The sequence below is a fragment of the Rhinolophus sinicus genome, chromosome 3 (assembly GCF_057876585.1).
Source record: "Rhinolophus sinicus isolate RSI-liver-muscle chromosome 3, RSI-T2T, whole genome shotgun sequence".
NCBI lineage: Eukaryota > Metazoa > Chordata > Mammalia > Chiroptera > Rhinolophidae > Rhinolophus > Rhinolophus sinicus.
In genome coordinates, this window is record NC_142503.1 from 135,857,649 (window position 1) to 136,001,827 (window position 144,179).

The 144,179-nt window shown below is 40.9% G+C and overlaps 2 protein-coding genes across 4 annotated transcripts; one reads left to right on the top strand and one right to left on the bottom strand.

Moving 5' to 3' along the window:
* Window positions 1-1,733: 1,733 nt before the first annotated feature.
* Window positions 1,734-33,683, top strand: TSLIG3B (tRNA splicing ligase complex subunit 3B). The gene is made up of 8 exons (XM_019725518.3): window positions 1,734-1,887; window positions 8,840-8,985; window positions 10,633-10,767; window positions 15,430-15,608; window positions 21,862-21,942; window positions 22,527-22,643; window positions 30,649-30,816; window positions 32,930-33,683. Exons 1-8 carry the CDS (start codon window positions 1,817-1,819, stop codon window positions 33,287-33,289), a joined length of 1,257 nt encoding a protein of 418 aa, XP_019581077.3. The 5' UTR covers window positions 1,734-1,816; the 3' UTR covers window positions 33,290-33,683.
* Window positions 33,684-36,704: 3,021 nt separating this feature from the next.
* Window positions 36,705-112,870, bottom strand: RASGRP1 (RAS guanyl releasing protein 1). 3 transcript variants are annotated; one of them, XM_074327920.2, is made up of 17 exons: window positions 112,777-112,870; window positions 107,700-107,881; window positions 69,109-69,214; window positions 63,366-63,428; window positions 62,319-62,450; window positions 60,195-60,348; window positions 56,932-57,105; window positions 55,385-55,501; window positions 52,402-52,677; window positions 50,847-50,927; window positions 49,455-49,559; window positions 48,539-48,648; window positions 47,675-47,819; window positions 46,918-46,954; window positions 46,054-46,206; window positions 44,478-44,854; window positions 36,705-39,349 (listed from the first exon to the last, which is right to left on the bottom strand). In XM_074327920.2, the coding sequence occupies exons 2-17, from the start codon at window positions 107,773-107,775 to the stop codon at window positions 39,215-39,217; spliced, it is 2,241 nt and encodes a 746-aa protein (XP_074184021.1). In that variant the 5' UTR covers window positions 107,776-107,881; window positions 112,777-112,870; the 3' UTR covers window positions 36,705-39,214. The 3 variants fall into 3 exon arrangements, with proteins under 3 accessions (XP_074184021.1, XP_019581073.1, XP_088653260.1); XM_019725514.3 differs by lacking the exon at window positions 112,777-112,870 and adding an exon at window positions 112,345-112,703; XM_088797134.1 differs by lacking the exons at window positions 107,700-107,881; window positions 112,777-112,870 and having other exon boundaries at window positions 63,366-63,456; window positions 69,005-69,114.
* Between the last annotated feature and the right edge of the window lie 31,309 nt (window positions 112,871-144,179).

Below are 144,179 nucleotides of genomic sequence, written 5' to 3' on the forward strand. Positions count from 1 at the left end.
TCAGTGGAATCCAAACCTTACACAAGATGTTTCCTTTTCTTGTTGAAAGGCATGCCACAGTTCCTGTGATGGTTAATTTTATGTGTATTCTTGACTGGGCTATGGGATACCCAGATAGCAGGTAAAACATTATATTTCTGGGTATGCCTGTGAGGGTATCGCCAAAAGAGGTTAGAATTTGATTCAGTAGACTGAGTAAAGAAGATCTACCTTCGCCCGTGTAGGTGGACATCATCCAATCCATTCAGGGCCTGAATAAAACAAAAAGATGCAAGAAAGGCAAATATTCTCTTTTCTTGAACTGAGGCATCCATCTTCTCCTACCTTCAAATATCAGAGCTCCTGGTTCTTGGACTTTCAGACTTCTATTCCACTGGCTTTCCTGGTTTTCCAGCTTACAGAGGGGAGATGTTGGGACTTCTCAGCCTCCATAACCATGAGTCAATTGTATTATCTGTCTGTTTGTCTATGTCCATCCATCCATCCATCCATCCATCCATCCATCCATCCATCCTATTCTGTTTCTCCGGAGAACCCTGACTAATACAGTTCCTCCGCAATGTGCTCCCTCACTGTAAATCAATTATGTCTGATTTTTGTCAGACTATAAGTTCGTGCTTGGTGTGGTCTCTGGCTAATTTAATTTTAACACAGACATGGGAGGAGTGAGGCTGTATGTATAAACTTTATAATTTAGCCACCCTCTAAATTACTCCTTAGAGGATGGTTTCTGATCATATTTTTTTCTGATCATAATTTAGCCATTCTCTAAATTACTCCTTAGAGGATGGTTTCTGATCATATTTTCTTGTGGGATTTTGACTTCTTGTGTTAAGCAGCACCTAGCCATTTTCTCTGGAATCTTTGCAGATGGATCTGAATGCTTTTAACATTGCATCACCAAAGACATCCTTCCCTTACTATCTGGCATCACACAGAAAACAAGATTACATTAGTCCTAGGAGTCCTGATTCCATGTAACTAATTTTCAACACAAAAACCAATGTAAATCGGAATGTGGGAAGGTAGTTATTGAAAGTAAACATGAAAAGTGAATATGGCAGCCCAAGACAGAGTGACTGCTGGTGGCCCAACATAGATCCCATCCATTTCATTATCTTCCCTTTAGAAGCTTATTCCTTTTACCATTAAGTTCATGTTATCTATTCTTCTTATCAAACCAACTTGGCAGATTTAAAATAACTTACATCATCCTTATGGATTCTGTAAGTCAAGAATTCAGAAAGAATGCAGTGGGGATGGCTTACCTCTGTTTCAATCTTTGGAGCCTCAGCTGATGTGACTCAAAAACTAGGGTAATGATGCTATTATTATTATTTTTATTAGTTTCAGGTGTACAAAACAATGTAATAGTTAGACATTTACACCCCTTATAAAATGATACGGTAACTCCCTCTCCCCCAATCTACTACCCCTCTGATATCGTATATAGCTGTTACAATTCCATTGACTTCCCTATGCTCTACACTACATCCTGTGACCATATATATATATATATATATATATACATATATATATATATCACCGTATATTTATATATATATATATATATAAATCATAGTTACCATATGTTATTATTATTATTTTTAAAAGTTATTATTATTATGATTATTATTATTACATAAAACCGTTTCAGACACTGAGGGTCGATTGCCTCTGGGCCAGGAACCATTGCGCCGGCCGTCAGAAGCGCTCCCAGGGTTTTTTAGTCGCTACTCCGACCGGAACCTTGGCGCCGTAACATCGGTTTCCGGCGGGCTCCTTAGAGCGGTGAACAGCTCTGGGCCAAAGGACCATGAGAGGGCCGGAGCAGGGTCCCGAACCTACGATGGAGGGGGACGTGCTGGACACACTGGAGGCGCTGGGGTGAGTATTCCTGGCGACGTCTTTGCTCCGAGAACGTAAGCTTTCCCTTGGCTCGGCTGATGCAGTCTCCTCCCTGCGGGTCTCCTCTGGGCTCGGGTAGCTCGGTGCAGGCCTCCTCTGCCTCTCTCCCTCTGGCGCCGACGGAGTTAAGAGGGAGGCGGGAGATAAAGCGGTTTGTGGGGTAGGGCGTGGAGTAGGGTCGGAACGCTGGGGCTCGTGGCCCCCTCTTCCAAACTCCTTGCCTCGGACCTCCGCAGCCAGGACTTGCGGCGATGGCGCGGAGCGGCCTGGCTAGTTTCTGTTCTCCCGGGAAGCATGGCCCTACCCCGCGCGTGATGTTTTTGTTGACGTAGTTGTCGCGCCTAGTGGGAGGTGCTGGAACTCGGACTGCGAGCGGGCACTGCTGCCTGCAACGGTGTACAACCTGTGGCTTAATTAGGGGCTCAGGAGAGAATCTCTTGTGCTTCCTTGACCGGAGAAACTGTTTTAGTACTGTGCGAGTCCATTCATTCAGCTATTTCATTTGTTCGTTAGCTGTATGTTTACTTGGTGTTAATAGGTGTTCAATTAATGCATCTTTATGTGCTAGACAGAGGAAAGAGTTTCAGATTACTAGTTTACATAGTCGGGGGGGCTAGAAAGAGTGTACTAGTATTTACAATTTAGAGTGGTAAGTGCTATGAGAACTTCTGGGATGATGCTAATACTTGTATGCATGGGGAGCAGTAAGAGCAACATAGTCTCGACCTCAGCCTTATCCCATTTTTCCTTCACAGCCCTTGTCCCTATTCCAGATTAGCTTGTCCTACACACTTATCGTCTCTTGAATGCCTCTGCTCCCTACCCCCCAACCCCACCTCTAGTCAGCTCCAGGAAAACAGGTGCCTTACCTGTCTCATTCCCAACACCATCCTATTGTGGTGTCTAGCACAATAAATAGTGGTTGAATGAATGGGTAAATAAATGAAGAAACGTTCAAAGAAGAGAGTGCACAGAGATACACATAGGGCCAGATAGTTGAGAGTCAAAAACTACACTTAAAGAGATTGGAGCCATCTGCATTATTGTTTGCCTTTCCACCGCTGGAGTTTCTTGAATGGGATAGGCTGTGCCTTTGTAGTGCTATTGTGAAGGTTGAACCCCGCTCACCCCCTTTTATTTTTTCCTAGAGCTGCACTTGCTCCTCTATCAACTGATTCTTTTGGACCCTGATAATACCTACTTTGCAATGACCCATTTTTACAGAGTCTTGCATTTAGTAGATTCTGAATAAATGTTTGCCAAATGAAAGAACAGAGCCAGTGGTTATTTAGAGGGTATTTTTACTTCTGTGAAATCCCTTGAAAATTTTCAGTTAACTTAATTAAAGAAGTCACCAAAACAAGAAGTTAAAATACTTAGTGGAAGTGTTAAGGCCTCAAACAGTTTGACTTCTGACGCACTCCAGGTAAGAATAGTGGGATTCTGTAAATAGTTTATGAAAAAGGTAAAGTCAGTGCTTTTTTTCTTCCCTCATTCCTTGACTTTGTTTGTATTACAGCTGTTTTGAAAAATGAAGTTTGCTATAATCTTGACCTTTATCAAGGAAAATTTGTTTCAGATTATTCAATATGGAAAGTAAAACCATTTACACACTTTAGAGTTGATTTTTCCTGGAATAACTGAGGAGAAGGTTTTGAAGTTTAAATTTTCTATAATGATAATGAAATGTGAAAAAAAGAGTAGTTGTTCTTTTAGAATATGTGTTATAATTGAATACTTAAACTACTATCCATGTAGATGGTGAATAATGTGTTTTCTATTGTGATTAAAGCATTTAGTGTATCAGAGAAGATACTGTAGTTTTTGTCAGATAAAACAGTATTTAAAGGGAGGAAATAAAAGAGGAAATCTATGTGAAAGAACAATTTAGTGATATAGTATATTATAAATGAAAACAAGGTAGAAATGACTTAGTTTCCTCTTCTGTGAAAGGAGCAGGCCAAAGCAAATGCTTTCCGAAGTCTCTTTCAGTTCTGACAGTCTGTGATTTTTTAGAACAGTGGATTTCAATCCTGATTGTGCATCAAAATCATGTGTGGAGCTTGTGAAGATATGTCCCAGTCTTGTATATACCGCAGGCTGACTGAATCATGATCTTCAGGGGTGCAGTTATAGACATGCATATTTTTAAAAAGCTTCCCAACCTAGGTTGAGAACACCATTATGGAGAGAAGTTTATTTCAAATATTTATTGAGCCCAACTCTATATCGGACACTGTTCTGAGAAGTCAGTAGTGAACAAAATAGACTTTCCCTTGTCCCTGTGGAGCTTACAGTTCAGTGGAGAGACATGATCACACAAATACTAACTATAATAAGTGATTTAAAGGAAGAGAACAGGGTGACAAAACATGACAGGAGGAACTGTGTAGTCTTAAGGGATGGTGATAGGTTCCTGAGGAAGTGACATTTGAGTTGCAATAGCAAGCGTGAATAGGGGTTAACTAGGTGAAGTTGGGAAGGAAAGGAGAACAGAGGAGTCCTGAGAACAAAATATGAAAGACCGTGAAGTTGAAAGGAACATGCTGTATTAGAAGAACTGGAAGGCGAATGTGGCTGGAGGTCAGAAAGCAAAGGCCAGTGTGGTGGAATATTGGATTGAAGTTAGGTGAGGACCAGGACACAGCCCCTTTTAGGCTGTATTGTAGATTTTGTTTTTGGTCATAACAATGGGGCATGATTGAAGGATTTTACATAAAAAGGATTTATTGTCCAGTTTGAAAAGTGACCTGTGTCAGCAAGGTGGAGAGTGGATTGGAGAATTTAGTCAGTAATCTAGGCAAGAAGTGATGGTTGCTTAGTGGCAGTGGATATGGAAAGAAGTGCATTACAGGACTTAGTGATCGACTGAATATTAGAACTGAAGGAGATGAGCATATGAAGGATTCGTTTCTTCAGCAGGTATTTACTGAGCACCAACATGAAAAGATACAGCTTGGAATCTAAATTGAATAGGGAAGAAAGTGAAAACAGCAGGGAGCCAGTAAATGCAGAGAATACAGAGGAACGAGTGGAGTGGAGGTAGAGATGATATCATAGTTGTAGGTGAGTGGTCAGAAGAGCAAGCTGAAAGGATAGATGTAGGTGGTGTTTGGGAAGTGACGTTTGAATTAGCGATTTCAGAGGTGTAGCAGTTCCAGGTGATGACAAGGTCTGGGGGTGGCTCACGGGCATGTTGTGGTGAAGGTTGGAAAAGAGGGAGTTAGGGAATTGAGAACTTGTGGTATTGGATAGGGTATATGTATGGACTTTAAAGAAAGGTAACAAAAATGGGGATGGAAAGGAAAACTGAGCACAGGGAATATTGGGGATTATCCAAGAGATCGATAGATGAAAATCACAAGAGAAAGAGGGTGCCTAGAGAGAGCAGGAATATAAGATGATGAGGGAGCAGTGGTATGAATGCTGTATTGGGAAACAAGGAGGACAAACCCTACCATCTGATCTTAAGGAACCCGAGAGAGTAAAATAGCCAAAGCTCGAGGTGTAGGCACAATCTTTCTGAGAAGAGATTGACAATGTTGGAGATTTGTTTATGGATGGAACATAGTGGAAGGGGGAACTGGAGAGCTGGATCAGAGGCAACCAATAGGCTCAGTAAATGACGGGGAAAGGGTTTCATGTTTTATATGTTGGTTGATGAAAATAGAAAACAAAGTAAATTAGGCCCTGGCTGTGTCTTTGTTGATGTTTGCCAATGGCCCTCACAGACTGAAGATTGGATCCCCCATCTTGAAGTAGTGTCAGACCAGCAGCTATGGTTCCAGTGGATGGAGGACTCCTGGGGGAGTCTGGGCCTAGGGGAGGTATCCCCAGTGTTTGCAATAAGAGGGGCACTAATTAAATTAAAGTATATACAACTACAACAAATTAAGAGCAAAATAACAATACCTATTTTTCAGGACGTTGTGGCAATTAAACGAGGCAATATACATAAAGCACACAGCACTGGTCTATCGTAAGAGCAATTTATAAATGTTAGTTGCTGTTATGATTAATATTGTTATTAGATGTTAACTTTGTTAAATGCATTTAGTTTTTATTTTTACCTGATTTGATGAGCTTAGGCATTAATGACTGTGTTTCTTCCACCCTCTAAATTCAGCATTTTGGGTGATTTAATCAATTTTTGTTGAATTTTATAGTTGGCATTTTAGTAAAAATAACTATCTGAATTAGTTAAATTTATTCAGTGGTTTATGATTATTGCAGAAATGTAAGCAAGTAGGGGGAATAAAATGTTTTCTATTAAGTCCCAATGAGAGGTAGTGTAAGAAATGGAAGAAAGGCAGTGAGTGAATGAGGAACCAGTCTTGGCTGCAGGAGCAGACAGCCGTCTAGTCCCAGCTCTGCCTTTACTTGGCTGCATCAGCTGGCCAGGTATTTGCTTAGTTTCCATATTATTGTAGATAGGAGTTTAAACGTTCACATGGAGCATTTGAGGTCAAATCTGAATTTAAATCAGCATGTCATTATTTAGTTACTTATCTTCTGGTCCTACAGAATTAGGATAATGCTAACTTCAAAGCATCACTGTAAAGATTAAATGAATTATAAGTAAATGAATATATTTATTTATAAATGTATATATAAAGACACACACACACACACACACACACACACACACACATACACACACACGGGAATATGCCTACCACTGTACCTGGCCTGCTACTTAAAACAGGTATCCTAACTCTGTTAACCCTTAATTTCTAACCCTCAGCATGGAGATTTGAAAATACTCACCCTTCATGAGATAGGACCAGAGAATTTAGAGAAAAAGAAATGCAAATGGCCTTAAACATATGAAAAGATGTACAGCCTTGTTCTTAAGAAAAATGTAAATTAAAATTATACTGAGATACCAAATGGTCAAAAGTCCCAATGTTTGACAACTTTGGTGAGTTATGGGGGAATGGGTACTCTCATACCTTGATGGTACTGCCGCTGTAGGGGAGAATTTAATGCTATCTAGCAAAGTTACATATCCACTTACCCTTTGACCTAACAATCCCACCTACAGGAATCTACCCAGATATACTCTGACAAAAATTTGCCAAATTTTTTAATAATAGTAAAACATTACACACAATCCAACTGTCCTTCAGGGAAGCATAGTGAATAAAATATGGTGCATCCAGACATGAACTACTATTACACAACAGTAAAAATGAGCAATAACTCTACAAATCTCTAGTACATGTAAATATGTGTATGTATGATGTGTTTAAAGTAAGAAGCAGAGCAGTATATATAGACTACCTTTTATGTAAAGAAGAAAAAGTATATATGTTTATATTTAAAAACATGGAATGACAAACCAAAACTAATAAATATGATTACCTGTGGGGGAGGGAGGGAACAGAGTAGAGGGAACAAGATTAAGATTGTAAACTAGTTTTGTCTGAACGTACCTTGTTTTGTAAATTAGATTTTGAAACCATATAAATGTTTTAAATAATTATAAAGCAAAATTTAATAAAAATGAAATCACAACAAAAAAAAGACAAATTCCTAAAAATTAAAAGCAAAATGAAACAAAGGTCTGTCAGTATGTTGAGTGGGTGTTTTAATCACATGGGAAGGAATTTCTTTTTTTTATACATCCTTACTGGAATATATTTTAATGATAAAAACATCAATTGTTTTGCATAATTTTATTAATAATACTGGTTTTCCTATTCTGAAACTACATATAATTTATATTTATGTTTTAGGTTTATATAAATGTCATTAGAAACCAGAATTTCATTGTAAGAGAAAATAGATAAAAATGTAAAACAAAATAAAAAAGCCACAATTCTAAATTTGAATAGGAACTAGCAATGTGAACTCCTGATTAATTTCTCTTAAAAAGGTATAGATACAGTGACTAACCTTTAGTACCAGGTCGTGTACTTTACCATTAAAAGGAATCAGGGCTTCTTGGAGAAATGGCTGATTACAGGTATGGGACAGGAACATCTTGTCTTAGAAAACAAAGCAATGAAAGTATTCCCTGAATACTGGGGATAAATCGCAGGACTCATGGGCTAACATGAATGGCCTCCCACTAACCAGGGTTTGAATAGCAAAAGAAAAATAATTGCAATGGATTAAAACCCATCGAATATGTTAAAATCTTTTATTATATTGTGAAAAAAAAGTTCAGTTGCAGAAAGAACAATAAAAGTAAAAAACTGGTATGCAATTCAATTAAGATATATACAAAATGATTAAAAAATTTTAAGGTTCTGTACTTTGTGGCAATGTTTTAAAAGTATAAAATTACAAAATAAATAATTTAGGTTAAAATGGTCTCAGGTCTTTTTCAGCTTTAACTTTTTAAATTTAAAATGTGCATCTGTTCTTTTTTCACAACTTCACTATATTTCCTTTTTCTTACTCTTGTTACCTAGTATGATTTTTAGACTTTGCTCTGTTTGACTTTGTGTTTATGTAATATTTCTCTTAAACTTGGTTGATAATTTTACTTTTTAAAAATGTTAAAATACCCCAAAAAAGACAAATGAATGTTAATTATATAAAGCAGAAATCGGCAAACTATAACAGACCAGATAGTAAAAATTTTAGGCTTTGTTGGCCATACTATCTTTGTCACTACTCAACTCAGCCATTGCACTGTGAAAGCAGCCAGAGACAGTCTGTAAATGGATACGTTTATTAGCTGTGTGCCAATAAAAATTTATTTACAAAAACAGGCAATAGCCTATGATAAAGAATATTAGGGATTTGTTTGTTTGTTTGTTTTAACTTTATTAGTTTTAGGTGCACAAGACAAAGCAATACTTAGACGTTTGTCATTTATATCCCTCACACTGTGTGAACCCCCCTCCTCCCATCTACTATCCCTCTGACATCGCACAGAGCCATTACATTTGCTTTTAACCTTTTATCTTTTCCTTTCTAGGTATAAGGGACCACTGTTAGAAGAGCAAGCCCTTACCAAGGCAGCTGAGGGTGGACTATCTTCCCCTGAATTTTCAGAGCTTTGTGTTTGGTTAGGCTCTCAAATAAAATCACTGTGCAACTTGGAAGAAAGTATCACTTCATCTGGTATTGTATTGTGTTTTAATTTACTTTTCTGTTTAATAGTAAAAAGAAATCATAGTGTTGTCTCTGTGAGTTCCTAAATGAGGTAGGGGACTTGTGAGTGAATGCCGGGATCGTGCCTCCTGTGACCAAAGAATAGAAACATGGACCCAGGAGAGGCAAAGAGTTTTAAAAAGAGGATAGTTTATTGAAAGCAAAGGGTTAGAGCTCCCAAGCAGGAGGGGGTCTCAAATGGGGGTGCCCAGTGACTGAGGCAAAAGTTCTTACTTTTATACCTTCCCTTGCCTGCTTGGGGAAGGGGGTTGGAGCTTTCTAATGTCCTGTTTGCCCATCCTGAAGGGATTAACGAAATAAACCATTCATATCTATCAGATCTGCTCCTTTGTCCGGCCAAAAGGGATTTGAGATAATTTGTTTACCTCAAGGCATGTTCTCATATCTTTGTCCTGGAGTGAAGGAGACGTTCCAGAACCTGGAGTTTCCGGATATAGCTGCCTTTTGTTTATTTCATCAGGGATCTTTCCTGTCAGCCTAACAACATACCAACTAATCTGTCTCAATAGTTTATGGTTTACAGTTTTGTCCGTAATGTGCTCACTGTACAAAGAAAAATCACTAATATGAAGGACTTCAGTTTGTTATATTAAATATTTTTGGATTAAATTTTATATTAATTCAAAATTGGTTCTTCAATTTGTGTGAAATTATAAACAATTATTGTTTATCTGCTGTCTTAACCTGAGTATTGTTCTTAAGAAAAATAGAGTCTGAATTTGGTTATTTAAAAAGTTTAATTTTTGATACTGTTTATTTTGAATTAAGGTTTGTTTTTTTTTTAACGCACATATAATCCCCAGTTAAATTGTATTACCAAGCCTGTAACTCAGGATACGGATTCACAGAGGAATACTTGTATAAAAAAATTCCTGTACTTCCTCATAAAATTTGTTTAATTCACTACTATCGTGGTAACTAGAGTCCTTGTGGGTCTTGGATTGGTAGAAATTCAGATAGTGTAATAAAATGAAAAATTTTAAAAATTATTGGTCATTTACTAGGGGACAAAGTAGTCTTCCCTTTTGAAGCTATCCTGTTTTTTTCCTTGCCAAATCTAATAGAATTCACTTGAGGCAAAATAAAATAAGCTGAATTGAAAACATGTGATATAAACTCCTACACAATTAGATTATGAAAAAAAGATAAGCAGTGAGGCTAATTAGGTGGTTTCATTTATTTGAATCCATAGAAATATAACAGAAATGGATCGTTTGCTCTGAAGCCAATTCACGATTATAGCCATAAAAATGTTTTTATATTTTGGTTACTTGCATAAAATATTTTCATTTTATCTGCGTTTATGAAAAGTCCACATTGGAACATCCTTACCAGGGATTTAAATATAAAAATATTTATAATCTCATAATTAGATACTTATGTTCTTAAATTTATAATTAGTTTCTGAATTTAGGAGTTACTTTATGTTGAAATTGTTTAGATACCTTTACCTAAGCTTCGAGGTCACACGTGTAAGAATTTAACAACAAAGTGATAGAATTGAATGTAAAAAGTAAAATTAACTAGTGGTAGATTTTATAGTAACAGATTATATGGTACTTTTTCAGTAAATGTCTTATGATTTTTCTTTTTAAGGGACAGATGATCTAGAAAGCTTCCAGCTTGAAATAAGTGGTTTTTTAAAAGAAATGGCATGTCCATATTCTGTACTCATATCGGGAGATATTAAAGACCGTTTAAAAAAGAAGGATGACCATTTGAAACTTCTGTGTAAGTTATCTTTCTTGGAACATTTAAGTGCATGTTTGATCTGGTTTTTTTTTATTTATTTTCAAGTGAAGATTTATGAAGTTTCATTAATGAAGCATTAGACATTTTGTATATTTAGAAAGTTTTAACATTTGACTTAAAATATGAAACTGACTCAGATATTTATATAAACGAAGTATAAATTTTCATGTACTAAGATTTCTAACACTTATGATTTTATTTGGCCAGTATAGAATTCCCTGTTTTTGTAATTTATATGGTATTTTAGTAATATTTCTTTCACCTACTTCATGTCTTAGCATTTATGACTAGATGGCTAAAGTTGGTGATATCCAAAGTCTTATTTAATATTAACTCTCTGAAATTAGGCTGCTAAACAGATTATCAGATATTGCTTTAATGATAGGCACTGAATGATAGTGGGTTCAAAAATATGTATTGATTATTTACTATTGTACCAGTAACTGATCTAGGCACTAGGGATATATTAGTAAAAAAAAAAAAAAGTGCTCCTTTGGGCCACTTGAATTCTAGTGAGTGTGGTCTATTTTCATCAGGGGTGAATTTGGAATAAAAATTACCCTATATCTAGACAATTATTTTAAATAATATATCCATTTATTTGCATTGGGTCCCTTCAAAAATTTCTTAGTTAATTCAATTTCATGCTTTTTGAGAGCTCTACAGTGGCCATTTGAAAATTTTTTCTAACATCTATTATTGAAGATTTCTATTAGGTTTATACCGTCTGTAAAAAGATCCATGTGATATATTTCTTCTAGGCTCTAGTGTTAGTAATGTTTGTTTCATTAGAGCAAAAACTGCATGTATGTGTTTAACGAGTGGTGATGATAGGCGTGTTGACATTTGAGTTACCTTGTGTGTGTTGTGGGAAATAAAAATTATGCCGCCCCATTTCTTGCACTTTTCCCCTTCTTCCATTCAGTGTGTTACTGATTTAATGAATTTTAAGTTATTAATTGGAGATCACAGTAATCCTTTGGTATATTGGGACAGAAAGGGAGCTAAGAAGCATGGTCTAGAGGAACTTGCATGTTCTTTATGTCAGTCTGTGAGAACTACGTAATCCATCATGTTTCCCTTTTTGCCTTAGCTGCTAAGAAGCTCAGCAATAATAGTAATATAGGCTTTGGGACAAGTAAAAGTAAAGAGGAGATATAAGAGAAGTTGGTACAGGTTTTTTCCTGATTATGAAAATACTACATCCTCAGGAGATAGAGTAAGATGAGGAGTTAGTGTTAAATGTGTAGCATATAACTACCTATATAACATGTTAATCATAGAAATCTTACAAAGTAGATAAAATTGTAAAGAAGAAAGTCGTTTATAATATCACTCCCCAGAGAGAATCATGAATAACTTTTGGGTGTATTTCTTTTCCCTTCTCTTTTTCCGTTGTAGACACATTTAAATAAGATTGAGATCCTGTTATATATACAGTTCCTTTTCTTTCTCTTCATTTAATATATTGTGAGCATTTCCCCATCTTTTAATATTAATATTTTAAAAGAATTTAAATTGGCCACATAAACATTCTATGCTATGAACCTAACATTTTTTAAATAAATTTCAAATTTGGGGGTACTTGGATTTTTTTTCATTTTAAATTAATTTCTTTGTTCATAATTTTGGATTACTTTTACTTAGACAGGAATTATGAACATTGAAAAAAAAAATCTGTCATCTAAGTATATATTGCCACGTTTTGCTCCAGAAAGGTTATACCAGTTCACAATCTTACCAGCATCTATTCCATCTTTATCTTTAGTTTAACTGTCTTTAAAACATACATACATAAGAAGCTTCTTCATGTTCTTCTTGGAAGTGTTTGCAATATGTATAAAACAAAAAGGGCCAAATTCCTTACTATGTGGAGAGCTTTTATAAATCAAGAAGAAAAGATAACTCACTGAAAATACGTATCGAGTTTATGAGACATGCATAGACTTTTTACAGAGAAAAGTTTTTTAAAAATTGCTTTTAAACCTGAAAAAATGCACAGTATCCCTCAAAGTTAGAGTTACAAAAACAAAATGACAGCATACAATTTTTTCACTTACTAGTCTAGCAAATAGGAAAAAAGCCAGCAAAGATAATACAAGTTTGTGGGAGTAAATCATTCTCATATACTGTAGGCATTAGAGTGTGGTGAATAACTGGTCAAACCTTTTGGAAGAGCAAATTATTAATACTACAATTAAAATTCACCTGCCGTTTGACTTGGAAATTCCGTGACTGCATATACATATTTGTTTCCCCAAGAGTACAGCTATGTACGAAAAGGATGTTCATTATGGCATTGTCCTAGTTGATGAGGCAGAAAAGGGTTAATAAAAGAGAACCTGAAGGGGGACTACCCAGGCTGCATCCCCGCCCCAGGAACTGAGTGGGCTCATCACCTAGAAATAAATCTAAAAAGAGGAGATAAGACCCAACTGGTTTTAACTGGTTCTTCACACATGTGCAGACTGCCAAAACCTGCTTAGTTGAACTCTAGACTAATTATAATGCAATTAGAATGGAATGAACATTAAGACTTGGCCACCCCCCCCCCCCCGCTTCCCCCACCCCCGTGGGTTTTTCGGTGTGCATTCTGGGTAGGAGCATGCACTGGAAGAAACTAGTTATAAAAGCGACATATGTCAATCAAATGACATCAGTCTATGCATCACTTCTGCCATAAGGAAATTTACCTATACTTTCTTGTATAAGAAAAAGCTAACCTAAAGTTAGGTGCAGTCCTCTGCCCTGGCAACGTCTAGGCCAGCTTCTTTCTTCTTGAATAAACTTATTTCCTTGCTCTCCTCATTTCAGGCTGAGTCTGTGAATTCCTTTCACCTTTTGCGAACGTCCAGGGGTTAATTCCAATGACACAACACTAGTTAAGTAGGAATGATATATCTTTGCCATGCTACCACTATATAGCCATTAGAAAGAAAACAGTTCAAATGTGCTGATAAGGAATGATCTCTAAGATATATTGGTAAATAAATAATATAGGGAACATACATAGTATGCCTTGTTTGTATACAAGAAATAAATGGTAGATGTGTATACTAAATATACATGCACATATATGCCTAAAAAGATAGCCAAGGAACTAATTATGGCGATTGCCTCAGGAAGGGAAATCTGAAGACTTTTCCCTGTATTGTTTACCATCTGCATGGATTAGCATTTTAAAAACTAGGCTGAACTCTTGTTTGTACTATTACATAGAGCATGTGTCCAGAGAACAAAGGTGGACTTCAGCCAAGGTTCTGTCCAAAATACACATTTTTGAAGAACTGGTGATTTGTTTTAATGAGGTATTGAAATCAGGGACCTTGGCATAGTCCTCATAAGCAAAGTTTGATACATATTGGTCTTAACATTTTGTGGGCACTTTGGACTGTGTAACGTGTAGATTGCATGAAAAAGTTTTTAAATTTGTGGCTTTCAATTTTCTCTCCCCGTAAGAATCATAGATGCCCTACTCCTACTTCGGATCTATCGGTTCAGAAGCTCAGTGTGGGACCCTGGCACCTGTACTTTAGAACAGTTTCTCAGATACTATTTCTGCTCAGCTGAAGTCGAAACTACAGTATTAAATTATGGAGAGAGAGAGAGAGAGAAACTTTAAACAAATAAAAACAAGCAAAACCCCAATATTTTAACTGCTGTAGTGAAAGTTAATTTAAAACAAGGTTATAAATAACCATCTAAGAATTTTCAGTAATTTTCTTACATATGACTATTGAAAGGATTAAATGAAATGGTGACAGTAAAGGGACTTGTGAGCAGCCTGGGGTGGTCTGTTCTGAAGGCAAACAATTATTCAGATTATGCATATAGATCAATTAGAGCTATACATTCTGCCCTGGCTTGAGCACTTATTCTTAAGTTATTGATTTACTGGTGTGAGTCTTCTACTGGAGTTGAAACTGTTTGTGGGTGGGCACTGTCTCTTTCTTTTTTGCTTGTTAAGTTTCCTCCTGTCCTCTATTTCTTTTTGTGATTAAGAACACAAGGAGGTCTACCCTCTTAGCAAATTTTTAAGTGTACAATAGAGTGGTGTGAGCTACAGGCACTGTGCTGTAAGGCAGCGCGGTCACTAGGACCTGCTCATCTTGTGTAACTGACCATTAAGTATCCGACTTGGCTTATGAGGACTATGCCAAGGTCTCTCCGAAAACAGATACCAGTTCTTAAAAAAGTTTATATTTAACTGATAACTCCTTGTTTCTCCTCCCCCGCCAGCTGCCATTCTACTTTCTGCTTTATGAGTTTGACTGTTTTAGATTTCTCATAAAAGTGATATATATATAGTATTTGTACTTCTATATCTGCCTCATTTCTGGCTCACTTGTGTAGTGTCTTCCAGATTCATCCATGTTGTTGCACATGGCTGGATTTCCTTCTTTTTTAAGGCTGAATAACATTCCATTGTATGTCGAGACCACATTTTCTTTATCCATTCCTCTGTTGAAGAACAGTTAGATCGTTTCCGTATCTTGGTTATTGTGAACAGTGCTGCCGGGAACACGGTGGTGCAGATCTCCTCGAGATCTCATTTTAATTCCTCTGGGTGTATACCCACAAGTGGGATTTTCAAGGAGTTTGTATACATTTACCATTATTTGTTTTTCCCTTTTCTTACAGTATTTTTAAGTACAGAGCTGCAAGCTTTACAGATACTACAGAACAAGAAACGTAAAAATTCTCAATTAGATAAAAATAGTGAAATTTATCAGGAAGTTCAAGCTATCTGTGATACCCTTGGTATTCCCAAGTCAACAACTTCTGACATTCCACTTATGCTAAATCAAGTGGAGTCAAAGGTATGCATTTGTTTTGTTTTTCTTTTCCAAAATTCAATGAAATGCTAACATGTAAATGTATTAAAAATGAAAATATTTCCTTCAAATAAAAGTTATACTTTCCATCAAGAGAAGTTTATCTTTATGGGAACTAAATTTTGGATTTGGAGTTAATATGCCTGTCATCTAATTTGCCTAATAGCTTATACTCAGGAATCAGATCTTAATGAGCAAGTGCCCTTAGGCTGTGGGAGTTGCTGTGATAGAAACCACTTTGCAAATTTAAGGATCTCTTTCTTAAAAAAAGATTGAAATACATTATAATGAAACAAGCAGAGTTATACTATAAAGTCAAAGACATACTAAATTATTTTTTAATGGACCATTTTAGTGGAATTGCAATGTGGTTGTCTTTGGCAGTGAACAAGCAGTTTCTGGTGGATAAGTGTTTAGTAACTGTTTCCTGTATAGTGAATGAATGAATGAGTAACCTAATGGAGTAAAAACAGCCACAAACTATGTACTTCAAACTCTTTGAAAAAACTTTTTCAATGATTAAACTACTTTTTCCTAGTCAAGTGTATGTTAGAGAGAATGCTACTCTCACAGAACAAATTCTGTGCTACTTTCTAGGTTTTGTAGGAGCCTTCTAGGGAGTAATACAGAATTCATTTTCAAGGAAAAAAATTCTCATCTTCAAGAATAGGTACTAAAATTCCATTTTTAAACACACTGCTTTAAGCTAAATCCTTGAATAAAGTACTTTTTGCATTGATAATTTACGAACTGAGGAAGACACTTGTCTTAATGAGTGTGAGAGCAATTTAGTACCATTAAGATGAAACACAATATTAAAAACTTTTGGGGAGTCCCATAGAACTTGCAAACCAAGATTGTCTGTGAATCCCAGCTCAAAAACATTGTTCTGGAGTTAACAAGGTACTCTTCAGTTTTTTCCCTCTGGATTAAGAATGATCTGTGTTTGGCTAAAATGTCTGGGACCATTTCAAATTGAGATAGATTTCTGGGCTCCTCTAATCAGCCATTGTATTACCGGAAGATGGGCCCTTCTCGGCACAGTATCCAGGTTCTTGGCGTCTCGAACAAAGAATTGAACGTAGTGAAGTAGTGAAAGTAGTGAAAAAGCAGCTTATTAGCAGAGAAGGTACACTTCAAATAAATAGGAGCGGACCCGAGCAGCAGACAATGGCTCAAGGGCCCAAGGTGGCATTATTAGAAGAAAAAGTACACTGCAAAGAATTTGGAACAGGCCGAGCAAAAGAAGAGACTCAAAAGGCAAAAAGGCCCAAAGTGCCAAGGGCCTGGGCTCAAAAAGAGCCTGACTGGCGAGGACTTGGAGTTTTTATCCTTTTTTTCTCTAAAATGGGCTGTTCCTTTCTGGGTGTGGGACCGCTTGATTGACACTTGTGATTGACAAGAGGCTATTCATCTTTTTTAAACTGCACAGGTGTTAGTGGCTAGTTTGATCTAGTTGGGTATCTTGTACCCATTTGTTTCCCATAGGGGTAGATAATTACAATGAAAAGGGGGAAGTTTTGGGCGGAGAGGGGAGGTCTTTTGGGCAGTTGAATATTATGGGTTATGCAGGAATGCGGAGACCCGATGCCTATCTCTAACTGCCTGCCTTGTTTTCCCCTTGAGAGATGTGATCCCCATAAAATCTCTGTGGGAAGTTGAGGGACAGGAGATCTGGTCTTATAAATGTCTGCTTCCTGCTGGACGGGAGCAGAGCTAGCTGTCCCTACCTCTTGGGGAATTCACGGAATTCTCGCCTTATCTAACTCAGATGAGAGCAAAGGGTCTCAGGATCCGCCTGGAAGACCCTGTTGGCTTTGTTGGTTGGGACTCGCAATCATGCTGGGGTATCCTCTGTATCCCTAAGATCCCTGAATGAGGAAAAATATTTTAATTAATAAATCCGTTAGCTCTATAGAGCCTGTGGCCATTCAACCAGTCATTCAGGTGGCATCGATTGTCCAGGAGCTGGGCCCAGAAGGGGTTGGAAAGAACATTAGGCTTCAATGATTACAATCAAGTATACTGGCCTGGGGGTCTGGAATGTCTTGGGGGATGTTGGGAAGTCACAGGGTTTTAAGTAGTTATCTGAGAGACATTCTGTGATTCAGGCTAGGAGCAATCTTTAGGATTCAGAAACTGACGAGAAGAGTAATCAAAGCTAGGGGCTAAGGAGCTAAGAAACTACCGTATTTCCCCGAAAATAAGACCTAGCTGGACAATCAGCTCTAATGTGCCTTTTGGAGCAAAAATTAATATGATACCCGGACTTATAGTAAAATAAGAGTCTAATACAATGTAATACAATTGTCATGCAGGGATTCAGCTCCCGCTCCCCACATAAGAACGCAGGATATGGTGAGGCCAAAAAGGAACACCCACAGAGCCATAGATAGGGGAGTCATACCACTATTTCTCGCTGATGGCTGGGTTGGAGACACAGGAGGCAGGCTCCACACAATCCGCAGCCTGCCGTCTGCTTCTCTGCCTGCCAACCAACCAACCGACCAGCATAATCACAGTAGTTACATCAGTGGCTAATGACTAACTGGTTATAGCTGATGGGCAACCAGTCAAAGCTGATGGCCATTTACTACCTGAGCCAGCACCTTTCCACTTGAGGCCAAGAGCCTGGAAACTGCTCTCTCAGACTCTGTCCCCACACTCCACCCCCCAGGGTGTCGCCTGACAATCTACGCAACAAGCAGACAAGCGTCTTCCACGAGGGGCCCTGTGCCGTATTAGCCTATAGACATCTACGCGTGGAAAGAAATAGTAATTATAGGAACCAACAACGGCAAATCCCTTCCATCTGGGAGGATGCATGCTAGCCTTTTGTCCCGGTTTGTGGTACCAGACCTTTATGGCAGTGCTTGGGGTCCCTTACATAGTTTCAACATGTAACAGAACAGGGGACCCCATAATAGGCCATAGCGAGAGCGCATAAGTTCCCCGCAAAATTGTCCCGGCCTCGGGACCTCCATATACCACAGTCACTTGCGGTGACCACTCAGCCACCATCCCTGGCATCACTTGCAAAGCATGGGTCAAACCAGCCCCCCATGGGGCCATCAGGCCCAACCATCGACAGTGGAGGCTTTGGATCCACCAGGGCCAAGTCCATTGCTGCCGTTCCCCTGCTTTCAAGCATGTGGGTGCTGGCAGCAAAATGTTTCCATTTCTGCCGTAGCCAGGCTTTAACAGAGTCTTACTTGTGGTAACGTGTAACTGAATGGGAGCAGCCGATAAATGTAGCAGAGCTTGTATTGGTGTGGGCCCTCCCGTCTGTGGTCTCTCATTCAGGATTCTCAAGACGTCCCATAGACGAGAGGCCCAGTCAGGCATCGTGGGAGGGTGTTTTGACACCTGGAGGCCTTGCTTCAATAGGCCATTGTAGCGTCCAATCATGCCACCTGCTTGTGGGTTATACGGAGTATGAAACAACCATTGTACGTCCATCCTGGCAGCCTAGCACTGCACTTCTTGCCCTGTAAAATGAGTACCCCTGTCACTTTTAATGAGGTCTGATTTTTGATACTGCTCCTGCAGGTGCTTTTGGATCCTTGGTTGCCATTCTTACGCCCTATATGGGGCAGCGGATCCATGAAGTTCCATTGCCATGGCTACGCTGGGGGATGTAGTGTGGGGACAGAGTCCCAGAAAGCAGTTTCCAGGCTCTTGGCCTCATGGAAAGGTGCTGACTCAGGTAGTAGATGGCCATCAGCTGTGACTGGTTGCCCATCAGCTGTAACCAGTGAGCCAATTAGCCACTGATATAACTACTGTGGCTATGCTGGTCGGTTGGTTGGTTGGCAGGCAGGCAGAGAAGCGGACGGCAGGCTGTGGATCGTGTGGCTCCTGCTTCCTGTGTCTCTAACCCAGCCGCCAGCGAGAATATACTGGTATGACTCCCCTATCTGTGGCTCTGTGGGTGTTCCTTTTTGGCCTCACGATTTCCTGCGTTCTTGTGTGGGGAGCAGGAGCTGAGACCCCGCATGACAAATAATATAATATAATATATATAATATAATAAATTATACAATATAATATAATATGATATATTATATAATATGGTATTCTATATTATGACATAATGTATAATATATAAGACTGGGTTTTATATTAATTTTTGCTCCAAAAGACGCATTAGAGCTGATTGTCTGGCTAGGTCTTATTTGTGGGGAAACACAGTAGGGAAAAGGAGACTTAAAATTTCTATAGTGAGGGAGGCTTAAAACTTTTGTAGTGAGGGAGCTCTCCCACATCAGTTGCTTTCACACGTTCATCCCAAAGAGGCTTTTTTCTGTTTATGGATTTCAGCTAGTATTAACAAATCCCCAAACCTCTCTTTACCCTCCTTCAAGCAGACTATCACACCTGTGTTCAAGGGCTGGCAGGCTAATTATAAGGTAGTTGATATTGTGATTATTGTGGCTAAATATTAACCTCAAAGAACTTCCTTCTCCATTCAGTTCCTATCACAAGCAAAACTTTTCATATTTTCTTTTGTGTGTAATGTGTGCAGAGATTTTGTCACCATTGGGAAGAAAGTATTATTTTATAACTTGAAGTTGTTTAAATGTTAATCTAAAGTAATTATAGTAATATTAATAGCAAATACATAACATTTACTGTTCTAAATGTTTGTACCTGTGTAACAACTCATTGACTTAATTAGATCCTCTATAATGAGGTAGGTACTGTTATCTACAGCAGCTACATGAGGAAACCAAGGTACTGAAAGATTTAATAAATTAGATAAGCAAGTTTCTAAGTAGAAGTGGTAGACCTGAGGGTTGAATCCAGGTAGTCAACCTCCAGAGTCTGTATATTTTTCACTCCCTCACTGTCACAAGTAATTCTCAAACTTATTAAAATTGTTATCTAATGTTGAAATCCTGGAAATACAATTACATGTAAGAAATTGTAAGTATGCATTCAAACATCCCTCTTGAGTGAGGAGTTACAACTAAAACTTTTAGTAATATATGAAATAATCAAATTGAAAGTATTTACATACTTGGGGAATCTACACAAAAGGCATATTTTAAGAAAATAAGTTAATAATTTTTTACAATATGTTAGAATTGTGTCAGTAATTGTATTATTGTAGTGGTAGATTTGCTATGAAGCTAATAAAGCCTAAGCTTTAGGACCCTTCATTAGCACAAGTTCTTTCTAAGCTAATTTTTAAAAAACAGCTTTCTCAAGATATACATACCATAAAATTCACCCATATCAAGTGTGCAATCCAATAAATTTTAGTATATTTGCAGAATACCATCATCAAAATCTAATTTCAGAACATTTCTCTCACCCACAAAAGAAACCTTGTGATTTACAGTCACTCCCCATCACCACCACCAGTCTTCAAGCTAATTTTGTGTTCATAATTTTTAATTCTTTTTGTTAAAGAGTGCCCCCAACATTATATAAACTTCATACCCCTCAAAATCTGAACTGCCCTGATTGTTTTCCCTAGTTACCGTATAACTAAGAAACTGTACATATTTCATTGTTTTGAAATATTTTCTTTAGATAAGAAAGGATTTTCCAGTTAGGAAGGGGAGCCCAACTTAGTCATTTTCTCAGTCATTTTCCTCAGGATGTAAATGATTGTTGGAATGACCCCTGATGTTGCTAAAGCAAAAGAGAATGCCTAGTATCTTGTTCACCAAAATAAAAATGTTTCAAGTCATTCAAATTAGTGGCTTTGCAAAAGGAATGAAATGTGTATGTGGTGACCATTTGAGAGGGCTTGCTGTCTTATGTTGTCTTGCTGAACAATGAAACCACAATACTTACAATTGGAATGTGTACGTCGTACTTAATTGAGAAAAATCAATGTGCTCATCAAAGGTTTTATTAGTATCCCTTCTGAGAATTTACCAGGATATAAGAGAGTGCCATCTTAAGAAGAAACTCCAAATTTATTTCATATAAAAACATACAGAGTCTCATAGTACAACCTTTAGTAGCTATTTTAGTTATCTATGTGCATTACTCATATTTCTTGTTTTGGAAAAGGTGTGCTATAGCTTAAATTAGTGTAACTAATATTTCTTTGAAAAAGATATTCTGCATAGTGGTGATATTCTTTCCTAGTAAATAAAGGTATATTTTAGTCATTTCACTTTAACATTTTATTCTCTAGCATTCAAAATAACATTTTAAGCAAGAATAAGATTGTTTTAAATTAGGTATATACGTTTTTACAATCTTTTATATTTACTTTTAGGTGAAAGATATTCTCTCAAAAGTCCAGAAAAATCATGTGGGAAAACCACTGCTGAAAATTGATTTAAGTCTGGAACAGGCGGTAAATATCCCTTTTATTAGTTTTTTGTGTAATTCAATTAGTGAATGTGACTTACTTTGATAAATGGACATCTAGAATTTACAATGTGTGGCATGCATTTATTATTCTGGACAATTAAAATGGATTGATATTCCAGAGTAATAGGTCCAGACATTTTTCCAATTAGATACATTTTTAAAAACCTGCCCAAGAGTATTTATGGTGCCCAGTATGTTAGCATAGTTGTGATTTGAAAAGGATAGTAGTTCAAAGCAAGCAAGATGGGAAGTTATTGATATTTTCTTTCCTTATTGGTCCAGACTACTTAGCAAGTAGATGTTTTATGTAAATTAACATATTTGATTGAAGATGACAGTTGTAGAGTTTATATGTTTACTATCTTCTGAATATCATAAGTGTTCTGTCAAATACTCTTTATTATTTAAGTACTTTGTAAAGTCTCATGGATCAGAAAAAAGAAAATGTTCATCAAGTTCACATAATCTTTTGAATCACTGGAAAGTATTGACCTCAATTTTCAAATATCTTTTCTGTGCAGAAAGAAAGTATGTCAAATTTATCATATTTGTTTCCAAACTCTTTAGGAACAGCTGGAAAGAATCAACGCTGCTCTTTGCAGTGAGTATGAGTGCCGCCGCCGCATGTTGATGAAGCGGCTGGATGTCACGGTGCAGTCCTTTGGCTGGTCTGACCGAGCGAAGGTGAGGCTGTTCTCCCATCTGCGTCCTGTAGGTGGCGCTCTGTGACAGCTCCTCAGGCTTTCTCATCTGTTACGTAATTGCCACATCTACACTTTTTAATCACTCTGCGCGAAGCACATGCCCAGGCCAACTACTGATCTTACATAATAATCCTGGTCTTGTATAAATCCCTGTTTTCAAATATCTTGATTCCCATTCAGATCTTTCACATTTATTTTAAATTAATAGACGGTGTGATTTATGCAAGGATATGCATAAAAGAAAGCATATGAGACAGTGAGATAGATATCATGAGCAACGGGTCAAGAAAGCAGGATATAAGAATAGGTACAGGTAGTACTGATGCCTGAACAAGTCTTCTTAAAAGTGTCTTAAGGCGGTGGAGTGTAGTCCAGTTGAAGAGGGGGTTGGAAATGTCCCTGCATCTCCAAATACGTATCTCTTCAGATGGCTTTCTAGAGAGCTGTCTTCCATCCCTCCCATTTTATGCCTTTAACCTGTACCCAGGCTTCACCTGGGATCCCCTGCCTCACCTTGCATCATACTCTGGAAACTCTACAGGCAGTAAGCTGGGACAGTTATAGGAAATCATTTGCTTCCCGTTTCAGGGATCACTGTCTTGTGCTCCTTGATGTCCAGTTTCTGAAAAGTCACTGGTTAACATGGGTTGGCTGGTTTTAGATTGTTTCAGGTGGAAGGGGAAATCATGCGCGTGTTAACTCCCCGCTGTCATCTTTATTACATTGGATTAACTGCGCAGTTCTTCTGCCCCATGTTGTCTTACCTGGGATACATACGCAGCTTCATTCAGCTAGTGCCTGGGCTGGGCTGGAACATCCAAGATGCTTGTCTCACATGTCTGGGTTCTGTCTGCTTGGGTGCTTTGGTTGTCTTCTCGGCTCTGATGTGGTCTCTTCATGTGGTGTCTTGTATTGGTTTCCTATGGCTGCTGTAACAAATTACCACAAGCTTAGTGGCTTAGATAATACACATTTATTCATTTATAGTTCTAGAGATAAGAAGCCCTAAAATGAAGGTATTGGCGGGGTTGTATTCTTTTCAGACATTTCAGGGGAGAGTCTGTTTCCTTGCATTTTGTAGCTTCCAGGTACCACGTCTGTACCTTGGCTCTGGACCTCATTTGCCATCTTCAAAACGAGCAGTGTAGGATCCTCCCATCTTTCTTTCTCTGCTTTCAGTGTCACTTCTTCTCCTGTCTCTGACACTCTTGTCTCTCTTACAAGGATCCTTGTGATTGCACTTGGCCCACCCAGATAATCCAGTGTAATTTATCCGTCTCAAGATCCTTTATCACATCTGCATCTGCAAGGTAATGTATTCACAGGTTCCAGGGATTAAGATGTGGACATCTTTAGGGGCCGTTATTCAGTTTTCTGAATGTCTCATCTTCCTTCTAAGAGGATTTTATTTTTTCTTGCATTGTGTTTCTCTATCATATCCTGCTTCTGCTTTTTCTTTTTAGATGTACTTTTAAAAATCACATTGTCTAATGAGTTCTCCATTTTCTGTATACTTTCCCCTCCAAAAAGCTTCTATCCTATTGCAATCTGGGCTGTTTGCATGGCTGTCCTTGGCTACCCCACTATGTCCTGGATCCCTTTCATTGTTTATTCCCTCATTCTGCTACAGTAAATCCACAAATAACTTCCTAACAAAGAATACATAGGAGTGATTTTTCTGAATCCTTGCATTGTGAAAATACGTATATTCTGCTCTCACATTTGATTGATTGGGTAAATAGAGAATTCTAGGTTGAAAATATTTTCCTCTAAGAATATTGAAGGTATTGTTTCATTGTTTTCTAGCATTTAGTACTATTGTTGAGAAACCTGATGCCATTCTCAGTGCTTTTGGATGACCTTTTATTTTTCTCTGGAAAATTTTGGACTCCCTTCTCTGTCCTTGGAGTTCTGAAATTTCACAGTAGGTGTCGGTCTGGATCTTTTTTCATTCATTGTGCAAAATGCTAAGTGGACCTTTAAATCTGTATATTCTTAGCTTTTATGTTTTCCTTTATTAATTTCTTCCCTTTCATTTTCTGTGTTTTCTCTTTCTGAAATTCTTTGTTAGTCAGATAGTGGACATCACAGATATATCTATTAAGTTACATTATTTATTCTTTTATACTCTCTTTCCCTTTTTGATTCACTTTCTTGGACATGCCCTTGGTATTGAATTTTTGTTTCTGCCATCTTTTTAGTTTTCAGAAATTCTTTTTTATTCTTGAGTTTTTCTTTTTCATATATTTTTTCTTATTTTATCAATATGCTATCTTCTTGAATGAGGATGAAAATTAAAAAAAAAAACACACCTTTTTTGGTCTTCAATTATTTTTATTTTCTCCTGGGTAATTGTTTGTTTGTTTTTCTTGGCTTCGCTCTTGTGGTGGCTTTCTTCGAATGCACGATGGTTACTGATTGTCCATATTGAAGAGCAAGACTGAAAAACTGGGGAACTACAGTCACTGATTGAGATTGTTAATACGAGACTTTGGAGCTGGCTCCTGGGCTGTGGGAATTCCTAATGCTGACTTGTAGAACTCTTTTCTCTGAAGCTGCTCATTTTTTCAAGAAGGGAAACCTCATTTTTTCTATACGCTTTTCTTTACTTGGTCAGGGGAGGAGGAATAGCAGCATGGCACCAGGGGATGGAGAAATAGACTGTTCTACAAACAGACTGAATGGACCCTTATTTTTGGCTCCAGATTTCATTTTCTGAGATGTTGGTTCCCTTCTTATCTGTATCCTTCTTTTCCATTCTCTTTGTTTTAGTATATGTATGCCTTTTTATAATTTAGTGTGGTCATTGTGATTCATTTACCTTGAAATACTCCCTCGTGTGTATTTCCAAACACCTGGCAGACAGATATGAAAAATTGAAGAGTTACTAGAACAGGGTTGCTGGTGAAAACTATTATTATTTCAGGGAACGTTTTTTATTTTTTTAGCACATTAATAGAATAGCTATAAGGCACAGTTGAAGACTATCACTTATGTTTTTTCTTTCAATATTTATTCAGCATCTCGTGTCAAGCACTGTGATATACCTGGTTCTGGATGAGCATTTCAATATCCTATATGATTAAGTATAGAACATTTTTAGACTATTTCTGTATCTGTAATACCTAATCAGCTCCTCAGATGGTAAAAGCCTGTTTTTCTTCTGCATGTACACTAGGATAAACTCCAGAGATACGTGTGTGTCCATGTTATTAGAGTAAGTCTTGTATGCAAGGAGCCCAGATGCCCTAAGAGCTGTGAGTTACCAAAGAAATAGATGACATGCTTGCTGACCTCAAGAAATTCAGTAGAGTTCAGTTGTATGGAGGTTAGTTTTACTGACCTCTGAAAACTCAATAGAGGTTTATATCAGTTTAACCTGATAGAATTTTAATGAGAAAAAGGAATTTAGGAATAGAACCCCTGTGAAAGATAGTGTATTAAAAATGTCTTAACATAGTAACTGAAAGGATGTTTTCAGTGTTGGCCTTAAGTTTACAGAGAAATCCATAACAAATGAGTTTTGACATGTTCTTTTCTTTGAATATTCAGGGTGGCATGGATTTATGGGCATGTTGACTCTACTAGTCTTAAACTTGGGGACTTTGAGAAAATATGTCTTTAGGAACTATCTTAATTTATCTTTTCATCTTGGTCCTTTTTCATGTTTCAGGAAAAGGAGGTTTTCTTTTTGTTTTTTTCTCCTTAATTTAGAAAAAAATTTTAAATATGGTTTTCTTAGACTGTGGGTCAATTTAGGCCTTTCATTTGATCCTTTTCAATTGATTATATGAGTATATGCATTTATACCCTAGTTTTCTAGTTTAATTTCATGTAAATTTAACATATTAGGTTGGTGCAAAAGTAATTGTGGTTTAAAAGGTTAAAAATAATTGCAAAAACTGCAATAACTTTTGCACCAGCATAATGTCTTTATCATTATCCCCTTATTTCATGTGTCTGATATTGTTGAATGACTCATTTTAAAACTACCGAAAATGTTATCATATAGATATACTCTTAATTGACATTGAGATTTCCTTTAATTCCTTGTATGACCCTTTAATGAAATCCTTAGTAGCTAAATTTTTGTACATGTCCATGACGTATTCCTAAATTTTTTTTTAATTGAGGTATAATTGATATACATTATGCTAGTTTTAGGTGGTACACAACATAATTGTTTGATACTTGTATATATTGCAAAACGATCACCACAACAAGTCTAATTAGCATCCATCAGTTACAGAATTTTTTTTGTGATGAGAACTTTTAAGATTGACTCTCTTAGCAACTTTCAAAGATACAATATAGTATTATTAGCTATAGTCACCATGCTGTACATTACATCCTCATGACTTACTTATTTTATAACTGTAAGTTTGTATCTTTGGCTTCCTTCACCCATTTCACACACCCACGAACACCCACTTCTGGCAACCACAAATTTGATCTCTATAAGTTGGGTTGTGTTTGTTGGGGGTTGGCCGGGGGTGGTGGTGTCTGTTTTTAGATTCCACATAAAAATGCGATCATATGGTATTTATCTTTCTCTGTCTGACTTATTTCACTTAGCACAATGCCTGCAAGGTATATCTATGTTGTTGCAGATGGCAAGACTTCGTTCTTTTTTATGGCTGAATAATATTCCATTGTGTGTGCGTGTGTGTGACATTTTCTTTATCCATTTATCCATCGTTGGACACTTAGGTTGTTACCATATCTTGGCTATTATAAATAATGCTGCAATGAACATGGGGGTGCATATGTCTTTTTGAGTTAGGGTTTTTGTTTTCTTTAGATAAATACCCAGAAGTGGGATTGTTGGATCATGTAATAGTTGTATTTTTAATTTTTTGAGGAACCTCCATACTGTTTTCTGTAGTGGCTACACCAATTTACGTTAAACTCCAACAGTGCACAAGGGTTCCCTTTTCTCCGCAGCCTTGCCAACGCTTGTTAATTGTTGATTTATCGATGATTTACCCATCCTGACAGTTCTGAAGTTGTAGCTCATTGTGGTTTTGATCTGCATTTCCCTGATGATTAATGATGTTGAGCATCTTTTCATGTACCTGTTGGCCATCTTGATATCCTCTTTGGAAAAATGTCTATTCAGATCCTCTGCCCATTTTTTAATCAGATTTTTATTTTTGCTGTTATATGAGTTATTGATATATTTTAGATATTAATCCCTTATTAGATATATGATATGTAAATATTTTCTTCCAATTCAGTTCGTTGCCTTTTAATTTTGTTGATGAAGCTTTTTAGTTTGATGTAGTCCCACTTGTTTATTTTTGCTTTTGTTGTGTTTGCTTTTGGTGTCAAATCCAAAAAGTCGTTGCCAAGATTGATGTCAGGGACCTTACAGCCTATGTTTTCTTCCAGGACTTTTAAAATTTCAGGTCTTATATTCAAGTCTTTAATCTGTTTTGAGTTATCTTCGTGTATGTTGTAAAATACAGGTCCATTTTCACTCTTTTTCTTGTTGCTGTCAAGTTTGCCCCACACTGTTTATTGAATAGACTGTCCTTTTCCCATCGTATATTTTTTACTTCTTTGTCATAAGTTAATTGACCATACATATGTGGGTTTATTTCTGGGGTCTCTATTCTGTTCCATTGATCTCTGTGTTTGTTATTATGCCAGTATCATGCTGTTTTGATTACTGTAGCTTTATCATGTATTTTGAGATCGAGGAGCATGATGCCACCAGCTTTGTTGTTCGTTTTCAAGATTGCTCGGCTATTCAGGGTCCTTTGTGTTTCAAGTGGAATTTCTTGATCAGAGAATAGACATGATTTTAATGCTTTTGATGCGTACTCCAGAGTTACCTTTCAAAAAGATCGTATACCTTTGTTAGTATGGTTACTCTGGTTTCTTTTTTTCTACTGTTTTGCTTATATTAGATAAGACTGTGCGTGTAATTTTATAGTTTGCTTTTTTCACTGACTTTATTATGATCAGTCTCATCTCTATCAGATATGACTTCAATACCCTTTTGAAAATTAATTTGTAATTTATTACTTTTGGGGATATAATTACCATCTTAAAGTGTACAACTCATTGGTTTTTAGTGTATTCACTGTATTCTGTAACCATTACCACTATCCAAGTCCAGAACATTTCCATCATTCCAAAAAGAAACATGCATCCATTAGCAATCATTCCCAATACCCCCTCCCTTGCCTGGCAGCCACTACTATGATCTTTCTGTCTCTGGATTTGCCTGTTCTGGACACTTCATATAAATGGAGTCATACAACATGTGGCTGTTTGTGTCTGGCTTCTTAGCATAATGCTTTCAAGGTTCATCCATGTGGTCTTACATAACTGTACTTACATTTCACTATCCTTTTTATGGCTGTGCTGTATTTTATATAGTGATGCCATAATTTAACTCTTATTTTATACCTTTTTTCCTGTGTAATACCAGGAATATTCATATGTGTAATTGTTATTTATGAATTTCAAAATGTATTTTTATGATGGATTCCTAAGTGGAAATTTTCTGTGTCAAAGGTTATGACTCTTAATGCTCTTGACTCACATGGCCAAATTGGTTTTTTTTGAAAATTGATATAAATTTAAACTCCTATCAGTAAAGTAAATGAAATTTTGTCTTTAGCCTCTTTAATATTTAGAATACTATCAATTTTATTGTGAACTTGATGGTTAAAAAAGACTAAATTGTTTTAATTTGTATATTTTATTGGGTAAAGTATAACTTTTTTTCATAAGCTTATTAGTCATTTGAATTTCCTCTTTTTTGAAATTTCTATTTGTGTCTTGTCGTTTTTTCCCCTTAGGGTCTTCCTGTTTTCCTTTTGATTGAGCTTTTTATATATTAAGGAAGTTAGTTAGTTGCTTTATTTGTTGAAAATATTTTCCCCAGTTGTCTTTTGATTTCTTTTTTATGTCTTTCGGTGTGTAGAAATTGTAATCTTTATAATATAGTTAAGTTTTTCAGTTTAAAATAAAACCTTACACAATGAACTCGTTATTATATTTGGAATTCCAGTATGGTGTACCTTATTATATTTAGAAATAGCCAACAGCTCATTCCAGCACCACTTAAAAAATAATCCATCCCTTTTCTCACGGACCTTTGATGTCCCCTCTATCATTTATTGCATTCATACATTTATGAGGGTCTGAATTGCCTGTTTTGTTTCATCAATCTATGTTTTTGTTCTCCCCAAGTTCCATGTCATTAGACTGAGGTAGGATAGTGTACTGTTACCTGTATACCTGTGCTTGGCAATCAGGTATCTCTTTATTAGTAAGTGGGCAAAACTGGGATTCTCTCTCTTTTTGGAGAAACTGTTTAAGCTTTCTAAGCCTCCTTTTTTTTTTCCATCTGCAAAAACAACCACTCTAAAAGGATGTTTTGAGGATTAAAGAAATGACTATTAAATGAACAGTATTCTGGCACATTAAATAAGTACTCAATGAATGTTAGCTGTTAAGACAAGGATGATAATTTCATATTGCCTATTAATATCTAGTAGAACTCTTCTTTTTCAAAATTCTTTCAGTCATTCTTACATATTTAATTTCTGGATTAACTTTAGATTCCTCTTCCCTCCCTGCACCATCTTCTCAAAAACCATTCCAATAGAATTGCAGTAAATCTAATAGTTAATTTGGGGGAAAACTGACGATACTCCTCCAGAAGAAACTTGGTATTTCTCTCCATTTATTCAAGTTTTCCTTTTGTTTTTATAAGATTCACTAATTTTTTTTCCTTAAAGGTCATGTATGTGTTTTTGGTAAAGCTTTTTTAAGGTTTGTCTTTTGTTATAAATGGAACCTTTTTTGGTGTTACTTTTTAAATAAGTTGTTACTGGTAGTTGTGCATTCTTTTAGCATCTGTTGGTCTGCTTTTTTCATTCTACATACAGATTATCAGATATTTGTGATTTCTATTGCTTTTTCATTGACATATTCTTTGGTTCCTTTCCTGCTAACTTGTCATTTAGGTGAAAACAGATGACATAGCAAAAATTTATCAGCCTAAGCGTTATGCTTTGTCACCCAAGACAACAATTACATTGGCACATCTACTTGCTGCTCGTGAAGACCTATCCAAGATCATTAGGACAAGTAGTGGCTCCAGCCGGGAGAAGACAGCGTGTGCCATTAATAAGGTTGGTTTTTCGTTCAGTACAGTAGAGAATGAATTCATAATATCCCCGTTTGGGGTTTTTACAGATTTCAGTCCATTTTTCTTTTGTCTTTGTGAGCTCCTAGAAGAGAGTGGTAGAGGGGCGTCAGTCCATGTTGGCTTAGTTATGTTTTGTGTGTTCATGTTCATTTGAATTTCTGTATTCATAAATTAAACCAAAATTTTATCTGAATTAGAGGAATTAAGAATTGTTTTTATCAATAGCTTTAGAAAGCATTATTTGTCTTTCCAAGAATGGAATCATTCTTTGTCAGTGAAAATCTGTAGAAATCATTTCAGGTACTGACAGTTTCCTTATATCCTTGGTGTAAAGGGAAGAGGACATACTTTGGAGTCATACAAATCTAGGTTCCCATCTTACCTCCCATCATTTACTTGGGCAAATTGCTGAATCTCTTGGAGGTTCCATTTCCTGATTCAGAGTATAGGTAGATCCATTTCTCTGACAGTGGATTTTAACATGCTCAAAGAGTGAATTTTTACCTTAACAGCAGCAATAACAATAAAGTAATCTAGAATGTTTGTCAGCTCAGATAACATTTAGAGCACTCTATTGCAAACTTTACTACAAAAGAGCAAAACAATCAGAAGTAAGGGATTTGAGTAATTTAAAAACATTGTTTCTTACTCAGGGTAGTAAGAAAGATATCCTTGATATAGGATACTTTATCAGAGGGGTGGTTGTATATAAATTTGATTGGCCTAATTATTGCTCCATTAGGCACCAGTGTTCATGCTTCCCTACTTCCATTTTAGATCAACCTCTTCTATTTCCTAAAAGTGTTCTGCCTTTAAATATGTTACTTAATGTCTTGCATCAGGTTATGATCTAGTTTTGCTGGATCAAGAGTTTCACTTCTTTAGGTGAAATTTCCCATCTCTTTTCTTAGTTTATAATTTATAGTCTGATTATTTAAGGGCAATGTTATGATCAGTTCTTGGAGCAGTGTCCCCCATATACCCACCAACATGACATGTTTGGTGGGGAGACCAGTGAGAATAACAACCAAGAAAAGCTATCTTTTGGATTTGGTAATTAGGACATTATTGCTGACTTTAAAAGAATTTTTATATATTTCGAACCTTGCCCCACAGTGAGGATGTTGTACTTTCTGTCTTTCATTTATGACATAAATTTCTCAAACATAGTTTTGATTAAATGATCAAGGGAATTAGAACCTGATTCATAGGTCATTTTGTTTGAGGCAGTTACTGTTTTACCTTCTTTTCTGAAAGAAACTAGCAGGAAGCTATTGGCTTCCCCTTGGCAGTGGGGGGGCGGGGGGGCCTGTTGTCTGTCTTTTTTCTGTTCATGGGCATATAAAGTAGGTCCTTTCTGCAGAAGGTCAGGGACGGAAACCAAACTTTCCTGGTTTATCCTTCAAAGTATTGTAAAACATGGTTAAGGAAGTATATCAAGTCTTTATTTTCTTTATAATAATATAATAATTAGTATCATCATTGAAAGTGAGCTTAAGTTTCTCATAAGAAAGGAATAATTCATTGAGAATCCTTGTATCTCCTTGAAGTGATGATACCTTGGATTATAGTTATTATACTTATCTTTGACTTCATTACATCCACGTTATCATATATATTTCATACTTTGTTGAAATAAAATGTGCTTAGAAATACAATCTTTTATTGGATAGTCTATTACCAAATCAGTGGCAATGGAAAGTTCAGAGTTTCTGTTGTATAAATGGAGGTGAATTTACTTCATGTTGGGTATGTAGTTTATGTATATTGAAAATGTTTTGCTAAAAAATTTCTTAGCGTGATGGGTACTAGGTTTGTTGCAGAATCTGGTAAACAAGAGAAATCAACACGCCCTTAAGTTTCAGAAATGTTTCCCCAGATTGTTTAAAAATAATACCACATTGTGAAGAAGTTGTCATACATCACATTTATATTTTCAGTATTAATTCATACTGTCATGTCTGATACTTTCATGTCCTTAAATATTTGGCTTCTGTTTCTTTATTAGAACAGTAACTTCAATATCACTGGAATCATTTAAGTAAATTTTAACTTTTAAAATATTAGAAACTGAAAGAAAATGTTTCTTCACACAGGTGCTGATGGGAAGAGTGCCTGACAGGGGAGGACGGCCAAATGAAATTGAACCACCACCCCCTGAAATGCCACCTTGGCAAAAGAGACAAGACAGCGGAGGAAGGGGTGGTTGGGGTGGCGGGGGTGGCGGTAGGGGAGGTGGTGGAAGAGGTGGCTGGGGAGGAGGTGGGGGAGGGGGTGGGAACTGGGGAGGGGGTGGGGGAGGGGGTGGTAGAGGAGGAGGTTTCCAAGGCAGGGGAGATTATGGCGGGAGGGGAGATTATGGTGGAAGAGGGGGCTATGGAGGAAGAGGGGGCTATGGTGGAAGAGGTTATGGAGATCCGTATGGAGGCGGTGGTGGTGGGTATAGAAGATACTAAAAACTACAAAAACTAGATAGCAGTGCTTACTTCTTAATAGATACATTAGGTGTTCTAAATAACATACTTGAATGTCATCTTTGAGATAAACACCATATTAGATTCTCTGATGTTATCATTCTTGAATTAATATGTAAGAGCATTGTTTTATACTACCATTTGATCTCTTAGACAAAGTGATGATTTTTTCCATATTCTGTGTACCCTTGAGCATGTTATGTCTTTAAAAAAATGAGCAAAACTATTTTTAAAAATGTAAATATTTATTACCATCAAACTTGGAAAATGGAAAGTATTTTATTGTCATGATGGAATTTAGATTGTTACCTGTATTTTATTCAGGTTTGAGACACATAAATAACCCTACTGTAATTAGAATATTGCCTCATCTGTATTCCTGTGGCTGTGTTTTGTATTTGTTAATTCTATTTTACAAAATAGGGAAAGGTACTGATAGTTTTGTTCAATAGGTAGTTGTCATGACTTGGTTTTTTCTTTTATAGGAAGCGATTCCTCTGGCCAGGTTTCTGTTAAAGTTCCATTAATTGAAGCCTGAGTGTGTACTTTTTGGTATACATATTTGATTTATTTTCCAACTGGATTTGAAATCTGCAATTTTGTTTGGCTGACAAAGCAAAGTTATATTGGGGTCAGGATTATTCTAAAGGGACAAAGATGTACCAATTTTACATGATGATATAAAAAATATTCCTATAAATTGGTTTCTTCATCCTTTGGGCATCATTTTAGGTATCGGAATATTAAAAGGCAGGCTGAGATGTATTACGTAGGATTGAGCAGTGATTTCCAGTTTCAGTCGATCAGAGGTAGGGCCAAGGCATCTCTTGGTAATTCTCATTCACATCCAGGTTTGGGAAACACAGAGCAAGGGAATGGTATATGTGGTTTGATGGTTGAAGCAGTCAATGGCTTAGGGATCAGAAGCTGTGAATTCAAATCATAGTACTAGGCCATTTAGCTATGGGCTGAAATGACCAGAGATCTCAAGGGTTGATTTGTCCTTATTTGTCAATGAGGAATGTGATACTTGACCGCCACTCAGGTTGTTTCATAAAGACCTAAGTACAAGTGAAATTTGTTGAGAATTTATAGTGGGCCTGTTGTTTTACTGGTTTAAGAAATTGGCCAAGTAATGCATTTTTCTCTTAGTATAGAGAGTTAGAGAAAAAGAGATAGCCACACAGATTTTTTCATTTCCCACTGTAAAATCTATTCTGAAGTAGGCTTCCGGTCAACATCTATGCGTAACAAGTTTCTGTGCTCTAAACAACTCAGTAGATAGAAAGATGAGTACCAGTGGACACATGGTCTTTGATATTTGCCAGTTTTGTTGTTGTTTTGTTTTACATAAACCCTGTGGTGAAATTTAAAATAATGTTAAAACTAAAAGTAAATGTACTGTGTATACTGCAGTCTTGACCATGTATTTTTCAAGCTAACCCTGCAAAGAAATTTGTTCAGGATAGGAAAACAATTTTTTTTGGTTATTTGTAAACTTAGATTATTTTTATTATGTTTATAGTTAATGAAGAGACTTAATTTCATTTGTGAGAATTGCAGAAAAATGTTTTCCATAATTAAGGAAACAGCTGTGAACTCTGAAATATAATATTGAAAAATATATAAGCAGAGACCACTGGAGTAATATTTCAAGTGAGTTATTAGTTAAAACAGAAAATGTTCATTTACATTTCTGCTTCATTTCTTTTCGGGAGCTTTAATTGCTGATACAGAAAGGGTTTACAACTGCCTTCAACTTTTATCACTAAAGGGTTATGGCAAATAATGGCAGAAACATTAATTTATCAATTTCCGTAAGATTTCTTTGTACCTTCATAGGAGTGCAGTTGAATTTTCCACTCACTGTAAATCTTACCTAAGTTTAGCACTTGCTACTAGAATCATGTTGTAGCTGGAGCCACACCTATTTATACATTCCTATAAACTTCACTTGAATCAAAAGCTGAGTGGTTTAGGCAGACCCTAATATCTTATTCTGTAAGCTAGGATTTTCATGATAATCTTTGTTCATTTGTAGAAGAGTGCGCTGAGCAATAAGGCAATCATGTGAAAGTGTTTTACAAAATAAGTGCAGTGCAGTTGTAGAGCATGATGCCTGGCACGTCACTGCTTCCTAAAGCCCAACACCATTTTCTCTGCCTCTGCATTCCTTTTTGCCTGGTCCTCATTTTCATTTTTTCCTATTACCTTGTTGTCCGTTCCCTTTTTTCTTTTTCTTGCCTTGGTGTAGCCTGTGGTATCTAATAGTATATATAGATATGTCTTTACTGGGAGTTTCTGGATTAAAGAAGGTAACTGACCTCACATCTGGACCATATAAAAAGAACATTAAGTCCTGTCCGTACATAACCACCACACCATTACACATAAGCTGTCAGCAAAAGAACAGATCAAGTGTTTTCTTTGAATCTATTCCCTGTGTTCTGCAGATCAGGGAAAGCTTGCCTCACTAAACAGAAAAAAGTTTGTAATTTTTTTTTTCTAGTAGGATTTTTACTGAGATGGATTTAATTCTATAGAACAATTTTGAAAGATTTAATATCGCTACAGTTTTTGGTTTTACAAAGAACAAAACATTTTAAACCAAAAAAATTGCCTATATTTGTGTGAAAAGAAGGTACGATAACCCAAAAAAAGGTTTGTGACCAGAGAATGTTCTGATAGGCGATACTGTCTATACCTTGTAAGGAGCCCGGGTAGAGATCTTTGGGATGGGAATTGGGGCTGGAGGAGGAGAGGCAGTTTAATCTCTTCTTTAGGTTTAAGTTGTCAGTGTGACTTCAGTATTTTGTGTGAAGTATTACGAATTACCCAAATGATAAATACACCCACATCCAAATATATTAAGATGCGTTCCGCAGTGGAATTTGAGTGATTGGAATTTTTGTCTCTTCTTCTGGTTGAATAAAAGTTGGCTGGGGATTAAGGGAAAATCATGGCTATCTCTGTTCACTGTAAATAATCTTGAGCACAAATGAAGTACTCTGGGTGGTCTACACTGGATTGAACCATCCTCTACTAATCTCACCCACAGCTTCAAAGTTTCTATACTTGCTAGTTTCCTTAGAACTGTGTAAAGACGAAAACCACTAAGAAATGACAACCTCAAATTTGGCTCCTTCAGTGTTAAGTATCTATAAACTTAATATTTGGGATCACTGTAAGTCATTATGCAATAAGATGAGAAGAGGTTGAATATTTCTGTACTGTTATTTTGTCATGTTATTAAAAAATGTCTAATAATTAGTTGCTTTGCTTTTCCTTCCAGGAAAACTGCTTAATAGAATAGGATAGGGGCGTGGTCTCAGCTGTGGATTATAGTCAAAATTCAGGCGACATATTCATGAACTAAAAGAAATACAAGACATCTATGTTGTAGGGATCCTAATGTCTTTTATCATATAAATATTACACAAAGAAAACTTACATTAGGTATAAAAAAAACTTTACATTCTATACATTTGTCTTTTCCTTACAATTCTTTTACATAATACATCTTTAGACAGAAATTCACATATAGTCAGTAAAAAGGAAAGTCAATTACCAAAGAAAATGAGACGTGACATTGCTGTTAACAAAACAAAATTTGTCCTTGTTTTGACAGATAAATATATGCCCAAACTTATTTCAAGTAAGTACAAGACATAAAAATTTGTATCCTAGGCTTGATAAACCAAAAATTTGTTCCGTATTATTTTTGGAAGATTCCACTAATCCCATGTAGCTCAGTGCAAATAATATTAATGTACACACTATACTTCTTTGGCCCTTGCTGGACTGTAAAAACCTGTGATGAAACTACTGCTTCCTATCCATTTCAGTGATAAATTCTGGCATGCTTGAGACCCTGTAACCATGTTACTTTGACTAATTAAGGGGACTGTGACATTTTGAATTCCTGTAGATTACAGATTATTTACATAGAAACTAACCTGGATGGAAGGTAAGAAGAATGAAAAAATTTAATTGTTACATGACTATTCAAAGAAATTGAGCGGTACCGGCTTTGGTCTATATCAGAAGAAAAGAATAATAGTGAAGAATATGAATTTTAAAGATTATCATGAACTAATGTTCCATATAAGGTAAGTAGCAAAGTGCTTCTGTAAGTTTCCATACCAGGTGGTGGACCTCAGCAGCCCTGCTGTGCGATTTTTGAATTTGGATTTAGAAAAGAGTAAGTTTGTGTGTCAAGTAATTATTGAAAAACACTAACTGAAAGCTAGTCACTAGCTTTGTCACTAAAGCTCAGTACAAGGAGGTATGCAAATGGTAACTGGTCTTTCATCAAAGAAGCTTCTTAAATGGTCTGAATCCTCCAAGGAAGCTATGGTGTGTGTGTGTGCACGCACGAGCTCATGCACACACACGCACACATATATATTTTATATTCTGATTAAGACGTGTTGTTGGCTTTAGGTTTGGAACTTCTAATTGTTGAGATTATATTCTTGGCAGTTGGTCAGCTTGTCTATGAATTTCAAATCATTTTGATACCAGGCTTTCCAAGCATGGAAGGTAAGTCCTACCCCCCCAAATAAAATGACCATATGAATTTTTTTAGCAAAATAATTTGACAAAGGAGTTTGTGAACAGATGCCCAGACCACTAAATGAGCCCATTTGTCATTAACCTTATCAATAGATAACTCATAGGACTCTTACTTGTGACTTAGCCAAACAATACCATTTACATTGTGAGTAAATTCTTCATCTAATAACAAACTGAACTTTATATTTGTGTAAATGACTAAAAGTTGTTTAATTCACTTCCTCCATTTTATGAAAGAGGAAACAAATTTGAAGTCACATACATGCCTGCTATTGTATATACATAATATATATATATACGTATATGTACACGCTTGTCAGCTGTTATTGAAGGCTGTGATCCAATTAGCTTATTTCTAAATAGTATTAATAGTGAAGACGGTATAAGCACAAATTCAGCTCAAAAATAGTTACTTCCAAAAAAAGGGTCAAGATGGCACATGAAGCACTAAAATAAACACTTTAAAAACAAGTCATAAAGTCCTAATTCTATCCACTGTAGATGATAATGAGGACAAACATGTTTGCAGTCTGTTTATTTTTAGCTAATTAGCCAGTCATGTATGAGATGATAATAGCCATGTTTTCAGGTATTTAATTTGGCTACTTATTTTATTATGACTGTGAGACTAAAACTATGAGTTGATCTGCAATTGGATAATGGCATGTTGTTTAATCAGCACCCTCCTGCCCTGAAATTTGTGGCTGTATCTCTAGATGTTCACTTCTGCCTAGGTAGGTGTCCTCGTGTGTATGTATGAGTGTAGTGAGGAAGGAGGATGGAAAGGTTAACTGATTAGATTTGAGGTAGTGAAGTGGGAACCAGATTTGTAAAGAATGCTGGAATATAGAGAGGTGAATCTACTTTTGGAATGTGGGTATTTTAATATAAGCAAGCTCTGGATAGAACAAAGTAAATCCCTCAGTTCACAGAAAACCCTGGGGAAGGAAGCAAATTTCATTTTTTAGGGATTTTAGTTTTAAGGAAGCAGCAGCCAGGCAGGCCACATAGAAGCTACCTTGTCAGAAAACTATAGTCATGTTTTTATCACACTTTTGCTATTCGTCCCAGGGAAAAAAAGTTTGTGGTATGAATGGTAAAAATTTTGCATCCTTCAGTTTTCCTCCCCTTTGATTCAGCTAAGTGGAAGAGAAAACAGTACCATACAAGAGGACTCTGAGGTTAAAAAAAAAGAATAACTAGCTTTTCTTTTTTAAAGTACCCTTTTTAAAGCTGGTCAACCTAAGGTTCCCTGGGTCTTTGTGTCAATCGTTTGGGAACTGAGACTTCTGATGCACTCATCTACAGATTGTGCCCCTTAGAGTTTCTGGGCTAAGAACAGTCACTCTTTTCCATCTGATTTAAACCATGGTTGCTTTTTGCAAGTTGGAGGCTTTCTATTTTCTTCTTTGCGTATTTCAGTTGAATCTTTAGAGCATCATTATCTGCTTTCAGGGTACTTATTTCCTAAAGGGAAAGGAGAATGAGGCATGTTAATAAAGCAGCAATGAATAGCAGATCATCACAATATCAGGAGTACCACACTTGATTGTCACTTCCCATTCACTGTGGCTGAGAATTAAAAACTATTTTCAAAACAGTTATTTTGCCCTGAATAGAAAATAACAAGTTAAATATTAAATAAGCAAACAGCAGTGTTTGCTTTTGTTACTCATATCGAAGATGTGAGTGCCTAAGGTAGAATAAACCATTCCTGGGCAATAGGTGGATAATGACAAAACCTTTGACTGTTGTGTAACAGGAGACCTAAACATGGCAGAAACAGTCTCTGGTTGGGTCTAAGGTATAAAAGCAGCGCCTCAGAAAACTATTGGAGTCTTGATAAAGATAGAAATTTTATCCTACACTCTAAACTGGGATCTCGTTATCTAATTTTCGTGAATTAATTATAGAGGCAGCAGTTGGTTTCCAGTCTTGACTTTTTAAAAATTGAAATCTATTTGACACATAACATTATGTAAATTTAAGGTGTACAGCACGTTAGTTTGATACTTATATATTATAATATGATTGCCACTGTAGCTATAATTAACACCTATCATGTTACGTAATTATCCTGTTTTTAGTAGTTGGAATTTAAGTTCTAGTTTCTATCGAGTTTGATGATTTTAATACAGTATTGTTTATATTCACTATACTGTACATTGTATCTCTAGGGCTTATTTACCACTCATTGTAAGATTGTACCCTTAAACAACATCTGTTCTATCCTCCCACCCCATTGCCTGGTAACTGCCATTTTATTCACTGTTTTTACAAGTTTGACTTTTTAATATTCTACATATTAATGGTAGAATGTAGTACTTGTTTTTCTGTCTGACTTATCTCACTTAGCATAATGTGTTCGAGATTCATTTGTGTTGTTGCAAATGGCAAGGTTTCATTCTTTTTAATATTCCATTGTATATATGTATCACATTTTATCCATTCATTCATCAATGGATTCGTAGGTTGTTTCCATATCTTGGCTATTGTAAATAATGCTGCAGTGAACACGGTGGTGCATTTATGTTTTTGCGTTAGTTTTTTTGTTTTCTTCAGATAAATACCCAGAAGTGGAATTGCTGAATCATATGGTAGTTCTGTTTTCTCATTTTTTGAGGAACCTCCATATTGTTTTCCACATTGATATAACAATTTACATTCCCACCAACAGTGCACGGGGGTTTCCTTTTCTTCACATCCTCATCAGCACTTACTATCGCATGTCTTCCTGACAACAGCTATTCTAACAGGTGTCAGGTGATATTTAATTGTGATTTTGATTTCCATTTCCCTGATGATAAGTGATGTTGAGCAACTTTTCATGTAACTTTTGGCCATCTGTATGTCTTTGGAAAAATGTCTTTTCTCATTTTTAAATTGGATTTTTTGTTGTTATTGAGTTGTAATGAGTTCTTTATATATTTTGGCTATTAACCCCTTGTCTGATGTATGGTTTGCAAAAGTTTTCTGCCATTCTGTAGGTTTCATTTATCATTTTGTTTCTTTTGTGCAAAAGCTTTTAAGTTTGATGTAGTCTCACTTGTTGATTTTTACTTTTGTTGTTTGTGCTTTTGGTGTCATATCCAAAAAATCATTGCCAAAACCAATATTGAGGAGCTTCTTCCCTACGTTTTCTTCCAGGAGTTTTATAGTATCTTATGTTTAAGTTTTTGATCCATTTTGAGTTAAACTTTGTGAGTCGTGTAACATAGGAGTTTTCATTGTTCTGCAAGTGTTTTTCCAGTTTTCCCAACACCATTTGTTGAAGAAACTATGTTTTCCACCTTGGGTACTATTGCCTCCCTTGTCGAATATTAGCTAACTGTACAAGCAGGGGTTTAATTCTGGGCGCTCTTTTCAGTTTCATTGATCTATGTTTATTTTTGTGCCAGTATCATGCTGTTTTTATTACTATAGCTTTGTAGTATAGTTTGAAATCAGGAAGTGTGATACCTCCAGCTTTTTTTAAAATTTTTATTATCAGGATTGCTTTGGCTATTCAGGGTCTTCTGTGGATTCATACTGTTTTGGGGATTTTTTTTTCTATGTCTAAATAATGCCATTGGTATTTTGATGGGGATTGCATTGAATCTATAGATTGCTTTGGGTAGTGTAGGTGTTTCAATAATATTCTTCTAATCTATGACCATAGGTGTTTTTCCATTTGTTCATGTCTTCAGTTTCTTTCAGCAAATTCTTGTCATTTTCATGGTACAGATCTTTCATTTCCTTGGTTAAATCTATTCCAAGTATTTTACTGTTTCTCATGCTATTGCGAATGGGATAGTTTTATTTCTTTTTCAGATGTTTCAACCTTAGTGTATAGAAATGCAACTGATTTTTGTATGTTGATTTTGTATCCTGCCAACTTTACTGAAATTGTTTATTAGTTACAATAGTTTCTTGGTTGAGTCTTTGGAGTTTTCTATACACAGACTCATATTATCTGCAGATAATGATGGTGTTACTTCTTTCTTGTTTTGGGTGTGTTTTATTTATTTTTCTTACCTAATTACTCTAGCTAAGACTTCAGTACTATATTGAGTGGCGAGAATGGGCATCCTTGTCTATTTCTGATCTAAGAGGAAAAGCTTCATATTTTTCTCCATTGAGTACAGTGTGAGCTGGGGGTTTGTTATATGTGTCCCTTGTTATCTTGAGATATGTTCCTTCTGTACCCAATCTGCTGAGATTTTTTATCATGAAAGCATGTTATATTATTTCCCTTTTGATTTCTTTGACCCATTGGTTGTTTAGATTCCATGTATTTGTATATTTCCCAGCGTTACTTTTATTGTTGATTTCTATTTTCATACCATTGTGGTCGGGAAAGATGGTATTATTTCAATCTTTAAATTTGCTAAGATTTATTTTGTGCCCCATCATATGATCTCTCCTAGAAAATGTTCCCTGTGTACTCAAGAAGCATGAGAAATTTTTTGGATGGAATTTTCTATGTATGTAAAGTCGATTTGTTCTAGAGTGTGGTTCTATTCCAACATTTCCTTATTGATTCTCTGTCTATATGACCTATCCATTGCTGACAGGTGGGGTATTGAAGTCCCCTACTATTATTGTATTGTCTATTTCTCCCTTTAGATGTGTTAGTATTTGCTTAATATATTTCAGTGTTCCAGTTATGGCTGTGTATGTATTTACCATTGTTATACCTTGTAATACTCCTTTTTAACCCTTTATACTATAATTAAGTGGTTAATACACCATTCTATTATATAGTTTTCTAATTCTGTTTTTCACCTTTGCTAGAGTATTGTAGGAAAGTAGGAGATGGGAAAACTGGGGACAACAGGCAGTTGTCCAAATACTTTATTCTGTTGGGTCAGTGCACTTCTTTTTGTTTAGAGTACAAAGCTCAGGGTGAGCTTTGAATTACAGATAGATAAGTCATTGTAAGGATTTTACTTAGCGGGAAAGTGGGACTCATTGTTCTTCTAAGGTAATAATGAAGTCTTATCCCTAGGTCTCTGACAGGATAAAAGAGAGGCAGCTGGGAGGATGGTGAGAGGGTTTACGAGCTCTGGTATTACTGGGTAGGAAGTAGTCTGGACCTAACTCATCTCAAAGCTTTCTACCACCACTTCTTGCAGCAAGAAGTCATTGCTGCCAACTACACTGTTCCTTTTCATGGGCATGTAAAATGTCAATATCTGAAGCAAATGGTAGAGAGGGCACGGACTCCTGGCCCTGTGTTTTACAGAGGACCAAACAGCTCACAGAGTGTAAGAGACAGCTCACTAGCTAGTGTAGTAGATGTATCTGGGACTAGAAACACAAATCTTCGTCCCCAAGGCCAAAGTTCTTTCTGCTCCATTTAGTTCACTTTTCAAGATTTCTTCCTTAAAAGTTGCTTTTGGCAGTTTCTATACCTAAAGAGAGAGGGCTTTGTGTAACCCACATTTTGCCACCTTCTGAGTGTTTTGATTCTTAAAGCATGTCTTAAGAATACTCTGAGCAAAAGAGTATGTTTCATTCAGAAAGTCTGTTCTCTTTTCATGTGCTCCTCCTAATACTATGTTCTTTGTTCCAGGCACCAAACCAAAAGTTTCTTCATATGTGTCTCTCAGTTCCTGGGAGTGAGGGAATAAGGTAGGGAATCCTGAGGCCCTCTTGCACAGTCTACTACCCACAGCACTACGTGGAATTAAGTAAGGAATTCTACTGAGGTGGATGTTGGTTTTATATTTGTACTGATAGGCCTCCAGAAACACATGGCCATCCTGGTTGTTTTGAAACAAAGACAGATAGGCATTCCCCCCCTTTAATAAAGTGAATGATAACATTGGAGCTAATATATTTTTGCTTCCCTGTCTCTAAAGTAACGCACCTGTCATTGGTAAGAAACTACTGTCCCCATGACAAGAAGTCTTATCTAAGCCAGCTCACTGTGAGCTTTGTACTCTAAACAAAAGAAGTACATGAGTAATTGACCCTATGGAATTGAGTATTGGGGCAACAGGCAGTTATCCCATCTCCTACTTTGCTATCTTTTCTTTAACCTCATTAGACGTTGTGAGCCTAACAGGAGAAAAGCAGCTCTTGGTACCACAATTATTACCATTTTATAGGATATATTAGAAGAGAGGCTTTTCCTTGGTTGAGCTATGATACTTACCATTATTATTTTGTTTGGTAGCACAAAAATCACCTGCCTTCTCTTAGGAAGATACCTAGACATCCATGAAAGGCCCAAAACATAACCATGACGAATAGATAGAGTAGCAAAGACCTCTGCGGAACCAAGCAAGTTAATTTTAAGTTCCATCTAGAAAAAGGGGGTGGTGTCGGCACAGTAAAGCTGATAGTAGAACCTGGTTTTTCTCAAGGAGCCTTCTGTGAGCAGTTTGGGGCCCTGGCACCAACATTTTCAAATGGTACCTTTACGGCAATAAAGGGAGCCCTGTCTATCCTGTTCTACTCATGTAATATGAACCAGGGCCCCCGGAATCCTTTTTTTCCCTTTCTTTGCTTTATCCTGCTAGTAAATCAACCTGGTCTTAATCATCAGTTTACATGCCCTCTCCTGGTTTAGCCCCACTTCTCTCAGAAAGTCTGAAAAAAAGGAAGGTACCTGTTCCAGCTCTTGGTAGGTTGGGAGTCTGAGGTGATGGAGTTCCTCCTTTGATTTTATGAGGGATTCTTTATTCTCCCACTTGACAAAAGCCCGCCTTTTGTGTGAGACTGGGCTGGGGCATGGAGACGTGGGACTGGAAAGCACATACAGCGTGTCCTGGGCTGCCTTCCTTGGGGAAGTCAGCGCGAAAGTGCTCTCGGTGCCCACCCAAGGCAGCAGCTCAGTCTGGGTGGCTTTGTGGGCAACAGTCCTCCTCAGCCGGACAGAAATCTTCTGTGAGGACACTCCCATGAGCATGATGGTCCGGTCCTTACTCTCCTCACTGTGTTCCACAGCCTCCCCATTAGGGAATGTGAAAGGTCCCTCTTCGGGTGCTGTAGGAAGATACACGACAGCTTAGTTCTCTTCCTCAGAAAAGCAGAGACTCAAGATCGACACATTAGTTTCAAAGGAGATTGTTCTTACTGTTACAGGAATTCCACAGGCCCCAGATGGACTCCTTTTTTGCGCACCCGATTTAGGGGAGAAAGGGGGCTGAAATTCAGGGGCTTTGCTGACCAAGCTGGTATTAGACTACATCCACCCTGAGGTAAGGGCGGTAGGCTTTAAGATAGACTGCAGAACATCTACGTTTCTTGCTTTGCTAAGACTCAGCAGTAATTTTAAGGTATAAAATGTTTTACATATATGGGAGAGAGAGAGAGAGAGCTATCGCTAAACTTTCTAGTCAAGACACGGGATTGGTATAGTCAAAATGCCTTCTGGACAACTTCAAAAGTGCTCTAATTAGCACTTGTAATCTGAAACAACAGTTGAAATATTAGAAACCTTATAAGTATCCTAGTGTAATTTTTTCCTAGGGGAACATAATTTAAATTAACATTAAATATTTACCCAAATAAAGCTCAAAATTATACTGTTATTTAAGCACCAGAATATTTAAATTGTTATATTCATCCTAAAATAATTACACTGTCTTTTTTAGAGGATTATTATGGGTGATATTTTGTACCTTCATTTCCCAACTTTTCTGTAACATAGTTTTATTCCTACCAGCCCAAATTATAAACCCTTCTATGATTTAGGTCAAATTCCTAGACATACAGAAAGCTTGGGACAGATTCTTAGGCACTCTTATCATTTTAGGAGCAAAAGGAAGAAAGCAAATTAAAAAGCAACAGAAAAGGAGCCCTTAAAATGGCAGGAAAAGTTCTAGGAGACCACAATGTTATAAAAGTCAGGAGAGCTGTAAGTTTCAAGAAAGGAAAAGTAGGTGAATGTAGAAAGGTGCAGCCCCTTTCCAGGCTTCACGCTGAGGTTCCAGACTTGTATGCTGTTCTCGGCCACTTTTTGCCCATGAAAATGTGCATTTTATGTGACAGAATTGTGGTGCCCAAAAGTGAAGTGTTACTCTTAAAATACAGGGTGTATAATATTCGGGCACGTCTTCCACAGTGGTATTTGTGCTTGTTTCTATTTAGAGAGAGAGGATAAAGTTACTCTTTCCTCCTTGAAAATCTGATCCTTTCCATTTCACGTTCCAAGATGAATGTTCCCAGGACCTGGTACTTACCGTGGAGCAGATCTTTGGCTCCTAGTGAGCAAAGGCTGGACGCCGGCCCCACAGAGGTGCTGTTCTCGGTGGGAGCTGCCGAATTCTTGGCTCGCTTCTTGCACTCGAACACAACCAGATCTTTGCATTGCTTGTGGCAGTTCATCCCGCAGTCTGTGCACAAGACACTCTGGTCAGTAAGTCTTTCGGTTCCCTCTTTAGGGTCTCAAAACCACATCCATGCAGCTCTCTTAGCACACATGCCTGTCCTATTTTCTGGAGCTGGGACACCTAATGTTCCGAATGAGCCCAGCATTTTCCCTTGGCCCACCCCGATCTCTGAGTCACCTAAGTGGCATCCTGTTACCTTGGAGGGTAGAGGTGGGATCTTGGTTATCCCACACACTGCCTACTCTAAGGAGACTGGGGGCTCCCAGCGGTTAGGTCCTCTTTCTTTTTTACAGTGAAAGGACTCCTTTCTTTCAGCCCTGAATTTTTCTAGTCACAAGGTATCTACCGATAAAAGGAAAGCCGACAAGGGTCTTTGGTAATCACTTCTGTTCCAAAAGTGATTCTGTGCCTTTCATTGGGGATCTACCTTTCCATGACCATGTGAGAGTATAATCTCCTACCAGCCATCTCTATTTCTAGGACTGCCGAGGCAGAGAGAGGATCTTATAAAGGGAAGCTGCATAACTGGTCACTCTGGCACTCCTCTCGACTGTCTGGTGGCAGCCACTCGCGGGGTGCTCTAGGGAAGCCATTTTGGGGGTGAGCTGTGCTGAGAGGTTGTGGACTGAATGGACTACTACTGTGGGTAAAATGCTTTGTAGGAGAGCCGCTAAGCCACGGAGAAACAATGCAGCCGACAGCTTGGCGCCTTACCTTTACATCGATATCCTTGTTTGATCACTCCCCAGAGCTGCAAGACAAACGAGACAATGCACCACAGTCACCCATCAGGTAGGAGGCTAGGCACTGGCGTCCAGTCTGGATTTTCCCTCATTCTATTTTCTACTTCAGGTGGCAGGGGAACCTCATTTATCTCTCATGTATTGTCCCTCGTGACCTTAAGTTGCAAACAGGAAAAGTTCGTGCTGATGAAGGTCAAATGTTCTTAAGAAGCTTATTACAGTAGATTTAGGAGCCAGGCCTTCCCCAAGCCTGAAGAGGCTTGTCAGGGCTCCAAAACAGAAACAGGCTTGTCAGGGCTCCAAACTAAAGAACAAGGATATAGAATCCTGGGGTCAGGGCCCGGGTGGGGCAGAGGAAGGGCAGAGCCTGGAGGGCTTCTTACAGGCAGTTCCCTTTAAAGTGGGGACGGGCGCGGGTGTCTCCTACTGCTTTTTCATAACATTTGGAACAGCATTGTGATACTTAAAAAGTATATCCCAATTCAATATTTCTTTACCATTTATCCAAGGCTTCAACGCACCAGAGGGAAAATAAAGCAGGAAGGAATGGGAAAAGGTGGGTGCAAGTAAAAACCATGTATGTGAGGACCAGGTTGTTATGGGTGTTTGCTTAGGCTCTAAGCTGGTCTAAGTCATTGGGGGTTGTGAGGTCTGTGCCTGGCTTACTCATTTAACCTGTCTCATACTCTTCCCCAGTTCAACCCTGAAGCACTCTAAGAACAACTTACAAATCCAGCACAGTTGTCACAGAAAGTGGGCTTCAGGTAGGTTGTCTCTTGGAAGTTGTGAGGAAAGCCCAGGCCCAGCTTAGAGTAGATTGAGCTGGCCCTCATGAAGTAGGCCGTGATCTCGTCCCTGCTGATAAGGCCTTCCCTGCCAGCAAATGACACGGAGAAGGGTGTGAGGGGGGAAGCAAGGGCAGCTTCGAGCCTCAGAAGCTCACCTTTCTTTTTATCCTTGAGTGGTAGGTAGTACAGTGTGTATTACCTGGGAATTACCTCCAGGAGCCTTCCTCTTAATAAGGATACATGAATAGCATGTAATAAGTAGGTGAGATGGGATTACTCATCTTTACAGTTGTTGTTTGGCTAAAGTGTTTTCCTAATGTCACCACTGTCTATATGACTTGAAAAAGAAATGGTGGACATTTTGTGTATATAGAGAGAAATACCTTACGCAGCAGTTTCTGACTTCAGACTTCAGAATATAATACATAACTGGAACCCACCAACCATACATTTGATTTTATATGGAGAATCAAGATAAAACTTACATAACTGTGCAAAAAGTAAATATGCAAATTATTAATTATTAGTTTCTCATAACCTATAAGTACAAAACAAGAAAGAAGACTTAAACTTTTTAAAATTTACAGTTGACTATTCCTAAACTGATTTCACAGTTTATTGTGGTCCTAACAAAAGCCAGACAGGCATTCATCTGATGATTGCTCTGTTAGCCCCAGTATCTTAGCCCAAATATCATTAAGTGATCACAGCAGCAACACATCCAAGATAAATTCTCCTAGCGATGCCCATAAACTTTTTGTGCCTAAGGGCTTATAACCATGTATTCCATACACAAACCCTCACCTGTCTTTGTCCATCACGCAGAAGGAAAATGGAAAACTCGCAGCAATCTTTTCAAATTCTTCCTGAGAAATGTAACCATCTTGGTCGTGATCATAGTTCTTGAAGACAGACTGTGAAAAAAGGAATTTCTTTGGTGATTACTGAAGAGAAAACAGTCATTTCTCCCTTTAGCCAAATGACAAGGGCCGGAGCAGCTGGTAAAAGCCTCCTCCTCAGCCTGAATGAGAGGAACCAGGAAACATGCTCCTTAGGCTGCTGCGAAGATGCGTGGGTCACATCCCAGGTCCTTGCTGGTCCCAGAATCTGGAGGGTGACCAAAGGCTTTCGATCCCTTGGCATGTCAATTATCCGTCACCCTGCACAGAGGGGCGTTCTCCCTCCACTCTGCCCTTTGATCGCTCAGCTCAGAGTGCACCATCTCTGAAGCTTCTACTAACCAGCTCAGTCCTCTACCACTCATTGTTCCTCATCTCTTGTTAACGCTGGAGTGGTCCACAGGATAAATGTAGAAATATGAACCTATGTAGTGCCCCTTCAGCATCTAGCACAGTGAACTGAATCAAGCAGTGCCAACATTTTCAATTTTAGATTCTCCTTATTACCTTTACTTATACTCAGACCTTTTCCAACATCTCTCTGCCCCCACATCAACTGGCAACCTTTCCATATATACACTCCTGCTGGGTCTTTAAGAGAAGGCAGAGATCCCCCCATAATGAGGTCCCCTGTGTTGGCAAAATGTAGCTTCTGAACTGTTCTGCAGCCACAATGTGAGAAGTTGTTCCCTGTGCTCACATAGGAATGAGTTTCAAGTTTCTCACCTTGTGTTTCTACCACTGCCCCCTCCCCCTCTCCCAACATACAAAACTAAGCCTGGCAGTGCCTGGCTTTTGTCTGCTGAAACAGCTGTACTTACATCCACCATCCTCTGGACGTGTTTGCTTATAGTCTTTGGGTCAGGCTTGGGAGACACTCCAGAGGCCCAATCCACAACTACTGGTGGCTTTGAAGGTGTTAGTGGCTAAAATGAAATAAGCAGAGAAATCTCCGTGATTATAATGCACTGTAATTTACGGCTCCTTCCTTTCCCACTAGCCGATGGCTGCATCTACCTGACAGCTGTGAACACCCACCTGTGTGTGTGGTAAGGAGCAGAGAGCCCAGGTCATTGAAATTTAGAACAGTAATCGTGGCTAACACTGTTACTGTGCTTTACGGTTTACAAAATGCTCCTCACATTGTCTCCATCTACAGATAATGTAAAATTCTCAATTTAATCTGAGTTTCAGTTTCCTCCCCATTAAACTTTTTTGTCAAAGCTATCAATAAAGAGTAAAGTAGATCACTTATTTACTATTTAGTGGGGATGTAGATGAGGAGAAAAATAGCTAAAAGGCAGGAAGACACAAGAAAAAAGTCTAAGGCCTGGACAAGCTGAGATGGATTCCACCCTTAAATATTTAAGACTTGACCCGACTTAAAATCTCTTCTAAAAACAAGAGAAGGTACCCTTTCTGAAGAAGAACCTACCAGTGAACATCTTTCATTACAATAGGAAGCTAGAACTTGATCTGTATAGAGACAATGAAATTTAGCCATCTGACAGGTCAGCTGTGTCTCTTATGTGGGGGCACTCTCTCCCCTTGAGTACCACTTGTTTGGGGCCTGGGAAGCTTCCCAGGACACTGGCAATTACTGGTCCCTCAGGAGGAAGACTGCCATTATTAACCTGCCTGCAGGAGAGGCGGGGCCAGATAACCTGTGAAGCTCCTGCTGTGCAGTACCCACCCCGCTATTGGAGGGCTGCTCTGCACAAAGGTCTCTTTCTGACCCATGTGACTCCTGGATAACGGGGCTTGTGTATCTACCAAGCTGGAAATCTGCTGAAGTTCGGCTTCTGATAGTATGCATATGGCTCTCATTATCATCAACAAATCACAGAAGGGAAAGAACGATGTGGGGACACTTCATACTACATGGGAGGGAGAGGTCACTCCAGCCCACAGTACTGCCTCCCTTCTCTACCTTGTAAACCACTGACTGATTTCACTGCTCATTTTAATGCCCTATGGCATTTAGTTATTTACCTTTCACACATGAATCTTACCCCTTCAACCACAGGCTATTTATGGTAGGAACTAGTCCTCATGCATACGTACATTGAAGCTTTCTCTGTTCCTAGCACACGGTTGGGCACACAGTAGAAACAACACACTAACTGAACTAAAAGTCCCTTCAGATGAATGACGTTGATAGGCAGCTTGTACACCACCTGTTACCTGTAGGAGTCTTAATATGACAAACTCACTGGGGCTTTGTGGTTCCTTGGTTCCCGGGCGTAGGAAAGCTCATAGATTTCGTCCTCCGTGTAGTAGAGATCCAGGGATAACTGCAGATCAAAGGAGAACGGGGTAATTGTTCGGATGCTGTCTGCCTTGCCCAGGGCTGATGTGTTTCTTTCTTAGTTCTTCCTCTCTAGTGGTTTAGTCTAGGCTCTTACGAGTTGGCTTTTAAATTTAAAAATTCACAAAGTTTGGAGGGTGTAACACCCACTGTTGCAATACCGCAAGCACTAGTTCTTTCTCGTTAAAATGTTTTTGAATTTTGGAAACTTCTCAAGATGCTCTCATTTAAACTATAATATCTAAGCCTTTACATAGAGCTTAGGCCCTAACTGCTCAGATGGTCCACATCTCACTCGTTCTCTCCCAAAGCAGGCAGATGACCTGAAAGGACCGTTTGCATGACCTGATATTAAAATTTGATTCTAGCAACAGAACCCAGTTTGAATGATAACAAGTATTAGACGATTCAGAGTTAATGAGTTCCATTTATCTTAGAACTATAAAATTTTAGAGGTGAGAAGTCTTTGAAATAATCTTAACCTGGAGTCTGTGGATGGGCTTCAGGCGGTCCAGAACTCCAAAACATACAAGTTTTTGCATATATGGCTCATGTATATTTTTCGGAGAAGAATGTTCACAGCTCTCATTACAGGATTTGTGATTCCAAAATGTTAAGATTCTGTACTTCTTTCCACTGATGATGATATCAAAGGCCGAGACCTGTCAAGGTCACCTTGCCAGTTAGTGAAAAGGCTGGGATTAGACACCAGCCGGATGTGAAGCCGGGGGCTCGACCAGAATCACCCTGTGATATACGTACAGGCTATGCTAGTTATTCCATTTTGCAACAAAAGTGGATGAAAAATTGTGTAATTTTAGAACTACCAGAAAAGTTAGAAGTCATTCCAGACACGAATCCCTGATTTTACAGAGGAGGAACAGGACTTAGTCACATGCCCACAGTCACACAGCTAGTAAGCTGCAGAACTGCACGTCTGGAAGGAGGGAGCTCGTCTGGTCTCCCTATTTCCCCAAAGTGCAAATCCTGGTCTCCTGCACCGATACAAGTGTGTCGCTTTCCCTTGGCTTACATGCTTCCAGGAGCAGGGATCTAGGCCAGTGGGGGCAGGGGCCAAATACTGAACCTGTTTTTCTTTTGAATTCACTGCCTTGTCCTTTTTTTATGAGAACACACTGTCTCCGTCTCTCACCAAGCCTGTGTCCTGATTGGCTGTCAGCTCCTCCCAGAGAGCTTAGGACTGCTTTTGCAGGGAGGGGGAAATGTCCCTAGGAGTCCCGAGAGCATACAGCACGTGGGTCTGAGTGCAGGCTCTGCTGCTGACTGTGTGGTCCTCAGGCAGGTTATGTCTTTGTGCCTCAGTATCCCCCTCCAGAAAATGCAGGTAACAGTATTTACTTCCTATAGTTCCTATGAGGATTAGCTGAGCTCTGTTTGGTGGGGTGCAGAGTGGCCCCTGGCACACAGGTGCTCGGCCCTCGTCTCCTGGGGGGGCTCACCGTCAGCAGGTGTACCAAGTCCTTGTTGGCCTCCAGGGGCGGGGCCACCTCTTGCAGCTGGACCAGTTCGTTGATGTGATTGTAAAGGGCCAGCAGCTTGTGGACGTTCACCTTCCCGTCCTCCAGGTGGTCCGGCATGGCTTCGTACAGGGAGATGAGGTCCTTGAGGTGCACCCCCAGGATGGGGATCTTAAAATGGGTGCACTCCCCATAGGCGCGCCGGTAGTTGTCATAGTTTCTGCAGGAGGACAGCAGCTCTGTCATCTCCCCCAGGACCTACAAAGCAGAGAAGAGACCCACTCACAGGTACCTTTCCAGGCAGGTGTACTGTCTACAGGGGCCACCTTGTTGACTCTCCGCCTCTACCATCACTTCACCCCAGCCCTACTCTGTCGGCCAGGGGATGATTCATCTGAAAGGTGCGGATTATGTCAAACGTCACAGAAGGTGTTTTACTTGAGCCCACTACATAACTGGAAAAAACCTGAGATGAGGCCTTATTTATCATTTTTATATTAAAATTTGTCTTTTAAAAAAATAAGTAAGACCTGGGCTGGCCCTGTGGCTCAGGTGGTTGGAGCTCCTGGCGCCGAGGGCTGCCAGTTCGATTCTCACATGGGCCAGTGGGCTCTCAACCACAAGGTTGCCAGTTCGATTCCTCAAGTCCCGCAAGGGATGGTGGGCTCCGCCCCCTGCAACTAAGATTGAACACGGCACCTTGAGCTGAGCTGCCGCTGAGCTCCTGGATGGCTCAGTTGGTTGGAGTGCGTCCTCTCAACCACAGGGTTGCTGGTTCGACTCCCGCAAGGGAGGGTGGGCTGCGCCCCCTGCAACTAGCAACAGCAACTGGACCTGGAGCTGAGCTGCGCCCTCCACAACTAAGACTGAAAGGACGGCAACTTGGCTTGGAGGAAGTCCTGAAAGTACACACTGTTCCCCAATAAAGTCCTGTTCCCCTTCCCCAAATAAAAAGGAGAGTGAAAGAAAGACCTGATGTAAAAATTAAAGCTAGACGCGTATATAGTGAACAGTAAGTGTCCCTCTGACCTCTGTCCCCAAGCCATGCAGTTCCCCTCCCTCGTGTCATCTGAATGCTTCTAGAGACACTGCACTGCTGAGCAGCTGAAATGGGATGTAGCTGAAATGGGATGTCAGAAGTGCTGACTTGCTGGCACGGGGAAAGGCCTGTGTTAAGTGGCGCTTTATCAGCAGGCCATTGCATGTTCTTCGCTCTGTGGCCACCTCAGTGATTCTGAAAACAAAAATGGGCCTATGTCTAGGAAGCAGCTGGGCAGCTGGCACTCCATTCACTAACTAAAAGCTGGAACTAGAGAGACTAAATCACCTAGACCAATTCCCAGCAAAGGACACGCAAGAGAATGAGGCAGAAGCCCCAGGCAGCTCTTCATCAGAGCTCACCCACTCCCTCGGCCCTGGAACGGGCGTGGCTGCTCATCAGCACAGAAAAGGAGCGGCCCGATGTGGTGGTCTTGTCACACACGCCTGGTTCCAGTCAGCACGCAGGTCACAACCCCACTCCCCGTGTGTGAGTGGGAAGAAAGACAGGAAGTAAAGACTGCCAGTCAAGTTACAACTCAAAATTACCATTTTAAACACTGCCAGAAATCCTTTTAATAAAACTGGCCTAAGAAGTACCATTTCTCCCCAGTTGAAGATTCTGAGGTTCTGGCATCGGCCTCCCTCAGTCCCTGAGCTGGCAAGAGCACCTCTTCCTCACACATCTCTAGCTAACAGTGCAGGTGAGCGTGAAGTGTGGAAGGTGCTCAGACGAGAGGCGAAGAGCAAAAAGGAGAGATGTTTGTTCTTAGGAGGTGAAACAAAACTACCAGGGGGTACACTCGCTTTAACCCGGGACTTACTAATTCACTACGTAGACCAGCCTGAGGTGCAAGCAGCTGCAGACAGGGAAGCACTGCAGTGGGGGACCCCAAGCTGAAGAAGAGGAGCAAGCTCTAAGTGAAATGACACAGAGACAACTTAATCTGTATTTTCTCTGTCACATCTGAGACGCGGGCAATCTTTTCAGTTCCACCTGGTCTCCACAGAACTAAGGGAATTACAAGGTGACCAGACCACTGATGGGTGGGAGTAGGGGAGCTCCACAGAGCCCAGCACTGTGAGAGCATGTATGACTAGTAAGCGACTCCCAAAGGAGCGAAACACCTGGGAAAAACAGATGGGGCGATGAGGCGCAGGCATCTCTCCCTAAGAATGTCTCTCCGTGCCAGCTTGGGAGAATGGGGGTTTGAGTTTAGGAAGGGAGGGCTGGTTGGTCCACTTAAATGAGAGGAAATGCTCAGAAGAGCAGTCGTCTAGCCCATGCCATATATTGCTGCAGCGATATCTTCAGTATATCATAGTGGCTTATGTTTCTAGTAACGGCCTTATGTTATAAAAGATTAAAGTCTCTTCTGTAAAATCTAAGAATGTAGAAAAGTGCATAGGATATTTAAGAAAAACATTCCTCAGTGAAACACTCTATTACACAATGGTGCCTGAAAAACTCATTTCCAATTATCTGGGTAAATTTATCCAGAATGTCATTCTCCAAGGGATGTTGAGAGGTAGGGTTTTAATGTGTCACTATGTAACTACACTTGATGTGCAGACTGAACTATGGTCAACTGAACCACTCTTCCGTGCGGGAAAACATTTTGGAGTAAGGGAGTCAGTATTTAAGACGGTGACCGAATATCCAGTGGCATATGAACATGGGAAAGCACATTATTTCAGCTGACCAGCGGGAACGTGTGCAGTGGCACTGAGCCAAGACTGAATCACAGCCACTCATACCTGTGACGTCCCTATCCTGTGGGTTTTACTGGGGTTTACCTCCTCCGTATTTTGCCTGGTGGGTGGGATGGTGTGGTTCACAAATGCTTCTTGGGTTGCCCCTACGGAGGAAACACTGACACTGGTCCTAAGAATGCTGCTAAGGAGCCGCAGAGGAGACAGCACTGACCTTGTTGATTTCGGGTGGGACGTGCGAACTTGTCTCTTTGAGCCTGGAGATTGAGCTGTGACAGAGACCACCTATCACAGCCATCAGTGTGTTGAAGTTCTGTAGTTGGTGGAGCTTCTGTGACACATAAAACAGATGGAAACAGAGTCACTGTACAGGTCAGTTACATGCGAGTTTACAGGCTGCCTCTCATCTCTGTGTCCCGTCTTCCTTCTGCGGGTCAAAGACTAGCAATCAGGTGTTGCAATTTCCTGTTGATTTCTCCTCTTAGCCTTAATTCCAGACCACTAGGTGCCAAGCCAGACAAGGTGTCACATCTACCTCCTTTCGTGTTGCTGGTCTGACCACCATCTAGATCAGTGGTTTCTAAGAACCACCGAAAGTACCGTGTTTTCCCGAAAATAAGACATAGCTGGACCATCAGCGCTACTGCGTCTTTTGGAGCAAAAATTAATATAAGACCCGGTGTTATTATATTATAAGACCCGGTCTTATCTTACTATAAGACATTATAGTCTATAACATAGACCGGGTCTTATATTAATTTTTGCGACCGGGTCTTATATTAATTTTTGCTCCAAAAGACACATTACAGCTGATAGTCCGGCTAGGTCTTATTTTTGGGGAAACACGGTACTAATTTGACACCCAGATTTTTGGACCCAAATCCAGATATTCTGATTGCCTGGGTCTGGGGTTGACCTTAGGAGTCTGTGCTTTTAATATACCTCTAGTTAATATCAGAGCAGGTGGTCCCTGTACCAGACTTCGAGGAACACTGGTGTAGACCATCTGGAGCTGGAAAAATGTTTCATTCAGTATAATCTTTTATATCCTTCATACCAAATTAACCAGACTTATTTTTGAGGGTAAGGACTTTGTCTTAATTCCTTGGCAATGCCAGTGCCTACAGAGGTCAGTAATTGGGACAGAGAAGCTAGAATCTGGTGAATTTAAAATAATGTGTCCATAGCACTGCAGGCCCTCGAATAACATCATTTCAGTCAACATCATTTCATTATAATGATGCCACAGGAACCTAAGTCTTGTTTATATCAATTAGCCTATGGTAAAATGGGTTTCATTATATGTCGTTTCTCGTAAAGTCACAGAACCTATTGATGATAAGTGAGGACTCACTGTACTGTTTTCCTCTTATCAAATGTTTACACATTGCTCCTCAAACATTAAACCCAGACATTTCACACAGCATGAGCTCAAAGACCTAAGACAACTCCAGCCCCAGGCAAACTTGGAATTACCCTTTCCTTTGCCATGTGGGCCAGATTTGGGAAAACAATGCAGGCTGGTAAGCATCTGAAAAATGGTAACGATCTAAAATAGGTCTAAAACCATATCCTGACCCCTGAGATGGCCCTCTCCACGTTGCCCTTGTCTGGGAAATAGAAGTCACCATGTCTAGATCTCAGGACAGTTTAAGGTACACTAACCCCAAGTCTTTCAGGAGGGAAAGACTTTGCAGGGTAGGGGGGGAGAGGGGATAATTTACCCCATAGCCCAGGCCAAACTTTTACTCCATCACTCACCTGGGCCACCTGGATGAACTTGATAAAGACTTCAGCTCGGAGCTGCGGGGTGGGGCGGCTGAGCACCATCAGCTGGACCCACTGGGAGATGCCGTTGCACAGGGCAATGGACCGCTCCATGGTAGGGTTCTCCTTCACGCAGCTGTTCACCAGGTAATTCTGATAATCAGAGAACTGGGGGGAAAGAAACCCATCAGGATGGCTGCTCTGCTGTTCTGGGAGACCTGAGTGGCATGTCCCCTCTGTGCAGCTGATGGCTCAGAACTGCCATGGGACAGAGGAGCTCTGGGCCCTCCTCCCTGTCATGCCCTCTGCTTGGCTGAAAAGAAATGGTAGGGCGGAAATCTTTCTTACTGTGCCCACAGCATGGTCAGTACACCACAAGTCATTAGGCATAAGTGGATGTATACCTGGCAATCCAACACATTAGTTAATCCAAATGTTGTATTTGGGTTGATACTCATACTTCTAAATTCTAAAGAATACAGAATAGAAGGAAAATCTCCATACTAATTCCAGCTCTGCTGCTGAAGGGCAAATATGTATATATATTGGCTGAGTGACTAGGAATATATATATATATATATTCCTCTTATAAAACTATTTTTCTCCTGTTCCTCCCTTGCATGCTCTCCATCTTCCACTTCTTTCTTCTCTCCTTTTTTTCTCTTTCCCTCCTCTCCCTCTCCCGCTCCCCCAGCTGTTTTCTTACCTTAAAAACGGGATGATAAAATCTTCCCTATCTAGCACATGGAATTGTTATGATCAAACATGATAATATGTGAAAGCACTTTAATTTTTCAAAGTGCTACATACATGTGAGGTGGTGCTAATGGGATAATTATTAACTTCAGGTGAAAGCAAACCTGTTTGGATTTCCTTTGAACTTGAACAGAAGCCAAGTGAGTAGCATACATGAAACCTGGTTAGCTAATTCTGTGACCACAGTTTCCCAGCTGGACAATAGCACTGACTATGGTTGACAATGAAACAGCATATACGAAACTAGAAAGATCCCAGATCACTGTATAAGTAATGATGGTAGCTCTTGTGTCTTTGTCACAACCAATCCTGCTCAAATAGGATAACCAATAGGGAGTAGTCTATCTGCTCCAATGCTCTATGGAAGTTTTTGGTGCTGCACCCCCCCTATTTCCAGCTCTCCCCTCTGAAATCAGGTGTGGCCATGTGGCATAGTTTTGCCAGTAACATGTGAGCGGAAGTGATGTTACTTTCGAGGGAAAGATAGAAGAACCAGGGAATTATTTGCCATGTTCCCTTTCCACCGCTACAGAGAGTGTGTCAAGATGAAACCTCCCACATCTGGGTCTCTGAATTACGGATCCTCTGCTGACCTATGTTAGATATGTAGTGTGAGTGAAAGATAAACTTTTGCTTTGTTAAGCCACTGAAACTATGGGGGAGGGACTCGGGGAGTTGTCATTTCAGTACACATACCTTAGTCCCGCCTGACTAGTAATATACTAATGAGAAAACAACCTAAATAAAATAAATGCAAATGAACTGATTCCTGTTTTACTGGGCCGTGATTGCTGATGGGTAGTAAACTATGAGTAGGACCAAAACTACTCTTTAGGAGAGACTCAAAGCAAAACTTACTGGTGCTAAGAGAAAATGCCCGTGCTCCTTCCAGTGAACACATTTATATACCCTTCTAACATGTTGAATTCACTTGTTTTTTTAAAAGATTCATCCCAGTGATCTCCCTCACCCCACCCTCCAAAGTATTGTAATAAAAAGAAAATAGCAAATGCCGCTCAGTTCACAACAGGGAGCAATTTCCCTCCAGTCCCATGTTGGAGGGAAAATTATTGTTTGGGATAACTGTTTAGAACATTTGTTTTAGGGAAAACAAAAAAGTCCCCCAGTCTTCTATGAGGGGCCTTGCCATTCAAAAGCAATTAAGGTTGGAACTGATATTTTGTTTTGCAAATAGAACACTGCCTCAGTGGCAGGGGAGCCCTGGAAGGGGACCATAGGCTCAGAGTCATTGTTCTACACTGATTTTTCACTTGTGCCTCTGCTGATCTGAGCGCAGGCATCGAGCAGGCATCCTGTAGGCCTGACTGAGCAGCCCTGCCAGCTGGGCTCCGATTTCCAGTGTGATAATGGCTCCTTTCAGTGTCCCTCCCCGTGACAGAGGAAGGCACTGCCAAATGGAAACTCCCCAGGTGGAGCTTCCAAGTCGGGGCCTGAGGTTCTGTCTGAGGGGTGCCAGTGAGGGGACTGGGGGGCTAGTGCAGAATAATGCTTGGAGACTTATTTCCAAGGTACCTGGAGGTGGGGGTTGGGGGGTCCTGGCTGCCTGGACAGCTGTGTGAAAATAGGACTATTATGGGAGAAAAGATGAAACAACCTCTGTAACTGGGTTTGCAGGTCTCTTTCCAGATACCACGGGGCTCAATAAGTTGGTGCCGAGTGACTGAGACTTGCATGTGATCTGAGCCGCAGCCCTGGCTCTAACAAGCTGGATGACCTTGTTCAAGCCACCCCCTGGGCTCCGTCCCCTCATCCAGGGAACACAGGGCGTCATTCTAAGAAATGCACCCAGCAACTAGGTAACCCGTAGTTTTAGAACAAAGTTGAAGACTGCATCTTTCAGTCGGGGTGGGGGCTAAGTAAAGGTAACATTTCTCAGGAAAGCATATTGACACATGAGGGTGTAAGTGGCATCTGACATGTCGACTAGCTCTCTTCTTTGGTACCAGTGTTTTTCGGTATCACATAGAGAGTTTTAAGGAGCACGGTTTGGGTCAGTATAGTTTATCTCTAGGATCAGGGGTGAGTGCTGGGCCATGTCATCACCAGGTATATTCTGGGCTAGACCAGTAACATCTACTTTATTTTGGGAATTCCCATAGCCATTCAAAACCTATCCTAGAATGAACTCAAACTCTCAGAGGACATATCTCCATTTTTGGGGGGAGGAAAATTTTAAAAAGTTTTTCTGGAAGCCTAATGATTATCGGGGTAAAAGGTTGTGTGTGTATACGCTCACATATGCATGTTGTCACTTGAGCGGGTGGTAGGGTGGGGACAGGCACGGAGGATGGAGGGAAGCACAGCAGGAGCAACAAAGGAATTCAGAGTGTACTGATTCTCCCGACGGCACGTCTGATGGGAAAGCCTCCCGTCACGGAAGGGGGCTCTAGAGGTTGGAGGTGGACAGGCTGTTGAATTTCTCTGCTTATGTTCAGAAATACATGCCAGGGAAGCTTTTCTCCTGCCCCTTGGGTACATACGGATATCCTCCGGAACGACTTGAACTCAAGGTAGGTAAGATGCTCCGACAGCTCCTCTGGTTCCAGATGGTCAAAGAGCAGGGAGACTTTCCGTTTCTTGCTGGTGTTTGATTTTATCCTTTGAGTAAGTTTCCTGGACCAATCACGGGCATTGCTTTTGTGGTTAAATGTGAAAGAGAGACAATGAGGAAAAATTAGAAATCGAAATTGCTTTTTAATGCAAGTAAATCCATTAATGTTTCCCACAAGAATATATAAAAAAATCATTAGCTGAGTTTCCATGGCCAAAACAATGCATTAACAGAGTTTCCTCAAATGAATTATTTTCTATGGCGGCAACTAGGAAGCCTTGCTGGTTTTCTATGAACCTTCTGAACGCACAGGAGAACTGGGTAAAATGCGTTTACTTTAAGGCCATGGGAAGGACAGAGCCGCAGGCATCCATCAGTTTCCTGGCCGTTGGTCACGGATCCTTCATCTAACCCCTGGCACGTCTGTTCTCTCCACGCATCCTGTGTGTCCCCTCATACTCATAAGGGTGACGGGAACTCTATCTGGTTGGAAATCTCAAGGTAAGAGGGCAGTTTTCATGCCAGAAGAGCACAGAGAATCACACAGAGGAGATGTCATGTTGCACAGAATTACGTGTAGGGACGTGTGGTCACTCTGGGCAGACTTGTGGCGTTTTCCTCAAATGTCCCCAGCCTCTGAAATGACCGTGGAAGCCTAGCTGTCCCTAGAGTGCCCCCCAACCCTCATTTTGTTGTAATCAACCCCTGTATTCCTGATTCAGTTTCAATTTCCTACACTAAGAAAGGAAAGGGAAGCAGCCATTGGAGAGGTAGAAGGTTGCAGGTCTGTTTCCGAAACTGGTATTCCTGAGAATCTTGTCTCTATAGAAGGATTCTGTGGTCAAATAAGTTTGGAAAATGCTACAAATTCTATAGCCTCCATGGCCAACGAGCACATTACATACTCTGAGACGCATGGCAAAAGGCAAGTTTATCTCACCACTTCTCAAATATATCTGGTCAGACAACATCCCACTGACTAATTCCTAAACAGTATTCTCTGGGAAATATTGGGAGAGGAAAGTCAGCGAGGGGCCTACGGGGACAAGGAGATTTGGGTTTGAGACCTGCCCTGGAGCCTAAGTTCTGCATCTGTAAAATGAGGAAATTGTTACTTGGAAATCTCTTACTTTTCAAGTTGTATAATTCTAAGCAGAGTACAGAGACTCCAAACTGATAAATAGATTTATTTGGGACTATGAAATATGATTTTGAAATCATTTTTACATGGCTGTGGCACAGTGAATGAAGGCCCTGAGTCCAGCTTCTGCTCTGCAACTAACTTAGCGAGCTGTGTGACCCCAGCCGAGTCAGGCACCTTTGCTGAGCCTCAGTGTTGTAGGATGTTGAAGGAAATGAGCTCTAGAATTCATTTCAGTTCTAGAGTTCTATATCCTAGGGCTCTGCACTATTCCAAAATAAAGTGGCCACGTTGTGAAAATCTTAGCATCCAATGTGTGTACTCTGTTCTCCCAAATGAGGGGAGGCACTCATTTTTCCAGAGTGGACCAACCTCATAAATAAGAAATCCAAGGAATAATGTGAAATATTCCTGAGATCTCTTCCAGCTCTGGAAGTCTAAGTGTCTTTCATAGAATCCACATATGTTATAAGCCCTGTGCTCAACGCATTTTTCAGCAGTCCCTTCCCCATTTTCAAGTGTGTTTTTTTTTTTTTGGGGGGGGGGTGCCTCTGGGCCTTAGCTGCTGAAGAAGCACAAGTTTAGTCACTGCACTTTCAGTTTCTCATGATCTGGATACATTTTAGTCAATTATCGTGCTACCTGATTTCTTTTTGACTAGGACTTACATTTTTTTCTGCTCTTGAATTATTAGTCACCCACAGCTTTATCACCAGGGGGCTTCTCTGCTTGCTTGTTAAATGTCAAGCTTTTCACTTTGGTGAGGCACTTTGAACGTGCCTGTCTGAGGGGCTTGTGTCAGTGGTGAGAGAGCAGCAGTCACAGCCAGGAGTCAGAGCCTAGCTGAGCAGCCTGGATGGTGTTACACGAGGGATGTGGTTTTGAAAGATTCGTCAAAACCTTGACACTCACATTTGAGTTGTGTCAATCAGGCGGCAGTGTAACTCCTCACCATTAGCTTTCACCAGTTCCTGAAACTCCTCCATAGTGTTTGTCAAGCTGGCATCCATTTTAAACATGATCCAAAATTCTGTTATCCAATACCTATGAGATGGAAGTTAGAAAACACAATCCAAAATGGAAGGCAAGGACTTATACTTTGGTGGGTTCTTCCCACAAAGAGTACTCAGAAAAAGACAGAGGCTGGTTTGTCCTGTATTTCTGGGAAGATAGAATATAGAAAAGGGCTGGGGTGGGGGGAAGGGAAGACAACCCCCCGTTGACAAGTCTCTGCCCCACCATATACTAAATGCTCTGATAGGATAAGGTGTATCATAATCAAGGGAGCCATGGCAGATTTAGGCACAACTGTTAATCAGAGATAAAATGATAAATAAGACAACTACAGACAAACCAAATTCCAAAGATGAGGCAATGTCTCTGTAAATTATTGCACTTTATCAATTCTTAGACTATTATAAGGCCATTAAAAACAATATTTACAAAAAGTTTTTAATGACTAGACAAGAGTACTATGATATAAAAGTGAAAACTATAGGATACAAAACTATATGTGTTTTGATCTCAACTATGTTTTTAAAATTTGCTTGGAAAAAAGACAAAGGAGATATACCAAAATAGGTAGTTGGATGTGAGTGAGTATTGCTATAGTTATATTCTTTTCTGCATTTTCAAAATGCACAAATATGAGCTATTTACTTTTATAATTAGGAATAAAAACAAACAAGGTAATGTCTCCCTAAGTCACTTGATACCAAAATGTAAGACGGAGGAAAATATACATAGAAGGTATGAAGCTCAGGAACACTTGAAAAAATTGACTGCTGTGTCGAGGAATTTCGAGTATTAACGACTGCCCTTCCCATCCTGGCCAGCAGTGGTTTATAGATAGATGGTCAGAAATAGAGGCAGGGAGGACAAGAGCTAGAGTCGCCTTGCTGCAGTCATTCATTTCACCCCACCCCTCCACAAAGCCCCACGTGCATGCAGAAACATTACCTTACAAAATAGCAGATCTTCAGGCAAAGGCCTGGTGAGTTCTTTGCCAAGGCATCCTGATACGTGGGCTGTGGTTAAGGCAAATGGGAGCCTATGACAGAAACCAAACAACTTCACATCTGTGGAAGCATTTGCTAAAATTACCCCTCCCCCAATAATTTTATTTTTTTTAATGACAGTGTTTTCTTTTCTCTCCAGCCATGGGATAAAAACCAACTTGATATGTGCAGCTGTCTGCCTGTTATCCTCTAGAAAGGTGACATGTTGACTTTCTATCTGGCCCATGCTAAAATAGCTTATGGAATGAGGCTGCAGCATTTTCTTTGCAGAAGTAGAGCTAGGAAGTCAACAGCATGGAAAGAGTCCAGCACAGGTGACCTACAAGAAGTGAGGAAGGGGCAAACGACCTCCTGCCCATGCCCGGAGACCAGGAGTCCAATGGAGAGAAAAAGAGCAGCCCCTTCTTAACTTTTAAAATGGATAAACAATTTATACAGTGAATAAGAAGAAAGGGATGGAATAATTATTCAGATATATTATCATGATTATAAGAATAATATGAAAATGATAATATATGCCTAGAGAATATCAGTAGGTTGACCTTATATGTTCTGATGGGAAATCCAACAAAGCCATGTGAATAATCCAAAATACAACTGAAGATCACATGAAGATATCATTTGAAATATTCTACATGAATGGTGCCATCCTAAGAATATGAAAGAACAGCAAGATTCCATCAAGTTCATGGGTCTCTCAAGATATATGGAAAGAACATTCATGTAAGAGTGAAAGAAATGCAAAATCCAATCCAGTGATGAATCTGGGTGGGGCATCTTCCGTCAACCATCTGCCGTCAACAGACTGAGGCAATCAGGCTGGTGGGCTATGTGCCCTGCAAGACTCTGCCCTCTTTCTCTTCTAAAAACTGTGCCCTAATTACTGCAATACAGGGCTCAATGTATCCCAGCAGGGCCCTTGAGAGGAACCCAGGGAGAAGCTGGTGGAGATGTCAATTAACCGGGGCAGCAGGGGTCTTCCCTCAGTGTGTATGCCTATTGTAACCCCTGGAATATTTAAAATTAAAAATAGCAAAGTGAAAGCCAGTCCAAATCATGGTATAGCTGTTTTTTTTTATCAGGAAGGAATCTGTGCATTTTGAGATGTTACATGTCTGCAAAGTTTTAGAGCGTATTAGAATGATAGCCTTGAAACTTCAATTTGGAATATATAATTGTTTTATACTTGTGGTTTTAAATTGAAATCTCAGGAAGCTTATGCATAGCTTTGGAACATCTAAGATAATGTTAGCTTTTGTGTTTATAACTTTAACTACTAGAGTTATAGAAACTATTTAGAATTCACGCAGTCCTCTGAAATATTTAAACATAATCTAAAATGTAGAATTCATAATTGTAGTTTAAAACCATTGGCAGTATTTAATGAATTAGCATTGTCCAAATTAAACAAACCTTTTTCAAGGCCCCATAAAAATGCTTCGTGAAACATGCAAGACTTATAGAAAGAATAATATAAGATTTGCAAGCTAAACTTGAACCCCTAAAGAAAAGCTATGGTTGTGACATTTGTACCTTTAATAAAATAACTTTAATTTAAAAAACCTATATTTTAATAGATTTACTACCTATAAAATCTGTCCTTGAGGGCACCAAAACAAAACAAAACAAAACAAAAACAAAACCACAAAACCACACATGCATCAACAAAGGTAATAAAAATAAGCCCAGGCACCTGGCAAACCTCATGAAGTAATAGGTCCTCAGCCCTGCCTTTCTTTGGGCATAGAAGGTAGGAGTGAGAATTAGATGACTGTGTCTTTATACCACATCCTAAGAAAATGCAGAGATTCCCCTCAATGCAGAGAGATTCAAGCCTAAGGCACATTCTAGACAAATATATCTTAGATTCTATATTTCTGTTATTTGATCCACTCGTTGACATTTTTATTCTTCCTTTCTTACGAGGAAGGCACAAAAACCACATTTCTCTTTTCAAACAATTCAGTGGACATTTAAATCAACATGGTGCCTTTTACTGTGTTTATCTTTCTCCTGGTAGTTCTTATCCTTCTCTTCCAATGTCCCTTCTGGCGGCAGTGTCTTTGTAAATCCAGTCGGTCTAGGTCTACATCAGAGGGCTGAGCCCTGAGGGGCAAGCAGAATGCCAGGCAGAAGGGCAGGACCTCCCAAGGTCATTAGAGCTCCTCGGCCTTAGCAAAGGCAGCCTGGTGAGGCAGGCACGGCTTTCCCACTTGAGGAGATGAGGAGATACATACGCCTTACCCAGGCTGGTAACGAGGCTCGGGCTTCTGCCCCCTGCGGTAAGCGTCCTCCTATGTGGGGTAGGGGGCGCGGGGAGTTCAGGCTTCACACCCTGTCCTTCTCATAGCGACTATTCACTGGGAAGTACCAGGGCGGTTCTGACTGTAGTTTTCAGGCATCTGAACAATTCAAAGCACGTTTTAAAATTTTTTCTCTTTCTCTCTTTTTAACAGTGGTAAAACAGGAACCCTGCTGAGCTTCCTGAACTAACAATTCTATTACTTCCAAGACAGAGAACAGGGAACCTAAGTGCAATCAAACTATCGTTTTGCCTTCAATGTTTAACCTGGGTTTCGATGATGGGAAGTCTTTCATATTCCCTTCTTAGAATCCCTTCCCCTGCCCCAGACCTGAGCAAAGCCCAGATTTCTCACCTAAAAGTCCTGACAAATACAGAAAAAGTATCCCAGTGTTTCGCACCCACCATGTTGCAACATTCATTGTGTCCTGCCTTGCGATGGCTCTAAGCTAAGTTCTAGAGAAACAAAGATAAACAAGCCTCGCTTCCTGCCCTAGTGGGGGACACCACACGTAAACAAGTCATTTACAATACAGTGTATGTATTTTTAAATCTACGTTAAAAATATATTTATAGTTTTTCTTACAGTAACATGTAATTTAATTAATTTTTCAGTACCCTTGTGAAATTATATATTACAAACGAGACCTGAACATTTTGCAGTGTACTTAAAATAGTCACCTATACAGAAAGCCCAGAGTATGTAGATACCACATTTCAAAACTTACAGACTGAAGTTTAGGTAGATCAATTTATTTAGCTAACAGAATACAAACACTTCACACTTTCTGCAATCATAGATGAAAAGCTTTTCAAGGCAGATTACATCCAGGCCAAAGATATGAGGGCTATTCTGACTTAAGCAATATAAAACTTTTAGGAATTATATAGATTTTCAATCAATAATACCATTTTCAAACACTAGATGTCTTCTTAAAAGGAGGGGGTTGGGAAAGTCAGGAAAGACTTCACAGGGGTCCTTCAAAGAGTTTGCTAGGGAAGAGGGAAGTACTGTAAAAGGGCCCATGATAGTCTGGTGCATTGAGAAGTTCAGTGTGGAGGGGAACGGGTTTCTGAGAGCTGCAGGATGAAGCAGGAGAGGTGCCCTGGGGTCAGACCGTGGAGGGCCGTTTCCTGGCAACTGAGAAGTCTGATGTTATCCCTCTGAAGCAATGGTGCATCTGATTTGCTTCTTAGGAAAGAACTTCAGAGGTGGGTAATGAAGGGGAGGGGGAGGCATGCAGATGAGAAGATTGTAGGGGACACAGGCCCAGGAGAGAGACCATGGGGGCCCGAACAAAGGCAGCGGCATGGGAATAGAGAGAAGAGACCTAGTAAGAGTCATTTCTGGAGTAGAAACCTGGGATTGGGTGATGGACTCTGTAGGAGGTGAAAGGCAGGGAGGAGTCGAGAGTACTTCTGATGTCTCTGGTTTAGGCAACTGCATGGGTAATGACACCATTAACTGAAACGGAAAATGAAAAGCCAGATGTCACAGCAGAATTAATGGGGTAGTGTTTTGGGATGGGGGTGGTGAGTTAATGAGTTAAGTTTTGAACATATTAAGATTGAAGTGTCCACAGCACAAACTAGTCCAAATATATATTTTAAAAAAAAAAAAATATATATATATATATATATATATATATATATATATATATATATATATTTATTTATTTTAATGGTTTGAGTTAGAGAAATTCAGAAAGTCATCAACACAGAGGAATGGTGGTGACAATCCTGGTGAGAAATCACTCAGGGAAGGAAGGAGAGTGAGACGAAAACCAGGATGTTATCCTTATATTTCAGAGGTGCTCAAAGAAGATGCTAGATGGAATGGTGGAGGAGAGAGAGCCCAGGAAGAAGGAGAGCCAGGAAGGGGCAATTCCGGAGCCCTGGAGGGAGAGTGGAGAGGCACGGGTTTGTCAATAATGCCTAATACTTCTGGGAGGTCAAAGTAAACAAGGATGGAAAAAAGCCACTGGGGCTTAGCAACAAGGAGGTCATCGGTGACATCAGAGGAAAGTTTGAGTGCAGTGGTGGGGGCCACAGTTGAATTAAGGAGCGAGTGGGAGTTGAAAGATTGGAGATACTGAATGCAGACTATTTTAAGAAGTTTGCACATCAAATTTCTAACCCTAACAATGGAATGAAGGGGAGGCAGGGCTGAGAGTTTATTTTTAGGTTGGGGAGATTTGAATGTGTTTTAGGCTGAGAGGCAGGTGCCATTGAAGAAGCAGAGTTTAACAGTATAGGGGAGAGAGGACACAAACTGACGGGTAAGATTCTGTGAGACGCGCAAGGGAGGAACGGGAAGGGGGGAGCAGTGCATCCACCTTGTGGGCAGGCAGCTGGCCGTGTCCCAAGGGCGGGCACTTCAGGTACAGTTTAGTCCGTAGATCAGCAAACAGTTTTCCAGTGAGAAGTATTACCCTGACATTGTTTAGAATTGCTGGTGCATTGAGTTAATAAACAGCAGACCGACTTTGAGGCGGTTTTATTATACTTTTGAACTTCTCTGCTGACGAGACACCCACTTATTACCTGCACCTCTTAGGCTGTGGACCTCTCGTAAGGCTCCGCCCTTGGAATGCCACTGGGAACCCCTCCTTTGAGATGCGTGGTAAAGATTTTTAAGTAGGTTTAAAGAAAAGATTCAGTCCTGATGGCATTTATTTTTTTCTGTGTGCCATAAGATGAAAAGGGAGGGGTCAGGAGAGTGGTACAAAATTTGAAGAGCCGCCTTGTGACTCAGTGCCAGAGACCCGGGCTTCAGGTGCTAAACAGTCTCACCCCACCTACGGCCCTTCTTCTTCAGGGGTCACAGCTTACAGTGTCATCAGCGAGAGGGATAGGGCAGGCACTTTATCTCCCCTACTCAGTTCACACCCCATAAGAAGGTTAAAATCCAGCAGGGCTTGCTGCCTGAGCAAAAAGGCACCAGCAGACTCTCCAGATGCTATGGCATTAGGAAGCTTTCTTCAGAATCTGGGAAGATTGCAGAGTTGGACAGGAAAGCCAGAATGCAGTTCATCATTTGAGTCATGCTTGCACGCTTGTCAATTTGCATAGGATGAATATGAATTTTGATTGTTCTACAGGAAAAGTATGTTTACTTGCGACAGGTACGGAAGAAGCCTGTTTTTGCATGTTGATTTCTTTGACTACTTCCTAGAGCAATTGGCAATCAATAATATTGCCCGACCCAACAGAAGATACATACGTACATATGTGTACACACGCACACACACCTTGAAAGGACATATGAACCCACTTACCTCTCAGGATTATTCCAAACCAATATGAAAGGACACTTCAAATTTCAAGATACTTCTAAAGGAATCCCATTTTGGGATAGCCAGTCACTGTACTAAAAGGATATAGGGTGATCACTTTTTGGAGCAGTTCAGCAGAGGAAATGATAATTCGGTGCATGGTCAGCATGACTTGCAACAGTTGGTTACTTCGACACAGGTTTCCATCTGCATCTGAAAACATAAAGAGCAGCAGCTGAGTGAGGCCCCGTCTGAGGGCTGCACAGTCCACCTGTGGGCTCTTCCCGCAGAGATTTCCTTCCACTGCCTCTAGCACCACACATCCCTCCCTTCTCTGCTTTTATCCTCCTACTGCATTCTCCCCTTCCCAAAATGTCCACTTTGATGTTCATTAATCACCCCGCCTGAAAAGTGGCAGAATCTTCGGAAAGGAATAAAATTTGCACCAGTACACGAGTCTCTGTTGGAAGCAGAGGCACACACAGGTTTTGTGGGGCCTAAAGTGCGTATAATTCAGGAGGGGGGGGTCCCATCTGGGGTCAGAGTAAAAAAATTGTAGTCTTAATAGCTTATAGATAAATGACCTTACTTTCGCAATTTTTACAGAAACGTATGACCATCTAAATCCATTTCTAGGGCTCTCCCATGGACTTGGAGGAGCTGTGAAACATAAGCTTCCCTAGTTTTTTGGGCTGTGTATCTCTGGATGCAAACAAAGGAGGAAGACTATGGGCAAACATTACATTTGGGGATTATTGGTGGGTTACAGGCAGCCATGATTCGTATCAAAGAGCATGGTTAGCTAGGTTTTCCAAATCCTGGGTGGTAGCTACAATAAGATGCATTCTATACACTGGTGTTGGGTATAAAGATTTCCCTTAGAGTGGTTTCCAAAATATTTTCAACAGTTATGGCATGAAGTATTAGAGGCTGTGCTGGTTATTTGCTGCCAGATCTCTTTGTCCTTCACCATGGGTTGCATCACCATGGCCAGCTAGCTTCCAGCTGGGTTCAGCCATTGGGAGGCATCAGAAAGAGATGAAAGGAGAGAGAAGTCAGGATATTTTTTTTCTCAGGCACCACTTGCCTGACAGTAGCTACAGGTCTCCTTGGTGGATGTTCACACTGGTTGGTCCCTCCTTCAGGACTCCAGCTCTCACTGGGATCTGACACTACTCATCTCCCTTGGCCCTTTGGCCCTAATGGCGGCAATGACTTCCGGCTGTTGGTAGTCTCTGGGTGCAGCTCTCTAAATCCACTCTCATCTCTGTAAATAGTTCCTTCAGTAAAGTGTGGTCATTTAAACAAACCATGTGAATTCTATTCCCGGCTGGGAACTTGAATAATTCAGGGTAAAGTATCAAATGAAAAGAATAAAACATGAATTGGGCTTGATCATTGGATAGCTTTCTAAAATACATTATATAAAGGGTTGTCATTGTCCTTTGTTCCAAGTGTACCAAATGGTAAATGAAGGACGTAGTGCATTTGGGCCGAGGATTCAGAAGTCCTGCCTCATTCTCAAAGGATGACCTGAAGTCATAGTTCATTGAGAAAATGTAAGTAAACTAAGAGGACCACGCACTTCCCATCACCAAACCCACCAAATACCCGCACTCTATTACTCTTACTGCTTGCTTTCCATTTCCAAGGAAGGCCTCTCAGGAACCAACGCTGCCACTGTGCTCTGGTCTCCTCCTTTCTCAAGGACTTTTATCCTGCCTTTGTCCACTTTCTTTCCTGCGTAATAAACTTTTCTCTCTCTCTCCTGATTTACATCCATTGGCATTGAACATGCCCCATAGTCTCCTATTTAAAACAAAATGAAATAAAACAAAACCTTAAATCCATGGCTACCTCTCCATGTCTCTGTTCTCTTTTTCATTAAAACTTCACTGTCATCAATTTCTCACCTCCTGTTCATTTTCAACCATTCTACTTTGACTTCTAATTCTATTATTCTACTACACATTTTACTTTCAAGGTCACCAGCCAGCTCCACATTGCCAAATCCAATAGTTTATGCCTCTGTCCTCATCTTACTCTATGACTCAAGTTGCACTCAACCCAACTCAACCCACGTTGACAACTCTCTCTTTCCCAGCACACTTTCTTCTCCTGGCTCCCATAACATCACACACGCTCAGCTTCTCTCTCATGCTCTTCTGTCTTCTCTTCCTCTGCTGAGCTTTTAAATGTCACCATGCTCTGTGGCTTACTCCTCCCACTTCTTTTTTTCTAACAATTTTTAAAATTTAAAACTTCTTAAATTTCAAATTAGAAAAAAATGTAACTATTTTTCTAAGTGAACTCATCTAGTCTTTTGGCTAAAATACTTTATATATGCTGACGACTGTCCGCCTTACATCTTCAGCCCTGAGTACCAAATTAGTATGTCCAACATCCGACTTGGCAAATCCACTCAGACGTCTAATTTCAAACCTAACTCATCCAAACAAAACTCTTGACCTCTCCCTGCCCCATTTCATTCCTCCTCCATTCTTCCTCATCTTAGGAAATGGCACCACCAACTATCCTCTCAGTCACCCAAACAAAAAACCTAGCAGTCATCCTTTATCTCTCACTTTCTCTCACATTGAACCCATCAGCAAGTCTTGACTCTACCTTCAAAAGTGTATCACAAATCCGTCCATTTCTCTCCATCCTTGCCATCTTATTAGTTGTAGCCATCACCACCATGCAATAACCTAATTGCCCTCCCCGCTTCCACTTGTGTCCACCTACAATCGATTTTTTATACAGAAGCCAGGAGCACGTGAGCTCCTAAAACCCATACATCAGGTCATGTGCTTAAGACACTTTAATGGATTCCACGATACATGTATTAAACCATTACCTCCATACTATGGCCAATGGAGCTCCACAAGCTCTGTCCCCTTTACTATTTCCCACTTCATTTCATACCACATTGCTCCTCTCCCCACCTGTTTGTGCCTTGGACCCTCCAAGTTTATTCCTACCTCATGGCCTTTGTATTATTTCTTGTAATATGGTCTTGCTTCCCGTGGCCCATTCATGTCAGTTAGGCCTCAGCTTCAATGTCACAATCTCAGAGGTCTTCCGTAAACTACCGAAGGTAGCCATTACCCTGCCTGGGTTTCTTCATAGCTCTAATCATTATCTGGAGTTATCGTTTCTATTTGGTTAATTTTTATTTTCTGAGTTGCCACTAGAATATAACCTTCATAAGACCTGAGTCTTGTTCTTTTTTCCCCACAACCGTCTCTCCAGGGCCTAGAACAGGGCTGATACATGGTAGGTATTCATTAAACATCTGTTGAGTAAATGAGTGGACTGTATCAAATAGAGGACCCCTTAACTTTTCACGTGTCTTGGATGTTGAGTTCACTTTTATCACTGGCTATTTCATTGATGATATGTAATATACATACTTATTTTCTTCTTGGCCAGTTTACAAAAGAATCTCAAGGTTAAAACTTGACAAATCATTTTTATGAAGTATTCAGCTAGCCTGGTTATAGTTTGGTGGATCTTTCATTAATTCCTCTAAACTTATACTCTGGGGAGGTAGGGTTAGTATTGCTATTGCTGTGTTTTCTAGCCCACACAATTGCTGTATTAGTTATCTCTTACCACAAAAAAAATCTGCATAACAAACCACCCCAAAACTCATGTATTTTTTCTCAAGTGTCTGAGGCATGGCTGGGGGTTGGCTGAGATCGGCTGACCTTTGCTGGGGGTCCTGCCCTACATGCCCCCAGCTTCCTTGGACCTGTGGGCTAGCTGAGATATGTTCTGTCATGGTGGTGGCAGGGCACCAAAGTCCCACTGGAAATATCCAAGGCCTCTTAAGCTTATGCTTGGAACTGGCATGCTGTCACTTCTGGCTTGTTCTGTTGGCCAAAGCAAGTTATACTGAAGAATATCCAGTCAAAATGGAAAAGATCACTGACACAGAGAAGGCGAAAAATTGGGAGATGGGGGCATAATGCAATCAACTCTACTACAGTTATGGGGAGGTAACTTTTAAATTCAGCATCTGAAAATAATAGTTTTTATAATGCAGCTTTCCTCACAGAAGTAGTAGCATTCATATTCCCATATACTATGGTAAATGGCAGGAGAAACTGTGAAATACATTTGTAGCATATGCATTAGAATGTTCAAAGGAGCTATGGACACAGTCGCAGGCTTATTCAGTATGAACAGTATCTAAGACTAGTGATCTCAATTGTACTTTGTGGCTGGTTAGCCTCTTTCCATGGATGCTCATATATTAGGGAAAGGGGCTTAGAAGTATCCTGGGTGAGACGAAAACCAAGTCACATAGGGAAGGAACTAAATAGGCTTGCTATGGATAAGACTCGGGAGAGAGATTAGAGTTGTCTTTAAATATTTGGAGTGTTATTTGTGGGAGAAGGTTTAGACTTGTTCTGTGGGGTCAGCAGAACCAGAGAGGATGAATAGAAGTTACAGGAAAGAATGGGGCACAACGTGTGGCAGGAACGTCTAACCACCAGGACTGCCCAACAAGGGAAGCATTCCCATCACAGAAGCATTCGAGAGGAGGCTGGAGAGGGACACTTCATAAGCATGACTGTAACTGGCAGAGCAGCTATTATTTACTGAAATCCTATGAAAAATCCCAGGGCCTGGGCTAAGCACTTGACAAAGCTATTTCTAATTTTCACAACAACTCTGCAATGTTGGTATGGCTCACTATTAACAGCGGAGGAAATTAAAGCCTGGAGAGATCAGGTAACGTGTTCTAGGTCAGAGAGACAATGGGTAGAAGGGCTAGGATCTGGCTCCAGGTCTGTTTGGGTCCCAAACCCCTGCTCTGTCCACTACAGTCGCTGCACGCTGCGTAGCCATTTATCAGGACGAGGAATTCAAGTGTTAAATGAGGGGGCTAAAGTGGATGAGCTCTCAGATCTCTTCCACTCCTTAAGGCTAAAAACAAAAAAGATGCCACTGGACATTAGATTGGAATCGATATGCATTTGGAAGAGTAGCTTTTGTACTTGGGTGACTTCTGACAAACTCGGGTAAGCGCTGGATGACTGATACTGACCACTGACGTTGCCTTTAAGAGAAGGTTGCCGTGCCTCACATTCGCAATCCTATTCACACTCACTTGTACCTCACACCTCCTCTTCCACACAATTGCATGATGTTTCCCTACTTGAGCTTATTTATCCTCACGTGCTCTCTGTGGAGTGAGGGCTGGCCAACGGTCATGCTAGCAGGGGATGAGTCACTCAGCAAAGGGAGGCAGAGGCGGGGTGACAGAAGAAGCACCTCTGCACTGAGGTCGAGAAGCCCCTTCTTGGCTTTCCTTTTTCAACAGGAGAATGTCTTGAGTATTCACATGCCCTCTATCCCACCACCATCTCTCCCCCTATGACCTTCAACTTCCATGTGACCTCATGAGGTTGCATTCCCTTCCTGTCCTCATCTCCCAGAGCACCTACCTCTCTTTCTGAGGGGAAAAGTCTTCTTTTGAAAGTCAGCTTTCCATGTGGGTAGTCAAAGGGAATCTACCCTCCCAGACTGCTGGGTGTTATTTTGATAAAATTGCTGTAAGCTGATTTAAATATTTCAATGAATAATTTTATTTTGATTGCATCTTGAGGCTTTTAAAAAATGCTGGGTATCACACTAAAAATTCTAATAAGTAAAAGGTGCAATGCATAATAAAATATGCATATTTTCTCGTTACCATCTGCTTTTTCTTACACTTCAGAGGAAGACTTCTTGAAAGGGTTGAAACCTCAGTGGGGTATGAAATGTGAAGTGACATACTCTGTCACTTGACTTAGGAAGTAATGTGTGCTGCTATAGAAGTATACTAAAGACCCACCCAACCTGTGAACCATTTACTCCACAGAGCAAACAGAAAAGTCATGTGGCGCCTAGAAAGTCATTTGTCTATGAAGCCATGACCCATTTTCCATAATTAGACTCAGTGGCAGCAATAGCTACATTCCATGGAACCGTAGAATCTTGGGGTAGAAAAGACTTTAGGCATCTTCCACCTCGACCTTCCATCCGATCCATATCTCCCTAACTATTTCAGCAACTTATCATTTTACTGCCATTAAAAACAGTTTTGGACACAGCGAACCAATACTGATCATTAATCGACTCTGTGCAAGGCATTGTCCCAGGTCCCCAAGCAGATCTGAAGCGCTCCAAGAAAACCCATCATGGAGGAGCTCACGATCTAGTTGGGGGAGTGAGACACACATCCGAGACACCGAACAATATCCGGCAGCAACTGTGAAGTGTGAAGCCATGCTGAGTGGTGGTGAAGTGCCGAGAAGGGAGAGACGCCATGCAGTGTGGTGGTTCAGGAAACGTCTCTTGATAGCCGTGATAAGGTGACCCAGAACTTCAAGATTCAAGAAGCCATATGGTCCAACCCTCTTCCTCTAAATCGGCCTGCACACTCTTTTTTCCTTTCTGTGGTTTCACCTCAAATAAGCTATTTGTTTCTGACAGCGATGCATTGCTCCCTGATGTTTAGAATCCCGTGAGAGCCAAGTTGCAAAGGGCTGCATTCCAGGCCCTGCCCGTGCTGGTGAGAGCTGGGGAGACTTTCCTACAGTAAAGGCTTGTCTGGGGCATGAGGCAGAAACAACTTGCTGCAAAATGGACATAAAACATTTCCAACACCAGAGAGACTCCAAAACAGTCTTTTCTTCTCCTTTGTTTTGGTTTCCATGGCAATCTCTTGACGTGTGAAGGGATTTTGAATGTACCAAAGGCAGAACATCAGAAATTGGTGTACTGAGAGGAGGGAGTCTGTCAGCGTTGGGGGCATGACACAAAAGAACAGGTCGGTGCTCTAACCTAAAGACAACCATTTTACTGTGAGGTGAGGTGTCCCACCCAGTTCCTTATAAACCCAGCCCTGCTCCTGGTGCCTCTGGGAGAACCTGGTATATCACACCAAGCCGATGGTGTGGGGCCAGCCACATGAGTGAGAAGGTGTATGTCTAGCTAGAATATTTTCTATTCCTTGGCCCAATACAGTGTCCAGGAGCTCTGAGTATCGTGGTTACAATTAGCTTTTAACCATCTATCGGTAATGGCCGGGGGCCCCATGATGTGGACAACACACAAGCCTCAATGTAACCATGACCTGCAACTTCAAACTTCTGCCACAGGACCTTAAGCAGTCTTAAAAAAGTGGAAAGGGGGCCGGTCAGGCTCACCTCTTCCCTCTGCTCCCACCTAACCTCTGGGGGTGATGATGGCCAAAGCCAGGGACTCAGAGAAGGGGAAAGCCTGGCTCCTCGAGCCCTGCATAAAGGGGATTTGGTCTAACCAGGCCTCCCTCGACTCCTGTCCCAGAGACCAACTGGGGAGACACTTGGTGAAGGAAAAGATCCCGTGCTTTCTCCCTGCATTCTACTGATATTTATTCACTGTCCTGCTGGGTCAGAGTGGTGGAGCGGGGACCAGGGGTGGGCGAGGGGCAGGTGTTTCAAGTGGCACAACATCTAGATACACGCATGCAGGTACCGGCACGGACACAAAACGTGCACCTGCATACACAAACCATCCCCGAAGCAAGCCAGCCCTGGAGGACCACTATTCTCCTAGATGAGAACACCTGATAGCTGTACATTATGTTTTCATAACACTTAGGTTCAGCACAAGCAGAGTCACCTGTGCTGAACCTGAGTTGTACAACTCTGTGTGGCAGTAGGGACCATTGGCTCCATTATAAATATGAGGAAACTGAGGTACTATGACTTGGCCACCATCCCAGGGCTGATGAGTGGAGGCTCCTGGACAGGAATGGCCATCTGGTCCCCAGCCCAGGGCCCTTTCCTTGGCACCTGCCACTTCTTAGGGATTAGGAGATGAGTGGGGTGAAGATTAGTTCTACAGGGAAAAGCTCTAACTTACAGCCATTCATGCCACAAACTGAACTTCCTACCCACCCTCCACTTCTTTCTCCCCAAAAAGCCCTACACCCATACAGACCAACCTCTTCACCCTTCTCACTGCAATTCGGTACATATACTCTAAAAATCTCTCTGGAGAGCTGAACCCTTAAAGCCATGGCTTTTCCCGACACCACCACAAGGCAGCTATTCCTGTCCTCAGTTAGCTAGGACAACGAGAAACCAGAGAGCCTGTGAGCCAGGGAGCCTGTGTGGGAGAAAACAAGAGCTCCGCTGGGGGCTCGAGCCCCTGTGCTGGCCCACCTCCCCCCCCCCCACCCCCCACTGCAGCAGGCACTCTCTCCACCCCATCAGCCAAACCAGGCATCAACAGGAACGTCCCTCCCTGGGCATGGCTTTGCTTCCGAAGCGTGAAGCGCTGTGTAAAGGATGACCTAGATTTTTTGGATGAGCGACTGCGATCTATAAATGTCTAACCAAGCGCATGAATTGCCTAAAGTGAAAAAGAGCTTTTAGCTGTGTTGCCTCTGCTGAGCAAGAGAGCTGGCCTTCCTTGGGAATTGCCATCTCGACTGGACCTGTCACATCTGAAGAATGAGGGGCCTGAAAAGTCGCAAGGGCAGCTGTCCTCTTCAGTTCTGAAAATTGGACACAGTTCTGGGGCTGGGGGTTGAGGGGCGGGGCTGGCACTAAAAGACAAGGGGAAGGAGGAGAAATGACAGGTCCTGGGCAGACCCAGTGATCCGATTCTGAGGTGACAACGATGTTATGACTTCAAACCCTCAGAGCCATTATTGAAAGGTAATGTCCACTGGACACCCTGGGACAGCTGCTTCTCTGGGGCCCATGGAACTCCATGGAAACAAATAAAATTATCTGGCTAAGAAGTTAAGTGGCAATTTGATTGTTGGTGACCCAGCCTGGCTGGCTTACCGTGATCATTCCCCACCACAGCACCATAGGAATGTGCCTGGTAGAGGGCAAACCCTCCCAGAGGACACAGAGCGGCCAGCTGGTGGCCGGGAGAGAGGTAAGCAAAGGGGGAGTGGGCCAGGAGAAACAGAAATGCAAACAAAACAGGGAAGAAAATCTGGGGCGCCGTTCTTTCCTTGCTCACTAGCGCACCTTCCTCTGGCCTCATTCTTATCTGTTCAATTCTGGGCCTTTTTTTGCATATTTGTTGACAGACTGAATAGGTACTAAGAAGCAACTCGAGGAACTTCCCAAATTCTCACATAGTGAAATAATACAAGGCCTCGCGGAAACTGGTTAGCCTCAAATTCAGCCTTCTTCACAAAGTTTTTCTCAATGTGACTGGATCCTAACAGACCTACATGCCTAGATAACCTCATTCCAGGGCGTAACAGGACTGAAGCCGTTGGTGTATGTTGACATAAAATAGCAATACACCAAGTACAGTCTCACCACAAATTGTGTTTTCACCATAAAAACTGTCATTGGTTTATAATTCTCCGCAGGGAACAGTCCTGTACCAAAAACATCATCATATCACCATGAATGGTACAAGTAACTGAGCAATGTCTTGTAATCAAAAGTTATTCTGAAAGTCTCCTCTCCCCTTCTTTGTTTGTAGTTTGATTACATTTGATTAAATATAGAGAAATGCTTAGTAAACTGAGGCACAGCAACAGTGAATTGTTCTTATTTCTCTTGCTGGATTTGGGACATGATTTTGACTTTCTCCTTGCTTCAGCTAGCCTAAATAAAACTATGATTTTTCACGAAACACTGACTATAACTAAAACTCAAAGAATGCCTGTCTACTGTGTTTGTGACTCCGTCTGTGCCAGATTGGACTTGGCTTCCCCTCGCGCATGGTTCCACTCCGTGGCAGAGTTAGTTGGGGGCCTTCAAAACTTCCTTCCAATCCTAGGTTTTAAGTGCACCCCCCCCGAGACCTTAAGACGAAAGGATTTCTTAGAGTTTACTGAGGTGCTAGAGAGAAATCTGCGTAAGGACCTGGCGAACAACTCTGAAAGAGAGACTTGCGTGGCTGGGTAAGGAATCTCTTACTATCGGAAGGAAAGACGAAACAGTGCTCTACTAAGGAGCCAACAACTGGATAAGGTTTCAACACACCCAAGTCATGAATTGGTGCTGTGTCACCGTCTTACAGAAAGAGTCCAAATGCACCACTGAAACTCACAAAATTGATACCAGTTGGGAGAAGGAAGAGCCAAGAGAAATATGAGGTAGTTGAGGGAATGCAGCATCTGATGAGAAGAAATTAACTATAGTCAAAGGTTAGCCTGATTCTCTCTCCCTCTCTCACTATCTGTCTTTCTCTGCTGCTCTCTTTTTGTTTACATACAATGGAATGCTTCCTGCACAGAAAGAGTCTTTACGTGTATTAACTCTATGAGACAGGTGGTATTACTGTCATCTGATGATGAAGAAACTAAAGCAAAAGGTAACTTTCCCAAGTTCCGCTATTAAGTGGCAGACCTGGGATTCGAACCCAGGCTGTGCAGCCTTGGGATAGCGCTGATTGTTTCTGAGCCTCAATGGGCTCATTTGCAGAATGAGAGCTTGACAATGTCCTACCCCCATCCCTCCCAGCAGAGAGAGAATCAGGAGATCAGTCAAGATAAGACAGAGCTTTGATATCTTTTAGGGAGAACAAGGGCCTGAACTGAGTCCAAACCACTGTGATTTCTGATTGACTTGTGGGTCCCGAATATCTAGGCTGCCTGACAGTTGTCACGTAGGCACACGAAACCCTCCCTCTGTTGTTAAAGCCCTCATAACGTACATGTATTAGTGCTTTCTTGCTGCGTACCCTACCCATGCATGTTAGTGCATTTGAGCCTCAAGACAACTCTGGGGGGTGGGTATTATGTTTATTCTTTTATAGGTGAGGAACCGGAGAGAGAGGTGAAGTGACCTGCCTGAAATCACACAGCTCCTGAGTGCCAGTGTTGGGACTTGAGTTCTGGTCCTCTGACTCAAGCCCCGCCCTTTCCACAGTATCCCAGGGCTTCTTGCTCTGAGAGCTGTGAAGATTAAAGGTACATCCTTTACCTCAGCACTAGAATACTAGCAACAGTGTCACTACCTTTCACTGAGCATCCCATGTGCCAGATATGGGCAAGGCCATGTTACAGACATTTTCTCTAATTGTTACCACAGCTCCACGCGGTAGGTATTTCTCTGTGTCACACGTGAAGAAACAGACGGAAGAGAGGTCAAATAACTCATCAGTGGTCCCACAGCTAGGAAGTGGCAGGAAAGGGCTGCAAATTATTGTCCTGGTTACTTTATCATTCTGATTCTAGGGTTTTCAGTCTATGACAGTCCTGGGGATCCTCAAAGGATAAGAAAAAGGGTGTGTCTACTTCCAATCATTCCTTCTGTACACATTACACTTAAATCACCATATATAAGAACAGACATCAACTAGCAACCACTTGATAAACACAACAGCAGCTGCACACTTACTATGAGTAAGAGCTAATGCTTTTGGAAGGAAGAAATAGCTAAGGATGTGTATTCCCAGTATCCAGAGATGTTAGGGGACGCGGGGAGCTGAAGGTGAGGAAAGTAGCACAGTTTTTAAGAAGAAAAGGGAAAAAGAAGAATCAAGGAACTCTATGGACAAAATAGGAACTAAGGAGTAGACTGTTCTTTCAATCTATGTTAATGTCACTGGCATTTAATTTCATTTACAGATCAGCCCCTTGATACACAATGAGAATCAGAGATTCACATGTCTTTAGGATTCTGACTTTTAAGGTCATTGTGCAATAGAACAAGATGTCTTCAAGTGAAAAAAAAAAGCTTAATTAAAGTTCAAAAATCCTGTTCTGGGCTTTTGGGCTTGATTAGATCTTCCAAAATTTACCAAAAAAACTGACATTGTCAGGACCGAAATGATGCTTGAAGCTGATATCCTGAGTTTCTGTGGAATCTAACAGTTCTCCAATTTGTTGTGTCCTGTTCAACTGATCAAAACCTCCTTAGTCAGCTCCTAGGAGCCTGTTCTGAGCAGAGCAGAAGGGAATGCTGAGGGCAGGGCCCCCAAACCCTCACACTAGCCTAGGAAATCCCACAACCACCTGACATATTTGCATAACATTTCACAAAATATTTTCCCACGTATGATCTCATTTGAACATCATAACATCCTTGTGAGGGAGGTAGGGACTATATCTATTTTACAGATGAGAAAGTTCCTACAGGGCTGATGTTCAATGTGTCCAGTTGCATCTGTTCACTTTGACGGGGGCCTGTGCCGCACCAGTTATTAAATATTTTGAATACCACCCCAATAAACAACTGGCCCGTGGATAATACCACTACCAAGTGGCAGAGCTGGAGTTACAGGCTTGGATGTTCTCTCCACAAGTCCATGGTTCTTGTTCAAAGAGCACTGTGCTAGGAACTATGGGGGGTGCAGAGATAACCAGGATCCCACCCCAGTAAGTGTCCAAAAGCTACCAGCCACATTACAGTAGAGAATACAACAATGGCCTGGAGGGAGGTACAAACAGAACAAAAGGCAGTATGGAGGAGGTGGCAAGCCAGATTTGACAAGAAGAAATGGCTCAACCTTCATGAAGAGGTAGCATTTGAGGTGGGCCTTAAAAAAGAAGAAGAAGGGGTCCAATTTTCACAGACTAAGATGGAGGTAAGGGTATTCTGGGTGGGGGGAGAAATGGTTTCTACTTTCAGATGAGAGAGTTACAAGTATACTCGGGAAAGGATGTAAAGTCCAGTTTGGTTGAATCAGAAAGCACTCGTGGGGCGGCCAGTTGGCTCAGTCGGTCAGAGCGGTTTGATTCTCACATGGGACAGTGGGCTGCGCCCTTCACAACGAGATTGAAAAAAACAATGATTTGACTTGGACCTGAGCTGCTCCCCCCACAACTAGATTGAGCACAACTTGACTTGGAGCTGATGGGTCCTGGAAGAATACACCGTTCCCCAATTTAAAAAAAAAACGAGGAAGAAAGAAAAGAAAGCACTTGTTAGGTAGGGAGAGAAGTGTGGAAATGTAGATCAGGGGCATACTGTGGGAACCTCACATAGTAAATTGGGGAGTTGCCCTTACTCTGATCTTTGTCTTAAAATTCTACAAAAACAGACGGTCTATAGAAAAAGGAAAGCAGTAGGCCCTCACCTAGTGTTCAGGTTGTTGCATGTTACGACGTCAGCCCTAAGGGCTCTTTTCAAAGTAGATCATTTTTAAAGAACTTTGAACCTTATTTTAATTTCTACTTTTATATCTTTCCCTAACTGCATAGCCCCTCAGAAGACACAGCCACCACAGGAAGGCTAGAAAGTGTGTGAGGGTGTATGTGTATGTACGTGTGTGCACTTGCTGCTACAATGAGGTCATATCACAGTATGAAATAAAGGTTGGATTTTGTTGAATCCAGCTAATTTTGTTGTTATTTAGGAAGCTCGGCCACTTGCAGTTATTTTTCCTTCCTCACTTTGCCAGCATGAGCATCTTAACCCTCCACTTCCTTCCCTGTCCACACTCTTCCCCGCTAGCTTTAGAAGCTGAGCAACCAAGTGGAAGGCCATCCATGATGACAAGGAGCAACAACTCTAGGTCTTCCCAGATCTGTCACCGAGTTACTGGATCACTCACATTCAGACAAAGTCAGATCCCAAACCTGGACAAGAAGTCAGCAGGATGGGCTGAAAGTTGGCAAGGCTTTGGCTTCAGCTGCTCGGCTAAGAGCTTTATCCCACTGGGGTAAATACCATAATTTCATCTTTGGTCCATCATCTACACCACATAGTACATCTACCCATGATCCATGCTAGTGATCTAGGAAAATTATAACCCTGTAGCCAGTCCAGAGAGGTCTAGAGCAGATTGTGAAGTAGGCCAGGACTTCACTACTTTCCCTGTTGGTGTGTTTCTTCCCTTTACTTCCCATCTTTCCACACACCTTGTGATTGCCTATGGAAACCATAGGAAAGATCTACCTGTGCTAAGGTGTTGGAGACATCAATATTCTTCAAGTCATATTTGCATAACAATAGTCATTCTGAGAGGAGATAACAATGAAAAGAAAAATTCACAATTTGGGGCTTCAGTGGGTAATTTTTTTTTTCTTTTTCTAGTTGGGGGGGGGGTGTCTTAATTTAATAGAGTCTCAGGGGGGAAAACAATCATTTCACATCTCAGGATGAATATGTTCAGGTTTATCCAGAAGCAAATAAACATGTTAAATCCGACTGACTTTTCAAGACCTCCTGGGTGGCTGAAAAATAAAACGAAACAAAAAACAAGCTAAACACCCCCCACCCCCCCACCAAACGAATTCCAAGTTCGTATCTCATACCTATCACATCGAGATACCCAGGAATGAGGCAAAGAATTCTGTATTTTTCAAAATCTCTCCAGGGATCTGATGATCAGTCAAGTTTGATTGGGCTGATTAGAACATGTAGTTCATTCCATGCTCTGGGGTAGGTGTACGAGCTACTACCGGACCCAGGGAAGATACTTCCGATTTCAGAAATCAGTGGGGGAAGTCTTTCAGTTGTTTTCAGGGCTAGACACAAGGGAAGTACTTAACAAATAGGTGATTTGCTGCCAACATTACAGGCTCCTTGGTGGGGCTTAGTTAGTCCTAATTTCTAAAGCGCCATCAGAAATCAGTCTGGGATGAGCCAGAGGAGCACGATCAAAGGAAATTGGCCTGCGTCACACAGGAGTTTTCTACTGTATTATTAGCAAAGCTCCCTTCTCTCTCGGGCCTGCACAGCCATACTCTGAGGTGATGCTTTATTCCTGAAGCCAGAGGCCTTGGCCCTTCATACTCTCCAAAATAATGATATCAGGTCTCTGGTGGACTTCCCAGGCTCTCCTGGTCACGGATCTTTGCCTACCCTGTTTCCCCGAAAATAAGACCTAGCCGGACAATCAGCTCTAATGCGTCTTTTGGAACAAAAATTAATATAAGACCCGGTCCGGCTAGGTCTTATTTTCGGGGAAACACGGTGTGGTATCTGGGCAGTCTTCTCTTTCCCCTCTGCCTCTGGTAGCCGAGAAAATGTCCACTGGGCTCTATCACTTTGCTGGCATTAATGAAGGGATACCAAAAGCTCAGTTCTGGGGATGAGCCTGTTCGACATTGTTTGGACAGGGCCATTTTATCCAGGACATTAAAACACTTCCCTTTCCCTTTCCCACCATCCAACTCTTGGGACTTTCACCACTGAGAACACTTCTGCCATAGAGAGGATCCACCGGAGGACTGAATGCTAGTTATTTTACAGCATTTCAGCAACTCTGGTAAAACAATTGGAACAGTTTTAAAAGGATGATTACAATGTGTGGGTACTTGATAAATTTCAATACACCCCTCTTCTGAACTGCATGGTCTCATGAATTAACTTTCAAGTAATTTGCCATTTCACCTCTTTAGTTCTTGGGGGTGTTCCAAAGAATGTTTCATTAGCAGCAGGTCACCTGACTACAGAAGGACGTTCTTTTTCGCAGGTTTTTATTTACTCCCCATGCCTGCCCAGCAAGTCATCAAAGGCGGCTGTGTTTTCTGATACTAAACATTTTGTGCCTCGGCTCTTTGCCCTCACGCATTTGATCACACACATCACAGTGTAACCCAAAGAATTAAACCAAAAGTGAAGCAGAAGTTAGTCATCTTCATCTGTCATCTGCTGCTACCTTGAAAAGTCTTGCTCCGCCTTCTAGCAAGCGCTACCACATAGGCATGGACTGTGAAAAAGAGATTTCCCCTCACTTACAGTTCCTACAGAAGGAACTCAAACCAGTTTTTTTGGTAGCCTGCATTTTCTGTCTTACTGAGTCCAGTGAAAGGCAGGCATCTCATTGTACAGTTTGATGTCTTCTGACAAATACATACAGTCAAGTAACCCAAACCCCTCTCCAGAGCTAGCATATTTCTATGACCCAATAAGTTCCCTAATCTTCCCAGTCAGTTCCTCCAACACCACTCCACCATAAAACCGTTATTCTTGTTTTTAAAAAACATAGACTAGTTTTAACTATTTTAGCACTTCATATAATTGGAACACACAGTACGTATTTTTTCTGTAATGCTTCTTTCATGAAGCAAAATGTTTTTTGAGATTAACCAATGTTAATTATATCAGTGGTTCATTCCTTTTCATTGATGAGTAGGTATGCTGCTGTATCAATAATACTTTTATTCTTTCTGATGTCAAGTGATATACGGGTTGTTCCAGTTTTGAATTTCTATGGCTAAAGCGGTTACGGACATTCTTGTACAAGTCATACTGTAGACATATGCTTTCCTTCCTCTTACGTAAATACCTAGGAGAGGAATTGATGGCTCATAGGGTAGGTGCATGTTTAACTTTATGAGAAACTACTAAGCAGTTTCCAAAGTGATTGCATCATTTTACAATCCCATCAGTAATGCTTAAGAGTTCCAGATGCTCTACCAATTTACCAACAGTTGGTGTTGTCAGTTTCATTTCAGCCTTTTCGATGGGTGTACAGTGCAGTGTCATTGTGCTTATAATTCATATTTTCTAGTGCATAGTAACGCTGAGGATTTTGTTTATTTACATTTATGTCTTCCTTTGTGATATAAATATTTAATTATTTTGTTCATTTTTAATTGTATTGTTTGTTTTTTTATTATTGAGTTGAAGAAGTTCTCTCTACATTTGAATGAAAGTTCCTGTCAAAGTTATATATTACCAAGTATTTTCTCCCATTCTGTGGCTTGGCCATTCATCTCTTTTATGGTTTTTTTAACAAGGAGAAATTTTTGATTTTCGTGAAGTCCAATTTATTAAATACATTATGTACTGTAAGTCTTTTGCATCCTATTTAAAAATATCTACCCCAAGTTTGCAAAAATTTTCTCCTATATTAGCTTCCAGAAGTCTACTGCTTTAATTTTATATCCAGATCCCTGATTCATCTCAAATTATTTTTGTGTGTGGTGTGAAATACAAGTCACAGTCATTTTTCTCATGGGTATCAGTTGTTCCATCACCATGTGTTGAAGGGACATTCCTTTTTCCATTGACTTGATTTGGTGCTTTTGTTGAAGATTAACTGCCAATATATGGAGGTATATTTCTGAACTCACTGTTCTGTTCCACTGATACATTTGTCTATCCTTATATGGTCTTGATTATTATAGCGCTATAGTAAATCTTGACATCATATAGTGTAAATTTTCCAACTTCATTCTTCTTTTTCAAGACAGTTTTGGCTATTTCAGTTCTTTTCATTTCCACACAAGCTCTAGATGCATGGCCTGAAACTCTAGGTTTTTTTCTTTTTCAGTTTTCTCTTTCTGAATTATTGATTTACCTTCAAATTCACTGATTTTTCCTTTTTCAGTGTCCAGTGTTGTATTAAGCCGATACAGTGAATTTTTCCATTTGGTGTATTTTATTTTTCACTGCTAGAATTTCCATTTGGTTCTTTTTATTGTTTCCATTTCTCTGTTGAGGTTACCCATCTGCTTACCTTACTTCAATAGCTGTTTAAAATTTCTAATGGACTAATTCCGTATGGACTAATTCTATGACGCAATATTTGCATCAACTCTGAGTTCATTTCTATTAATGTTATTTCGTCTGGTTATGGATCACATTTTCCTGCTTTTTTATATCTTGTAATTTTATATTACATACTATGCATGTGGGTATAATGTTGAGGCATTTAATTTACATAAGCCTTAAATTGATCTTGTCAAGGCTGGGATTTAGGTTTTGTTAGTGTGGGTCAAATGTAGCTCTTATTGTAACATCTCTCCATTCTGGCTGGTTGGACTGTGATATGAGACTTCCTCTGACTCACAGACCCCCAGTAACTATTTGGTGTCATGGAGTATTACTATATTCAGACACAGTTTAGTATTTGGCCAAAGACTCAAGGCGATCCTTTTCTCCAGTACCCTACTCCACAAATTCCAGCTATCCCAGAAGCCCCGAACATGAACTCTGTTTCCTCTGCCAGGCAAGATGCTGCTGTCTGAGATCTCGTTCCCTGTACCACAATTTATAAAGTGCCCCTAGGCAGAAAGCCAAGATGTATTTTTGAGTTTATCTCCTGCCTTTTCATTTTATCCACAATCACAAGTCTGTCCTGTTTTCTAATGTCTGAAACTAGTTGCTTCACATATTTTTTCCAGTTTTATAGTTGTTTACAGCAGGAAAATAATTACAATACCAAATATTCCATTATGGTCAGAACTGGAAGTTCCTGTTTTGATGTTAATACATTTATAAATGGGAAGTTACAGTTTTTTGCTGAAATTTGAATCCATTTAAACTTTTTATCTGTCCTCTTGCAGGTAAATAACTCGTATTAAATCTTTAACGCTTAACATTCTCAAGATATACATATGCTTAACACCTTAATATATATTAAGACCAAGAAGAAAGAAAAGGCCACCTATTTTTCTTTTGTTCGGGTGCTGTCACCTTATATCCTCATAGATTTTATTTCTTTATTATTTCTTAACTATTTATCTCCTCTGTACTCATCCAGCCTTCCATTCCTATCTTAAAACCCAAAAACTAAACCTGAATTTAACAATACCCTGGAGTCTAGTATTTGGTCACATCTTAGTCTAAGATCTTGATGCCCAGAACATCAGCCTACCTTTGGGAAATTCCTTCCCTGAATTCCATGTGTGACTTTAGAGAGAAATGTCCCATTCTTAGATTACTCCACTCATGTGACCACAGTTGCTTGGTTCAAGCAGTACCTACCTGCCCCCATTTAAATCAAAGTTCTTCGCTGGCAATTTTTTGATTGAACTTGAGGAAAAAATATTACATCTCTAATGGTTAGAGATACAGAATTTGTAGCTGTTAGCGCCACATTCCCTGTCCATGGAGGAAACAAATCTTGGTGAAAGAGAATGATTAGCTGACAATCAGAGAGAAGCAAGTCAGAGAGAGAAGACAGGAGATAGAGGGAGGGAGAAGGAGAGGGAGAGAAAGAGTGGGAGGGAGAGGGGGACAGGGAGGAGAGGGAGGGGCAGGCAGAGGAAGAGGGGGAGAGAGGGAAACAGGGAGGGAGGGAGGGAGTGAGGGAGGAAGGGAGAGGGAGAGAGAGAGAGAGAAAGAGACAGAAAGAAGAAAGAGGGGGACAGGGAGGAAGGGAGGGAAGGGGAGGGGGGGAGAGAGAGAGAGAGAGAAAGAGAGAGAGAGAGAGATTGAAATACCGTGTTCCCCCGAAAATAAGACCTAGGTGGACAATTAGCTCTAATGCGTCTCTTGGAGCAAAAATTAATATAAGACCCGGTCTCATATTATATTATATAAGACCTGGTCTCACATTATAGCAAAATAAGACCAGGTCTTATATTAATTTTTGCTCCAAAAGATGCATTAGAGCTGATTGTCCAGCTAGGTCTTATTTTTGGGGAAATAGGGTACATGCTAGCATCTGCTGATGATATTCTAGTCCCTAATTTCAGATGTCCCCAAGGCCTATAGGTATCCTGTACTCTTCCTGTGCTTCTGTTATATGAAATAGCTATATTCCTTCTAATAAATTCCATCAGATAGTTCATGCTGGATTTCTGAAAATGTCCTGACTAATATATTGAGAAATGAGAGGATTATTTTTGGGGGTCTTATTTACTGAACAGATATTAATATAGCCCAAATTCATGTAAAATTTAAAATGAGAGCACTGAGTTCATACCTGCTGTGTCTATTATGATAACATCCCAGTAATTTTTTGACACAGCTATTCCAACCAGGTATTGTCACCTTGTATTACCAGGATGTATTTTGGATCACTGACAGCTTGCATTATTAATCTGAGGGAGTAAAACACTAACAGTAATAATGACTGTTACTATTTTTGAGTGTCTCCTATGTAATGATGTTTTGATAGTATTTTACATAAATTCTTTTTTTCTACTAAGATACCTACTTCACAACAATAATAAAATATATATTAATGCTCATGTTTATAGAAACTGAGTCTCAGAAACATTAAGAAACTTGCTAAGGGCAAGAAGTTACTATGTGCCAGTGTTAGGATTGGACCTCAGAATACAATCGGGGTATTAATCCCTTCACCTGGAAAGTCTATTTCTATTAGTGCAATCTCAGAATATTTTAACTTTTTAAGAAGACACATGGCATTATTGGCTCATACTGAGTTAACAATCACTAAAATCTTTTGGTATTTTTCACATGAATGACAATCCACTTTTTCTCTATGCAGAACATACTCGTATATGAATCAATATTTTTAAACTTAAGTGCAAGACATTTATTCCTACTGACATGCTGTTTGTTAGAGTTCTTTGCTTTACCTTATTCATCTTCCTGAATTTTGCTTTTCATCTAAAGTATTTACTATTTCCATCATTGTGTCTAACAAAAACATAGATTGTGTTTAAGTCTGATGAACATGTCCAGAGCCACTCATAAATGCTTATACGTACAGACTGACATCCATCTAAGCTCACACCTGTATACACTCCTTGAGTATGATTATTAACCAGCTATAAATTTGTTTATCTGGATTTTTATGTAGCTCATATGTGCCTGTCTAACATTTTTTGAGCATTTACTTTTTAGCTTTATAACAAGTCTGTCAGGGTCCCACCCATATACTCTCAGGCCTTACAATTATAACGTACACCCACTCAACTTCCACCTGCCTGAGGGCTTTCTCTGGAAGCCCGTCCCACCTCAACAGGTGCATAAGGCAGGCCAGACACACTACAGAATTAACACCCCTTAAAAGCAGCCCTTAACCAGTGACTGATGGAACTTGTTATATAAATAACCCAGCTCCTTTGCCTTGGGTGGAACCGTTCTGATCTCTTCTACTCTGATTTCAGAGAATCAACTCACCTGACAATGCACCCTTTAGAAGCTGTGTTCTCTATTCCTCTATCAGTTTTTCCTAATATCATCTTCCAAATTACGTATTTGTATTCAAATCCTTGTCTTAGGATCTGCTTCTGGGAAAACCCGAACTAACAAGTGTTGGCAAGGATGTGGAGAAAAGGGAACCCTTGTGCACGGTTGGTGGGATTGTATGAAATTGATGCTGCCACTATGGGATATAGTATGAAATTCCTCAAAAATTTAAAAACAGAACTTCTGTACAACCAAGAAATTCCACTTCTAGGTATTTATCTGAAGAAAATGAAAACAATAATTTGAAAATATATATATGCACCCCTATGCTCATTGCAGAATTGTTTACAATAGCCAAGATATAGAAGCAACCTAAATGTCCATTGATAGATGAATGGATAAAGAAAATATAGTCCATATATACAATGGAATATCACTTAGCCATAAAAAAGAATGAAATCTTGCCATTTGCAACAACATGGATAGATCTAGAGAGTATTATATTAGGAGAAATAAGTCAAACAGAGAAAGACAAATAATGTATGATTTAACTTAAAAGTGGAATCTAAAAAACAAAAACCAACAAACAAAATGAAACAGAAACAAACTCATAGATACAGAGAACAAACTGATGGTTACCAGTGTGGAGGGATGAGGGGTGGGAGAAAAGGGGAAAAGGACTAAGAAGTACAAACTTTCAATTATAAAATAAGTCACAAGGATGTAATGTACAGCATAGGGAATACCGTCAATCATATCCTGATAAACATGTATGGTGATTGATAGTTACTAGGCTTATTGTGGCGATCACTTTGTAAGGTATATAAATGTTGAATCACTATGTTGTACACCTGAAGCTGATATAATACTGTACATCACCTATAATTAAAAATAAAATAAGTAAATTTCCTAGCACTGATAAGATTTTTTTCAGCATTAGTATCCATTTTGTAAATGAAAAAACTGCAGTAAAACAACTAACTTATCTAAGGCCAATATTTGATAAACGGTAGATTCAGGATTTGATTCCAAAGACCATGATGCTGTGTGGCCTCCAATGGCCTCCTCTGTAATCCGATCACTGCCTTGCTGAAATCAGGCTTATTATAGCCCTGGTCTTTCCCCGTTCAAATTGGGTGTATATGTGGGTAAGATGGGGTGGGGAGGAGAGTATTACATTTTCTCACTTACTTCACTCCAACTCCCACCTCTGATAATAGGATTGAAGGTTAAAGTTTCTAGTTTTATTTCTTGTCATTCTACCAGACAAGACATTTCTACCAGAAATGCAACATCTCAGTGTTGCAAACCCCAAACAAGCCTAAATTTGATGTGGGATGCCAAGTACAGGACATGAATAAGTTATTTCAGTGGTATGTAACCAAAGCACCAATTTTTATTCTTCACTCTCCTATTCCCTCTTTAATACAAACATGACACTCTATTTCATCATCGAAAAAAATGAGAACAATTGATTCCTTTGAATTTTCTGTAATTCTTAATCATCTATTTTTCTTAGGTCTTGAGGACACTTTTCTTCTTAGGTATTAATATGGAAAAGTATAGATTTCCGGTCAAGATGACAGAGGAGGTAAACACTGTGCTTGCTTCCTCCCACAAAACCATCAAAATTACAAGTAAATCATAGAACAATTATCATTGAGAACCACTTGAAGTACAGCTGAACAGAATTCCTGTAACAAAAGAAATAAAGAAGAAGCCACATTGAGACTGTAGAAGGTATGGAGACACAGGGTGGGCAGGTCTCACACCCACGATGTGGTGACTAAGAGTCAGGAGAGATATCTCTGCTGCGGAAGACCCCCCTGAGGAGTGAACTGTCCCAGCCCAACACCGGGCTCCCCAGGCTGGGACACCAGTGCTGGGAAGAAGAGCGCGCATAACATCTGGTTGTGAAAACCAGTGGGCATTGCATCCAAGTGAGACGAGGGCTGCTGGAGTCCCAGGCACTCCTCTTAAAGGGCCCATGCACGGACTTATTCGCTGACAGACTCACTCACTCTGAGCTCCAGTGCAGGGACAGCAGCTCGAGAAGCACCAGGGACATACGGGGATGAAGTAAACTGACTAGCTTCAGGGAGAGAGCTGGAGGGTCAGGGCAGCTCTCTCTGGGGTTAGAGTACTGCCAGGCACTCTTGTTCCTTTGTTTAACTCTCCTCCCACTCGGCCTGCAGGCACAGGCAGGCGCCAAATATGAGCTCTCCATTCACCTGGCTAACAATGTTCACCCTCCTCTGGTGATTCCCTGAGTTTGGTGAGGGAGTCACCAAACTCCCTCATCTGCCCAAGTCTCTTCTAGCAGCTACTCCACACAAGCAAACTACCTCTCCTTGTGCTGAGGACTTTCCTAAAGTATCTCAAAGATCCCAAAACCCCAAACAAGCAGTGGTAGGCCTTGGTGTGCCCTGTACCTCTTGCTAAGCATTCCAAATCCTGGCACAAGTGATGACCAGTCTCAATTTGCATTATACTTCCATCAGGTGACCCCAAGACTGGCATTTATGGTGGCCAGTCTTGGTTTGGAACACAGCTTCAATTAAACAGCACAACTCTGACAAAAGTGGGGGCTGGCCTCAGATCATATTTTGGTGCCCACCAAAGGGTGCCAACCCCAGGAAAAGTAGCAGCCAGCCTTGGTTCACAGCATAGCCTTTCCCAAGCATCTCCATGCCTAAGGCAAGTGGTAACCAACTGCAGATCATTCTGTAGCTCCTACTAAGCAGTCCCAAGCTTGGCACAACCCATGGCTGACCATGGCCTGAATTGGAGTCCCTCCCAAGAGGCTCCAGAACCAACACACCTAGTGGCTGCCTTCAGATCACCTCACAGCACCACCCAGCCAGCTCCACAAATGACACGCCTGAAAGGCGGACTCGACTGGCCCTAGAGCCCCGCTGAAGTGACTCTTGTTCCATGGGTCAGCCCCTGCACAACAGCTCATCTACTGTAGTCACACCCAGGCCTCACAGTCAGTCAGCCTGAGACACAACCCCACCCACTGACATGCCAAGAGCAATGGAGGCTCAATTACAACACAAAACCCAAACAAGGGACACTCCTGGAACACTCAGCTCAGGTGACCAGTGAGACTTCCCCACTGGGCCACACAGGACACCTTCTACATCCGGCCACTCTGTCAAGATCAGTAGACATAGCAGATATACCTAATACACTGAAACAAACACAGAGAGTCAGCCAAAATGAGGGGATACAAGTCCCAAATGAAAGAACAGAATAAAACTCCAGAAAAAAATCTAACCAAAATGGAGACAAGCAATCTACTAGATGCAAAATTCAAAACGTTCATTATACAGATGTCCCATGAACTTAGGGGAAGAATAAATGAACTCAACAGAGATATAAAACATTAAAAAAAAAGCAGTCAGAAATGAAGTACACAATAACTGAAATGAAGACTACATTAGAGAGAATAAACACAGTAGATGAAGCAGAGGATTGACTCAGCAATTTGGGAGTCAAAGTAGTGGAAAACACCCAATCATAGCAGCAATGAGAAAAATTAAAAAAAAAAAATATTTAAATGAGGATAATTTAAGGAGCCTCTGGGACAACACTAAATATACCAACATTTGCATCATAGGTGTATCAGAAGGAGAAGAGAGAGAGCAAGGATTTGAAAACCTATTTGAAAAATAACAAAAAACTTCCTTAATCTGGTGAAGGAAATAGACATACAAGTCCAGGCAGTGCACAGAGTTCCAAACAAGATGACCCAAAAAGGCCTACACCACAGCACCTCATAATTAAAATGCCAAAGGTAAAGACAAAGAAAGAACCTTAACAGCAGCAAGAGAAAAGCATTTAGGGAGCTCCCATAAGACTATGAGCTGATTTCTGAACCAAAACTTTGCAGGCTAGAAGGGATTGGCACACAGTATTCACAGTGATGAAAAGCAAGGACCTACAACCAAGATTATTCTACCCAGCAAGGCTATCATTTAGAATCAAAGGAGACATAAAGAGTTTCCCAGACAAAGAAAAAGCTCAAGGAGTTCATCACCACTAAACCAGTATTACAAGAAATGTCAAAGTGACTTTTTTTAAATAAGAAGATCAAAAATATGAATAAATAAATACAAGAAAGGAAAAACTTCTCTCTGACAGAGGCAAACAGTAAAGCAGTGGATTTGTCAACTGTAAAGTTAGTAGTACCTACTACCTACTGGCTTTGTAAAAGCCAGTACAAAAGTTAAAAGGCAAAAGTAGGAAGATGATATATAATTACAACAATAAATTAAGGGATACACACAAGCACACACACACAATGATAAAAACATAAACATGGAAGGGGTAAGTAAATACTGTAGTGATTTTAGAATGTGTTTGAACTTAAGCAACCAGCAACTTAAAATATAAAACTTAAAATAGACTGCTGTAAACATAGTTTAATCAGTGTGAAGCACATGGCCACCACAAACTGAAAATCTACAAGAGATACACAAGAAATAAAGAGAAGGGAACCCAAACACACTACAGAAAGTCATCAGCACACAAGAGAAGAGAGCAAGAGAAAAAGAAAGGAACAAAGAACTACAAAAACAATCAGAACACAATCAACAAAATGATAATAACTACAGACCTATCAATAATTACTTTAAATGGAAACAGACTAAATGCTCCAATTAAAAGACATAGGGTGGCTGAAATGATTTAAAAAAGAAAAAGTTAGACCTGTACATTTATGCCTACAGAACACCTACTTCAGAGCAAAATATACACATAAACTAAATGTAAATGAGTGGAAAAAGATATTTCATGTAAATGAAACAAAAAAGACTTGGGTAGCAATAATTATATAAGACAAAATAGACTTTAAAACAAAAGCTGTAACAAGAGACTAACAAAGGCATTTCATAATGATAAAGGGATCAAACCAACAGTAGGATATAACACTTGCAAACATTTATGCACCTAACACAAGAGTATCTAAATATATAAAGCAAACATTGATGAACATAAAGGGAGAGATTGACAGTAAAACAATAATAGTATGGGGACTTTAACACCTCCCTTATATCAATAGACCATCCAGACAGAAAATCAACAGACAGAAGCTTTAAATGACACATTAGACCAGATGGACTTAATAGATATTTTTAGAGCATTTTACCCCAAAGCGGCAGGATATACATTCTTTTCAAGTACATATGGAACATTTTCCAGAAGAGACCACATGTTAGGCTACACAATGAGTCTCACAAAATTTAAGATTGAAATTATATCAAGCATTTTCCCTGATCACAATGGTATGAAACTAGGAATCAATTACAAGACGAAAACTAAAAGACACACAAACATGTGGAGGCTAAAGAAACATGCCATGAAACAATGAATGTGTTAACCATAGATAAAGAAAGAAATCAAAAGATACGTTGACACAAATGAAAATGAAAACACAACCCCAAATCTAGGGGACACAGCCAGTTATAAGAGGGGAATTCATAGCAATACAAGCCTACCTCAAGAAACAAGAAATATCTCAAGTAAACAATCTAGTCTTACATTTAAAGGAACTAGAAAAAGAAGAACAAAGCCCAAAGTAAGTAGAAGGAAGGAAATAATAAAGATCAGAACAGAAAAAACAAAATAGTCTAAAAAATAATAGGACAAAAAAATCAATGAAACCAAGAGCTGGTTTGAAAAGACAAACACAACTGATAAACCTTTAACTAGAATCATCAAGAAAACAAAGAGTGGGCCCAAATAAATAAAATCAGAAATGAAAGAGAAGTGACAACTGATACCACAGGAATACAAAAATGCTACAATTATATGCCAACAAATTGCACAACCTAAAAGAAATGGATAAATTCCTAGAAATGTGCACTCTTCGAAGACTGAATCATCCCATGATACATCCAATAAGGGATTAATATCCAAAATATATCCAATGATACATCCAATAGGGGTTAATATTCAAAATATATAAGGAATTCAAACAACTCAATACCAAAAACAAACAAACAAACAAACAAAAACAAATCCAATTAAATAATGGGCATAGGACCTGACTAGACATTTCTCTAAAGAGGACATACAGGTGGCCAACAGATAGATGAAAAGATGCTCAATGTCACTAATCATCAGAGAAATGCAAATTAAAACCACAGTGAGATACCACTTCACACCTGTCAGAATGGCTATCATCAATAAATCAACAAACAACAAGTGTTGGCGTGGATGTGGAGAAAAGGAAACCCTCGTGCACTGTTGGTGGGATTGCAAATGGGTGCAGCCACTATGGAAAACAGTATGGAACTTCCTCAAAATATTAAATAGAACTACCTTATGACTTAGCAATTCTACTTCTGGGTTTTTTTCCAACGAAATCCAAAACAGTAATTTGAAAAGACATATGCACCCCTATGTTCACTGCAATAACCAAGCACTATTTACAATAACCAAGATATGGAAGCAACCTAAGTGTTCATCGATAGATGAATGGATAAAGATGTGATGCATATATACAATGAAATATTACTGTTATAAAAAAGACTGGAATCTTGCCATTTGTGACATGGATGGATGTAGAGGGTATTATGCTAAGTGAAATAAGTCTGACAGAGAAGGACAAATACCTTATGATTTCACTTATATGTGGAATCTATAAAACAAACAAGACAGAAACAAACTCATAGATACAGAGAACAAAGTGAGGATTGGCAGACAGGTTAGGGTTTGGAGGTTGGCTGGAAAAGGTGAAGGGATTAAGAAGTACAAGTTGGCAGTTATAAAAATAGTCACAGTCAAGTTCAGCATAGGGAATACAGTCAATAGTAATAGTTCTGTATGATTTCATGTGGGTACTAGTGTTATCAGAGTGATCACTTAGTAAATTATATAAATGTCTAATCACTATGTTTTACACCTGAAACTAATATAATACTGTATGTCAACTATCACTGAAAAGTTAAAAAAAAAAAGGTAAGCACATCCCACAGTAGGCAAAGCAGTGTAAGGACTCCCCACGGACTCACCAGCTTCAACAGTGATCAGCAGTTTTGATCCATCTATTCCCTATTCACTTCTCCCTCCAATATTATGTAAAGCAAATCCAAAACTTGGTATTTCATTAGTAAATATTTCAGTATATATTTTTAAAAACAAGGACTCAAAGAAAACCCCAATGCAACATTAATATGCCTAAAACAAAACCAATAGTAATTCCTAATATCAAATATGCAGTCAACATACAAATTTCCAAGTATCTATAATTATATAGTTATGAGTGTGTGTGTGTGTGTGTGTGTGTACGAGTACACACAAGCAGTTGTGTACACACACACAATTTTTAGAAGAAAGGTTCACAAACTATGGAAAGTTGAGAACTCCCTCATGTCTCTTTCAGTTGCAATTTTGAGGGCACACTTTCTCAGTTAACAAGCTAAGTCCATCTTAGGTAGATGTTGGTGGTTGCTGACCAGGTAATGGGACTCAAGCACTGGGAACAGAGAAGATTGGGGAACCACAGGCACAGTGTGGGGAGCGCTTTCCTAGGGGCTTAAAGCAATGCCAGTCCAGTGAAGCCCAGTGTCGCTCGCTGAGACCAAGCACACAGCCATCCTTGGCTATAACTGTAGACAGAGTCCAGGAGCCAGTAGTGTGGACACTACAGCTTCTGGGAAGCAGCAGGTCAGAGGCTGGAGTGACACTACAGCTGTGTGGCCTGAACTGGAACTACCTGGGAGTGAGGTAAATGGTGATCCCACCACGGCAGGTTTGGATGCAGTAAATCTGGAACCCATGCTGCTAAGAGGGAGAAAGGGAAAGGAAGCTTGATAATGCTCCTCTGCATTTGACATTAAATAAGTGAATGCAAAATTAACCAAAGCGATGAACTGCTCATTAGGTGGAAGGACGCTCCGTAGGCTGTAACTACATTCTAACAAGATACACACATCAATGATAATGCTGGCACATTTCTGGGCTTCCTAGATGCCCTCGGTGCCCCCTTAAAATGGGACTGCTCACAAGATTACGAAAACAAGTCCTGGTTAGAGGTTCAGAGAAATCAGTGACGGGAAGCCAGACATAGTTACCTTTGCTCCTCCACCCCAGAAATTCCCAGATGACTTCATCACTGACTGCCTCAGTACTCTGGCTATTCCATTCTCTCCTTCACTACAAAACTGGCACGCTCTGCTTCCCCCGCCCCTTCAAGAACAGTGCCTCTAGTCCATACTCCTTTTGCCCGTTTCAGTTAATCACTGGTGTCCCTCCAACCCAAGCTCCATCCTGGCAGCATCTTCTGACTGAAAATTTTGGTAAGAACTTCAGCAATCTGCCCAGGGTCCTTGACCACTCTCAGGAAACATCCAAAGTAGACAACACGGCCTCCCCCACACCACCGCCCACCATCTCTTCTATGCTGCAGAAGAATCACAGATGTACCAAATTGTAGCATCTTGTGTTTTTGTTATGTATCTTTCCCAGTTGCTACTTAAGTGTCTCTTAGAAAGTTAGTAAAGACACAAGAGTTTTTCACTGTTTCTGAAAGCAAAGCTTCTCTTCCACAAAACCCATCTGAATTTCCCTATACATAAAAAAAAGCCCACCTAGGAATTTTAAGCTAATGGAAGCATGGTTTGTTTTTTTTTGTTTCCTTCATTTCTTATAACTACAATCACATGGTTATCATACTTAGCATTTGGCCCTGGAAAGAAATGAGTAACTACTCATTTTTCTTATAATGTCTTTTCTGATAATGTCTTTAATTCCTCATTAGAATCATTTTAGTTGCCAAGCAACCTTCACTTTTAAGTCCCATATTTGAAGGGACTATGTCAGAATTATTTTTTTAAAATCAATTTTAGGATAGAATAGCAACTTTCTGTGCTAGCATACCTCTTTATAAATACTAATGTTGATTTTAAGAGCATAATTGTTTAAAATGTGAATTACAGAAAGCAGAGTTAATTATAGAGAATCTACCATTAAAAAGTTAATGTGATTAAAGTACATGTAAATATGCATAGGAGGGAATGTGGGAAGATATTCCTAACAATGCTAAATAGTACTGCTTATCTTGTTCTTGGTGGTAGAATGGATGACTGTAATTTTCTTCGTTTTGCTAGCCCATATTTTCTAAGTTTTCTATAGAGTGCAGGAATAATTTTTAAAGTTATTAAATTTTAAAAAGTAAATATGAGAGCTGGGTTAAAGCTACATCTTTGTAAATATAAGAATTTATAAAACAGTAGGATTAAATAATATGAAATATACTCATGAGTTTATGAAATATACTCATATGAACACTGCTGTTCATAGTAAATACTCACAAGTTAACTATTACTCAAATATTTAAAAAATCTATGCAAGTGGTAAATTTGATGTACATTTTACCATAATAAATGGTCTATGTTAGAACAATATAGACTCAGTGTATATTAATAATTTAGAAATAATGGATTTAAATTTGGTTGGTTTTCTAAGTCTCCAACCTAAGGAAATTGACGCTTCAAACAGATCAAAAGTACTTTCTTTAAACGTACAAATTCCTAAAGGACTTTCTTCAAATTCACATTCAACATCATGCCTGAAACTTCATTAGACCCTCTCCCAGATATTTTCAGTCTCAGAAATCATTTCAGCAGTATCATATTGAGGGGAAACTGAGGCTGTGAGTTACAAAGTGACTGTCCAAGCACTCTGGTTTTAAGCCAATGACAATCCAGAAACAAAACTGAAGGCTTCTTTTTCTCCAGCAAAAACTTATTGACACACTTTTCTGATCATCCACAACAGTGGATTACAGAATTACTCTACACCACAGACTGGACTGAATAAAACTTTGATTAAAACAACAATGGACTATTCACCAACTCTTTGGCATAGGGATATTATTTTCAAGTTTAGAGTTAATAAAGGAAAAGATACCAGGAAACACGGGCACATTTAACTATTAATACATAAAAATGTACAATTTCTATCGATTAAAATCCCAAAACCAATATAAAAATGGAAATGAGAATAAGGAAAAAAAATGCCCATAGTAAGAGATAGTCAAGGAGTTAATCACTTTTTAACATAAAAAGCTTTTGCAAACCTCTGATAATAAAAACATTAAGCAGCAAGTGATAAATAGGCAAAGGATATGAACAGACAGTTCACAAAATTGGAAATATAGTTAGCAAACAAACTTATGAAAACACACTTAACAAAAGCCTGGTTATATAGATATATCAATAACACCTGTTACCACGTAGCAGGAAATGAAGGCAAATGATTAAACAGATGGAATCAGAAACAAATAGAGACAGCATATAATACACGAAGAACAGAAAGTTCACAAAACTGAGATTTTGTTGGTCAGAAATAAGGTCAGTTAAATCGTGGAGAACTTTTAGAGGAGGTTAATTAAAAAAACAAAAACACAGAGTGACAACTTCGACTCCAGAATGAGAATCTCAGTTTTAAAGTCCCACTGTCACTTCTTTGAGAAAATTTCTCAGCTTCACTGATATTTGATTTCCTTTTTTCTAAGGTATACTGTTTCTTGTTTCTTTTTGGAAGAACACATGGAGAATTTGTTTTATAAAATACGTAGATGAAAGGAGCAAAACAACAGCAACTACTACCTTCTCCTAATTAGGTGACACAAAACCAAATGTCCAGTTTTAGCTCCCTCTTCCCACCTCAACACTTTGCTTTGTAAGCACCCTCTGTAGCTGGGGAAAGTGTTGTGCTGGTAAATGTTTAACCATGGCCTCTCCAGGGATGGGGTTTCAGAGGAAACCCTGATTAGCAGTGTTTGTCCATTTTCTGGTATAAATACTCCCAACATAGGCAATTTCAAGCTACTAGCCTGACTTCACTGAACACGGAGCTGGGAAGAGATGTCCGTACCATAGCTTACGACTATATAGCAGTCATACCACATAGATACAACAGATCTAATCTCAAGAGCATAGATGGTAGTAAAATGTGGCAATATACTAGGAAAGGATGAGTTTTGAGGATTGATCTTGCAAGTTTATACAATAATGGTTAATGATGGCTGTGTTCAACAACTGGCTTGCAAAAATTTCTGAAGATTTAACAATCTGCTTTCGCAGATGAAAACTTTCAAGACTGTGCCAGCATTAAATCAAGTGTGATACCCTGTGTGTCTGCACAGGTCGTGTGCCCGTGAACACGAAGCTGGCCCTGTGTACACTTCTGCTCTTTCCCGGCTGTTTTCCTCCCAACCACTATAGGACAACCCCAACTAGGTAGTAGCCCAAACTACCCACAGAACAAGGCACAAAGTCCAGCAGCTAGAACTGCTCTGGGCAGAAGTCGGCAGATCCTACCCTCAGGAGACGGGTCTGCTGGTGGGGCCTGCACTTCAGATGACCTCCTCAGTGGTCTCACTGCCCAATCACTGCTGTTTCAGTCCATTACTGGACACACAGCTTTTGCTTTCACACTACTTCCTAATGTGTTTCTATCATGGACTTAAAACCTTCATGTCAACCTATGGCCTTAAAAAATCTATTGGAAAAGTGGCACTTTTGGAGAAGTACTTAGAGGAAGCACCTCTCCTGTTTTCCCCCTCTCCCGCTGCCCCCCAGCGAAGCCACTACTTCTAGGCCTCTGACCCATGGGGGACAGGCATACGTTAGGGAGCAAGGCCCTACAGCACCACAATAAACCGGTCTGGTTGTGCTGTCCAGCTGGAAATGCAGAATAGGCATGCTGCTTTTGAGGACAAAGAATGCAAGTGTAGTAATAACAGACACCCATGTTCTGTTCATTTCCATGGCCAAAGATTAACTGGCTGGAAGTTTTGAAGAGAGTTTCAGCAGCTGAGAATGGATAGAGATGTGGGAAAATCTGGTAGAAGTGGACCCAGGGTTGCAAACCTGCTCAGGGGCAGGCCTCTCTCTAATTAGATCTGGCCAGATTGCTTTACAGATGCCCAGAAGGCTGGCTTCACCATGTGCTTTTCTAATTCATAGAGTTGAAAAACCTATTTGCTCTATCACTTCTCATAGGATTTGTACCCTTCAGGCTTTCCATGCTTTCCTAGAAAGCCCAAGAAAATGCTCTGGGACATCTAAGAAGCAAGTGTACCATAGGATAGTATTTCTCAAAATGAGTTCATGGGGGTCGTCTCCATCAAAACCATAGTGACTGCTGGCTGAATGGAAATCTCTGGAGTGGACCCTCAGAAATCCGAATATCGAACACACACGATCCAACTCCTGAAGAGTACTGCTCCAATTAAGCTGGAGAACCTCTGGTACAGTGGGAAGAACGTGAGCCTTGGGGATAAACTGACCAGAGACCAGATCTCAACGGCTCTCCCACTAGTGCGTGGGGCCACTGTCCACAGGTTCTTAACATCCCTGTGCTTCAATTTTCTATTAATTAAAGGAGCAAAATCATATCCATCTTATAGGGTTATTGTGAAAATCAGTGGGCCCAATTCAGGTTAAGGCCCAGTAGCCTTCAGAACCCACAGTAAGCAACTGTTCAACCCCCATCAGTCTACTCTCTGTCTGTCTGACTGTCTGTCTTGGTCTCTTAGCAGTAAATCTCATCTCTCTGGATGGACTTGCTGAACTAAAATGCTCAGAATTCCTGAGACTTTGTCCAGCTTATGAATAAACATTTTTATGACTGCCTCTGTTCTCTACCACACAGAGAGATCTGTTCTAAACGCCGCCACACAAGAGAGCACAGATGAGAGTGAAGCGGGTTTCCCATCACCTCCTTTCGCAGGCCTGGCAGTCACCGAAACTCACACACGAGAGGGCAGACATGCCAGCCTGGGGGACTGGATGATGCCAGCCTGTCAAAGATGCAGCAAAAGGCTCCTTGGAATAAACAGCACTTTGATCACAGAATGCTGATTCACTGCAGAGGGCTAAGGACAGGCATTGCTGGGAAATGCTCTGATGCCTAGAAGCCTTAGTTAGGATGTGGGTGCCCAGGACTCTCCTTTACAGGTGAAACTTGTGGTCATGACTCCCAGTGATGGGTGTTCCACTGAGGAGGCTATTGGCACAGCCATGGTCTTCTTCACGAAATGCCTGTCATCAACAGTGGCCAAGGCCCCTTTCTGACCCTGCACTCGACTTTGTTCCTTGGAGTTGCCCATTCTTGGACCCCAGTGGCCTTTGATGTCATGGCCCTGGGCTTCTGGTCTTGTGTTCCTGTTGTCTCTGGGTACCTCGCTTTGGTGCACAGACTCTAAGCTGCAGAGTGGTAAGGAATACCTAACCTTCCCTTGTCATGTGTGTGGTCCCAACTAGTATGTGTTTGCCTTCATGGCTCCTATTTTAAAAACATGTGTAGTGTTTTACCCTTAATAAGCTACGGTCTATACAACTGTTCCATGCTGTGGGAAATATATATATTACCTTACAGGTATTTATACTTTGGCAGGTCTTTGGATAGCATCAATACAATGTATATGGTAATTTTAATCACTTAACACTTCATTCAGGAAAGAATTTTCAGGCAGACACCTATGGCATAAAGATGGGGTCCAATAAATGTATTTCTTATATTTCACGGAGTTTAATTTCTAATCCAGGGAAGACCAGGCCTGCAGAATGTGGGCCCAGGGCACAGGCCTGTCCTGTGTGGCATGCAGATCTCCCCTGTCCTAGGAGAGGGACCCGAGCATATGCCAGAGGGACCCGGATCGCAAGTGGCTGCTGGGGGCACAGGGGGCAGAGGTGAGCAGCACGTTTTCTCTTCAGACCGGAGTCATGAGGCTAGTTGTTTCAGTTCTCAGGGGCTCAATTTATTTTCTCATTTGTCCAGTGGAGGAGACAATAATATCTGATCTGCCTATTTCAGAGTTGTTTTGAGTTTAAAAGAAAATCAATATATTATAGAGCTCTAAGAAAAAATAAACAACACTCTAAATATAAGATACTAGGCTAAGCTGTTTCCCTTCACACTGACAGGTAAGACAGACATCAAGTTCCCTCCCACCTCCCAGCGGGGAGCAGGAGGGCTGCTTGCTGAGGGACATGTAGGCCGTTTTCTTTCCGATGTTGTCAGAAGTTGTCTTGCATTCAGAAGGGGACAGGGAAGAGCTTTGTGAATTTGGACATCTGAAGCCTTGCACTTAGCCCCAAATGCTGGCAGCCCTCTTACAAAGCGAAAATATTAATTAAAAAACAAAAACAAAAAAAACCCACCCAGATGATCTCATAGGTCTTTTCTACCTCTGAAATAGATGGTATGATTCACATACATTTGACATAAACGTACCAGGTTGTGATGATTTGCCTCATTATGCTCAGCTGAAGAGTGGATTAACAAACAATAATATGCTGAGAGTGTAAAGCATGACCTCTGATTAAAACAGAAGGTGTGAGTGGGTTGTTCCATGGTTAAAGCAATGAACTATGACTCAAGGCTCTGAGTTTCTCATCACAGATCTGTAACCTTGTATGTGACACTGGGAGGCTTTCTAGAGACCTTCAAGAGTACCCTTAATTTGTACATGCGGATCACCGCTTCTTAAAAGCATTGTAGTAAGCCCTCCCTCTGCAAACAGTGGGTGATAATTAATGGCTAATAATATGAAAGAGAGAGCCATCAGTAAAGATTGCCAAATGTCCATGCTACCTTAGGAAGTATTCAGACTACTCCCTAGAGATGCTATAAAAATGCAAATCCCACCGTTTCCAGAAGATCTGTCTGTTGCTGTTCCCCTTCATGTCAGCCATCTACCTGTCCCGCACTGCCCAACAGACATTCTGCGAGGATGGAAATATTTTCTATTCATTCTGTCCAGAGGCAGCTACCACTTATGGCTATGGAGCACTTGAAATATGACTAGTGAAGCGTAGGAACTAAATTTGACATTTGATTTAATTTTAATTCATTGAAATGTATATGTAAACAGCCACATGTAGCTAGGGGCTACCATACCAGACAGAATAGCTCTAGCCAATTCAAACATCCTCAAAGCAACAGGATGAAGATAAGGTTGGGGGAGTCATAGAAAGTAAATTAACTAATTAGTCAGTCTTTGTGTTCATAACAGGTTTTTTCCTCCTCTTTTTTTCAAGTTGGAGGGAGGAATGGCAGAAATCAGGGGCTGAAGCGAGAGATCTTACCAAAAAATAGTTTCCCCACACCTCTGTACTATTTCCCTCTCTTTTCATGCATATTAAAATGAGACAGCACCTAAACTCATTAATAAAAAGCTAAGCTAGATTGCTTTATTCTACAGCAAAAGTTTTCCACACAAACCTGAGGAAATAACCAGTGAGATAAGGTTCAAGAGAAATGAGCCTCACTCTGTACCATTCTCAGATCGCCTCTGAGGAGACCCATATGCACATATTTTGCCTCGGGTTGTTCTCTGTCTGCTGCTACCCATCCCCAGCCCCACTTATCTCTGTGGCTCAAACTCCACTCCCTTCCCCCACGAGACACATCAACTGATAACCTACGAGTCAAAATCATAGGTGAAGTGCTGTCTCCCATTCCCTCCAGACCTAGGTACCTTTTCATTTTTGCCCCTTTCGTGTAAATTCTGTGCCAGGAAACTGTAGTACATAATACGCAGAGCCCTGAGGTCTTGTCTCCCTGCCTTCCCGCAGCATTCCCACGCCCCCAAAAGGGGTTTGCATAAACAGTGGCTGTTCTCCCTAATCTACGTCCTCACCCTTGAAGTGAATTTACTCAGACTCTATGTGGTATTAGGTGGGTGCAAAAGTAATCGCGGTTTTTGCAATTTTCTTTTTAAAACCTTTTAAACCGCGATTACTTTTGCACCAACGTAATATAAAGAATCTATTCTTCCTGCGCTTCGTTTATTTCTGCCCTGTCTTTTGTATCTGTTTTCTTCCTGACCACTGCATTTCTCAGATATTCTGAGCTGAAATAGAACAGGGGTTCGGTCCCTAATTCTCCTTGTGCACTGCCTAGCACAGCGTCAGATGCCATGAGGGGCTTCATCAATGCCTCTTGATAATGGATAAAAGACTATTAAGCTCAGTGGGATTTTTATAGCTTTGGGATGTGAAGGTACTTCTTTAGTTCAACATATTCCAGGAAGCAATGTAATTTTTTCCCTTGGCGGACTTGTTGAGGGGAGTGGGTTAGGCTTGGTTCTTTTAGGGAAGGACTTCAGAATCGGTCCTGTATTTTTCAGGTTGATGTCATAATAATTTGAAGGAAAACGGCCCTGGACTCAGCCAGCAGTTGCATGAGTAGCATGGAAGGAAGAAAGAAATCATGACAAATACACTGTGGGTCCCTCTTTTCTCAACAGTGAAGGGAAAAGGGAATAAAAATCATTATTCATGAAATAGTCACACTGTCCCATTGAAGACCAGTAAATATGACTACCAAGCCTTGTGAGGAACTTTGCAGTTTATTCAAATTGGGAATGAGGTAAAAGGAAAGTACACGATGAATAACAGCTCACCAGTGCCATATTTCCACTAGTCTCTATGGTCTCCTAGTATAATTTGTGGCATGCATATTTTCTAAGGAGATTATTTTGAAATAGAAAACCATTCATTCTGCTTCCAAAGTCATCCTTAAGTGAAGGATGAAAGTTATAATAAATAGAAATTTAATTAAATTTTAAGGTTAAACTAGCAATAATAAAAATGCTCCCTCTTCTTCAAGTTAAAAAACGTACAACAAACAATAAAGCAAAGCAGGGTTCTTGGATCAGTGCAGCAGCGTCACCTGGGCATGTGTGAGAAATGTAAATTCTTGGGCCCCACCCAGACCTACTGGAGAGAAACTTTGGGGGTGGGGCCCAGCAATCCCCATTATAAAAAAATCTCCACGTGATTCTGCACTCACATTTGAGAATGATTGCTTTAAACCAATGTTGAAATCATCAAAACTATTATTTTCAATGTCATACTCAAGTGTACTAAAGGAGTGCCCCTGAAATGTCAAATCTTTTCCAATTTTATAAGGAAGGTCTGAACAAGTGCAGCCAGGATTCCCTAGTTCTGAGTTCTCACAGATCTGCACGCTGTGCTACCTGAGATCTGATCAAGATACCCCCGCACTCCCAGAGCCGGGGCGCCGGCTGGGCAGGCACTTCTGAGCTAAGCCACCAGCTCATCTGCTTCACAGTGGGAGAGGGAGGGGTTCCAAAAGGGGGTGCAGGGATGCAGAGGGCATTGGTGATGCTGGAAATCTATGACTTTTCCATCAATTGTGATCATTCCTTTTTGGGAGGGGAGCAAATATTTAGTGCCTTTCAATCACTCTTTCACAAATAACAATCAAAAGAAAGACCGTGCTTATAAAAAAAAAAAAAAAAAAGGCATCTCTGCAGATAATTGCTTGTCAGCTACACTAAACTGTGCATCCATCATAGTGAGTCCGGGTGAAGGCAAAGTGTAGCGTCTAGATAATTCACTGCCACCGTGTGTCTGTACTCTTCTTCCCCAGGTCCTTGAACCTCAGTCGCAACGCTTATTAACCAGGACCTGCCAGCCAGACATTCTGGCTTTCCCCGATCTTCTCCTATTTCAGCATAATTACCCTCCAGATTCTAAAGGGAATTTTTAAGACGTTTTTGTCCAAATGATTCAAAGACTTTGAAATTTGTTTGATAACAGTATTTATCATGTAACCTATTCTTTGTATGCCCCAAGAACACAAGGACAGAAACAAGTCAAAGTGCCAGATGCTCAATAACATTTTGTGACATTTTTCGCCAGAAGAAAAACTCTGTCCTAAGAAAAATGGGATGCAAACTCTCCTCAGTAACTTTTCTCACTTGAAATCACACCTCGCGTCACGACCTATTACACCCACATAGTCATGTGCCATAGGCACTGCACAGTCTCCAACATTTCAAAGGCTCAAAAGCTATTTTTAAAGCCAAAATACAATCTAGGTTGCTATTCTATAAAGTACTTTTTAAGGAAGAACAAAGTAATATAGTGATTTTTATACATGTGGGCAGTTAGCCAACTCACCAAAAGATTGAATGCAGCTGTCGATGAGATCGTCCAGACTGGCTCCTTTGGCTAAATGTCCCAGAGACACCATCATTCGGAACTGGGTGATCTGGGCCAGGCTGGGATGGGAGGGAAAGGGGCTGCGGGCTGGCTTCGTCTCTAGTTTTGCTTTAGGGGCAGCTCTGCAGCCATGAGGTTTCCTGGGGCAAAACAGAGGAGGCAGTGAGTGCAAGCAGAGCAGCCAGGGGACAAACAACCTGGCAGCTCCGTGCTCTGGAGGCAGATTGGAGAGGAAAGGAGTAGAGATAAAACAATTAATCCCGGGAGTTGGGCTGATAGAAGATATACCCCTCCCACTTGGCAAATGCACCAAACGGACTGGTTGGCTGTTAAAGAGACATCTCCCAAGCAAATAACAAGGTGAGATTTCAGGGTTGCAGCTAGGGCTCGTCCTCCTGGGGTTAGGAATGCTTTGGCCTGCTGTCTCCATTTCTCGAAGGGGAGAGGCAGAGGCAGGGCTGTCGGCAGTCCTCAGCGCCTAGTAGTAATTTTAAACTTTAGCCTCAAGGCCGCTGACTTTGGCCTTAAGAATTAAGTTTCAGGTAGTCTCACCTTCAGCTAAACTGATTCATCTTGAGCAACACCAGAGATGCTATAGAAGGTCAGGTGGCCTCAGAAATATCTTCAAGGGCTTCAGTGGTAAAGTCAGAGATGGAGGACTCATGTGCAGGGGGTGAGGAGTGGGGAGGAGTGTGGTATTTAGATTTTAAGCTAGTCCTGCCTGTCTCACAGATGTTGGTTGGTTTTAAGATTCTGTTTTTCATGATTGACAGTAATCATTAGGAGTTATTTGTAGTCTTAACCATCGTTCTATCAAGTCCTTACTTGGGTTCTTACCTACTGAAAAACAGAAACCAAAACAGAGCCTAGGAGAGCTTTATTCCAAAACTAAAATGCCAAAGGACAAGCCAGGACCTGGAAATGGCATAGGAGACTGAGAAGTCACCTTTGGCCACTCTCATCTAGCTTTACCTTTGGCCATGACCTCGCAGTATAATTCAAGTTGTTTGCAAAATGATATATGAAGGTTAATTAGCATTTTGTTTTCCTTTCCATTAAAAAAGATAAACATACGCAGATACATTTCTATAATCTTTAAAGGTTTAATAGTGATAGGTGTTGTTGCTGATAACTTCTATAGTTAATTCTCTTGTCCCTACTGTGGTTTGGTTATTTCATAGTTTACAAAAAGTCAAGAAGAAACAAGAACTATGCCTCAGATCCATAACTTTTGCTACTCACTGTATATTTTGATGAACACATGATGGCATCAATTAATCAATAATGCTTATTCCATGACACTGTCATAGGCCAGAGAAGACCAATGAGATTGTCTATGTGAAGGCGCTTTATAAACTGTAAAACGTATTTGTTAGATGTGAGCTGTTGTATAAAGATCATCTAGCAGTTCCTTAAAACAAAAATCTGGTTGGAGAATCAGCCCCAGACCATGACAAAGACAAATCTATCGATCTTAAGTGTCCTGTGAGTATCAAGGGTAAGAAGTGGGATATTCTCAGAGGAGGGAGAACCAGTTCCAGGTCGAGGGCTGGGGGAAGCTTCTCTGATAAGATATAATCTCACCTAGAAGGGGCTGAAGAAGTGATGAGATCAAAATAAAATGCTGGGGCACACATGGAATTTGGGAAACCAGCCGACCTATGAAAAGATTACCGAACTACGGGGCCACTCAGTACCCAGCCAGGCTTATGGACGGAACACCCTGCCCTTCATGCTTCATTCCAAACTAGCTCCAAAGCCCTGGGCTGGCAGTGGCTGCTGGGCTGTTCCCACCTAGTGTGGGCCCAATGACATCGAGTCAGCAACTGGCTATTGGGAGCCTGCTAACCCAGGCTATAATTTCTGAAAAGTCAAGTAGATGTTAACATGACTTGATCAAGTTTCTTCTGGCCATTACTGATTTTTACCCAGGCCCTATGATAGCCCCAGGATCGTATCAGTATCTGTAAATGGGAGGAGCTAATAATGGCCACCCATGACACGGTGCTGGGGATCTTTAAAGCTTATGGCCCAGAAAGAAATCTCCATTTCTTCAGGATGTTGGAACTGAGTCTAAAAGAGGCCAAATGACAAAGCCAAGGCTGTACAACTCATATGTGCTAGATCTGGGATTTGTACTGGGCGCCTCTCTGGCTCTATTTGTTTAATAAATATTTACTGTGTTTGGAACTGAGCATCAGAATTAGCAAGAGGGGCTGTAAAGGTCAATTCGACTTAAAACAAAAGTAACATCCTCCAAAAGCAGAGCTGCTAACATAGAGACTGAATGTCAGGCCCGAGGCCTTCTGCGGGTCCCTGGAACAGTTCTCAGACCCCAGAGCTGGATGGACTCTGCATGGTCATTTACCAAGCCCTTCACCTAGAGGTGTGGAGGTCCAAGCTCAGAAGGGCAACATGACTGGCCACAGGTGCTGAGCCAGGTAGAAGTCAGGCCACCTGTGCCCATGTGCCATGCTCCCCAGCTGGGCTCCCTCCCCTTCTAGGAAACATTGACAACAATCTAAACCAGGGGCTGGTTGTTAGGTTGGGATTAACCAGCTTTCTGCCTTAGCTACAACCTTTTTACCCAAAGCAGAGTCGGGAAAGCTGAAAATTATGTCCTTCTCGGTACAAGCCTCATTTTCTCTTAGGCCTTCCACATTACTTCTTCCTGGCCCCTGGAGAAGAGGCACTTGTAAGAAGAGTCTGGGCCCCCACATACAGATCTTCCCTCTGGGGCTGGGAAGTGTCTACCTCTCTCTCAGCTGAAGATCCAAGGAAAACTCCATTTCTCTTTCAGTTGGTGGCATTTACCATTTGGACTCTGAAAACTGCCCTGGTTCTCATTCTAGAAATGGTTCCTAGTGTCAGCAGTAGGGGAAACCACTTTGGTTCACAAGGTGAGATGCTTTTACCAGAACTAGGAGGAACTGGGGTAGATTCAAGTAGAAAGAAAGATCTTGAAGGAGGCAGGGAGGGGAGGCTAAGAGATGCAATTTGGGAAGTCTGTAGCCCAGAGAGACTCAGACAGCTTCGGCATGAGAAACCAGGGATTAGAAAAACTACTGAAAACCAAATTGCAACCTGAGAGGTCTAGGAAGAAGCGGGTAATCTGCACCATAAACAGGGAAACTCAGCTTTTCTGCTGTGCAGTCTCTTGATTGGCTGCTTTGTGACAAACCTTCAAATCATTTGCTTCTTCTGGTGAAATGGCTGTAGATAAGGATTTACAAAATGTTTCATTATAGACAGGTCTTGAGGGTGTTTTAATCCATAGAACGAATAGCTTCTAGAGTGCCAAGACCTGCTTTTAAAGGATAGTAGCCAAGTGTTTCCTGGCCAGTTCCCTGGTGAATTAAAAAAAAAAAAAAAAAAGGAGGTGGGGGGAGTCGCAAGAGAAACAAATTAACTTGAAGGTGTTTTTGAGGCTAAACTTGGCTAAGGTCTCAAGTTTGCTGAAGGAGATTGTCAAAACCTGGAACTGGTTCAAGTGAAATCCTCTCAGGGCACAGGTACCTCAGAGGAGGTCACAATTTAAGGCTGAACTTTTTATAGAATCTTCCATGACTTTCTTTGCAGTGGAAGACGGTTTTTATTGGCTTCTAGTGAGTCTTCCTTCCAGGCCTGTCCTCTCCCCACCCCCATAATATAGACTCAATTTAACTTACTAAAGCCTTTCCCCTCAATCTAGTGCAAGGTACAGTGCTGGACTCTAGGGGATACAGGGTGGGATGGGGAGGTGCATAAAGGGCTGAGAACCTTTAGCTCCAGAAAGTCCAGCAGAGCAAAGCTTCCTGCCTCTAATGGGCACGCGTGTGCAGGCTGGGCATGGTGCAGTCACGCCAGAGTCCATGCGGATGGAGGTGGGAAAGGCACAATCTACCCAGCCCTGTCCTGAACCCAGGCCCTCATCCAGCCAGTTGTCTGGTTCTGGCCCTTTGGAGGACAAACCCAAAGTTGCCTGGCCCCTCCAGGCCTTTCTCCTGCCAAGAGCATTCACTCAGTTACTCTTGTTTCATCTTCTGTCACCCCAAGATCCTTCTAAAATATCTCTCTAGAATCACAGTGGGGTGGAGGAGAGTACAGGTTTCCACCCAGAATGTTATATGGTTCCCTAACCTCTGCTTGCTTCCTGCAAGCACAGTTGGCCTTTCCGAGCCTTCCCGAGATCCGCAGGGCCGGGACTGGCCGCCAGGTGGCGGTGCCGGAGCCCCGCGACCGCACCAGGTGCTGGCGACCGGGAAAGTCCGCGAGTGGGAGTCCCAGGTACGCGGCGGCGAGGAGGTCCATCAGTGCAATTCTGGAGCTCGCTGGGCGAACTCTGGCCACGCAGACCTCACAGTCTAGCTCCCTCCCCTACTTGCCGGGTGCGACGCGCTGGGAGCTCCCAGCGCGTCCGTCCCTTGTGCGCGTCTCCCCGGACTTCAGCGGAGACCCCGGCCTGCCGCCGTCCGCACCCCAGCGGGCAACTTCCCGTAGGAAGAGGCGCCCGTGTGGGCCGCAGCACTTCCCATCCCCGAGAGATCTCAGAGGGCCGCTGGCGCAGTGGCCCCCAACCCAAGGATGGAAATTGGCACTCCCGAGGGCCCGGGCCCCTACTCACCGCGGAGCCTCTCTCGCCTTGCCCAGGGTACCCATGGCCGCGGCCGCGCTCCTGGAGCCGCCTCACCTAGGGCGGCGGGTCGGGCTCGGCTGGGCGCAGCGCATCGCCGCCGCCGCCGCCGCCGCCGCCTGCGGAGTCCTGCGCCCCGGGCCTCTCCACCCCCGGGCCGCCCACCCGCCGCTCTCAGAGCCGGGTGAGCCTGCCCGACGCGCACCCGCAGGCACAAACTTTGTGTGCGCGCGCCCTCTCGCCTTCATCCGCGCGCGCACACACACACTCGCCCGCACGAACCACCTGACACACTGATGTTATCGGCTGTAGGAAGTGTGTGGCGCTCTTCAGCAGCTCTTCTCCGAAATGTTCCCCCAGTACTCGGTAGGGTCCGTAGGCCGGCGCCTCTCGCAGTCCTCGCCCGTTACCCCTGCCACCTACCTCTTCCAGCCGGAGGGTGCCGTCCGGAGGGAAGCTGGAGGGCTGGGGAGGCTCCAGGTGCCCTGGATCCCACGAAACCTGTGCTAGGAGAGCAGGTGTGCGCCCGATGGAATTCGCTTCGCCCAGCGGTTCTCGGGGGGAACCCCTGCCCCCCTGCCGTCCCGCATTTCAGTCCTGGCTCGCGAGGACCCCCTGTGCCCCTGCAGGCCTCTTTTGTATATCAGAGTGCAGAGCCGGGGGCGGGGTAAGGAACTAATACACAGTTGTGGATTTGCCTTAGCTTGCGTCTTTGGGGGTCTTCTTCGTAGCGATTTGCAAGACTGGGCTAGAGATACGTGCACTGTACCCTGCAAGAGGCGGCGGGTTTGGAGGTGCGCTCTGGGGCGTGATCTCCCACCGTGATCCGGTGCGAGACAGCTGCCTGGCTTCTGTGGGTGTAGGAGATATGGGGAGGGGGACATCGAGGTGGGGAGAACTTTCTTAGAGCAGATCTGGCCAGGGATGGCGGCCTACCCCTGCGTCCAAGTGAAGATAACAATGAGAACTAATTTGATTGAGTGTACTGTGCTAAGTGCTTTCTGTGCATTGCCTCGTTTAATCCATCTCCCCCAAATACCAAGAGGTCATTAATTTAAAGATGAGAAAATTAATGTTTCCAAAATAATATGCCTCCCATTACATAACTAGTAAACAGCTGAGAGAAGTATGACTGGGCTGAGATCTGACTCCCTGCAATCACTGCTGGACTGTCCAGATAACTCACCCATTATTGTCACATGCCATAACTCCAGCCACAATAATAGGTCTCTTCCCAGCTATAATGTTTTGGACCTTAAAGCCTCCCTTTGCGACTTTATCTATACATTTCCTTATATTTATATGCCGTCTTGTCCTAGAAAAACGCATTCAAGATAGCTTACAGAGGTACGTAACCCACAAAAGAAATGTGCGAAATGAAAAGTGAAAAATAAGGTACATAAAATGGAGCCAGAAATGAAAGGTGTTTGTTTTTTTTCCACAGAAATGCACCCCATAGAGTCCAATACACTTGCTACAAGTGGGACAAAAACTTGTCTCCTGGATTTCTAGCAGTCAAGTTCAAAAGGAAGCCTTATCTAAAATTCAATTCCTGTCACATGCAAGACAAAAAACAAAAAAAAAAAAAGAAAGAAAATTGCTCAAGAGAAGATCAGCCCTTGTTGATACTGAGACCAGAAAGAAATTTCTCTAGAGAATCCTCATGAACTTGGAGTGATAGAAAGAACCAAATCCTCAGTCACAGCCATATACATATAGAAGGGGCATGTGGATGTTTAATAAATATTAAATAATGACACTCCTCTAGACTTACACTGTATTTGTATATGTATATATGCCAAATGGATAAACATATACCTTTATGTAAATGCACAATTATATGTAAATGTGTGTATGTGTAGATTGATAGGCTATTTGGTGCATACATACAATACTAAGCACAAATATAGGCAGCTGCACACACCTATACACTTGCAGTCCGTATGTATATAAGTATAGAAATTATTAGCTTATTCAAGAAATGAGTCATGCCAAGTTTTCTAGGGAAAGAGGCCTGCTTCTGGCCTGGAAGCTTTTTCCTTTCCAGCTTCCTGAGAGCTCTGCACTCCACTTGCACCAGATCCTGTTTCTCTGCCCACCTGAACTCTTTGATGAGGCTTTCTGGCTGTTCCTACTTGAACAATTTGTTTTTTCCAGACATCTGAAAAATTAGAATCTCTTCTTTCATCTTCTGCCATGTGATTAGTCTCCCTGGCATTGTATGCGAGGTCTCTGACCTCAAGAACAAAGTTCTCCTTCTTTTCTCTCATCCTCTCCTCTTACCTTCTCTTCTGCTTATCTAACCGCTTTGATGGGCAGTAGTCAATGTCTCTGTACCAGTTGAGAAAGGTTGGGGACCATTGTCTTCCTCTGCCTACCCCTTGGGTGAGGTCATTCCTTAAGACTCTTTCTCTGTCATTCTTCTTTTCATTCAGGCGTTCTTAACTGATGGCCATGGAGTTTTATTTGGCTTTTTGGTGGGTATTGTGAAATACCTGCTTTCCTCAGATTTTCTAAATGATCCATTGCTCAAGTTAGGTATTTTTATTTTCTTCTATGACTTCAACAGGATCCATATGACTTATGTCTGAATATCCAACCTTGATATCTAACATCTACACCCACATTTCCAACTGGTCACCAACTCCTTTAATTATTCCACAGGGCTTCCTCTCCATCTCCATGGCCACATGTTGATCTTGGCCCCAATTATCTCAGAATCTGGACATGTGTAATAGCCTCAAACCTGGCCTCCCTAATTACAGAACCTCCTCTTGTCTTCACAGATCCTTCTTTCATGTTGCTTACAGAGTCACCTGCTCATGTCATATCTCTGCTTCTAAGCTGCCAAGGAACCCCTGTTTCCTACAGAATAAAGTACAAACTTATTAACATCGTGCCTCTTCACAGCTGGACTTTACCTGTCCAGCCTGGCCTCCAGCCACGCCCTCCCAGGCACCTGACCTTTTAGGGTGCACCTTGGTCACATGTGGTAATTGCTGTGTCCTGTGCCCCTGCAAGCCTCAGTGCTCTTGCTCGTGTACTTCTTTCTGCCTGACATCTGTTTTCACCTGGGAAACACACAAAGGCACAGTTATACCGAACTCATGTCAAACTGGCAAGTCACCTTAGAGGGAACACATAGAGCTGCCTCCCAGGTGCAGAGGGGTGCAGACTCACCTTTCAGAATCTGCCCGATGACTGGTGGTGCTTGGAGAACCTATTGGCTACCACAGCTTCCATCTGTTGTCTACCATTTATTCACCCATTTAAGATATATTCACTAGGTATCTACTTAGGGTCAGATGCTGTCCTTGTCATTGAGAGCCTGGTAAAGAACAAGACAGACAAGATCCTGGTTCACAGGAGCTTACGTGTCTAACAAACAGACAGTAACCAAGTCAACAAATAAACAGATAAACCACGGTTTTACACCCTGATTTCCAGGAGCTGCCTCTTCAGAGTTGGGTTACCCCTGCCTTCATGGGGACACCATGACCTATCCCAGTTGGGGCCCCCACATGGACCTATGAGGACAAAACTGCCATATTTGGGGGCACACAGCTGCAAAGAAGAGTGGAGAGAGATGGAGAGGGAAAAGAGGGAGGGTGTGTGGCACCATCCTTTACTCTGCTGCTGAGTGCTACTCCTATTTCTGAGGCGGGGAGTGTTGGCCTCATTATTTTATGGTTGTGACTGGCCGTCCATCACAGCAGCACATTGGACACTGTCAGTCCCTGCTGTTGTTCACCTTGGACCAACGCTAGAGGAACTGCCCACGTGAGCAGCGTCTCCTTTTGCTCATTGCCTATAGATGGGGGGCTCCTGGTTGCATGCCTGCTTGTTTCTTTGTCCTGGGCATCTTCTCATGGATGTAGCAGGTTGTCTCTCTGACTGTGGACCAGCTATTCTGCGGAGTATTCTGTCTCCTTGAGGTACTCCCAGGATTCTCCAAAGGGAATTTTATGAATGTCGTATCAATTCCAGTTTAATATAGGTCATCCGACATATAGGCCCTAAATGTGAATATCTATTCTTGTTTTCACCCGCTGTGAAGAGTGCTGCCTTTTTCTGTGAAGTCCCTTCCCAAAGCCCCCCCACCTCTGTTCATATTTATTTACATCAGAGCCCATATTTTCAGTTAGATTGGTCTCAATAGTCTCTACAAATTTGATTTTGTAATATTTTTAGGATGCTAATACAACGAACAACTAGAAATACATGTTTTCTCATGCTTTTATTCCTAGCGACATAGGAGTCCCTGGAGAACTTTGAGCAGATGAGGGACAGGATCTGACTTCTGCTTTATAGGATCACTCAGGCTGCTGAGTTCCAAAGTGACTCTTGGGAAGTAAGGGCAGGAGGTTCTTGGTGGAAATGGCCTTCATAATTTCCTGCTGGGTGGGTCTGCCAGGTCGGCAGCTTTCAAACTGCTTTGAACATTACTCTATGGCAAGAAGAGTAAAGTCAAATTTTACACTCTGTGACTCAGCTGTACATTTATGTTACGTGTAAAACTGAAACACAAGCTGTGTGAAACAGGACCACGCTACATGTGGTCCACTCTGATCCTTTCAAATCTTTTTTGAAAAGTGACATTGAAAAATAAATGCTGGTCAGGACCCACTAAAGTAATCCATTACTGGGTTGGGATCATAGTTTACAAAATACAGCGCTAGGTCCACCTCTCATGCTAACAATAGGTCTCCATAGTTACCTCAGGAAATGGGAAGTAGGTGGCTCTGAGTAGAGGGGGAATTTTTTCATTGTTTCCCCTTTGTAATTTTTATTTTTGTGTTATGTGCACGCATCTATTCAATAAATAAATCCTATTTTGAATCATGGGAAAAAATTTTGTGTTTTTTTGATTCTGACCTAAATGGCTTTAAAAAATCAGAAGCTGGGGCCAGCAAAGGTAAGTTGTCAGTGAATTCGCTGTGTTCAAGTTTATAAAAAAAAAAAATCAAACAATGCATATATTTTTTACAAATATTTGGGAGACATATGGCACAGTGGTTAAAAGTGTAAGCTCTGGAGTTAGATTGACTTTGAATTTAACCTCAATGCTCCTAGTAATGTGACCCTGAGCAAATTAACTTTTCTAAGCCTCAGTTTCCATGTCTGTAAAAATGGGTGTAAACAAGGCATACCTCATGGAACTTTGCTAATGATTGTATGGACCTGGTCTACACCTAACCTGTAGCAACCACTGAAGACATGTTAATGTTGTGATTGATTACTCTGTGCCAGGTTGTGGGCATACAAGGTGAATGTTTCAGGAACCTAGGAAGTACTCACATAATCACAACCAAAGGACACCTATCCTAGTTCTTGGTTGATGGAGCCAACTTCTCAGAGGAAGTAAGCTGTAGGTTAAGATGCAAAGGGTGAGCTGAATAATGAGCCAAAGAGAAGTGAGGGGAGAGGAGAAGTGAGTGTTGCAGAGAAAAGGAAGATGCAGGTAAGGGAAAGGAAGAGCAGAGTGCTTTGCTGAACAATAAGACTCAGGAACTTAATTCTGATGCAACACCCCCCCCCCCCCCACCCAGCCGATATAGAAATAAGGTTCTCAAGTCTGACTTAATTTTACTGCCTTTGCAGAATCCCAGAGGCTTCACACCTTGAAGAGTCAGCCCCCATGGCTCTTTACACACCCCTCACTCCACTTTAGTTATGATTCAATTAACACAGCTCCTCAAGTTTGTCTTGGGGTGCTTGAGATGAGTGCTGCTGAAAAGAGGACTGAGTTAATTAAAATTCAACACTGGACTTCTTTTACATGGCTGGCATTGCAATCGAACGGCAATAATTTAAATACTAAAACTAGTTTAGTAATGCAACCACTATTTTAAAAACACCTAGTGTGCACCCGGCACCATACTAACATTAATACTACTTAATAATTTAACACCTACAAAGACACATGGATAAAAGCTGGTAAAAAAAACAAAAACAAAACCCAGTTCATAGAAAGATTCAAATAGCCTGGACCAGCCCAAGGATGTGGTTGTCTGGGTACAAAAACTATTTAATATGCATTGAAGAAAGTACTGTGATAAGCATTGCACTGAAGCGAAAACTCCTCAATATGAATAGGTGTACCGGTGAGCAGTGAGAAAATCATTGTAAATTCATATGGGTGGGTGCTTCTCAATCTGGGATCATCTACAGATGCATCCTTAAGTATCTAGAAGAATTTTCTTTTCCCTTTAAAAAGGGTAATGTTTTACTTATGTTTCAGAAATACCAAATTATGCCATTTCACATGCAACCTACAAGCATTTTACCTCTTGATTTCAATAGTGGAGTCTAATACTCCATCCCACTCCCCTGTGCTAAAGCCCAGTCTTCCCCAACCCCACATGGGGGGTGAGTATCTTTGTATTCAGTCTGTTTCTTTGTCATGGGACTTGGGAGTGAAACAGTTGTGGCCTTAGGAAAATCTAAATTGGGATAGAATAATCTTTTCTATTTCTCTGGCTGGAAGCGGGAAGCGAGGCTCTTGCAGCCCTAATAAGGAGGGTGTGTAACCCTGTGGGTAAATGTGTTCTCTGAGTACAGAATTTGTGTTTCACAAATACTAAAGTCACAGCCCAGAGAGCGTCATGAAAATTAGAAATGCACTGATTAGAAAACAAAACTGAAAGCTTAAATTTGCTGCAAGTATCAATCAAGACTGATCTGCCCCCGTGTGCAACTGGCAACTGACTCAAACATCCTGGTCACAGTAATTTCTCAGTGTCCATCCAAATGATAGCCAAAATTTACTGTAAAAGAAAACTGTCCTTTTTGTATTGTATTGGGTTGGTGTGTGTGTGTGTGTGTGTGTGTGTGTGTGTGTGTATCTTGCATCAAACTGAGAACTTAATTCTAAACAAAGCATGCAGCTGGCGGAGTCTGCATTGTGGTTTCATGAGTACAGATGGAGACCTAACGGTCAATCAAGATAGTCAACCAAGTGTTCAGCTTAATTGATTTTAAATTAAGTTAAGCAATGAAAAGCACTGCCATATGTTACGATAAATCCAGTTAATGCCCATTTATGTGTGATTTTCAAGTGCTCCAGAAGTGAGGCTTTGCTCCCTGAGCAAGGTTACTTCATGTTGGATCTTAATTTGGCCCATGCAGGTGTGATCCTGCTGTCGTGTTATTGCTTTGATGTTGTTAGTTTGTATTTGGGTCGGGGGTTGAAGACATCTGGGTGAGACTGATGATGGAAATAGACCAGTTATATATAATCAATGTTGGCGGTTGTTTAAAAAATCCTCTTGAAGTTCTAAGTCAGTAAGTGACTTTTGTCCTGTAACAGCTAGAGGAAGTAAATGGGTCAAATTGGAGGTGAGGGTGGGAGGAGGGTGAGTTTGCTCAGACCTTCTCCACTTAGGACCACTCTAAACTCAGCAGGACTGGCAGGGCCATATTTTAACATTCATGGGCCCTTCCTTCATAAAAATATATTAAAAATATTTTATGATTGTGTTGGCACAAAGGTGAATATAATCCAAACTGGACTCATTATTATATATCCATTCTTATCATATTCATTTCTCTTCTGATTTTAAAAGAAATTAAACTAAAACACTTACTTAATTTGACATGGGCCCCGATAAGTACCATAGACTCTAGGCGCTGCCTCTCCTGGATTAGTCGGCCCTGGGAGGTTGGCTGGCTCCTTCACGAAAGACAAAATTCTCTTTCTTGGCTCCAGGAGAGTTCATGGCTTCTGGCTGTTCAGAAATGGTGTAAAATGAGGGGAAAGGTGAGTTTCGAAGAGGAGCACCCTCTCTGCCCCTTGTGGGCAAGCAGTAGGGAGGAATATGAAAGATTGCCTGGAGAGCAGTAAGGTGAGAAATGGGATGAAAAGGGAAGGTTTGTGTGGGACAGAGTCCCAGAGAGCAGTTTCCAGGCTCTCGGCCTCATGTGGAAAGGTGCTGCCTCGGGTAGCAGATGGCCATCAGCTGTGACTAGTTGGCCATCAGCTGTAACCAGTTAGCCATTGGCCACTGATAAAACTGCCGTGGCTGAGCTAGCAAGCCCAGATTGCTGTTAGCAAGGGGGTTTGTTGGTGGGCAGAGAAGTGAATTGTGGATTGCGGATCCTGTGGATCCTACTTCCTGTGTCTTGTCCGGCCGCCAGTGAGACTGGGGTGCAGGAAGACCGCCTGTTGGGGTACTGGTGGATGTTTGCTTTTGTGTCTCAACCAGCCTCCAGGCGAGATTATAGTGGTATGAACCCCCCATCCATGGCTCTGTTGTTGCTTTTTGGCCTCACCATTATCCTGTGTTCTGGTGCGGGGAGCAGGGCCAGAGACCCTGCATGACAGCTTGCCTGGGAAGGAGAGAGAAACACATGACACTGATTAAAATAGGGCTTCTGAAGGGTGATCAAGGCCAGAGAGGCCAAATTAAAGGGGCCAAAAAAATAGTACTTACTGACCAACTGTCTGTCAGCACAGTGAATTAGGGATGCTTGTCCTGTATCAGGGAATGAGTAAGAACTTATTGCTTCCATGTTAGACTTGAACTTGGAGCTACCATCCAGAAGCTGAACCAGAAAGGACCTGACAATCTCCAACTATTGCAGAAAGTCGACTAGACGATTGCACACAATTGGTGGTTGGCAAAAACAAACAATAAATGGCCTGACATATATTAAACTATGCTGAGCTGGAGTCTTTCTTTGATCAAACAGAATGCTTTTTACTTTTTTCTCTGTATATCTGTTGATCCTAAATTCGTCATGATGATTATATAAGCCGCTATATTGGGTACTTCCTACATGTCAAGCACTGTGTCAAGAAATCAGTATACATTATTTCACTGCATCTTCACAAAAAACCTTATGACGATTTACCATTGTGGCCCCCCCTTTATAGATGGGGCATTCAAGTCTCAGAAAGTAACTCACCCACGGATGCATAGCTAGTGAAAAGTGAAGCTGGGTTTCAAGAAAATGTGATTCTGGAGTGCAAGCTTATCACTATTTTGCTGCACTGCCTGCTCATAATATGTTCGATTTTGCGCCCAAAACAGTTGAGCTTGTTGGGTATTACCTGTTATGAACATCTGGGTGAGGTAAAGAGGGTAAGTAACAAGTACTAACTATATTGTTGATGGTCTCAAAGAAGTGATAAACTTTTAGCTGTCTTAACAACCACAACTTACAACCTTGACCGTACGTAGTGGGTCAACATTTTGGTCTCGTTACATAGATGCTCCTCAGCTCCGCTCAAGCTAAAATTGTCTCTAAAAAGACTTGGTCATTGATGGGGGAGGGGGACCCCAGACTTAAGACTTCTTCAGGCTCTACCTCAAGTTTTCAGTTATTTGAAAAGTGAAAGTAAAAGTGTTGTCAAAGTGCTATTAATATGTTGGTCAGAGCTGTTACTTTTATGTATTAGTTCTCAAATGACAGGTACCATAGCTTGTGTGTGTGTGTGTGTGTGTGTGTGTGTGTGTCTACACATGTGAATATTTCCTTAAATTGGGCTAAAACCAATGGTTCCTGCTACATTCTCTTCTTCATGATTCTATTTTTAGGTGCTTTGGTCCTTCTCTTTAAGAAATGGGGATTTATTAGATCAAGTGGTTAAAGTATTATTCCTTAGGACTTTCCTATTACAACCCAAGAAGTTTTATCTATTTATTTACTTAACAAGAGTTTTAGCTCATTATTACAGTTGTCCCCTTTTATTCATGGGGGTTGTTTCAAGACCCCCCCAGTGGATGCTTAAAACCATGGATAGTACTGAACCCCATTTCTCTCTCTATATATATTTTTTTCCTATATACACGTACCTATGATATAGTTTAATTTATAAATAAGGCACAGTAAGAAACTAACAATAGTAACTAATAATAGAACAATTATAACACTCAGTATACAGTAATAAAAGTTATGTGAATGTGGTTTCTCTCTCTGAAAATATCTTATTGTACTGTATGTACTCACCCTTCTTCTTCTCATCATGATGTGAGATAATATAATGCCTATGTGATGTGGTGAAGTGAGGTGGAATTTTCCATTTAATACTTTTGGTGTGCAGTTGACCATGGGTAACTGAAACTGCAGAAAGCAAAAGGTAGGTAAGGGGGACTACTGTATACTTTTAAAACAATTCTTATGACTGAGCTATTAATACAATTATACTTCAATTTCAAAATCTACTTTTAAGAGGTATGAATATTTTTCTGAGGTGCAGATGTAAATTCAGACATTTGGTCGAATCTGTTCAAATTAGGTGTTAAGACTGATATTGACTTTTCTCCTTTTTGGATTATTTTATCCAGTCCCTCAAGTTCCCAGCCTGGGCCATCTTTTCCTGGAACATCACAGAAACCCACAGTTCTCAGTATCTTCCTGCCTGTTGGCCTACCCAGCCTGCTTACAGCTTCTGACAGACATCTGGGCACTGAAGAAAAAGGGTCTCTTACTTGCCTTGCTCTCAATAGAGGGCAAATCACATGTCACATGCTAGGATGTTCCTGAATCAGTGGTGCTGCTTTTCTTCCTGGTCCCCAGCCTCTTGGGAAGACTCACATAGACTTCTATTACCTGCTATTCCATCAGTGTCTCACTTTTCCTTTTCCTTTTCTGGAACATTCGAGGACCACTTTTTATTTTATCTTCTACTTAACGTGATGGTTGGCATCTCTGACAGCCCTGAAAGTGCATGCCAAATCCTGTCCTTACAAACTCTGGAGCACACAGAGAAAGGATCAGATGGTCAACTACCCAGGATGCCTATGAACCAGACGAGGGGGCTAGAGATAACGAAATACATGGAGCCGCAGTGAGTAGGGTGGCTCACCCACTTTCTAGCTTCTGATACAAAGAAGTATGATAGGTCCAGGTTCCTGGAAAATTATTTAACTATGTCCCACCCTACTCCGTGCTCTGGGGAAAGATTTTTCCTCTGCTCAGACGTTTGTTTTTGTCCTTGTCACTTGGGACCAGAGGTTTGAGCTGCCTAAGATAGACAACTGTCTTAATATTTTTTATGCTGTATCTTAACTAAGGTTATGGGTATCCCAAACCTCAGACAGGCTTCTGACAGTCAGTGGTGGCTTTTGATTCAGATGCTCCCAGTCTAATGTTTTGGGCCGGTGCAGCTCTTTCTGGACAGTAAGTCATTGTTGGGTGACATGAATAAGTCTAGATCTAACGAAAATTAAGGTTTCAAAAGATTGTCAAAAACAAAAGTCCTTTCAGTGCCTGGTATTCAGGGTTTCAGCGCTCACTGAACCAAGGCTGCTCATTTTGCAGAGAGAAAGCACACGAAACTGCGTTCTGGAATGCAAGGGCACTTGGCTTGGGAGGTCGGCTGCCGTTTAAGGATATGAACTGCTCATTGCTTGGCATAAAGTTTATCTGGAAGGGGCAGAAATTGATAACCCTTTCCTGTTATTTGCACTTATTATTATCTTGTATTTCATAAGGGAAATGACTGTAATTACAGGTAACTAGCAAATAGAAAACACTATCATTCCAGTTTACTAGGTTCCTTCCTCCCTATGCTTTTTTTTTTCTTTTCTTTTTTCTTTTTTTTAACTCATTTTGAAAGCTGTTGAGGTCTAGTTGTTTCTTAAGATTTAACTCAGATCTCATCTGGAGGACTCAGGAGGGTCTTATCAATTGTGGTGTTGACCTTAGGAAGTGACTCCTGTCTGGGCCTGGATGGGGAGGCCCAGCACCCTGAGACCTCTAAGGAGTCCATGGACATTTAAAGATGGACTGATTCCCTGGGGGAGATTTCAAGACGTGAGAGGCCCCTGGAAACATGGTAGATTGAGCCTTCTCAACTGGGGCATGTCTAAAACAGGGCAGTTCCAGACTTTCAGGGTTGAGTAGCGGGGAATCCCAAAATTTCCTAAATTTTTCTTGGAATTTCAGGAGACAGGTGATTTCTCTTACTTCACAGAGGACTTTCCACCCCTGTTCTTTGTTCGTTGCTCACAAGAGTCCTTCCCAAAGCACTGAGATAAGTGATTTGTGTTGGCCCACAGGCTGAGTCATTAACAAGTTGAGAATTGCATCATGTCTCAGTCTAGCTTGGCTTCTTGACCAAAATATCATCGAGTCTTTCTTGAAAAGATTATGTCACAGTTCTCTTTTCCTTTCCTCATTTCATTTCTGTTTCCTGGTTTTTAGCAGGTATTATCTGAAATGTCTGATTAGCCTTTGTAATTGATCCACATTATACAATTTGATTTTCATATGCTCCCTCTCTGCTGAGCTATTTTGTTTCACTAAAAAGACAGATATTGGGCAGACAGATGGCTCAGTTGGTTACAGTGCTAGCTCTGAACAACAGGGTTGCTGGTTTGATTCCCACATGGGCCAGTGAGCTGCACCCTACACAACTAGATTGAAGACAATGAGCTGCCGCTGAACTTCGGGAGGGGCAGCCAGATGACTCAATTTGTTAAGAGTGAGAGTTCTTAACAAGTTTGCTGGTTCAATTCAGCAACTGGACTTGGAGCTGAGCTGCACCCTCCACAACTAGATTGAAGGACAATGACTTGGAGCTGATGGGCCCTGGAGAAACACACTGTTCCCCAATATCCCCCAATAAAGAAAAAGGCAGATATCTATGTAATAAAAACTAAATAAAATGACATATGAAAACTGGTTATATCCTGGAAATCATCCCTATTGCAATCCTTGCTCTGTGCTGTACCTGGTCTTTAGTTTAGGGAAGCAAGTACTTGATACCTAAGAGCAGTTTTAGTGTTGACCTTGAATATGTCACTTTTGATTTTCAATCAGGGACTTATATATGTAAACTGAAAATATACATACCTTTTTACTATGAATATAATGTTAAACATCTTTTTAATTTCATAACTTGTTTTGCTGAGAAAAATATTCGATTAGGAATCTGATGAATTTCTGGAGGGGCCAGATGGTCTCAGAGGTTTAGTCCCTTCTCTCCTTCTCTGGAGCTGCCCCAGCCAGGACACCTATAAACTGGTTTCAAAAAGGGTAGGGTCTGAAGAGGGGTCAAGGGCTTTCAGACTTTGAGTTTTGCAGCATTTTCCTCAGCTTTTAAGTGAACGTTTAGTATTAGGTTGTTATAATAGTTCCCATCTTTGTTTCTTTGCTTAACACACTAGATAAGTCACTCACTTCTGAAATCTCAGATTTCCTCAGTCTGCTCCAGGTGGTGGCATCTGTGCTAATTTTCACCTCCTTAATTTTGATTGATGAACTCCATGCTCTTTAATTAGATAAGTGATACAGTAAAGCAGGGGTGTCGAAACTGCCGCCCGCGGGCCAACTGCGGTCCACAATCCATTGTTAATTGGCCCACAGCAAATTCCAAAAATATATTTAGTTTACTTAAATAAACCAGGTGAGGCAATCCGTACTTCACCTCAAGTGAGTGGCCCGGCTGTTTGTGTATTTTACCGCATATGGCCCTTGGTGAAAACCGTTGAAAAAAGTTTGGACACCCCTGCAGTAAAGCATCATTAATCCAGACTCTGCACTTTGAGAGATTAGTATTCCAGAAATATGAGATGAAGTTTACTATTTTAAAAATACATCTGTGAAGAAAGTGTTTATTAAGCCTAAGCATATGATTGTAGGAGCAAATACCGTGTTTCCTTGAAAACAGGACCTAGCCAGACAATCAGCTCTAATGCGTCTTTTGGAGCAAAAATTAATATAAGACCCGGTATTATATTATATTATATTATATTATATTATATTATATTATATTATATTATATTATATTATATTATATTATAGACCCAGTCTTATATTATATTTTATAAGACCCGGTCTTATATTATAGCAAATATTATATTATATTATATTAATTTTTGCTTATATTAATTTTTTATATTAATTTTTGCTACCAAACACTCATTAGAGCTGATTGTCTGGCTAGGTCTTATTTTCAGGAAAACACGGTAATTAACCTGCTTGAAGAAAACTACCTTTGAAGATGCAAATACTTTTAAATGCTGCTATTACTAATTACAGAGAAGTTTAGCAAAATAGACTGAGCAGCACTCTAAAACAATCTTAGATTAATATATGTCCTCTGAAGTTAAAACAACAGAAAACTCCATACCTCTAAAGATATTCTGTAGATGAGACTTAAGAAAAAAAAAAATATGACATTGGCCTTCACATCAATTGGTCCACGCTTGAGAAGTTTGGCTAGATGTCATAATGTTACAGAAGGTTTGGAATAACTTATTGGACCATGACTTTTTGAGGGCAATCTAAGAACCTCTGGGATTTAAGTGTGGTTTTCAAATGTGTGAGTCTCTTTAGGTGCATATGTTTGTATGTGTGTGGGTGTGTGCACCATGCAGGTGTGTGTGCTGTGACGATAGATTTCAGTGTGAAAGGAGTTTAAGGAAGAAGACGCAGGGAAATGAGCAAGGGCAATAGAAGTTACCTGTATGGAAGAGGAAAAATCATATCAGAATTTTGAACTTAAGTAAAAGCAAGAAAGAGTGACTTCACAACATAGAAATAAAGGGGAATGTTAAGAGGCTGACATAAATTCCTCATAAATATTAAGATCTTTGGCAGAATAAAAAATGGAACCCATCAGAGCAGAATTTCTGAGGTAGACGGTTATTTCTACATTTGGATGGTGTTTATGTTTAGGGATAATAAATGAGTTTTGACGTTTGTGTCTTAGAACAAGAGACCTGTATTCTATTCCTGACTCTGGTAGTGAGTAAAAAAAATGGAGTCCATTTCAACTAGCTTTTAGGGAGCACATAGACAGGCAAAGCTCCTTTAGGAGCTTTTCGCGTAGTTCGTAGAGTCTTTCTTACTCAGCCCTTTGCTGCTGACAAATTGCCTAACTCCTCCAAGTCTGAGTTTAAAATCACAGATATGGACAGCACGTGTCTGCTTTCTCATCATCTTATGCTGACTGTGCTACTCTGAGGATAAATGAGATTACCATCCAGAAACAAGTATTTTTGTGGACGTCAAGCATTCTTTGTCCACGGCAGTGACTCCTTCCAATAGTGTTTGTAATTTTCTATTTTCAGAATTTATTAGACACTTTCTAGTTTCAAAGCCATTTCAGTTAACCCAGTCCGCGCTTCTACTTCTCGCTGCTGGTTCTGCTTATCAATCCTGGAGCGGTGGGGCTGATACCTGCACATCGCAAAGGCTTTCTCACCACAGCTCAGGAGCGGGTGCCCAAGGGCAGGGGCTTTGGAGAACCTTTCTCTTTTCAGGATACCAGCATTGTGAATCAAGTGGACAGATACCAAAATGATATCACCGAGTTCTTCCTCCAAATAAAAATAGCTTCCTCACTCACTGGCTTCAAGGCCTGGAATTCCTATAGGAAGAGACTTTGACGTTCAAAGTTCCCTTTAAAAGGCCATACTAGTTGCCCTTTGTGAAGCAATTTAATATTATATATAATGTGAGGTTTTCTATATATTGTATAATATAGTATATATTATATGAGTATAAATTAATATATAATATATAAGTATATTACATGAGGTAATATATATTATATACTATATGATAATAATATATGATAATATTTTAATGTAATAATTTATGTATATATAGGAATTAAAGCCTTCCAAAATAGGGCTACTCAGATTAGATAACTAGTAAATGGTAAACCTAGAACTGGAATCTGGATCTTTTGTCTGCAAATTTAGTGTTCTTACAATTAACCATGCTGCCTCCTCCAAAAATATTCTACCCTAAAAAATATTTTAGCACAATTAGATCAACAGATTCACAGCCTTCAAAAGATAAATGGTGCTTATTTAGAACGGAGTCTAGGGCACGTGTGTGTGTGTGTGTGTGTGTGTGTGTGTGTGTTCCTGTTTTATTATGAACTTCAGACATAGAGAGAAGTTGAAAGAATAGTATACAGAACAGCCATCTAGCCTCCACCTAGATTCAATAATGAACAGTTTGCCATATTTGCTTTCTTCCTTTTAAAAATATTCTTTCCAAGAAGAATTTTCAGACCTCATAACACTTTACCCATAAATATTTCAGCCTAAATCTCCTAAGTATAAGGACACTCTACTCTCCCACATAGCCATATTTCACTTGTAACTAACAATAATTGTATAATAATATCTAATAACTGGTCCATAGTCCATTTTTTCCCAGTTGTTCACTCCCTATTTTAATGTTCTCAGTTGCCCTCTCAAATGTTGTATAATTGTCTTTTATAGCCCTTTTCTTTAGAACTAGGATCCAAACTAGACTCATTCACTGACTTGGTAATTAGGTCTCTTTAATTTCTTTTAACCTAGAACTGCACTGACCAACAGAGTAGCTACCAGCCAGAGGTAGCTATTGAGCACTTGAAATGTGTCTAGTCCAAATTGAGATGTGCCTTAAATGCAAAATATACATCAAATTCTGAAGGTTTAGCATGAAATAAAGAATGTAAATTATCTCATTAGCGTAATTGTTGATTAAATAATATTTTGGCTATATTGAGTTAAATAAAATATATTATAAAATTTAGTTTTGCCTAGTTCTTTATATTGTTTTTTTTTTAATGTGACCATCAGAAGATTAAAAATGACATATGTAGCTTGCATTATATTTCTATTGGGCAGAGTTGGTTCTAGAATGGGTCTCCTTCCTTTTTTCCCCAAGACATTGATTTAATGATATGTCTATGACAGTTATCCTTAGAATAATATAGGTATATTTTGGTGGAAAAGAAAGAGCTAGGAAAAATCTGCAGAAAGAGCTGCTTCTTGGGAGGGCCCGGATAGGATGCACTGGTGGGAGGAATACTAAAGAGTCTGCTGAAAGGAGATGCTATACACATCCTGCCTGTGTCATGCATTTGCTCAGTTGATTGACCTTGGCTCTGTCTGCCTCCTTCACATAGATTTGTAAAGTGTCTGAGGATTCATTTTCACGTAATATTTTGATTTTTCTTGTTTTTGTTTTGTTGCCTAATTTTTTTTTTCTCAGTTCTTTCCTTTTTTCTTTCTATGGCTGCTCACTTCTAAATTCATTCTCTCAGTTCTATTATCACATCTCTTGTTTCTGACTTTGTCCCTCCTGCCTCCTATTGTGATTACATTGGGCCTACAAGATAATCTTCCCTTGAGAAGGATCTCAAGCTCCTTCTTCTCCATCTGCAAAGTCCTTTTGTCATGTAAACTAGCAGATTCACAGGTTCCAAGGATCAGGATGTGGAAATTTTGCCCCCCCCCCCTTATTCTATTACACCTTCCCAAACCCAAAAGATATTCCCGACCCTTTTGCCTCCATTTATGTACATGCAAATGTTTATTGTTATAAGTTGAGGAATAGTGAAGAGTTTGTGGTTTGTTTCTTGTTGGAGGAAGGAAAAATAAAAGCAGGAAGAGAGAGTGGAAGGTTCTTTGATGTCTACTCTAGTTTTGGCCGAAGAACTGAACTTGAGACCTGCTGGATAGGAAGTGATGGCAAGAAATGGATGGAACCATTTAAGAAAGGCTGTGTGGTTCTAGGCACATTTCCCCTTTAAGATCAGGGGAAAATGTGGCTCAGAGTTACTTTTTTTTTTTTTGGCCAGGTTTTTGCCAAGAACCCGGCAGACTTATGATGTATCAGGGATGGAAGCGTTGAGGCATCTTGATGTGGCAGTGTCACACGGACATGCTTACGCTTATGGAATCGGTGGTACAGGTGTTGTATGAGAGCGCTGGTAGGTAAGAGAAGGGACAGGTGAATGCCACAGGTGAACTGTTGATGACCATGGGCACCGTGATGCCCCATTGAGAAGCTCCCAGACAGTCTTCTTATGAAAAGAAAAAAAGACATTAGAGGTAGAAAACATGTGTGTGCGTGCATGCATATTCCACTTAGCAATATATAGGAAAACTTTTTTTCATATAGATTATTTCCTTCTATGATATGTGAGACTTCCTAGTGTTCTATGTTTGGAGATGTACCAATATTTGTTCAACTACTCCTCTTTTGCTGGTGTTTCCATTTTTTTCTCTATTTTGAACGATAGTATCACGAACCTTCTTGAGACGTTCACTAATCCATAAATAGTTTCTTAGGATAAAACTTACCTGGATGTGGAATTGCTGGATCTAAAGGGTGTGGGAATTATTCTGAGGCATTTGAAGTATGAAGTACAATTTCCTTATCTGTAAAATGAAAGGGTTAGATGAAATGGGTGACTTTCAGGTTTTTTTCTGTTCTTTTTAGCCAGTAGACTCTTCCAGCAGGAACTTTTGCAGAAACCTAAGAAGTGAGTCAGAGGTGAACCCACTCTGGTGGAGTGGGCCTGGGCTGGTCTGTTTGTGCCTCCCCATCCCCTCAGCTGCAGGGACTCTGAGGAACCTCCGGGTCTCTGAGGCACACACTTTGCAAACCACAGGGTGAGGTGACCTCATGCTTCTTTCTACTGACATCTTTGCTATCAGGCACTTTGATTGAATTGCTGGCTGTCTAGTCAGGTCTGAGATTCCATCGCTGGGTCCCCATTGTGCCTTTTCCCTAAGTGGTCAGTAGGTACTAGTTAATCTTAGATAGCAGCCATTGCACAACAGATCAGAAGCAGGAGGGATCCTGCAGGCCAATTTGAAGGGAAAGAATCTGGGCTACACCCATTTGAGAGAGATGACTTTGGAGTCTGGATGTGACACATGACTTGGGGGGAATTGCTGTGACTCAGAACTTGGGGAATGTGGACCGTCTATAATAAAAAATATAACTTTAAATATATAGGTGACTTTGGGAATATCAAATCCAACCTCCTCGATTGTAAACAAGGAAAAGGAGCCAGAAAAGGTAAGGGTCTCACCCCAGGGCACAAAGTAACTTAGTGGCATAATAAGGCATCCTGAAAACTACACGAATGTTCTTTTGCTTTTACTGTGTTTGAACTTCCCCTTCCTCTCCCCTACAAAGGGAAAAGAAAAGAGGGGAAGAAGAAATGAACATTTAAAACACCAATTATGTGCCGGACAATTATCTAGGTATCTGCCTTACACTTGGCTCACCCCATGAGGGTGGGCATCGTGCTGTCTCACACATGAGGTCTTTGCCTCCCAAAGTCAGTCCTGGGTCCAGAGGCCCCAGTGGTGAGTGACAATGCTTCGATTTGAACTCAATTTCTGACACCAAAGACCATCCTTCCCCAACTTGGATACATTGTATTAACCTAGAAAGTTACCTGCTGCCTAAATATCAGATTGTGGAAGAATTTGGGAAGTAATTTTAAGACTAAATAAGGTAAAGTTTGATGAACAGGAACCTGATAAGAGACAAGACTTTTAAAAAGACATAAACACATCAATTTGATTTAAACACATCAATTTAGGAACAGAACAGGACCTGAAACTGCCCAGAACACAACCTTGGAGGTCCTTTCTTGGCATGAAAGTTGGTGCCACAGGAAGTGGTGTAAGATATAAAGAGAAAGCCTCTTCCTCATGTCAGATTCCTCTGGGAAATACCATGCAGTGTCCAACATTCTAATGTTCTCTCTGACTGGGGAACCCAGCATACTGTTCATAAAAATGTGAGGTTTAGGTTCAAATCTCCAAAGCCATTCAGAAGATTTGGGCACCCAAACTATAAATAAGGAGATATAGTCCTTGGGGACATAAGGGGCTGAGGAAGAGGAGATGTGCATAATTACCTTGAGTTTGAACTCTAGCACCACCTTTTGTGCAACTCAAATCTATAAGAGATCTTGCCATGATTTGGGGGTGGGGTGGGGGGGGGAGTTACAGGCCTTCCACCAATGTCTTGGAAGTTTACAATGCTATAGATCGGGGATCATTTGCAGTAATCATAAGAGAACATTAGGAATATTCTAGAGTTTAGCAATGGGATTGGGTTTCCCTTGCAGAAAAGTTTTATGATTCATGAAGTCCACGGTAATGCAGCTCATGAGCCCATGGTTTCATGAATAAAATAGCTTTCAATGTCTCTCCGAAAGTCAAATGTGGCTAGAACCCTTCACTACTCCTCCCAAGCCACTTTCCTTTGCCCACGTCACGTAAGGGTAGGTTTTTATTCCTGAAAACTAAAAGCAGCGACTCCAGTCTGGCACGCTCTCCACTGCCCCCCCACCCCAACTCACACCTCCCCGGAGCCCAGCCCCTGCTGCCTCCCTGACACCACCTGACTGTCTCCCCCACACTCACTCAGCGTGTTGGTTACTTCTTTCCTCTGTTATACCACTGAGACTGTCACTAGCTGCTGTATTGTACTGTTCTCTAATTTTTCACAAGTGTGAATCCCACTGAACTCAAAATTTACACGTTTCTTGAGATTAGGGAAGAGATGGGGTGATGGATTGGATTACCGTTTTAGTGCAGTAAATCTTAGAAAATGGATGCAGGAGAGTAGGGCTTTGAAGTCAGACTGCCTGAGTTTGAATGCAGGCTCTGCCCTGGTCAAGTTACCTAATTCCCCTGGGCACCAGTCACTGCATCTGTAAGATGGGCACAATAATGGTGCCTACCAATTAAATCAGAGTGTTCACATAAAGTGCCATTCCCAAAAGTTACCTGCTATTATTATTCCCATGTGTCAGGCACTAGTGGGCCATTTTCATCCATAATTTCATCTATGTATCACGAGAATTTGGTAGGATGGCGTAATAAACATCATCAGTTGCCTAAACTCCAGCCAGCTACTGCTTTCTCCTTGTCCATGAAGTCCTACTATTGGTTAGGTGTTTGTCCTCCTATCACCCTGTTCTTGGGGAAGTAATTCTGCTCTCAGTCCAGGGGTAAGTGTTGAGTAGTTCAAACCAATTATGGCATCCACCACCAGCGATTGGCTCAGAGGTGGTCACATGACCCTATTTAAGCCAGTGAGGCATGAGGGGAAGGCTGGCTGAATGGTAGGGGTTTTTTTCCTGCCCTGGGTGGGTGGATAAAATCCTCAAGACAGAATCTTACACTCTGTAATATTTAGAAAGTTAAGTTTTCTCTTGCCCTGAGCGAGAAAGAGAGATAAAAGAGATGGTAGCATACTGGACTCTCCAGAAATGTGACTAAAAAGTGCTCAGTGTTGGCCATACAGTTCTGACCAAACAATGGAGCGAGGTGGTTTCTGCTCCAGGGCCTGAGTTCTCAGAGAGGGACTGTGAAGGATCTTATTGGGAAACATCTGCTTATTGGGACCCGGGAGATGGAGGAGGAGGCGAGGAAGGTGGGAGTGGGGGCTGTGGATCCCCACATCCAGTACCCAGCTGATGGTCAGGGGGGCACTAACCCATCTGACTCTTGAGAAACTCTCCTATAATAAATACCTTCCCTGGTTGTGGCGAGAAGCCTGTGCCACTAAGGAAGTGAATCTGCAGCCTGCAGGCAGGAGGGGGTGGGGGCTGAACTCGGGCATGTTGTCTTGCACTTGGAGACTATTTCCTGGAAGAACTGCTCTGATAGTAAAGAAGAAACCTGAGAGATGAGAACCTGAGTGAGAGAAAGGTCTCTGGGAGGCCAAGGCCATGTTGGACCACATGAGAAGGAAAACACAACTTTGCAGAAAGTAGCGAATCTCAACTCTCCCGAGGCCCAGGGTGAAGCCAAAGACTAGAGAAAACATCCTCAAACACGACTGCTCCTGGGACCAGCCAGAGGGAAGAACGCGCATGTATCTCCCCAAGTGGGAAATACGTGCCGTAAATTGGCAACTTCATTCAATGAGTTTAAGTTAAAGGGGTGGATTCAAGGAGTTCAAAATTAATTCTTTCAGAGAAATTGCTTTAGTGCTTTAGTAGGTAATTGGGGAGCTATAGCCACGGATAAAAAGGTGTGAGGAAGTAGTTTCATAATGAAAGGGCTCCCTCTGTTTGTGCCATGAATTTCAGTTGGTTGGATAATTGATTCTTGGTGGAGGTTACTGAAAGGCATGAAAGTTACATTCCCTTTTTCTTAATGCCACCATTCATTGTTCCTGGCAACCACAGGGTGACCTTTCCACTTTATATAAAAGATGTTGATCTTCATGAAGCCAGAGATTTCTCCCAGAGGATTAGAGGCTGTTTTCTTTGTGGGGAAAGCCGCAAGGTGAGGAAGGAAAGGAGAAATGTCTCACTCCTCACACTACTGACATAGGTCTAGATAGATGAAAAGCTATGCAGGTAGGGAGAGAAAAATGAAGAGAGATGGCCACCTGGAGATTTTGTAGGCCATCAGGAGGTTGGAGATAAAAGCTCTATTTCGACATGAATCGGCCCTCCTAAAGCCTACTTCAATTCTTTAAGCTAGCCTTCCTAATAGCATTCTGTATGTCCAGAAATCTTCTCTAGAATTAGTATGACTTCTAGAAATTAGTTTGGGCGTAAGAAACTGGGGATCAGGCAAAATAGAAGGAAGCATAATTTTTCAGTTAATTTACTTACGTCACTGAATAATTGTTTTTAATGCAGCCTAAAATATTTTCCAAAGAATATTCCTCTGTGTGATATTAATAAATAATACTCATACAAAGAGTTTTATGGTCAAGTAAGTTTGAGGTACACAGGGTTAATATAAATTAGGTTTCTTTCTGGTAGAAATTTTCAGGACTTGTAATGAGCTAATGCGAATTATAAATCAAGATGGACTCTCTGGTGAGTAGTAATTCCCAAGCTTATTCTCAGAGCATCATGAAACAATAGTAATTTAAGGAGCACACTTTAAGAGATGCCAAATATTTTTCAACAATTGATTTTACTATTGGTAAGTTTCCTTTTATAGGTTTCACCAGGGACATAGTACACAGAGATATCATGGGGTCAGTGAGACAACATATTAGTCGGGCGACCCGGGTTCTAGTCCTACATATTTCTTACTGGCTGTGCCAAGTAGTAGCAATTTTATCATCTGTAAAACCGGAGAACAGTGGCCTTACTTTGATTGTAGGGCAATAGTTGGGAATATCAAATGAGAAATTTGAAATAAACAAACGTAAGTTGGTGGTTGTTATGACGTATGGGTTAAGAAATCTTTTATTTTGTTTGGATTATGCTTCATGTCAGCTGTGCCTCTCCTTTTTCTTTATTTTCTATGAAGTCAACAGAAGTCTGAATGCTTTTTTGTATAAGGCACTGCTTAGGTTGATTTTAGAAGAGCTATGCTGAGATCCATAGCAATGTCAATATTTAAATTCCCCAGATTGCTGTGGTGGCATTATTTAGGGGAATTGTGCAAGTGCCTAACTCATGTCGGCTGTCTGGACAAGCTCAGCCTGATAGTCCTTTTTGCCTGTTTTTCATGGTCATTAATGAATTGCTTCCTTGTTAACTGGACCAATAGGACAAAACACGTGCCTTCAGGGGCAGAATTTGTTGCAGGGCTTTTCTGCCTATCACTTCTGTGAACTCAGCTTTCTTTAGGGCATGGTTTTGAAACTAGCTTCCCAAAGATAAAAGCTAGCATTGGTTTGGATCATTTCAGACAAGACCTGGATGCTTTCAGACTTGAAATCATTTACCTTTGTTGTCTAAGGATGTTACCAAATCTGCACTGGAAAAGGATGTGTTTCCAGAGATGGTTAAATTTGGCAATTGTTGAGGCACATGCTCTTGAAAAGGGTGGGACAAGGCAAAGAAGATAAGTTGGGAGTTAAGGGCACAGCATACCGGAAAACCAGAGCAAAAGTGATTGAAGTACAGCTTGAACAATAGTGCTAGTCATAGCAATTACCATGTGCTAGACACTGTTCTCGGCATTTCACGTAGATTAATACCTTTAAATCTCATAATAGCACCATAGGGGGAAACCGTTGTTAGTCTGATTCTACATGTGAGGAAACTAGCAAGTTTACAATACCTACTCCAGGGTTCTGGCTTCAAGAATAGTAAGTGATGTCCTGGTGTGATGGCCATATCAAGCAATTTGCTGATACCACCCACAGCTCTGGGGTGGCAGTCCTGGCTATAGCTGATTGGATTCTGGATCAATACCTGTCTCCAAGCCAGCCTGATTTCATTTCATTTCCTTTTCTACGATTCCATCATCTCTGTATCCTCATCTTAACCCTTCTGTTACTAGAGTGTAACTTGATGGGAATGTCACAGTTATAACTAACCAAACCTCTCTTCCATTTTTTAAAAAATAGACTTTATTTTTTAGAGCAGTTTTAGGTTCACAGCAAAATTGAGCAGAAGGCATGGAGATTTCCCATATAAATGCAACACCCCCTACACACACATACATATGTGTAGTTTCTCCCATTTTCAACATCCTTCATTGTAACAATGGTACATTTGTTACAACTGATGAACCAACATTGATACATCATCAACACCCAAAGTCCATAGTTTACATTAGGGTTCACTTTGGTGTTTAACATTCTGTGGGTTCGGACAAATTAATAATGACACATATCCATCATTATAGTATCATACAGAATAGCTTCAGTGCCCCCCAAGTCCTCTGTGCTCCATCTATTCAGCTCTCCCTCCACCCAACCCCTGACAACTCGTGATCTATTGTCTTCATAGTTTTGCCTTGTCCAGAATGTTATATAGTTGGTATCATACAGTATGAAGAGTTTTCAGATTGGCTTCATTCACTTAGAAATATACATTTAAGTTTCCTTCATGTCTTTTCATGGCTTAATAGCTGATTCTTTTATAGCACTGAATAATACTCCATTGTGTGGATGTATCACAGTTTTTTTGTCCATTCACCTACTGAAGGACACCTTGGTTGCTTCCAAGTTTTGGTAACTATGAATAAAGCTGATATAAATATCCATGTTCAGGTTTTTGTGCCAACATGTTTTCAACTCATTTGAATAAATACCAAGGAGTGTGATTGCTAGATCGTATGATAAGAGTATATTTAGTTTTGCAAGAAACTGCCAAACAGTCTTCCAAAGTGTCTGTACTATTTTGCATTCCCACTAGCCGTGAATGAGAGTTCCTGTTGCTCCACATCCTCACCAGCATTTGGTGTTGTCAGTGCACTGGATTTTGTGACAACCCTTCCCTTTTAAGACCAGCTCTTTAGAAAATTATCTGGTCCACGTGCAGGATTTGTTCTTCATGGAATCACAAAAACAGAAGACAACATAAACAATTCACTATACCACCATTGCATTTTCTTCTTCTCTCATCAGGTACGGCAATCCAGCATCAACAATTTATTGTATCTTCACCTTGTACTCAGTATTGCACTGTAGTGTGTGTGTGTGTGTGTGAGAGAGAGCGAGAGAGAGAGAGAGAGAGAGAGAGAGAGAGAGAGAGAGAGAGAGAGACAGAGGGAGAGAAGCCCTGCCCTTGGCTAGAGGAGCTGATGAGTTGTAGGTAAAACAAAAGCAGCAAACTCAAAACAATTGAAAAAAACAATTTGATAGTATATCTCACATATAAAATGGTTCTTTTAGACCAATGATTCTTAAGTAAGTACCTATGGGAACATTAAAAAACAAAAACAAAACCAAGAGGCAGATTTCCCATACTCACTTCCCAAATTTTAAATCCAGACAAGTCTGACGAGAGTGATAGTAAATACTTAAAAAGCTCATCAGTGAGTTTTGCTTTGCCCCAGATTTTGGAACCACCACTATATTATAAGTGCAGTTAGGATTTCTGGAGTTCACAGTAGAAAAGTATGCCTTGATAGAAGGTTGAAAATTAGACCTGGATCTTAGTAGGTGTGAGACAGAGAGACAAAGAGGGGGAAGGGGGGACATTCCAGATTGGGGGACCAGGAGGAGCAAATGCAGGGAATTTGGACTCCCTATGGCATCTGTTGGGGGATAGGTGAGAGGGGTGTGAAATAATGAGACGTATAAAACAGGAGCAGCCAGTCTAAAAGGGAGAACCACTGAGGCAGAGTATCATGATTACATTTTGCATTTACGTTTGCAGATTCAACATCATCTTGGCCTATTTTTGTAGCAGTTTCTTGTAAAGTGGGTGGAGCACTGCCCCTGCTGGTCCTGGTGGTAAAGCTAGGTATCCTCAAATTAGGTCTGAGAATGTCTCATTTCTACTAGTAATCTCCATTGTCAGTGCCATACAGCAAAACCAGCTCCAAGTGAGAGGAGAGGACCCATGGTGTTTGCTGAAGTGATACCTGAGCCTTGCAGGGAAGTTCTGGATTGGCTGGTTAAGTCAAGATACCTGGAAAAGCCAGTTTAGTCCAACCTGAGCCCTGCTTAGGGGCTTGGTGATGGCCTCCAGGAAGTTGGCAGCTCAGCTGACTCACAACTTGGTTTTGTGGTACTGACACCCTCTTTTACAGGAAAGATTTATGGAAGACAGAGGACTCTTAGCTCAGGAAGGCTTTTGAGAAACTAGAAAGACAGAAAAATAGGTGTCTTTGCTGTATATAACTCCATGTTGAACACAGGGCAGCTGCCTCCCTTCTTCCCCGGCACCAGCAGCCTATGAATTGATCTGATGTGGAGTTTGTGTCTTCTGAAGGATCCAGGGCCTGGCCTCCTCGGGGCCTGGCCTCCACAGTTGTGTCTTCACATGCTCTTCTCTGTGTCAACCCTAAGTCTGAACATGGTCTGTCAACTTTTCCCTTGTCAGGTCTCCCCTATCCTGTTCCTTTGAAATTAAGCACAAGCAGTCATCAAATTGAATCTATGCAGAGTAAATCCTATAGCAAACACAGCAAAGGCTATAACAAATCCCACAGCATTTGGGGCTCTGACTACTCTGTGAATCAAAATATTTAGGGCCCAGGGACCTGCACTGTCAACAACCACCACTGGAGTTTTTGATGCTCACTGTTCGTCATGGCTATCTAAACACAGAGCCTCTAGAGACATCTTACCTTACGTGGAGTTCCATGGTGAGATTGTCTTGCTTTGTGAAGTAGAGTGAGGGGAGAAATGTTTTTGTTGGGTAGAAGGGCATTTCCAGGCCCTATGGCCCTTTTGTTCTTTTGTTGCCTTCTATGAGGAAATTGTTGATGTCAATGAGTTAGATGCATATCATTTCTTAGCACTGACGGATTTAGACTCATAGTCTTCACCTCCAGTGTTCAGGTATGATGGGCCTCATTGTTCCTGTCCTACCATCCCCCGACATAAAAAAAAGTGCAACCAAACAGTAGTCCCATAACCTAGAACCTCAATGAGCCATGCTCTCTTATTAGAAGTGAAGACAAGAAAACTTGCTGTGTAAGCATATTTTTTCTCCCTCTCTGCATGCACAGACCTGGTGTCATTGCTGCGGAGCCCTGGGTTGTGTGTATACTCAGGTGACTCATGGGGAAGGACACACCCTGGGAAGCATCGCCCTTCTCAGGAAGCATGAAATATTCCCCAATATTAGACCTCCTGGACACTTAGCAGGTCTTCTTTTAAATAAACTGTATCACTGAATGGATGAGTCCACGTTCGTGGAATAAGTCAGTGTTCTCCAGAAATAGTTGTGGCAATTTTTTAGACGTGTGCTGGACTTTCATGTTAAGTAGTTGAGAATATCACTGTGCTTCTGGGATGTACCTGTGAAGAGCCCAGCACAGACAGGGACCTCAGTGAGGAGGACTCAATGAGGTGCCACAAATGTACTTGGGTTCCTTCAAGTGCCATGAAGTCAAAGAGGAGTCTGTCTTGTTTACCATGGTATCCTTAGTGCCTGTTGTAGTTATTCAATAAACCCCTGTTGGATGAATTGGTTGTCTTCAATGGACTGAGTATGGCACTGTAGGTATGAGCTGACAAAGTATTGTGTGGTGTGAGTTGACTAGAGGTATGACTTGGCTTAGATATGGCAGTTGTCCTTGAAGAGTTCTCAGGCTAATATTTAAGGCAAACAGTTGGGCAAAAACAACACGAAATATAGAAATAGATGTACGAGTTCTGACAATTATGTTCGTGAACTTGTTGCAATGATGTTGTTGATATCAGAGGGATTATTCATTATGAATTTGTACCAACTGGATAAACAGTTAACCAAGTTTAATATTTGGAAGTGCTGAAAAGACTGCGTGAAAAAGTTAGACAACCTGAATTTTTCACCAACAATTCATGGCGCTTGCATCACAACAATACACCAGCTCACACGGCACTGTCTGTGAGGAAGGTTTTAGTCAGTAAACAAATAACCGTTTTGGAAAACCCTCCCTACTCACCTGGTCTGGCCCCCAATGACTCCTTTCTTTACCCAAAGATAAAAGAAATACTGAAGGAAGACATTTTGACGACATTCGGGACATCAAGGGTAACACGACGACAGCTCTGATGGCCATTTCAGAAAAAGAGTTCCAAAATTGTTTTGAAGGGTGGAATAGGTGCTGGCATTGGTGCATAGCTTCCCAAGGGGAGTACTTCGAAGGTGACTGTCGTGATATTCAGCAATTAGGTATGTAGCTCTTTTTCTAGGATGAGTTCGCGAACTTCGTTGTCAGACCTCGTATGTAAAGGTCCTAAGAGAGCTCTGAGGAGGGAGCTCAATCCTTGTGTTGGAGAGCATACAGGTAGATCAGGGCTTCATGGAGGAGGCAAATTGGCAGGGATATGTGAAAGATTGAGAAACATGCAAGACTGAGAAATTTTAAACAGTCAGAAAGACCTCGAAAGACTTCATGCTTCATCAAAGGAGTGGGAGATGAGCTGGATCTTGAAGAATGGGAAGAGGATGGACAATGATGGAAGAGAACAATGTAAGCATGAATTCTATTGCCGAGGGACTCAGAGGGTCAGGGGAAACCTCTGTGACATGGCGCTAGAAAACATGTGTTGCAGGATGTTACAATGAAACCATTCCTGCCTCTGTTTTGACTGAGGCACCAACATAATAGTTATCAGTTACCAAAGGGAGTAGGAAATAAAACCCACCACCTCCACATTCTCTGCAGATTTACAGAACAAATAACTCTGAGGACATATTTCATGTCTCTCAGCCCCCTCAGCCAGATTAACGACTTTTTAGGGCAAGGATGCCATACACGTTGTTCCCTTTCCTGTGGACTCGATGAAGGCCACTTGGGAGAGAGATGAAGTGGAGCCATTTTTGGTCTAGTCCAATAGGAGAGGTCTTATCGTCAGAGGAGAGGAGAAACTCCATTGAAAATGGCCAGAGGTGCATTGCCCAATGCCCAGGAGTTGAGGAAAGAGCTGTAAGAGGCCACCAAGACTAGAGATATATTCACCAGGTCAAAGGGAACCGCAGGAGAAATGAGTCTAGCAGGAGACCCATGAAGAACTGCAAAAGCACTTTATGAGAGAAACTTCCCCTACCCTGGAGCATTGGCATGAGCCATGTGCTAGGCCCAGAGAGCACAGAGCCACCCAGTCAAGTACTGTCCTATTCCCTCATCTCTCCTTTTCCTCTCAGGTCTGACAGTGAGGGAGTGGGGAAGATTTAACAGGAAGAGGAGTCAAGCCTCCTTTCCCACCAGAGGCTTCCAGCCTGAGGCAGACCTGAGGAGAGAGGAGAGAGGATTCAATGCTAAATCAAGTTCAGCCTCTTGATTATTACATGGGGCCGGACATTGTTATGACCAAAGTGAGAATGTCTTTTTGACTTAAAGTGACTCCAGTATTGGTCCTTATTCATGTTATGGTGGAGAGTAAAGGACAAAAGGCAGGAGTCCAGTCTTGGCTCCTTACTGGGCTTCAGTTTCCTTATCTATACAACTGGAGATCTAGTTAGATCATCTGTAAGGATTTTCTAGCTCTACGACTCCAGGTTTCTGCATCTGAGGACATGTGGCTGTGTCATCTGTCAGCGCTTTTGCTTCCCAGGTGGACGTGGCTGACCTGGAGATGGAACAGCCCTCCCTGCTGTATGAACATCCCCCATAACTACTTGCTCAGGTTAAGTGGGGAGAGGCTCTTCTGCCCACAATAATGAGGTAACATCTGTGTTCAAGCTTGAAGGATCACAAAGAGGAGGGATAAATGTTGATTGGGCACCTCCTGTGCTTGGTGCTTTCACAAATGTTATCTAATTTTATCTCTCTCTGCAACAACTCTGTGAGGTTAATATGAGCTCTAATTTTTTTGCCCCCTTTCTTCTGCCTCCCCCACCACTCTGGTTCAAGCTGTTGTTTCTCAGTCTAGTTGGTAGGACATAGTTCCCTGGCCCATGCTGGTATTATGAGCCTTGCCCCCGTCCCCCCCAGGCAGTCGTTCTCTGGGGTCCTCAGTTGGCAGCTCTCGCTAACAGCAGGCTGATGAGATCTACATTTAAAGATGGGGAAATGAGACTCTGTGGTTTAAAAAAATTGCCATAGCTCACATAACTAATGAACTAATAGAGGTAGGATTTCAAGCCCTGTGTCTAGACTCCTAGTCTGGTCTTCCTACTGCTGTTATTCCAGGCAGAAGGAGGGTGTGAGTATGAAGGCACTAAATTGGAGAAGCATGGAGAGTATTTGGAAATCAGGGAATGGTGCAGATAGAGGGAAGAAAGCAGAGGGTGTTTAAAGGGGGATGTGTGAGACAAGACTGGCATGGTAGGTTGGGCATGCATATTAGCCACTGACAGTGGACAGTGTGTTTACTAGGGAACCCTGGGAAGCTTTGAAGACAGCTGGACATACTCAGAATTGTATATTATTCAGGTTAATCTGGCTTTGGAGTAAAGCACAGATTGAGTAAGGAAGGATGAGGGACCTCTTAGAAAGCCTATGGGAATAGCCTTCCTCCATGATAAATCATTCAATCATTCAACAGAGTGCTGTTTGTGCAATCCACTGTGCTCTACACTGTGAAAGATACAGAGATGAAAGAGACACGGGTCCTGCCCTCAAGAAACTTAGTATCTCATAGAAGAGATGATGTGAGGACTTTTACGGTATGTGGTCCTCTAGATGTAAGTGCCAAGGAGGTACAGCCAAACCCTGCCTTTGTAGAGTTCTCCACTGGATACAACCCTCTCGTTTTAAAGGGGTCAGCAGTGAGTTTTTGGATATCTCTTTGTATCAAAAATTGGGTTTCCTTTCTTACTGTTTGCTTGGACGTCTGAGTGTTCACATTTCAGTATAAAAACAAATTATGACTCACGGCCTTCTCTCCTTCTCCTTTACACTTCACTCTACCTGCTAAGTGTGAATCGAGGCGTCAGAGACTACTGCAGGGTTTCCACATGCTCAGGTCAGTGTGAGGATTACAGTTCAAAGATGGGGTTGGCAAAGCTGCCTTCACTCCCATCTGCACCTAAAACTAAGGATCTTCTTTACTGGCTCCTCCTTCTCCTCTTCACTGAGGCCAGGGTCTCTAAAATCTCTGGGTACCATTAGTGCACTCGATCCTTGAATCCCTTTGCATCAGGAGATGTGAAGAAGCTCGGCTCTTCTTTCTGTTTTGCTTTTGTTCTATCTGTTCCTTCACACGTGCCCCGCATATTACAGACTGTCCTCACCTCAGTCACCCACTGAGTGCTGACATATCAGTTCTTAGATGTTTAAATAACAGTTTCAGGGGAGACATTCCTAGCTATTAAATCAATCTTCTTTGAACTAGACATATAGGCAGTAGAGAAACTGACATGGCATTATTTTAGTCCCTACGTTTTTTGTTTTGTTACTTCTTCTTTGTGGGCTGAAGACTCTCTTCCACGCCCAGGACTGTGTTGTGAGAGATCGAGCAGGATGCAGGGTTATTTATTTACTCACCAAAATTTTATACAATTACAGAATGCCCCATGCCAGGCATTTGGCAGAGACCTTTCTCTTTTGGCACTAGTTGGAAATGGGCCCATGCCATTGACCTTGAATGGCTAAAATTCATTCTTTTATTTGTCTCCCTGTCCTCCTGACAACCACCTGCATCCCACATAGCAGCTACTAGGGAGAAAGTCCCATTGAAAAAGAACTCTGAAACTGAGAGGAATTCCAAGACCAAGATAAACAACAGACCTTGACAAGGCTCTATACCTTGGCTGTTGCCCTCATCATTGACTTTTCCTTATTGAAAACTACTCAGGGATC

Excerpts from the sequence above, each read along its gene's own strand:
- TSLIG3B (XM_019725518.3), top strand. The coding sequence starts at position 1,817 with ATGAGAGGGCCGGAGCAGGGTCCCGAACCTACGATGGAGGGGGACGTG. Across the intron at positions 8,986-10,632 it reads AGAAAGTATCACTTCATCTG|GGACAGATGATCTAGAAAGC; the intron begins GTATTGTATTGT and ends TTTCTTTTTAAG. Across the intron at positions 30,817-32,929 it reads CAGCGTGTGCCATTAATAAG|GTGCTGATGGGAAGAGTGCC; the intron begins GTTGGTTTTTCG and ends TTCTTCACACAG.
- RASGRP1 (XM_019725514.3), bottom strand. The coding sequence starts at position 112,379 with ATGGGTACCCTGGGCAAGGCGAGAGAGGCTCCGCG. Across the intron at positions 55,502-56,931 it reads AGTTCATCCAGGTGGCCCAG|AAGCTCCACCAACTACAGAA; the intron begins GTGAGTGATGGA and ends TATGTGTCACAG. Across the intron at positions 46,207-46,917 it reads ACAAGGATATCGATGTAAAG|ACTGCGGGATGAACTGCCAC; the intron begins GTAAGGCGCCAA and ends TCTTGTGCACAG.